The sequence below is a fragment of the Phlebotomus papatasi genome, chromosome 2, assembly GCF_024763615.1.
Source record: "Phlebotomus papatasi isolate M1 chromosome 2, Ppap_2.1, whole genome shotgun sequence".
NCBI classification, from domain to species: domain Eukaryota; kingdom Metazoa; phylum Arthropoda; class Insecta; order Diptera; family Psychodidae; genus Phlebotomus; species Phlebotomus papatasi.
This window is the reverse complement of record NC_077223.1, coordinates 28,351,610-28,484,002: the sequence shown is the minus strand read 5'-3', so window position 1 is coordinate 28,484,002 and position 132,393 is coordinate 28,351,610. Positions and strand designations below refer to the sequence as shown.

The following is a 132,393-nucleotide window of genomic DNA, read 5'->3' as shown; positions in this document are numbered from 1 at the left end:
TCTGGAGCTTAAACGGTAAGAGATATCGACTTCCGGTCTTCGATGACCCCTCCTCAAATGACATTATCTCGTACCCAACCTCTTTACTTTCCCCCACCCCATTCGTACGTTCCCTATCCCTCAATTCTATTATAAAACAAAATTACTTTGAATAGTTCTAGATATCGAGTTTTAACATACAGAAAAGAAACAGGCTAACCCTAGCGTTTTTTTTTTCAAAAAGTGAAAAATCTGTTTTTAAAAAGCCGCAGGGGAAAGTGCGCTACTTTCGGACGACTCAAGCTTCGAACAATTCATTGTTTTTTCGATGTGTTTTAAATTAATTTGGCCTACTATAATATTATATTTTATTAGCTACCCATCAAATCATTGCTCTACCTGCCGATTTTACTGTATATTCAGAGAAAATCTGTAGATTTTTTGCAGAATTTCTGTCAGAAAATCTCTAGATTTTCGGCAGAATTTCTGCATAGGAAATCTGCATAGTCTCCATTGTCTCAACAAAAAAATTGTTGATTTATCAAGAAACTGTAGAAGCTACAAAGAAAATGGTATGCTCTGTTTAACAAGCATTACCGATTCAACATTCTAGATGAGTAAAAAGATCCAAGCAAAAATACTAATTTCTTAAAAATCGCCCATGGAATGATACAAAAACGCGAAATTTAGATCAACACTCTGCTTAAAGTTTTCTACTTAGAACACGGCGTCGCAAAATTCTTTATTTTATATAAACACTGTGATATCACCAAGAATAACTCTATTGAATTTTGCAAACTTCAGTGAAAAATATTCCATCTTTTCAGACACAGCTGTCTGGAAAGTTTGGAATGTAGAAAAATCTACAGAAAATCGGCAAAATATCTATAGAAATTCGTCAGAGTATGCACCAGGATTTGTCAGAAAATCTGCAAAAAATTCTGACGAATTTTGTCCCAAGCCCAAATTAAATTCGTAGGAATATCTACAGATTTCTCGGAAGATTTTCGGCAGAGGCGTAGATATTTTCTGCAGAAATCTTAAAGATATCTGACGAAATTACTTGACGGGTAACTCTTTTGCCAGCGTTCTAGTGTGATATTTGATAAATTTTCGGAATCTTGTTCGAAAATTTAGTATGAAAATTCGAAATTGAATTTGAATTCTTCGAACTTCAACGACTTTTTGTGCAAATAGAGTTCTATTTACCTTTTATCCAAGACACTATTAGAGAATGAAAATCTACTTCTGTTTGGGCTCAGTGTGTCTAGGGCATTGATGTTAATCCTTTGAGGACGAGTGGGTCAGTGGTGACCCATTCGTCCTAAAAGAGTTAAGGAATCCAACTGTAAAGTATCAGTAATTAAACAGTCCCATTGTGAATAAGAATAACATTTAATGGAGAAAAGAAACAAATCAATCAATTGATTGGTTCTTTCTTGAATAACCCTGTACCATCACCCAGATTACACTCTTTGCTCAAATTGCCATGTAAATCGTGAAATTGTCTAAATTATAAGGTTGAATCCGCCTCAATGGCCTCAAGAAACACTAAAATATGTTTCTTGTGTGTGTGCTTCTAATGCAATCTAATTTCTATATTCGTCCAAGACATTTCAAAGTGGTCGCAGCCTCTTGTTTTGGTGCTTATTTTTATGAACGAGTTTCGTATAGTGCAAAAATGGTTGAGTAACTTCTTTCTGATTATATTTTGGTCATTCAACGATGCGTGGTTCTTGCAACAGAAGTCCTCTCTCAGCTAATTTATTCCCAGATAATTAAAAATTTGCCCAGAAAAAAAAACTTATCAATACGAAACATTTGCAGGGAATCGATTTTTTTTTTCGAAAGGTACCGGTGGCTTCTTAAGTCTGCTGAACCACTGACCTTGATGGTTTTATGCTATTGCATAATTTTGAAAGCAACATAATTTTCCATGCAATGGTTTATGCTGAGAGATTTCCGTGTGATTGTAGAGCTGTCGATCGCGGTATTGAAAAAAAAAACCAACATTTCTTCAGATTATATTTTTGACAAAATAATTAATATATGCTTATGAAATTTGAGAAGCACAAAAAAATATCAAAAATATAATAAAAAAGAATTTCAAAATTGTTCACCCAAAATATCGCATAAATATGAAATGATAAAGTAACAAGAGTTGCTTATAAACGTTATAAAATAGCCATAATGATTAAGAAGTGCTTTTTTCTTACTTAAATGGGTGAGTTTTGCAGTCTGTACACTAACATAACATTACACAATTGACTCAATTTATAAGACATCTAACGTATAACATCAAGAAGGCAATCTTGCAATGATAAAAAAGTGCTCTCTTGGTCTATGAAAGAGGGAAGAGTATGTGCAATTGAAAGTGAAATGTGTGTATTCGTTGCTCGAGAGATTTCAACGGTCTCCTGCACAGATGTTGCAGAATTAATTGCATTGTGAAGAATTGTGTTTAAATATCTTTAAGCATTATTTCATATATAAGCTCGTTTTTCATTTGCGGAAGAGGTGGGCATTGAATTATATATTTTCATTATGAACACCCAAGGTTGTCTTTTTGGGGAGCCACTCTAATTTTCAGAGATGAGGAATTTATTGCCACAATACGCAATCCCAGCCAAGACAATTGTGTACATATAGGGTTTATTTGATGTTTTGACCTTCCAGCTCCTCAACTTCGATGTTAAGCCAATAATTTAGAGACAAATTGCACTTGTTGGAAATAATTTCGCAATGTCAATAAAGAGATCAAGTTAACTAACCAAAGAAGCACACTGACAAAAAACTAATTTCATAGCAGAGATATTCTTGTTGTAATTGCTACAAAAAATATATTTATATGTTGATTGGTGGCATAAATACTTAAAAAAAATTGATGAACTGAAGAAAATTACACTTTTAATATTATTTAAAATTAAAGCAGATTAGATAAATAAAGAATAGTTTCTCATTCTAATACTAATAATATTGGCACAATATTCCATAGAGGAAAGGTCTTTACTTTTAGAGAAATCCGAAAAAGTTAAAATAACATTCAGGAAATGTTAATTTTAACCTGCGTTATTGATCCGAAATCGGTGTAAATATTATGCTTTTTAGGTGTATTAGGGGTTAAAGTTACCCTTTTTCATGTTAATTTTACCCTTAAAAAGGTGTAAAATTAACATTAAAAAATGTTGATATATTTTTACACCTAAAAATGTTAAAGTTACGAGGAAAAAAAGTTAATCGCACCCTATTTTTTTCTCAGTCCCTCGCAAATGGAATTTCTATATAAGGGAAGTGTACCACGGATCGGAATGTTAAGAGACATGCTCCATATTTAGCTGAAAAGATGAGCCCCAAAACACTATTTGGTAGTTTTTTGTATGCCAGTTGATACATTATAATGACCCATTTAACAATTTCCGTGTATTTACACTTTTGTTATTTACGAAAATTAATAATATATAGATTTAAATTCAAGGATGCAGTGTGTTTCGCGGATCGGAAGGGATTTAATCAGGTGTTCCATGGTTGTTGACCCACGCCTATGACTGGGGAAAACAGCCAATACAGACACCAACACAAAGAAAAGTCGATAATACAGAAGCACTTGAGAACCATAAACCTCTTTTATTAATCCCAAAATACCCATAGCGTCCCTTTATGTACCATTTTTACTTCTCTACATTTTTTGCTATTTTCGTAAAGAATCTTATTCCGTAGGGTAAGGAAATCCGGTAATTTTTCAGGGATTTTCACACGTGAGTTCGAAACCTGACAATGTCAATCGAGCTTTTTTGTAATATCATATGAGTTCAAAAATTCACTTCATTTATTTTTTATTGAAATTTCTTTATACTTAGTTAATGATATTTTGCGAATACAGTCCGTCTTATCCGATTTGTTTTATGAAATTCATTGCCATGTGAATTGCTAGGAATGTCAAATATGTGACTTCTGATAATGCCACATGGTCATGTTGCGGCTACAGAATCATTTTTTTGAGAAAGCTCTCCTTTGTACGAAATTTGTCAAATTTTGTACAAAATTTGTATTGCCAAAGTGTTAAAGAATTTTAGTACTAGATATAGGGGAGACCGGGGAGGTTTGGGACAGGGGTAGTGTGGGACAAGGCGATTTTTTCATTATTTTTTTTTTAAATAAGTGGGATTTACCCACTACTCAATCATAGACAATATTAAGATGTATCTTGACTAAAAGAATGGATATCCTCAGTTTTATTGTTTTAATTCTATGAAGACTTTTTTAAAAATTGATAAAAATTGTTTATTTTGTCGTCTCAGTTTTCCTCTTTGTATTTTATATCAGCAATATATAATTAAAACTTTTTTATCTCATTAGCTAGCAGTGTAATTTGGGAACATGTTTTTATAAAAGTTTCAGAGATTATACGCTCTTGATTTTTACATAAAGGTTTTAAATACCAAAACTACACATGGGGATGTTTGGGACACCTGAAAAGGGATGAATGGGACGTTGATTTTTGACAAGATTGTAGGTGGCGTGCAATTTTTTATTGTCAAAATGGAGAGTAATGCCCAGTTTGTACTGGAAATCTCCCTCTTGTGCAAACTTTACCAGTGGAACAGATGTCTCTAACTACAGAGACAATTAAACCATCATTATCCTGGGAATCTACAATTCCTTTTCAGAGGATATTCGATCTTTGCCCAATCTCGTTAAAAACTATTTTCTCGAGAATTTCTTGAACAATATCCTCTACAATTTTTACAAGTTCTCCAGAAAAAACAAGGCGAGAGCTAATTCAAAGAAATAAGGAAAAAAAGAGGTACCATGCAGTTGTCGTAAAATCAAACAGGAATCCGCCAATGAGTTCAAAACTAAAAGTGTTAAGATAATCTACTCGCCTGAGGAATTTGACGATCATAATTGCAATATTTAGAATAAAAAAAGCAAAGAAAGATAGATGGAAAATAAGAAGAAAATACTTTAAATAATTGATTGACAATAAGTGACTCTACTGTACAAATAAAATTGTTATGAATTTCTAAGTATGAAATAAAAGATGAAACATTTTTATTTCTATCGGAAATATTTTTAATCTGGTATTTAAAATTAATAAACGTGCTCCAATAATGCAAATTATGAGAGAAAAAATGCGTCCCAAACATCCCCTTTTGCGTCCTATACTGCCCCATATCGGGGAGGTTTGAGACAAAGCGTCAAGTTAAATGTTTTATCTTCTCCAAGAAAACTAATTTGTTTTCCAAGTTTTATCGAGTACTTTTTATAAAGTCAATACCCATAAGTATCCTATAGATCGCATAAAATTATGATACGCCATCTTGATTTTTTGGAATAATGTCTCAAAGCCAAAACATGATAAAGTGTCCCAAATCTCCCCGGTCTCCCCTAGTAAGGAATATTATTTCATTAAAAGAAAAACATAAATTAGAAGACATTAATGTGTTTTAAAGTTCAAAGTGATTTGGCGTCCCAAAATGTATCACCCTACCCTATAACTAGAAAATTTGAAATTTTATGTTTTTCAAAGTCAAAGTTCAATCTCACTGGAGTGTTCATTATTCAACCCGGCTATAAGGGCTCCAATTTGTAGTGAATTGGTAAAATACTTGTAATTTTTTTTTCTTTCTAAAATATAGCTTTTTTATTTGTTCTTAAGTTTTGTTTAAGTACAAGTTGTAATCTAGAATTCGAAATCTTTAAGAAGTCTAAGAAAATTTCAATTTTTTTATGAACCGGCAATGTACCAATAATTAATTTTTATCGAAAATTCATTTCTGTTACTCTTAAATTATTTAAGGCAATCTTTTCATTGATTTTTAATTAGGTTCAAATCAAATCGGTTGCGAACCGGTAAAAATAAATTATGCAGTGAAAAAAACTTTGTGTAATGCTCAAACTCGTGATCACGATTTGGAGCTCTACAGAACTTTATTCAATCACGAGTTTGTAAAGCTGGGATGCTTTGCCGCCCCTTTTAACATATCATTAACTCGTTGTAACTTGCAAGTTTAAAACAAAACATTAAAAATCAATATTGATTAAAAAAAAATATAACCATTATCTCTATCACAAACAATGTGTGAAAAATCTATTAGTACACAGAAAATCACTATGCAATTAACACAGTTAATCGAAGAGGAAGAGTAAGGAAATGGTTCGAAATCAGGTGAATTTTTCGCGGTATTTCCACAAACAGAGAGGAAATAGTGAAAAATAGTGCCACTGAATATTGTTATTATTTTCATATCTTTCTATGTGGGCAACATTGTATTTTTTTGTACCTGCTGCCCAGAAACCAAATAAATACAATTAAGGTGTACATCACGAATCATTCAACAAGAAAATGTATTGCACAAGAGAGTCCAATAGCCTCAAAAGTATAACTCTCATGAGATTTATATCATTCACTGCAGAATCACGTTTCTCACATGGTGATCGGAGACCTCATTTAAAGGATTATTGGGGCAGAATTGGAGCTCCACTCTCAATTTTGTTGGTGATCTTTAGGCCACTTGGTTGGTAAATTACATTTAATTTGAACTGAATATTTGAGTAAGTAAAAAAAAGTGATCCCTTTACTTAATGAAAATTATATAATTCAGAAAGTATGATACTGTCCATGTAAATTAAAATGAGAAAAAAGAATTATTTTTCTTCTGCCTTTTCTGAGAATCTTCAATAGCTCTTACATAAGTCAACAGCATTTTTAAGCATATCTGAAGAATGCGCGTCTCTCAAAGTGAGATATAACTAATTAATAATCTAATAGATCCAATAAACTACTCTATTTAAAGCTATTTAAATTAAAGATCAATTGGTTGCACTATAGACAGACTGAATCATATTGATTGATGTGGTTAAATGCATGAATAAATTCCAAGTAACAGGCTTAGTTGTAATCTCTTCCAATACAACTTGACCGTCTGAAAAGAGCCTCTGGTCTTCAGAGGCATCTTTGTAGAAACATTATTGCATAACATTGTTGGTATTTTGTAAAAAGTTGCGAATTTTTGTGAAAAAACAGATGACGTGTTTCCTATTTTCTGTTTACTCTTAGTCACTAAAGTCAAAAAGAAACATTTATATAGGAAAAGCTTATCTTCAATCTCAATTTCTGTCTTGCAAAAAATCCATGAAACCATCTTTGAAAGTTTGGTAAAGTACATTGTATTATCTGGAAAGTAACTTATAAAAACATTCAATTTCAAAATGTTTATTCAAGACTTAAGTATAAATTGCGTCTTGTCAGATTTTTACATTTTGAATTTATTTTTTTTTTCAAAAATATCTTTAAAAAAAATTAACACAAAAAGATGTCATGTAGATATTTCCGATCTATTTAAAGATCTCGACTAGTATTTTAAGAAATGATCATTACCAAATTTAAAATTTGTTTTAATTCTTCCTAAATATTTCACAGATTACGCAAAAACCTTATACATTTACTTACATGGGGAAGCGGGGCACCTTCGGACTGGGGCAGCTTTGGAATTGGGTTTTTTTCTCTTATTTTTAAATTATACTTGATCTTACCACGATATAATTAAATTATAATATTCTTCAAATCCTTTTCAAAAATATAGTTATAGAAGATTAAATCCATTTACAAAGGTACCCCAGTTCAAAGAAGCCCCACTTCCCCCTACGCCTGCGGTTAAATTTTATTAATTTATAACAATATTCAGAAGGTTGAAACAAGACAGGAATAAAATTTAAATAGTGCAATAAATAATAAATAGTAACTATTCTAATGATAAATGAAAAGGGGAAATCCTTCTCCTAAACATTTTTTTCAGCATCTTACCGTTCTCAAGTACTTCTCCATGATCAAATTTTCTACGTATTGGTTCCTGTATTGACTGTTTTGTGGTTTTAGAACACGTCGAGGACTGGGGAAAATAGACAAGACAGGAACCTACACAATTAAAAGTCGATAATGCAGAAGCACTTCAGAAAAGTCAAATGCTAAAAAAAATGTTCAGGAGAAAGGTTTTCCTTTTCATTTTCAATTCAAAGATCACATCAAAATTTGCCTAAAATTTAACATATACGTAAAATAACTCCATTATTGTGAAAAAGAAATTATTATTTCAGCGGTTCATTGAGGTTGTATAAACCTTTACTAAAAGAGCCCAAATTTGTTTAGACCGGTTGAGAAATACTCTCTCAATAGGACCTTTATTGCTTTTGACCTTGAAAAAAATCCTATTAGGAATAATTCATGGACATTTTCGCATTTTCGCGACCCCAATAGGGATAATGCAGTTGAAAATGATGATGATTTTTTCATTATCGACTAAAATCCGGCTAGCTAACTAAACCATATCAGAAATTTAAAAAAAAAATATCTAGTATGGAATATAGAGGATACAAAAAATTTAAAATATTGTGATTTCTCGGAAAAAACAATATCTAGAGACATTTTTCTCCATACCCTCCTTTAACTAATTTCTGTTATTTTGGATATATTTTGGAGGTACTCCACGCGAGCATTCCTTAAATAAACACATATGATCGAAAAAACTTTCGACATTGAATTTTCGAAGACCAATGTTAAGTTACTTTGGTGGGCCTATTTCTCAACCGATTTACCTTAAATTTATTTATTTTTTTGGAAAGGTCTTGAAATTTACAACCCATGTGTCGTACTAAATTAGCAATTGGTCGTATATTTTTTCGATCTAGAGGCTAAACGATAAGAGATATCGGTTTTCGGTCTTCGGTGACATTCTCATAAGTCTATATGAAAACGGCTTCACTGATTTCTTTTATTTATGGATATGTTTTAGAGGAAGTCTATGCGAACATTTTCGACCATATACACTTATGAAAAATTTTCGATATCGAATTTTCAAAGGTTAAAAATAAAGCACTTTGGAGAGACTATTTCTCAACCGATTTGCTTCAATTTGGAAAATAAAACGGAAGTATACTTTTATGGACAAGAAACCGTACAGAAAGATAATTCAGGGTAAAATTTTATCTTGTGAGTTCGAGCATTCCACAAAGCTTAAACGCTTTGCCATTTCTTTTTATTATTAAACACTTGTTTTGTATAAAGGCCTCTATACATTGGGAGCAATTTTCATAAAAAATTGCATTTTTGACAGAATTTTGACGTTTCTGCCTACAGCATTGCAGCCAATTTCCTTCAAAAAAGCAATTTTTGACGAAAATTGTTCTCAATGTGTAGACACCTTAAATTTTCTTATATCAAATAATTGGATTAGGGAGTAACACATGAGGAAATTTCGAAAAAATCTAAGAATTTCAATCTGTAAAATTTAAAAGTGATATTCTGTATACAGTGTAAATGCTAATGCAATGCAAACATTTGTTATCGCACATGATTAGAAACTAATTGGCAGTAAAAATCGATAGCCGGAAATGATAAATAAACGGTGATTTTTCTAAAAGTTTTTTTCTAACAAAATTAATCAAGGTCTAAAAACGGCTTATTTCAAATTATAAGTGTAATAAAATCCTTTCTTACCCGCTTTTTTTTTTAATCAACCTAGGGTTGAATGAACACCTCTTCCACAGGGAACCCCTATTGACACTTATGTCAAAATGTTGAAATTTTTTTAATGTATCTAATAAAATGTAGGTAATATGGCGTTTTTTCATGAATCTGCGTTTTCGATAAGGTTAAACGTTCAAATTTCGTATTCCAAATAGTACACACTGAGAAAAATCCGAAAAAGTTAAAATAACATTTCGGAAATGTTAATTTTACCCTGCATTATTAATCTGAAATCAGTGTAAATATTATGCTTTTTAGGTGTATTAGGGGTTAAAGTTACCCTTTTTCATGTTAATTTTACCCTTAAAAAGGTGTAAAATTAACATTAAAAAATGTTGATATATTTTTACACCTAAAAAGTGTTAAAATTATGAGGAAAAAACTTAATCGCACACTCTTTTTTTTCTCAGTGCAGAGTAGGGTGTCAATACACTGAGAAAAAAACGGAGGTGCGATTAACTTTTTTTCCTCGTAACTTTAACACTTTTTAGGTGTAAAAATATATCAACATTATTTAATGTTAATTTTACACCTTTTCAAGGGTAAAATTAACATGACAAAGGATAACTTTAACCCATAATACACCTAAAAAGGGTAATATTTACACCCTTTTAATTTTCGGATCAATAATGCAGGGTAAAATTAACATTTCCAGAATGTTATTTTAACTTTTTCGGAGTTTTCTCAGTGTAGGTGCTGGCTCGAGTTCTTAAAGTGTCTATAGGTGTTCCTTTCACCCTAATTTTTTAATCAATCATTTTAATTCTAAGAAAAATAAAATACCAAAAATTTTAGCGATGTTTAGCAGGAAAATTTCTAAATTGCAATTTATCGGTTAGGTCTTAAGTCTGGGTCAGCATGTAGACTTGTAAAATTGGAATCTCTTTTACATAATGACTTAAGAGATCAGTCTCCTTTGTGCTGTGAAAATGGAACCAAGTGAGCAGCCATATAGGTGAGTGGTCAGAAAAAAAGTATAGAATTCACATTCACTTTTCATCTCTTCCATTATACCAGAAATCTTGTGTTGGGAGCTTGAGAAAATGTGTGATAAAGATTCAGTCATATAGTGATCTCTCTTTGGAGCAATGTACCTCACCATATGTGTATGTATCCGTTGTGCTATATTAAAGATCATGTGTGTCATTTGTGAGGTGAAATTATGCAATAAAATGCCCCAGCTTCTCGCTTTCATTCATTTTCCAACATAAAATGTTTACATTTTATATTGATTTCTCATTCGCGATGGCATTCATGTTTTAAGAGCCAAATAGAGTCTCATTTTAGTTGCAGGACAATGCTGCATTCACCTCTCCAATTCTTATTCATTTCTCATTTCTCTGTGGCTGAAAAAGCACTATAGGTAAATCCATTTAAATTTCTACTAAAAATGTCCCACAATGCAGCAAAATGCAACACCATCGGAGATCTAGTTTAATGAGAGGATGATTTATGTAACTTTCTAGGAGAAATTTGCATAACAAACCGCCTTGGTCGGACAAATATTGCAAAGATATAATTGATACTGTCGATTGATTGAGGCTAATGCTAGGAGATTTAATTATTTATATTAGATCGATCGACATTTAAATACCACATGTTATTTCTCGCACAAAATATTAATATGCACCTAGTTATGAGATTATATCTTAAGGCTTAGAAAAAAAAAGATTCAAACATTTCTATTCATACTACAACGGTCAATCCTTTAACATCGTTTTGTTTATTACTCGACAAAAAGTATAGCAATATATTAAACATCTTACAAGGAAATTAATTGATTTCCTTCCTTTCAGCATTTATTTTAACATTTGAGCAATAAAAAGGCTTTAAATTTATAGGCTTATCTTATGAGCGTTTTACTTTTTTTTCCTTAAAACGTCTTCATAGAAATACTCTTGAAAGACTCACCAGTAAATCAGGTTGATTCGTTACAACTGCAACCGGTTCTAAGTTCATGATTTAATAAACAAGGAAATTTAGATTTTATTATCATACTCGCATAGATGAAACCATATTGCTGCATTGATCATCTATTGCATAAGTGAAATTTTTGCGCGTACTAAAACAGCCTTATTTTGTCCACACGTAATTTTATGATGTGACGAAAGAAAGATTTAAATTGGTTCCTTAATACGACGACTAAACCCTGTTGAATAATGTACAACAAACGAACAGGTGTATTCTACATCAGAGATCTCAATTACCAGAGATCCCAGAGATCTAATTCAATGGAGAGAATTAGTTCAGTGAATAAATTCAGGGAATTAGTCAACAAATGTGTGAAGATCATAGATCAAGTTCGTGAGTGTGACCAGACAATTTAATTTTCGTATGGTTTGTATATGTATTAACCACTATTATTACAAAAATTACTGATATAGGGAATGAGGAAGTTACAATTGCTGGTCAAAGCGACGAATTAACGTAGGAAGATATCGGAATGGTAGATTGGGTAGATTTATAAATTTCCTAAAAGAGATTTTGCTAAGTTTAATTTTCATTGTGCAATTCTAATCTTACAAACCAATTGAAACTGATGAGTCAGTGCTTCTTTTTTTTTCAAATAGAAAATATTGAACTTCGTCAAATTCAATCAATGGAAATTCAGTCTAAAATGGTAAATGTTCTATAGGTTCTCCTTCATAAATCAATGTTTTACAATGCGCACAAACTCCTTTATCGGAATTATGTAGGCGGAAGTGGACACCTTTGAATTGGGGTACCTTTAAAATATGGTTTTTTTAACCCTTTTTTTAAATGAAACAGACTTTAGCATTTTAGTGGGACTGTTGAGCCTAGACAAGTTGGAGGGAGAAAGCCTGTTTTGACGAAGACTCTTCTAAGTCAACGGTACTAATCACTGTTCAGTTGGGGTGGTGACACTGAGGGGTGCTATAAGGGCTAACTTCAGAGGACACTATATCGCTGGTTGATCGAGTTATGAGCGTCCAATAAAGCGTGTGCAGTGTGCACGCTGAAATTTCTCTAAAGCTTGACGTAAAGTCAGTCGTAGTAGGCTTTGGATTTTATTTTTTTTCGTCGGTGTCGTTTCAAAATTTAATTAGCTTTCTTTTGGTGAAATTCTTGTTAAAAAAAATTTGATTTTTGACTGAGTAATTACAAGAAGATGGAGAGCATGCAAAGATTAAAAGTTGACAATAATCTCAAAAATTCAAATGCCAGCTATGCTAAAATTGCGAATTGATCCGGAAGTGTTCCGCTCCACTGTCCGAAAGCTTATAATTCGGTTCAAGGAACTCAAGACTGTTGCTAAGACGCCAGAAGGAAGTGACCAAAAACATGGGATTCAGGACAAGGGAATGGAAAGGAAAGTGCTTAAGCTTTTCGAGAAGCAACTCAATCTTTCCGTGTGTTTCCGTGTCTCGTCTTTCCAACAGCCGAAAACTTGCCGGATTTCGAAAGGAAGTGGAAGAAAGCCACCCATTACCGTGGAGATGGGTTTGTCAACTCCTTAATACAGGGAATTAAGAAGAAGGTGCGAAAATTCGACGAGAAGCCATTGGTCTAAAAAAACCAAAATCCCAATAAAATTATCTTTCCGAAAATATTTTTGTTTTTTGTTTTATATGCTGTGGTTAATTTTTAAGAGCCATTATTCAATGGGGAAGTTACAGCGTGCACACGCTTTAGATTATCCCGAAGACACATACGAATCGGTTCCTCAATCGGCCTTCAAACGTGAAACTAAGAAAAAGCTCGATCCGTGGCTTCCCGGAAATGGGCAATGGGGGCTCTACTTCGGGAGGCTGGCGATGGAGGGCACTCCAGCACGTTTCGGTACAGAGTCTAGAATTCGTGCCACAACATGATATAATTTCCCGTTTTCGAATTCGATATAATTTTTAGTTGTAGCTGAGTTTGAAATCTAAATGATACCGAAGGGCCTAACTTCACTTTACCTCAATGTACTCTACCTGCCTAACCCGAACTATAAACAAACAGCTAAAGAAGTGAAGGAAAGCTTGGCAGCGGGCCATAAATCAAGTTGGTCTAGCAGACGCTATCTACAGTAGACTCTCTCTCAATCGGGCATATGGGGCAAAATGTTATCCGGTTTATCGATAGATTTCGGCGTCAAAACCTTTGTAAATTCCACAAAAAGCGCTCAATTATAAAGAACCAGGTTAAACTAAGAGGAACTAAAGTAAATTTGAGTAAATTTACTTCAAAATCAAGCGTGAAAATTGTCAACAAAATATTTCGCCCAATTAAAAAAGAGCCGATTGAGCGAGAGTCTACTGTATATACAATCGGGTTTAATCGGGTACAATCGGTTTAATCGGGCGAAAAATTTTGTTGACAATTTTCACGCTTGATTTTGAAGTAAATTTACTTAAATTTACTTTAGTTCCTCTTAGTTTAACGTGATTCTTTATAATTGAGCGCTTTTTGTGTAATTTACAATGACTTTGACGAATAAATCTATCGATAAACCGGATGACATTTTGCCGTACATGCCCGATTGAGAGAGAGTCTACTGTAAACTGAGAACAGGGGTGGAATGATAACTTTACAACACTATCGAATCGATATTATCGATAAAGTTATATCAGTTAGATTAAGCGAATGTCGACTTTTTACGCATTGTTAAGCCATATGCAATGTCTTTGGGGGTAAAGAATCGTGTCGAGCTAATTTTATCCGTTTCGGCCGCCGAGTACAGTTTGTTCGATGCGATTATTTACCCTCAAAATTTAACTCAAATTCGAATTTTCACGCATTCCGATGTTGCAAACACTCCGAGTTGCACATATTTCGAGACCGCCTGTAAAGAATCTCAGCTACAATAAGCTTATCTGGGCTTATCATTGGTTTTTTTTAATAAGATGTGAATACAATTTTTTTTTTCACTCAATCATAAACTTCAGACGAAATACGATTTATTGTTCATTTGCAAACGTTCAGTAACTATGTCCTAGAAGTGCCACCTAATTTACTTGTGTGATTTCGTATTTAAGATCCAAAATGAATTTCCTAGAAAATACGCTTATAATACAGATTAAGCGAGTTATTTCTTTCTATCGCAGAGGTATTTCGCACTACATTCTTATCATCCCTTTTCTCATTTTTTATCTTATCAGATATACACAATAGAGCCTTCAAAGATTGTTGGATTCATACTATTGCTCTTCAAGTGTTTATTGCTAGAGATACGAGGATGAAGTTAGTCTTTCTCCGTCGTTCGCGCTCTCTCCAGCTTTAAATTAGCTCTAAAGAGGCGCATTTTTTGGAAAAGAAAAAAAAACCGTCCTTAGTATTATTTTCCTTGCACATTCATTCAGAATTCAGATCATCTGGGTAGAGCTACTTTCTCAAAATTTGGAGTTTTCAAGAGCTATAGATCAGTGCTAATAAGAATTACTGCGGATTCGTCATCTTGTGTGTGAATCATCTCTTGGGAATTTATTAAATATGGAACTTCAAGATCAAATATACGTGCTTGCGGGCGTTTTTGGAGGATTCTCCTTAATTCTATTCCTCTTTGTGTGCTACCTAATGTTGAGCCTATCAGAAATACACTCCCAGATGAAGTCCCAAAATGCCCAAGACAGATACGATCGCAGGTATTTTTAGCAAATGGTTTTTATACTTTTTTTAGGCGAATGGGTTAACTTCTGTTACTTCCAAAAGTTTTAGGTTATGGTAATTCTAACCTTAAAATTTTTAATTAGCCATATCCCAAACAAAAAATGATTTAACCCTATAAGGACGATTGGAACACCGGTGTCCCATAAAGAAAATATTTTTTCCTGACTACCAAAAGCTATTTTTTCCTTATGTTTGTACGTAATTGCAAAGTGGAAGGTTGAAGGAATCTAGGATATTTTTTACAATTCTACAGCTATTTGCTATATAATAAATTTTAAAGTTCAAAAATGACGAATTTTTAAATTCTTATATTGAAAAATTATTTTAATTATTTTTTATACTTCCAATTTATTTTAAGCAAAACCCTTTTGGCAATTAAAACTACAATACTCAAACATAATATATTTCATTACAGTGAAAATTATCTCTCATTGGTATCGTCAGAAAAATTACTTAAATTTTTGGGCTATTTTTGTCCCTATTGCTCATAGAGGTAAAAAATACACTGAGTCAGACTCTCCTGGATTTTCTAAGGCTAGATATAAGACCTTTTACTGATTTTGTTTATTGGTTTCATTTTTATTGCTGATTTTCGGTCCGCGAAAACTGTCTCGTCGTTAAAGGGTTAAAAGTTGTAAAATTTTGAAATGAATCAAATTCTAACCTAAAATCATCAACGTCTTAGTTATTTTAAATATTTGTTTATCCTTTTTAATTTAGAAAAAAAAGATTGTAAATTTTCTTTCCTAAATAGGATTTTTGAGATTTGCTATTGATACTAATCTCTTTCTTTAAGGTTAGAACATAACCTAAACAAAATAAGGTGGGACTTATAACAGTGGGACCTCGATGGGAATAACAGTGGGATCTCGATAGAGTCAAGCCCCGATAGAGTCAATCTCCATTAGAGTCAACAGCTATTTTTTAACTCTACGAACACCGATAGTGTCAACTTGGACCAAATTGACTCCGATTGAGTCAACTTTTCTTTTATTATTAAACTAATAATATTATATCATTTTATTATAGTCTTTTCAAAATAAAAACCAGTCTTATTGTGTTTCAATTTGAACATAAGAAAACAATTTTGAACGTAAGATAAAATTCGTACGTATTTATGTAAGTACATGGTAATACAATGTAAGGTATTTTATCATAATTTGTAAGTGAATAATATTATAGCAAAACCAAAAAATATGAATTCGAATTACAAAAAAAAATCAGGATGCTATTTAGATCTTTTGAGTATAACATAGTGAAGAAATTTTTCTAAATTTATTCGAGCTTTTTAAAGGCCCTACTTCTTTAAAAAATGTACATGATAAACGATCATAAAAATTACGCTTCTTAAGAAAACGTGTAAATTTATTTTAACTTACATTTTTAATTTAAAACATCAGTTATCCCAATAGAAAATTTGGATCAAAAACCAAAATAAGCAGCAGAAAATTAAAATTTTTAAGCAAATTCATTAAAAAGAAATCGCCTGTGTTTTTGACATTTCAATGAGAGTGACTGAAATCTAGATCTATACCCTGTAGCCGATCGGCCGCAAAGTTTTACAGTAACAGAAAATTCCCTGGAATTTATCTTCTTTTTTCTGCGAGAGTTTCCGTGGAAATAAACGCTAATATTCCGCTTAGAATTCTGCGGAGATATCAGCTTTTTTTCGCGTGGATTTCCTACAAAAAAAGTCCGAGGAATTTTCTTGCAACATACTGAGAGCATTCCCTGGAAATTGATTCAAAATTTCCTTTGAATATTCCGAGTATATTTTCTGATATCTTTCCGACCAAGACTCCATGGGAGTAAGCGCGAAAATTCTGCAATTATTTTTCGCCCTAACGCTATAATTCTTGCGAGCTAGACATACTCAAATGAACGATATGATAGCAATATTTTCAATTCAAAAGTAGAACAATTGAGTGTTTGTCTAATAGATGAACACTCTCCAAGTTCTAAGCTGCCAATTGGCACTGATCGTCCATTTATTTGTGGATGTTTTTTTTGTGTGGAAATTCTCTATGTAAGTTCCACGAAATTTTTAATCAATTTTTGGAATTATTTTGAAGAAAAATATATTTAAAAAATCCACTGGAATAGTCGTGGAATTCCGTAATATTAAACCACGGAAGCCTCTAAGGCCGTAGCATGGAAATTTCCACGGAGGATTTCGTGGAAATATAGAGGATTTTTCCGAATTTTTAAAGGGCTGACTGCCGATTATACGCTAATAATCCATAGGAAAAGACGTGGAAATATTCGTCAGAGAAAAGTCCATGAAAACTCGCGGACATTTCTTATTAGACGGTCCTATACAGAGTTCCACAAACGTTCATGGAATCCATGGAACGCTAGGAAGAAATTTAGCGTCAAATTCAATCTCGGAAGCTTACGCGGATTTTGAGCGGTAAAATCCAGGGAATTCCACGCGGATTTTTAGCGGTAAAATCAGCGGACATGGCAGAAAGATCTGCTGGAAATTCAGTGGAATCGCTGCGGCCGTTGGCTATAGGGTAATCACCTCATAAACTCCTACAGAAAATTTTGAAAACATGTTTACAAACAAAAGTTATTGTGCTTTGGGCATAATCTCGGGACTGAGTGTATGTACTAATAATAAAAATATTCTTAAAAATCATTCCTTAATCTCCAACTTTTGCCTAAACACACGACTTTTTTGGGCCAGAGGATATAGAATTTATGGATTAATTCAATAAAATATTCTACTATCGTGTTAAATTTATCAATGATCTAGTAAAAACTTAAAATAATACCCATTTATAGCAAAATTTCACATTTTAATTGATTTTTTCGGACTCTGATAGAGTCAACGAATGCAATGGAGTCAACAGGCTTAGAAATAATTAGTTGACTCAATCGAGGTCCCACTGTATAACCTCAAATTCTAAAAAAAAAAACCGTTTATTGGATGAAAGAGATCATGCCGAATTAAAGCTAGCTATACATTAGACATAATTTATTGAAATATTTCTTTTCAATGTCAAATATTGACAAGGATTGCCTCCACATTACAAAGATTTATTGACATAAATGTTTCAATATTAAAGAAAATTGTCCAGTGTGTAGGCAAATATTGAAATATTTGTTTCAATATGGAACATTTTATTCAATATTTTATTTCATTATTTTGAATGGCTACAAACTAGGCCAAATTATGTCAATAAAAGATTTCAAAGTCACATTGTAATAAAATTTGAAAGAAATTCTAAATATCAAATTGATTTGATATTTCCTTCAATATTTTTTAATGGTCAGGAATCTTCTTCCTTCAGAACATCACAGAACTGCTGGATTTTCCTTGTTCATGAATGAAAACACATCCAAGATCAAAATCCAAGTCAAGACACATCTCTCCTGCTTCCTCCAGAAAATTCCAGATTCTTGGAATTTGGTTATATATTTTGTTCAATCTCTTCAAGAACCCAACTTCGTCAGCACTAATCACCTGCTTCCTCCAGAAAATCTCAGATCTTCTGGGATTTTCTTGTTCATTATGCCCAAAACACTTCAGATACTTTCTGTGGTCAGAGGACTCCTGGAGCTTTCTTCAGGAATTCCCATATCTTCTGGGATTTTCTTGTATATTATGTCAAAGACACTTCAGATACATTCTGTGGTCAGAGGATTTATGGAGTTTCCTCCAGAAAATCCCAGGATGACTAGACTGGTGTTTTTAATATTGAAGTTTTAATATTGAAGTCAATTTGTTCAGAGTGTAGGCAATTATTGAAATATTGGTTTCAATATTCGCTTCAATATTGAAGTTTCTTTTCAATGTCACTTTGAAATGCTATTGTTTCAATAATTTGTCTAATGTGTAGACAGCTTAGGGCCTAAATAAACTCAGGCTGATTCTCGAGAATATTTAGCCTGTAAAAATTCAGTAGTAAAGGGAAATTTTTGTAAAAGACCTTTAATTTATGATCCTAGGCATCCTAGGCCTTCAATGTATGACAGTTTGGGATAAATCTTTGTAGCCAAATTTCGCTGGCTAAATATTCTCAAGGATTAGCTTGAGTCTATTAGGGTCTTAAGGATTTCAGAAAGCGGTACTCACCCTAATTTCATTCCTCAGACCTAGACCGTCCAGGAACGACCTAGCCTATGCCAATCCGTCCATTGTGCCTGGAGAGGAACTCAATCGCCGTGGATATCAAATGACCGATGGCCAGGAAGATTTTGCGCCCTCAGGACTCGCTGCAATTGCGTCCAATCGCTACAGATCGCAAATGTCCATCGATGTGGGCACTAAAGATGCTTCAAGGGATTTCTCGAGCATCTTGAACAATGAGGAAATGATCTTCGCCGGAGATGGCAGAGCTAGTGGTCAGAGATCGAGATCTATCTCTGCACCTCCTCCGCCCTTGGGAAAACCCTCCAGTTTTAACGAAAATATTTCCTACCAAGGAGCCCACTTGAATCCTTTGGGTCAGAGACAGGACAGGGGGTACTTCAATCGAGTGGGAGGATACTAGTACTTCCGTCCGGGAAGGTCAAATTGTGGAGTTTGAAAACAAAAATTCTCGCTTTAAATCTTTTCTTTCTTGATTCCCTTCGACGTGAATACAGTATGATAATCCTTATTGCTTAGTCTCTGGGATCTCCTGACATTCGGAGGTGGATCCTTCTGGGAAGGCTTGTCCTCTTGCTCAACTTTAATTTTTCTCTCACGGGCAGATCCAGTTTTTTGAACTTTTTCGCTTCTTTCTTCCAAAATTGCAGGTCTTTGTTTTTCTAGCTTTATGTCGGACGAGATCCTCTGCTGAGAAGCCCACACGGATGTGGCAGATTTGCCCCAAATTGAAGTCTTGGTTTTGATCGTTTTTATAAAATCTGCAGCACGGATAGTTGATTTTGCTGGTTTTGTAGGTAAAGGAGTAAAAACTTTGTTATCAGATTCCTCCTCAATTGGTTCCCCTTTAATGAGATTCAGGGATTTTCTAAGTTTCTTGGGCACAGGAATGGCTTTAGCTTCCAAGATATCTCTGTCGATATCTTGTTCGGGTTTTGGAGAATCTGTGACATTTAATCCTTTTTCGAGCCAATCCTTAATGTCACTGAACTCTTGAACTGATCCATCATCACTCTCCTCATTCAGAATAGAATCCAAATCGAAGCCCAGAGGTTCTTGGGTAGCTTTCGGACTTGCAAATTTAAAAGGGAAGCTATGCTCCGGAAGGTAAGTGAAATTGTCAGGAAAGTTCAATCCTGGCAATTCTATGGGAGTATTAAAATCTCCTTGGGACACTTTCTGATACCGATATACAGTATTATCTGTGAAATTCTTGAAAATAAACTCCCGGAAGGGAAAGAGGCAGTCTGAACTCTCGCATTTATAAACAGCTTCGTGCTCATTGACAAAGAAATACCGGAAACCTGACTTTTTATTCCTTTCGGAGCAGTCTGGGCACATCGATGGGTAGAGAGATGTCACCTGGAAAGAGAGATTATGGTAAGAAATGGTATTCCCGGAAACGTTTGCCAAACACCCTAACCTCAATATCATCGTCCAGAAATATTTTTTCTAATTGATCAGAATGATGTGATTCTCCAGAGATATCACTTGAGGTTGCTGGAGAGTCCAACCAGAGAGACATTTAGTAAGAAATTTTACAAATACTCAGTTATTTAAAGGATTTTTGGAGGAATAAAAGGAGCGCCAACATTCAGCGCCGTCGACTTGACACACAAACAAATGATTAAATTACGTCGCATACTTCGCGTAATTAAACAATTCTTGATCCATTTTATTTTACTTCATTTTATTCCAATTTTTCTGCATATTTTTGTTCGTAATTCATAAAGATATCCCAAAGCCTAGCTTTTGCTCCACTGTATCCCGTGCCAGATGTTTCCTCCGGAACATCAATCTAGCAATATGACTTTTTACATTTTAGCAATGCCGATGACTCCGCAAGCCACACGAGCTCCTGCATTTCCGGTAGTCTTGCTCAGTTCATGTCCTCCAACACCCAAGTCATCAGGATCAGCATGAACCACCAAAGTACGACCAATGACATTGTATTGGCCACTCAGAGAAATCTGCTTATCTGAGATGGAAACCTGCAAAAGAGAAAGTTTTTTTTTATGGAAAATTCCTCTTTGAAAAGTCTCTTGCTCCAACCTTGGCGACTCCACTTGCATCAGCAACAATATTGCCAAGATCTCCAGCATGTCTCACTGCACTATCTGGTCCACCGTGTTCCTTGCCATGGGGATTGTAGTGGGCTCCAGCAGATGTGCATCCATTGGTGGCATCTCCGAATTCATGAATGTGAAATCCATGCTGACCCGGCGTCAATCCGGTCACTTCGCCGCTCAGCACAACGGGTGCTCCCGCATCCTAGAAATTACATAACAAATAGCAGAGTCATTGCGACGAAAGAGAGAGCAAAAATAAACAATGAAATAGAAATTTTTTAATCAAATTCTGGGGCCACTTCAAGGCCACCGGCGACATTACATACCGCTTGATTGAATTCCACAACTCCCTTCACATCCCCAGTCAGAACGCAAATAGCCTTTGCTGCCATTTTCACTGGTTGCACTGTATTAACTGACTTCAAAGCAACAATAATGTAAACTCACACTGCAAAAGTAATATTCTGGAAAGCAATAAAAAGTGGAAATAATCAATTCACAAGACGCTCGAAAAATTATCAGGGAAGTGACTTGATAAAAATTACTGAACGTGCTGCCATCTATTGGAAAAATGAATAATAATTTACAAGTTTCGGTATGTGGTGGGTTTGGCGGGAAAATAAAAATCGCGCCATTTCGGAAATATCACTGATTATGCTTTTTACGGACTGAAAATCAGCAATAAAAATTAAACTGAGAAACATAATCAATGATAAGTCTTACATCTAACCTGGGAAACTCCAACAGAATCTGATTCGGTGTATTTTGTGCTTCTATGAACGATAGGGACAAAAATAGCCCAAAAATTTAAGTAATTTTTCTGACAATACCAATGAATAATATTTTTCGCTTTAATGAAAAATATTACGTATGAGTATTGTAGTTTTTATTGCCAAAAGGGTTTTGCTTAAAAAAAATTAGAAGTTTAAAAAATAAACAAAATCAATTACTTAATTTGAGAATTTAAAAAATCGCCATTTTTGAGCTTAAATATTTACTACATAGTAAATAGCTAGAGACTTGCAAAAAATATTCTAGATTCCTTCAACCTTCTATTTTTCAATAACGTACAAACATAAGAAAAAAATAACTGTAGGTAGTCAGGAAAAATTATTTTCTTTATGGGACACCGGTGTTCCAATCGTCCTTAAAGGCGTCTACACATTGGGAGCAATTTTCGTCAAAAATTGCGTTTTTGACAGAAATTTGACGTTTCCCCCTACAATGCTGCAGGGAATTTCCTTCAAAAAAGCAATTTTTGACAAAAATTGCTCCCAATGTGTAGAGGCCTTAACTCTTTCGTCTCCTTTAGGCACTGTGTACCCTGGGTACCCATGGAAACAACAATTTTTTTAGACTATCTAGAATCGATAAAAATCCGATTCTTCTGGATAAGTACAAACTATAAGGATGTCCAAATCTAGAATAGTTTTTGCAGGATCCCAATTAACTCCTGAGCTTAGATATTTTTGGTCAAAAATCGTGAAGTTTCGATTTTCTGCTTCCTTGCAGATATCGTGACTTTTTTCATATTTCTAGACCAGAATAAGGAAAAACCTCTCGGGGCCAATAAGTATGATAACTAACAATAACAGATTCCATAAATTCGAAAAACAATTTTTTCTTAAATTTTCAAAAAACTTGTTCAAACTTTATGGGTACTCTCGTCCCCAAAAATCTAGAGGTAAAATGTAAGGTTATCCCGCCAATACCCGCCATTTGCTTTTTGACACCAACCTTGTAAGAAAATTCCAAGCGGGAGCAAAATTTTTGCAAATATGGCCGATAATTTTGACATTTGGCAGCGAGGGAAATTGCTTTCAGGGAAGTTTTTCCTATTCTTCCAGATTTTGGTGAATTCTGATTGTCCAGGAAGCGTTTTTTTGGCTCTTGAGAAAGCTTAATGTGTCTAGAATAATATCGTGTTGAGAGAAATGTGTTTTAAAGTGTTATTGTGTGAAATATTTTGAGGAATCTGTTGGCAAGCAGGAGCTGGGTGTCCTTTTTAGCACTTCCTGGACATCCCACAAGATACTGGTCAATAATTCTTCTTGTTTTAGTGATCAACATTGTAAAGGAGTCATTTGACACGCAAAAATAATTCACAAAGTTGATATTATTCACTTTTGGAAAATTGAAGTTAGTCTCCTTTTCGTTCTTTTGGGGACGAGAGTACCCATGAGTTTTCCAATTTCCCAGAGGCGGAGAAAATTCTTTCTCTACAAAAGTATCATATTTGACCACTAAGACTTACAATAAAGTGAGTTTTACTGAAATTCGTTCGCTGGATATGTTGTGGTCCGGAAAGAGTTAAAGGGATAAAAAAAAAGTATATCATAAAATTAATCTTATTGTTCGTAAATTTTTGTCAATTCCCACCGGGGGGGGGGACTCACGAATTGCACGTAATTCGTATAATGTTCAAATAAAATTGTAAAAGTTTGTATTTTAGGTATTTTATTCACAAAAATTGTTCCTAATGTTAAAGCATTTTTTGATGTTTTACAAAATTTGTTCGTAGATGTTTGTAAGCATTGTAAACACATTGGAGAATGTTCGTTAACTTTTGTCATTTATTCGTGAGGTTTTGCCAGACAAATAAACATGTACGAACAAGTGTTTGTAAAAGAACTAAAAATGATAGTCAAGTGATCTTGTCACGAACTCATTTTGTGAATAAAACCAACCTTTTACAAACTTTTTAGTGGATTAGACGATTTAAGAGCATTTCGTATGTTCCCAGTGGGAATTCACAAATTTTTCCAAATAATTTTATGAAACATTTTTCTGTGTAATTAAATGTAACCACAGTGTTGTAAAATTTACATTAATACCATATTTGTGTATAGAGGAAAGCTTTCAGGTTTCGTACATATTCTGACTTCGAACACCTAATTTTACACCATATTAGGTGAGATTCTTAATAATATCACCTACTATAATCCTACCAAAATTTCATGTCGTTCGATTGAGCTCAAACTTGGCCAAAATGTGTTTCATCACTTCCTGGATCACGAATATATGGGTGGCTAAGTTACATTACCTAAATTTTGGATTTTTGGTTTCGTCTCGATGAGCACTTTCAGATGGAAGTTCAAAAAGTCACCACAGGTGGCGCTGCGATAGCGTCAAAATTCATCAAAATTCAAACTCATTTTTCTCAAAAATGGAATTGTGCAAGTTAATCAAATTTTAGAGTGTTGTAGTCCAGTCTAGGACGTTTCCAAAATGGGGCATAAGTGCGCTGTAGTTATAATAAAACCGGAGATATGAGAGGTCAAAGTTCACGAACTTCAAAAAATCATATCTCCGGTTCTATTTGACCAATTTTGATGAGTGAGGGCTCAAACGAAAGATCTCACAAAATGCTACAACTTTCTAGAACATTTGAACTTTGTTGGACCAACACCAGGGGCGCCACACTCGAAAAACCAATTTCAATATCACATAACCTCAATTATCCCGACTGTCGCTGAACCGATTTTGATGATTACTTTGACATGATTGAAGAGGACATTTGTGTCTACATTTCGTCCATACATCATTTTTCGATCAGATAATGCGATCTGTCCGATTTTGTCGTTTAAATGTGAAACAATTTATTTTTTCCCATAATAACGCTTTGAAACTATTCAGATGCCAATTTGACTACTTCTTCTCGACCAAGACACTTAAAATGTAGTTTTAAATGGAAAGTCTCACAAAATACAACAATTCTTTGATATAGTTGAAGTTCATCAAATGAACACTTGGGGCGCTCTGGTCGAAAAAACGAGTTCAGAAACAAACAACCTCGATTATCTCGGCTTCTGAGTAATCGATTAGATCAAGTTCTACGGCAAAACTATAGAGAACATTCTGGTCTACATTTCACCTATATATCACTTTTTTGTCACTATCCCAATCCTTGATATTTTAGTTTAAATATAAAATTTGTAAAATTTCACGAATTTGATTCAATGCGTCCCCCAACTTCAGCTCTAAATCGAATTTGCATGCATTCCGAGTTGGCTCACATTAAGAATCTCACTTACAATAAGCCGGTTAGGATTATCTGTCCCTTTTTATTATTCGTTGAAGACCTTTATTTCAGAAATGCAGTTCAATTTAAATCTTGCGTGATTTCTGGGATACCCATTATAAGATGGCATTATAGCTTTTTTTGACAAAAGTTAAACAAAAGCTTCCCGAAAACTTTCTCAAAAATCCAATATGAAGTTCTTAATATTAATTTCTGCAGCTCTTCTTTGTAAATTCATTATAAATGCCCGAACTGAATGATTTTTAGATAATTCGAAAGCCTATAATATTTATATTCTGAAAAATACGCTTCAAAGCAGTAAAAAAATCATAGACGAAGATTTTCTTTAAGAAAAACTAAATCTTAATGTTCTCGAATTATTCTTAATTTTAATTTTTTTTTACTTTGTTGGATATCGTGTAGAAAGAGGGCCACGGCTTAATACACCAATACACTTTAGGAGCTTTTGGAGAATACTAAATATCAAATCTTAAAAGCTGATTTGAAAATTGATTTAAAAAAAACAGATTGGTTGAATAAAAATACTTATATAATATTAAAAGCTATTGTAAATAAGAACTCATGCATTTTGCAAATCTTTCTTGGTTATTATGCTGTTTCCTCTATCAATAGTTATCCAACAATCAAAACATAGAGGATCGTCTATCAAATCTCAGTGCAGATTTTCTGCACAACATAATAAATTTTGCGAAATGTTGCAAGAATGAAGAAGTGTTTACAGAGGCTCTTTAGCACAAAAAATGAGTGTCATTGTTAAAGTAGTTTATCTTCTCATAAATAGCTCTCGTGCATACAAAGGAAAATATTAAAATAATTTTATTGTCACGCCGCAGACAAAGTGCAAAATGGAAAATGCGATTGTATAATATAGGAGAATCTTATACTCTTGGCTAAATAATAATCTTCAATATACAAACATTCTCTCTGCAGCAAATTGTGCAATATTTTCTCTTTTTTTCTCTCACTTGACTTCTTGTCTTTCCCAACAATTTAGCATGGATGAAGTGAACAATTTAGATGTGATTTTTATGTCTTAAAACAGCATTTCCATTTGGTCTGCAAATTAGGTTGTTTTAAAAAAAAAATTAAATCACTTCTGAGCCAGAGCTCTTGCTCTTAAGTTAAATTGTGGCATTAGATGTTGTTGGTATGAAAAAGTTAATAAGAAAAACCTGTTGTAAGTAATTTCAGCGATATTTTTCAGGTCAGGTTCAAACTGTTTATTTTTACATATAGTCTTAAACACTTTTTTCCCGCATTTCTCTCTCACCATCTCTAACGCTGGAGACCATGCAAGGAAAAAAGTTTTTAATTGTCATCAATTTCCCTGTTTTCACCATTTCAGAGACTATGTTAAACACTACTCGGCAAACAAAAGATAAGGTCAATTAACCATTATTCGCTAGTATTAACAATTTTTGAGTCACTTTAACTATTGAAATGACTAAATAAACAATATCGAATAGTTGATATAAACCGTAGCATTTTTAATTCAGTCTTTAAACGAAATTAAAGAGCTGGCTTTGCTAGTTATGCTTTTTACATTTTTAATGTTTTTGAGAAAAATATAGCATTACAAGAGGTGATTCAATACCAATTCTGTATTATGAATGAAAATATCGACTTTTGCTTTTGCACAGCGACGAAAAAAAATTTAAGCCAAAAGACTCATTACAAAACCTAAAACAATTAATTAATCAGGAAAATAGTTAAAGTATAAAAGTATTAAAGTATAATAGTTAAAGTATTAAAGTATAAAATATTAGTGGTTATGTTCCAAAGATATGAAAAAACAAAGGAAGTTAATGCTAAAACTTAACAAAATTGAGCTTGCAATATCGTACACTTTGAGTTAAATATCGGACACTCAACTAAATTCATTGAAATTATGGAATTATCTTGGAATAATTATTGAATAGTGTTTTTACTTGATATTTATTTTTTTTAAAGAATATATTAATACAAATCCCGGTATATTTAAAATAAAATCTGAATTATATTTGTTTTATTGAAATTTCAGTGTGAAAATGGATTTACGCTATAAAAAACAGATCATTTTGTGGCACTCGCAGTTTTGTTTGGAAGAGATCTAAAAAAGACTTTGCTATTTTCGCACTATGTGGGGTTGGATCTGCTTGTTCATCGTCATAATGTACAAAGGATAAAAAATTCTGGCTTAAGTTTTACGGTTGACATTATCACACTGTTACAAAATTCCTCTACACAGGGCTCACCCTGTGAAGAAGTGGAAAATAGAATTAACTCTAAACCTATCTTTTTTAAACTCTTAAGCTTCTCAAGAGATCTTCTAAACTTCCTTGATTTCCTATGTGCTTCCTAACGAAAAAAGAGTTTATTAGCTGTTTTCTTTCTAGTACAAACCTATGTTTTAAAGATATTCGTAAAATGTTGCGAAAACAAGAAAATATTTACACTATGCACTTTTAGAGCTAATGTTGTTAAACTTAATTAAAGATTCTCTTAATTTGCATTAACAGTGATTGCTCCTTTAAATTCAAAAGGAAACTTTCCGAGTGAATTATATTTTTCACCTTATATAACCTACATTTTGTCAGAGGTCCCCCAGTTAAGGTTTGTTTCCTATATTGGACACTTGAATTGTTTTCAAAAATTCTATAAATTTATACTTTTTTTTACTTACAGAGTTTGTACAATGCCAAAAAAAACACAAAATTATAACCTCTACAAAGGAGGTTCTGCGGGAAAATTCTTAGAAGAATTCCAGAAAGTTAAGGATCTTTAACAAACTTGGTGTCCGAAATTTTACACAAAACAAACAATATCTATATTATTAATTTATTTTAAATGTATTAAGAATTTATTTAAAAGGAAACATATATGATGAAATATTTTTTCAAAGTTCCATACCACACTCGTGATGAGGAACTAAGGTATACTTTCAATTTACATATGTAACTTGTCCGGAATTTGGCACAGTTTTCTAACTTCTCTAATCTCCAAAAGTACCAATTTCTTGCTCTTGGTATTCACAGAGCACTGAGGAATACACACATCAAGAATCGAAAGTTTTTTTTTAACAAAAATTGAAGTCTTTTAATTTCAGGAAAAACTTTCTTTTCTGAACACCGGTAAAGGTAAAATTTCTGAATTTCGACAATTATTCTATTAAATTCCATTATAGTATAACGTATGTTTTCGTATTTTCTGAAAGAAAAAGCTTAATATCCTTGAATTTAGGAACAATTTTGTAAATCATTTCTAAATATTTAAATAACATCTGTTGTTTATTTTGAATTTCTCATAATGCAATTCAATACATAAATTGGAATGGACGAAACAGAAACTTACGTATAAGAGAAATATGAGAAAGTATAACTTTTAGTATTTAGTAAACCATTCTGTTAGTTACACTGCAGACAAACATGTTATTTCAACGCCATTTAAAAATCTTTGAGAAAATCAATGAAATACTTGAAATTGGAATCGAAATTGCTTCTTTTCGTGCTACTAGTCAACAATTTGGAAATCGTTTATTAATTCGTGCTCCTTTAATTGCAACAATGTTAGGTTTTATAAGTGCAATTACTCACATTGTCAATAAATTTGAAGGATTTCTTACCTCAAATATTGCAGTATCACTTATAATTTTTTTTGGATGCATACAAATGTTTTTCAAAACATTTTCAATGCGCTACCATCGAAGAAGTGTTTTTAAAATTATGAACAAGATAAAATTGCTACATTATAAGAATGAAAATAAGAAAATGAGTTGCATTGCTGAAGAAAGCCTTACAAAATTTGGCAATATTTGGATAAATTGCAGCAGGTATATATTTAGAAAATAATATTACAACAATTCTAATCGAATTTTACTCTTTTCCAGATCAGTGACTATACTAATGATTGGAACAGTCATAGTAGTATGGATCAACGATAGTTTTAAAACAGATTCTGAGGCTAATATAGAAATTCCATTATTTACAAAGAACTTTTCCTACTACAATGAATTAATGAAATTCTTTCAATTCATTTTTAATACTTTGGCAACAGTATCGGTTCTTTGCACTGATATGTCTTTGGCTTTCTTTGTGTTTCAAATTATGGGAGCTTCAGAAATTCTCTATAAATACATTTCAACAAACATAAACATTATTCAAGAAAATCCAGATTTATTTAAAATTATTACAAGAAGATATTGTGAAATTGTGGAAAGTATCGATCTTTTTAACAATATTTACTCAATTATGTCATTTGTCCAATTTATTTCGAGTGCTTTTCTAACCCTCATAGTATTCTCTATCGTACGCCTGAACCCAATGAATCCAGTTGGATACGCTCTATTATTATGTGTACTTTCTCAATTTTTTATACCTTGTCTTTTTGGCGAATTTTTTAAAATCAAAATGAAAAGATTATCTACAGCGATGCATTTAGCTAATTGGTATGATTTCAATTTGAAGGATCAGAAAAACTTCTTATTCGTTTTGGGGATGATTCAAAAAGAATATGGACTGAAAGCTGCAGGAATGTATGAAATTAACATCTACGTATTTATTGATGTAAAATTTGAAAATCTCAATTTGATTAATTCAATCATTTCACGAATGAATATTATTTTATTTTTGTTTCAGATCGTAAAACTAGCTATGTCCTGGTGTGCATTTATCTTCACGTTCGGTTCCAATCCTTAAAGACACCGAGAAAATGATTAAAAATTTATTGTTGTGTTCAATAGTTCACTGTTTTGGGCGTAAATCGATCTAATGAGAAGAAAACGCTTTCCTAAAAATCTACCACAAATTTTTAATAATAAATACTACTAATATTACCTTATATTATTCGATTTGTTCTTTACATGGCAATTATTCAAAATAAATGTGAAAGTAATTTTTTTCTGTTTTTATTAAGATAAAAGGGAATGCTACTGAACTAACCGACTCATCCGACTAAAGGTTGTTACTCGGATTATGTGATTTATACGTGTATTTCGTGTTTTCGAAATAAAATTGTTCTAAAAGTGTATTTGCTAATTTGCTTTAAATCGGTATTTGTTTTCAATAACTCTGCGATAATGTAAAACGCTTCTGTCCGTCTGTCTGTCCGATCTTACCAGTTCTAGTGGCCAAACGGTAAGAGATAGTGGCTTGGGAACTTCGAGGGACCCCCTCCCCCAATAAATCGACCCAAGAATCGTTAAGATCGTTAACATGCCCTTTATTTTTCCCCATCCCTCCCGTTTCCCCTCAAAACCATGTTTTTTGGAAACTATCAGTTTTGTGGAATCTTTTGAGAGATTTATGCATCAGTTTAAATCGGTTGTGAACCGGTAAACAGTAGGGGAGACTGGGGTAAAAAGTCACAAATTGAAAATTTGAAAATTCAATATCTTCCAAGATAAAAGAGATAGCGGCTTGAAATTTTTTCCATAGATGGCCTTCCTAGACCTTCTTCAAAGTCGTACGTTTGAAAGTCGAAAAGTAAATAAAAAATATTGAAATTTTTAGCCCTATTTTTGAAATGTTTTCCTTACAACAGGTATGAATTTTTGCCTACTTATTTTCCAAAATTGATGCACTGGTAAGTATTTCCTAAATGATTTGGATTCTTTGAATACGAAACCACTATCTATTTTAGAATTTTACAAATATTCTTTTCTCCAGAAATCCTTTTATTAAAAATGACCACTTGGGGTGCATGGAAAAAAAGTGACCACACGGCGAAAAGAAATATCATTTCGCGTCTCGCCGCTTTTTGTTTTCATTGGGCAAACGATTAGCAGTCTTTTGTGTGTTTTTTTTCTAAAATAGCTTGAAAAGCGCTTTCCTCGTTCAGATAGAGAAAACTGTATTTTAAAAAGGTGTAGAGGAATAAATTTCCTATAAAAATACATCACCTAGCTATTTTTTTTAAATTTACGAAAGCTCGTAATAAAGCAAATCAATATGTGATAATATCCCATACCTGGTACTATTTGCCCCAGCATTTTTGAGAATGGTCACAAAATTACCTTTTACAAAACAGCTCGATAAATGTATTTCCTTACAAAATAGAGGAAAATGACTTTCATAAAGACGTAGAGCAGTAAATTTCCTATAAAACTGCACTAATTAGAAATTTTTGGGGCACTAGGGTAGCTTGTAAAAAATAAAATATCCGTTTTGTTACTTTTTGCCCCAGTCTCCCCTAGTTGATGCGAAAGTACTTTTGAAATCATTTAAATCACGAGTTCGAGCACTTCGAAATGCCTGGGAACCCTTACCACCCCATTTATCCATAAATTGAATCTTTAAAAGTACTTTAGATAAATTCGAAATTCTTTTTGGGATGTGACACCTAAATAACGAGTTCAAGTATTTTGCAGAAGTGGGACGCTCTGTTACCCTCTTATTTTATTTATATTTTGTATTGACATGTACAAAAAAAATTTTTCAGAGAAAAGTTTAGCGAAATAACTACTTGGGTATATCGATAGATCCTTATATTCCTAAATTTTTGTAAAGCCTCGGCCTTAGGCTGATCTTGACAATATTTATCCCATAAAATCTGGTGAAAGGAAACCGAAACTTTTATATTACGGACACTTAAGAGTTTAAGATCACGATCACAGATTCCTTGCAAAAATTTTCTTTACCTGATCATTTACAATTTAAAAAAAAATCCAGGGAGTAACCGTTGAAGGATAAAAGCAATTGATAAGCCCAGATAAGCTTATGATAGCTCTACCTCAGCTACAACATGTTTTCGAAATATTCTATATCGAATTTTCAAAAACCAACTTTTTTTAATTAATCGAAAGTTCTTAGGCCTAGCTATAACATACTAAAATTTGAGATTTTCCATGCCATAGGGGCTGAGTTGAGCTGATGATCTGACATCATAAAGGTTCTAGGGTGGATCGACATTTAACATTTAGCCGAAAACCCTTGTCGATATTTATCTCTTTGCCGTAAAACCGACGTCGATATCTATCTATTTTGGCGCATATCATATTCGTGATCTATGAACGTCACGGGTAGGGAGACAGTGCTCATGCTTTGCACGGTCCCAAACTTCATATTTTTCCTATTTTCTTAAATATGACTCCGCAATATATTTTAAAACAGGACACTTTCCCCTGGTTTTTAAATGTAGTGCGATAGGTCACATTTATTGAAAAACATAGAAAAAATTTAGTAATTATGAAGCATGGGCACTTTCCCCTACATGCAAAATTTGGACCCGATCTGACAAGGCCAGATTTCACTTGGGATCAGTGTAGACTAAGAATAGACTACACGTTAATAGGACTCAAGAATCAGACCTGTCTTAAAGGACATACTTGAGCAAGCTTATGGAAATGTAGCCTAATATATCACATAAGGTGTCTGTCAAGGGCCTTATACAATAAGGTGTTATTTTTTTTCAAGAGGCAATAAGTGTTTAATGCACCATATGACTAATGCCGTACAAAAGACATCAAATCAAATATTCTTGAAGATAGCAAAAAAATTTGATCGAGGAAGTATAGGTCTCTAGAATGGGTATAGTTACCTAATTTTTAATATTGAAGACCAACTATTTTTCTCTTTGACGTATTTATATATATTTAAATTTGAAAGAAATCTACACCCACGTCAATGGAATTGTGGTGTGTGCATAAAAAGACGTGAGAAAATTACGGTGAAGAATTTATTTCATGTATAGGTGTCTGGTGTATGTTTTCCTTAACCTCACGAATATGCGAGTAAATTCTTGTGGCTTCTTTGGAGGTCACGGTTAACTTCCACAAACGACACCAAAGAAGGTAAAAGAGATAAAAACTTGCCAATTGATCGTTTGTATCGCATTTTGCTGCTTAGACTTGATAAAAAGGGTTTTCGTGAGGAGAGAAATTTCTTATTTAGAGAGGATGATGAGAAGACATTTAGTCGTTGAGCAGCAAAGAATATACGGTGTGAGAGATTCATTCACAAGATGATGATGTGCACTGATCCACTTGGATAACCCACAACATTTGTCTGCAGAAACTCAAGACAAGGGGTTAGTCATTGAGTGAGTGAATGCTTATTTCAGAGATATACAGAAAAAAAATTCTACATTACGATAAATTTTAAATTTTGAAAAGTTTCAACAACGAAAATATTAATTTTAAAATTCTTACATTTAATCCAAAGATAAAAATATAAGAAAAATGATTCTACTTGTGCCTTCCGTGGAATTTTTCAAGGTTTTTGCTTAATTTCAACAGGGTTGGGATTCTCATTATATAGGAAATTTAATTAGTAATCAAACAAAATTATTATTCCAAAGAAATTGGAACTTTTGAAAAACTTTGAATGATTTTAACCCAAATTTTCATACAGTTCTTATTTTCATTCTGACACATATATGAACAGCCCAATGAATTTTTGGATTTCCCAAGTTTAATGTATACATTTAAACTTGATTTCACAACATTTATTAAAACCAAATAAACACATTAATGAAACCAAAAAAGAAAATAATAGGAAATCTGTGTCATATTTCGGACATGTTGCATATTTGTTTCAAAGTTTTAAGTTCAAAATGTAATACTTTTAATACAAATCGAAATTTTTGTTATTCCTTTTTAAAAATGTTGTTTAGAACTTTTAAGAGTAATTTATCATATTTATTTTTTTTCTAAAATGATTTTTAATACAGACAGAATTTAATTAAAAAAAATTGATATTATGCTGTGTGTATTATATCGGACACTGAGTTTCTCGTAGTCCTTTGCCCTTCCGGAAGGATTTTTCTACGGTATATCATTCAGAAACTTCAGAGATGATGCTTTTTTGTTCATTTGTTCTTTTTGCGATATTGCGCGCTGTGGGAAAATTTGCATACAGTTTTCTTAACACAGATTTTCAGGTATTCAGGGATTCCTTAAGACTTTAGTCCGTTTTTTTTTAAAAATTTCACAGTTTAACAGCTTCTCGCACAAATATATGACAAGATTTTAAGAACAGTAACAACAACATACAGTCAAGTGTGCTAATCCGGGCGCTTCGCTATCTGGATCGTTTATGACTAATCCACTTAAAATAATATTTTTATTTTTATTTCCGTAATATAGTCACTACAGTATCATAATATAACTATTTAAGTTTGAGAAAAAGCAAAAATAATATTTTTATCCATTAAATAAGTGAGTGTAATCGACTCATTTTAATCTTGTGCCAGCTGGGTTCTTCACTAAAAATTTTCTAGCTGTGATATTTTCGATAATTACAGCTAGTTGATTGAAAACATTTATTGTTTTTTCCTTGTGAAAAAAGCATTTTAAATCCAAAGATTTAATTAAAAGTGAATTAGCAAAAAAGGCGACCCAGTTAGCGCATGCTGACTTATTTCAGTATAATCATTATTTTATAAATTTTCTTTAATATTTTTGATAATTTTTTTTTTATATTATGTTTCTGAATGAAACAGTGAATAATTCTATGGATTTAGAAGAAGTAAAAAAGAATTTCATCAGTCCAAAAACAAGCGTTTAAGTAGCACTCTTCGGAAAACAATCCAGTTACCCCACCTTGCTATAATGTATCTTTGAATTATTTTTACAAGGTCAAGTTCAAAAATCAATTTATTAACAAAAGAAATTTTACACGTGCGTCATGATAATGTTCACAATTTGATAACATGTTCCGATTTCAGTTGTCCAATATCAGCAAAAGATAGTAAATTTTCTAGGAATAGCAGCTGGGGATGAAATTCTTTGCTTACAGTTCACAGAGAAGTGACGTTTCCCAAAGATTGAACAAAGTTCATTGCAAACGGGCAGAAGGGAAGGGAGAAAAATGCTCAGCTGTGCTGGAGCAACAACTTTTTTCTTATTCTCTTCCTAACGCGACAACTGTGTGTGCGTGCGATCTTCTGGATCGCTCAAATTGCTCGGTGCGATATTGCGTTAACAGCATCGATACATTCCCTCAAAATTGTGGGAAGTGTCAGCATTTCTGAGACCAATTCCTCATTAGCGGAGATCATGTTGGGGTACCATTCACGGACAAATGCATCATATATCTTGTCACCAACATCAACAATGTGATTGACGAAATAATTGTAGTTTTTCAAAATATTGAATTCCCTCAATTCACTCATCACAGCCAATTGAATTTTTAGCGTTTCCATTTCAACTTCTTCTATATTCTTTTCAATCCTTTCGATAAGATCAAAACTACGCGCAGTAACATCATAAACGCAGATACTAAGAGCTTCACCGAATTCTGGAGTGCTTCTGGGCTTCATGGAACTCTTACGACAACTTCTCCGAATTCTTTGCCATCCTTCAATCTCTGTGGTAACAATGTTCATTAATTCAGTGGCCACAATGTACTGATATCCAATTTTTGATTCTCTATGAAGAAATCTACAACCAGAACGAAGTCAATCACTACAGAATGGATTACCAAAATGACTCTGACTTACATGTAATTATTTATTGTCCATGCAACTTCACGAATATTGGCATGTGCTAAATTTAAAGGATTTTCAGCACAATGATGAATACTCCCATAAATTCCAAAAATCAAGACAATTATATAGAGCACTTTCATTATTTTGTCTTTTCTATATGAGTAGAATGTTCGAACTAGCAAAATTGACTGCTTCCAAAATATTCTCAAGCCGAATAGATTTCTATGAATGATAATTTTCTTTTATCAAAATTGAATCGCTAATTAACGAGATTCACAATCAACGCTTAATTACGCATGAGGGAAAACATAAATTCTTAATTGGCTCCAAACTAAAATATTTTAAACTTTCTCAAACCAAATAAGTTATTCAAACAGAATAAAACTCTAAGTAGCTATTTCTCATCGTTTGATCCCTTGGAAACTTTTTAAAATGACAATTAATTTAAGTTTAAGTAATTTCCCAATAAACATTTCTGGTCAAAAATTGGACAAAATGTCGAAAAACGAGGTCAAGAAATGGGCGAAAACTGGGCACACGCTGGGCAGATTGTCGAAAATGGGGAATAACCCAGCAACGAAAGAGTTCCCTGTTCGACCTGTCGCGACGGTGGCGGCCTCCCAAATGTTCAGAAAGTGGTGGCCATCAAAGAGAACTATTGCTTCAACCGCGTTCGCTTTTTCCCAGTCCGTAAGGATTTACATTGGACCGAACCCTGTTCCGAACGCGTTTGCTGAACGATGTTCAAACAGGGAACTTTCGTTGCTGGGAATCTGTCGACATATGGTCGACATCGCTGTCGACAATATTTCGAAATTTTTTCCCCAAATATTTTCCAATATTTGTCCAGTCCACAAAAGTCAAAATAAATTCCACAGTGAGTTGCCAGCTGTGAAAAATATATTCCACATACAAAATGGATATTCCTCTGGCAACCACGTCAAGTGACAAATAATTCCATCTCCCAAAATGAATGGAAAATATGATTCCTTTATCGCAGGAATACAATGACTTTTATATTTAATTAGAAATTGCAGCATTGCTTTTCCGATAGAGAATTGTGTGAGGAATCATATAGTTTCACGCCTCACACGAATAATAATTATTTCTCTGAAAAAATCAACTTGAAAAATTAAATTATTTTTATTATTTTTCTAATTCCATCCAAATAATTCTATATTTTTTGTTGAGTCATAAAAAGTATAAAATAAAATTTTGGAGCAAGCAGAAGACGAGAAAAAATAGTTTAAATTTTCCTCTTTATTTCATTTACTTAAAATATCGCCATTTGCAGAAAAAGTACGGAATGCGTATTTTTTACACGGTATAATAATCGCGTATAGTTGGGGTAAAATATGTAAAAAGGGTAATATTTCAATAATTTATTATTTTTAGTTTCATATTGTAGATCTTTCCTCAAAACTAAATAATAAGCAAATATTCATTTTAATTGTTCTATTTCAAAAAAATGTTTCATCATATCTTAATCCAATATTTTATATAAATCATTTTTGTAAATTTTTTTGATTTCTTTTACGAACTTTTCATAATAATTTTTTTTATTTAAATTTGTAAGATAATTTGTAACTTGGACGTTACCGAAAGTTCACAAATTTTTACATAAATTTACCTAATCTAAATTCTACCTATGTAGTGTTGGCAGAAAAATGATCATAAAATTCTAAATCTAAAACGAAACGGTATTTGTTAGTCTTTAAACACCCAATATAGTGAGATATGTTAAAACAGTAATTGTTATCTGGCAAACATATAGAATACCTACGATATAAGACAAAGCGGTGACAATTAATCTGGATTATCGGTAATTATAAAACAATATACGGACTTTGAGTCTATAAACGTCCAGAATGGGGCTATTTTAAGTTGTGTGGCTATATTGTTATATCAGTATTCCGCTTATTTCTCAATGAAGCTGGCCCTTTCTTACAATTATTTTATTTAGATCTACAATTATTTTGTGTATCCAAATTGCATCATATTAAAACCCAATTTCCGCCAGATGACGCAAAACGATGATTGTTAACACTGAAACTGTGTAGAATACTCGTGACATAGGAGAAAACGGGGACTATTTATAAACGCCCAAAATACATATCGACGGCTCCATTCCATAAGTCGACTTAAAATTATATTACTCCGAGAGATATGTTGTTTCTGGGACTGAGATCTACAACTGGCGAAAATTTGGTGATCATCCGGTGTTCGGGTAACGAGATATTCAATTTTTCGAAAAAAAAATTACACAAGCAGCATAGGAAATCGCCAACTTCAAATGGCTCTCCTGAAAAGTTGTCATTCTGAGATAGCATAGTATAGAATAGAAGCGTCGATATTAGGTAGGGCAAAACGGGGATTGCCCTGGAAAGTGTGTAGACTAAGATTAAGATTTGGGATTTATCTATGGGTCGGCTAAAACCTTTTATCGCATCCGGGCCACTTATTTGGGCCCATTACTCCATTCTATCTTAACCCCGAAGGCGGTCCTCCAGCTCCATATCTCGGCTTCTGTATGCTTTAGGTACTTACACAATGCCGTTTCTATATTGCGGCAGACCAGCCTTAGTTAGATCAGTTGCAGTGAATGTGTATTTTTATCAACAGATCTCTTTATGCCGAACTCGTTTCTGTACCAGCCTCTCTTGTTTAGGCGGTTCATTGACAACGCATTAGGCATTCCTTTTTCATCCATTCACTGGACTAATTCGATATGGCTGCTGAAAAAGCTGCAGCTGCCGGGTTTCGAACCCGTGACCTCACAGTCATAGAGACACTACTCTACCAACTGAACCACTGAGGCTCAAGCGTGTAGATTATCTGAAGTATAAAAAAAAAACACCGTAACTTAAAGTTCATAGGCGCCCGAAATACCAGTGAGATAGGGCAAAAAAGGAATTATCAACTAGCAAATCTATAGAATACCCGAGATATAAGACGAAACGGGAACTTAAGTTCATTAACGCTCGTAATACCAATGAGATAGAACAAAACGTTGACTGTTAGTCGATAAATGCGCAAAATATTTACAAGATAGAGTGAAATGGGTACAAAACCCACTATATCCAAATGGAATTCTTTAGTTCATAGACGCAAGGATACGCAAAACGTCTAGAATACTCGCTATGTAGAACGAATGAGAAGCTGTTAGGTTACAGATACATGGGCCTGTATAGTATTTTACACAGAATCGTGAAAGTTTTCTGCAGAAGAATTTTGTATTTTGTACGGTTATTTCGATGTTACTAGTGTCATTTACAGACTAACAGTGCCTATTTTGTCTTCTTTAGCGAGTATTCTGTACATTTCATATCTAATAAGACTTATTTTGCCTATATCGCAAATAATTTTGACTTTTACAGTCTAATAATCCCTATTTTTTATATCACGCGTATTCTGGACGTTTTTGAAGTAAAAGATGCAGTTTTGTCCTTAATTCGTGGTTTTGTGCACTTATAGTCTCAGTTTCGACCTTATTCGCGGGTATTACAGACTTGTTTTGCAGATTTTCGTAAGTGTTATGTAAATTTACGAACTATAAGTCCCCGTATCGTCCAATGTGACAAGTATTCTGAACATTTATTAGTCAAAAATCTCTGTTTCGTCGTATTTTACGAGTATTCTGGACTTTATTTGTTGAAAATACTCGTTTTGGTCTACCTCGCTTGTATTCCGTGCATTTCTGAATCTCTGTTTTGTCTTATATTGGATATATTCTAGTCTAACATCCCTGTTACGTTTTATATCATGAGAATGTATTTTTATTGAAGGATCGCTACTCTTAAGGTCTCTACTACACGCTATAGAAATTTATGTCCATATTGAAGCAAATTCCCTATCCTACGGTTGCGTAGGAAAACTCTTCAATTTGGACATAAATTTCTCTAGGTAGAGACCATTAATTGAGAAGTGCTCCCAATATCACTAGTATTCTACACGTTTTCAGACTAACACTTCCCATTTTTTCCTAACACGTCGGTAATTTAGACGCTTACGGACTATAAGCGGCAGTTTCCGTTTTGCTCTATCTTGTAAGAATTCTGGACATTTACAAACTTACAGTTTCCCTTTTGTTCTATACCTCTAGAGTATTCTAGACGTGTTTTCCGGCTAATAATCCATGTTTTCCCATATCTTGATATTATTTTGGAGGCTTATTCGTACTAATGGTCCCACATTGCTCTTTTCTACTGGTATTCTGAATGTTTATGCACTAACAGTCTCTGTTTTGTTCGATTACATTGATTTTTTAGACGTTTCCAGGCTAACATTTCATATTTTGCCCTATTTCGCTAATACTCTGGGCCTTTACTTATTAACAGCTTCCATATCGCCTAATATCATGAGTATACTAGATGTTTTCTGGCTGACAATAAGCTTTTCTCTTTTTCTGACGAGTATTTCAGGCGCTAACGGACTAAATAACACTCCTCGCGGGAATTCTGGATGTTTACGGATTCGTAATAATAGCCCCTTTTTGTTTTATTTCGTCGGTTTTCTGGTTTTATAAACATTTAGCAATTTAGTAACAATATATATCTCCATATCACATATTCTCTTAAAGAATTGTCAAAGAAAAATGATATGAAAAAGTTCTAAATAAAAATAGAAATAAAATGAATTTACAAAAAATATAAAAATAAAAATATGTTTAAATAATCTATTTCTAAAATTCAATATTGAGAATGAATATTTGCCAGTTTTTTTCGTTTTTTATATTTATTTCTCGCTTAAATTTGGCACAAAATATGTTTTTTTTTTTAACAATAAATCAGATCAGCATACGTAACATTATCGGATTCTTTTAAATTGTTGGAGTGCAAAAAAATATCATATAATAAAAGTGCTGAAAAGGGTAGTTTTATGTGAAATATATTTGTTGAAATTCAAAAAAGCCTTTTGTTGGCCAAAAGAGACTTTAAAATAATATTGGTAATTTAATATTTTAATAAACCTTAATATTAGATAAATAATCGTAGCCATATCCAATAAAATAGTAATCAATATTATATTCCAATATAATTAACCAGATCGTAGCTCCAGTGCCAGATACAGTACTTTTTTTATTTAATTTAATAAATTACACGATGAACGTAATAAAGTCCGGAGTAATTATTACGTGTAATTAATGAATTATTATTGCCGATTGAGGAGATCATTGAGGGTGCTGACTGACTGTGGGAAAACTATAGTTGGAGAAGGAATTTCTCCTAACGTAGGGCTTCAAAGGCTTCACCAAATAGACACTAGACTAAGAGCGATTTAAATCAATTTATCAAGGCCAGTGAGCACTTATCACTTTATCAATTATGAAGGGAATGCGATGTCACGAACTGCGGGGTATTGAGCGGATTATGACTCAAATTGATTCTGAAGAGGCGTAGGGCAAGCGTTATGATGATCTAGATGGGAAGATGTTACGCTACATGGAACTCTTCCATCATTTTTGCATCTTTCGTGGGATCCTCAGCGGGAGAAACAAAGGCAAGAGTTACCTTGCATCAAGAATCCCAGAAACTGAACAGAAAATTTAAGAAGAAGAAGAATACAACGAACATGGTCAGGATTTTGTCCAATTTTTGTCGACAAAATTTCGAAAGATTCTGTCGAGATTATTTCGAAAGAAAAATTTCGAAAATCTGTCCAGTTTCTGTCCAATTGGAAAATATTTGGACAGAAATTTTTCCAATCGCTTGGAAAATTATCTGTCCAATATCTGTCGACACTGTGTCGACGAAATTTGGGCAGCTTTCCAATCGGAAAGAAAATGTTGATTGGGTTACCTCAAATTGATATAGGGTAAAGGCTCATAATTTTGAACAGTCTGCTTATGAGCATCGATCTTCCAAGTTTGAAGTGCGATATTTACTCTCTTTTCAGAAGGGTTGTTTAGAAACTTGGCAAGGGTTTATAGTCTTTGTTTTTACTAAAATTAGTTTTAATACGTTTAAAAATGAATTGATATGTAGAGGTGAATTTGACACTTATTTTGGACAACTATTGGTTGTATATTTGGACATCTAATCCGCCTCAATAGGATGATCATTGTTTTCCATTTCAAAAACCTATCTTACTAAGTCCTCTTCTTGTTTATGTAAGGGAACCGTAGAATGTCACAAGAAATCCAGTATCGATTGGAATCATTGAAATACAATTTCTCGATTCACAGAGACAAGATATTGAAGAAGGACTTTGTAAAACGAAAATAAAATTCGAGTTCCCAACAATGATCACAAAATAATTTAAAAAAAAAAATTTTAGATTCTAACATCCGATAGATCGATTGCTTGTTTTTGGTCTGACTAAGGACACGTTGCCACTAGACAGTGTTACACGCTACCGATCTTCAATTCCGCTCCCCGATTGAGCTGGTGTCCTGGTTCACGCCGTCGGTTCATTGAAGACTGAGCGCACCTCGTTTCCTGAGATCATAGGCATTCTCTAGGACTATAGGTCGTAAATACTTTCCGGGCTGGGTCGTCCTCATTCTTGCGAACCATATGACCAGCGCATCGATTCATGCCTATTGAGGCGTATTCGGTTTACGACATATTTGCTTCACAACACATTTACTTTATATGAGCGAACACCAAATATGACTTCAATGTTTTTATTCATTTATCAAGTAGATAAAAACGTGAAAAAACCGATACTTATCGAAGGATCCCCGGTGATCCTTTTATTTTTACCAGTGACTGAGTTCCGGAAAAAATTATTGGTTCATAAATAGATCATTACCAGTTTATAACCAATTGAAATCACTTCAGACTTTTTTGAGAATCCAAGACCTTTACAACGAACCTAAATACCACCTAATTCGGTTGAGAAATATGCTCTCTAGAGCCTTTTTAACTTTTGTTTTTTTGAAAAACTGCTGTTTGGAATAATTCAACGGTATTTTAGTGGATAGACAAAATCCCAAAAAGGATAACTTATGCCGTAGACTAGACACACTCACGACTTAAACCGGAGACGGCTTAAAGTTATTGCAATCGAAATAATGATTAGCCTAAATTCCCATTAGTTTCCCACTAACTAAGCCATTTCTCAGCTTAAGTCGCAAATGTGTCTAGGTCTAGGGCATTATAGACGATTCCCTAAAGATCCCAAATCGCTATCTCTAACCGTTTGGCCTCTATAGGTGTGATGATAGGCGGTTAGACAGACAAAGTGTGACGTTATTTCTCAAAAATCGTCTAAAAGGCGGAGTTATGTTGAGAGAAGTATCGTCGTTAAGTGTAAGATTAAATTTTCAGGGGGTCAAAAAATTTAGAAATTTTAGAATATAAATCGACGGCTCCATTCCATACTATGCTAAGTTGACTTAGCTTTATATTACTCCGAGAGATATGTTGTTCCTGAGACCGAGATCTACAACTGGTGAAAGTTTGGTGGTCATCCGGCGTTCCGGTAACGAGTTATTCAATTTTTCCGAAAAAAAATTACACAGGTAGCATAGGAAATCGCCAACTTCAAATGGTTCTCCTGAAAATCTGTCATTCTGAGATAGCATTAGTATGGAATGGAACCGTCGATTTGATATATTATATCGTAGATGCGGATGACTTTGGCCTCCGAAGGTTATTTTGCCCCCCCTTTCTTTTCGTAAGCCTTTCTTCAATTCTAGCACTTAAAACGATGGTCTTTCTTTACTGACCAGGCATGGTAGATTGGATCGGTCGTCCTTTAAATCAGGAGTGTGCAAGAACAGTTTGAAACCGAATAAACGTCAAAATAAGTTTGTTTAGGTAGCGTTTTGACCACTGACTTACAAGTTTCATTTGACGTTTGTTCGATTTCAAACGGTTCTTGTACACCTCTGCTTTAAATGCTAGAATTAAAAAAAGGCCTACGAACATTATGGGGCAAAGTCACCCGTTTCTACGGTAACTGTTCTCTCACTGAACACCAAGCAGTAAAAGTGACCTCAACTTTGCGATGAAATCCCCCTCTGGTTCAAATGATTCCAGTGGGGATCCACACATGTATTTCTTGAGATGGCTCATGATGGTCTTCAGTCTCTTCAATTCACTAGCCGTGGACAGATACTCGATGTCTGTGAGTTTGTTTATTTTATTCACTGTCAACAGCTCTTCTTCGCTGCGCTGAGCTCAAATGTATTAAAAGTCGGTGACTCAAATTGTATTAATTTTTGCTTCAGTGAGACCCAGTTTTGCTCAGTGTTTTGCATCTTTTTTCTCTCATTGCTTTTCTTTTCTCTCACTCTTTCCAAGAAAGAATTCACCCAAGACCAAAATTAGAAAAGAAGATCAATGCTCCTAACCATTTTTCGTTTATGTACCAAAAAAAAATCCAAAGACCTACAAATGATTGTTTAAATAAATACAGTGTCTCTTGCAGTGATATGGAGAAATTATCAAATAATAAAACTTTCAGTGTTAGCAACGCAATGGCACATTATCACCCGGATATTTGCTTTTGACTCCTCTAATTAGTTAATCTTTCTTTAAGTCAATCTCTCCCGGAGAGCTGTGTATTTTATCAAAATTTTACCCAATTATCTTACACCTTTATTTATCGTGTAAAACGATTATAATGATGTTTTACTTTTTCTTTTTACCACTTTGAGAGTTTAGTTATGCTCCACTTGCTAATTTCGTGAAATCCTGTGAACGAAAGGTTCCACTCGTTTGCCCATTTAATGTTTATCGGTAATTCATTCATAAAACTTTTATTTGTATCTGGAAGGGTCTCTGGAGGTGTGTTCATTAATAACAATTATTAATGAAATAATAGATTACCGTTATTTTTTATAGCTGTATCAAAGAGTGATTTTCAATCACAAGTTTTCTGTAAACCATTTACTTGTGTTTGTTTTTTAAAGTGAAAATAACATTTTTTTTCATTAAGTATTTGCTTTTAGATCTTTTTAAAAGTATTTTGGCACCTTTGCAATTGGGAAACTTTTCTACCCAATTTAAGACAAAATTCATTGGCATAAGAAATTAACAGGAATTTTGTGTTTCAAAATTTTAATTGTCACTGTTTGAAAAATCAGATAAAAACTTTCCATTTTTTCTTACCAAAAGAAAAAAATACAGTGGAAAATTTTGCAATCATAAATTTCTTTGAGATATTTTTATTCACTCAAAATTTTTCGTGTTTAAACAATTGCTTCAAGTTCACGAAGTTAATACTTTTTATTTAATGACATATTGGATTTGTAGCTATTTTATATAATTAACAAAATGTGTTAATCAAGTGTGTAACCGTAAAAATATATTAATTTAGAGTATCTGTAACAACATGAAAGTTTTAAAATAACAATATTGTGGTACAACCACTAAAGAATATGGGGAGAGTCCCAATCCCTGTGGCTCCTCTGTAATTAAATTCAGTGAAATTAATTGGACGCTATACGTACACTTTTAGTGAAACTTGCAACATAAAGGATACTTGAATCCGGGACATTTGCATCATAACGCGGTGTTCTAGTACTAAAATCAATGTTTTAATGATAAATGAATTAAAATTCAGTATTCTGAAATTGATAACTGTGATTGCTTTTACTTTGATTTTCATTGGAATCTCAAACTTTTGAGAGAGTATTTCAACTTTTGCTGTTGTAATCATAAGGGAAGACTTTTAGGTTTCGCACACACTCTGGCTTCGAACACTTCGTATTTTTCCCATATTTCCTTAATTCATTTGATTTATTATGGAAATTTAAATTGATAGCTATTATTAAGTCACACATTTCTGGAAAAACTTAGGACAGATTCACTAAAGGAATATGGGAAAAGTATGAAAAGTTCGAAGCCAGAGTGGCTCCATTCAGACACAAAGCCACTTCAAAGCCAAGCCAAACCTATTCGAAATCTACCGGAAACCTAAAGTGCAAGTTCACGTATTCGCCGCTTTAGCGCTGATTGTTCTGCTATTTCAAATTTCGGTATTCTTTGATACAGTAGACTCTCTCTCAATCGGGAATATGGGGCGAAATGTCATCCGGCTTAGCGATAGAATTGAGCGTCAAAGCCTTTGTAAATTCCACAAAAAATGCTCAATTATAAAGAATCACGATAAAATAGGAAGAATTAGAGCGAATTTGAGCAAATTAGATTCATAATTAAATGTAAAAATTGTCAACAAAATTTGTCGCCCGATTGAAAAAGAGCCGATTGAGTGAGAGTCTCCTGTACTTCAATCGTCAACAACAGTGTGTAAACTTTGCTGCAAAAAGTGAATTTTTGCAATTGCAATTTCTTTAAAATGAATGTCCTTTTAATGAACTTGCTCACTTATGTGTAACTCGTCGGTTTAAAAGTTCGAACTTCCAACGGGTTTTTAGGTAAGTTTTCTCAGATATAATTTTGGAATCGGTAGAAAAAAGACCTCAACCGGAGAGAATTCTCAAATTGATAAGGTTATTATTACATAACGATACGACTGTGTCCGAAACCACAAAACCTTATTTTATAGCTTTTTAAAAAATAATAAATAAACGTGAATAAGGTTTTAACGCTCACGGGAAAGTGGAAAAGCTATGTTGTGTTCTATAGTTTTACCCGCTTTTCTTATTGATAAGGCGTAACATTTACAGTAGAGGAGACTGGGGCAAAAAGTCACAAAACGGATATTTTATTTTTTTACAAGGTACCCTAGCGCCCCAGAAATTTCTAATTAGTGCAGTTTTATAGGAAATTTACTGCTCTACATCTTTGTGAAATTCATTTTCCTCTATTTTGTAAGGAAATACATTTATCGAGCTGTTTTGTAAAAGGTAATTTTGTGACCATTCTCAAAAATGCTGGGGCAAATTGTATGGGATATTATCACATTTTGATTTGCTTTATTACGAGCTTTCGTAAATTTAAAAAAAAATAGCTAGATGATGATTTTCATAGAAAATTTATTACTCTACACCTTTGTAAAACACCGTTTCCTCTATCTGAACGAGGAAAGCGCTTTTCAAGCTATTTTAGAAAAAAAAAACACACAAGAGACTGCTAATCGTTTGACCAATGCAAACAAAAAGCGGTGAAACATGGAAATGACGTTTCTTCTCGCCGTGAGACATCAGAAATTGCTTCGGTCTTTGTTACTTTTTGCTCCATACCTTTTGTTACTTTTTACCCCATGTGGTTATTTTTAATATAAGGATTTCTGGAGGAAAGAATCTTTGTAAAATTCTAAAATAGATAGTGGTTTCGTATTCAAAGAATCCAAATCAATTATGAAATATTTACCAGTGCATCAATTTTGAAAAATAAGTAGGCAAAAATTGATATCAGTTGTAAGGAAAAAATTTCAAAAATAGGGCGAAAAATTTCAATATATTTTTATTTTCTGAATTGATTGTTCGAATTCTAAGAAACTTACGACTTTGAAGAAGGTCTATGGAGGCTATCTATGGAAAAAAAATTAAGCTGCTATCTCTCTTATCTTGGAAGATATTGAATTATGAAATTTTCGATTAGTGACTTTTTGCTCCAGTCTCCCCTACTATGATTTTGTCAAGACATTTTAAAACATTCTGGGACAAATATTGATAGGTATGGGGTAATTTAAAACATATTTTGTTTTTTTTCATGAGATCTTGCAAATTAAAGAAAGGTTCGGATAACTATTTTCATAGAAAATTTGTTCCTTTTACAACTTTGTCACATCAATTTCTTCTATGTTGACGAGTAAAGTACTTTTCAAGTCGTATTTCAAAGCCAGTTTTCCGCAAGAAAATTCAAAAGCGAACTGGAGACAAAGTAGGCTGAGTAAATGTCATTTTTAAATGCATAATGGGCCCGAAAGGAGGCCTGGGTGCAGCGATTCCGCGAGGAACCGCCCCCACTATAATCTAAAAATATCACTTCAAACCTTAACACACTGCGAGTAATTTTTGAGTAAATTATTATTTTTAAATTTAGTTGATTTTTTTTTGATAATTAATTGGTCAATATTAATATCTCCTGTAAGAAAAATATTGGAAAAAAGTATTTCTATTTCTTAGATTGATTGAATCTTTGACAAATTTAAGCCTTATTTTCATTGATATTGAAATATAACAAATTTTGAAATTTTTGGCTTGCTACATTTTACCCCAGCTTCTCTTAGTACTATCAAAATTCTTTCTACTGAAGTGCTTAATAATTAAGCTTTGATTTTTTTTAAGTTCTATTGTTAATTATTATTGCTCGAGTCTAACGGCCGCTACACATTAGAGATTAGAAGCAATTTCCATCAAAAATTGCCTTTTTTTAATTTTCACGTTTCACCTACAATGAAAGGGGAAATTTTCTTCCAAAAAGCATTTTTTTAGCCCACTTATCTGCAATAGTCCCGAATGTCAAGTTAAGTTCTACTTAACCTAAAATAATAAAGACGTAATAAAAGTACCCCATTTGGCCTAAGTAATAAGAAATTAAGATGAATCTTATTTATCACAAAAATATCGAAGTTTTCTATTCAACAAAAATTACATATGTCTAATTTCGTAATTTTGAGATAAAATAATTTAAAAAGTTTTTGGTGATGTGTAATTTGGTAATATTGAGATAATAAGATTTATAAAGTTTTTGGTGATTTTAGAAAGAATTCCAAGATACTTTTGAATTTTAAAAATAATTGTACTGACGATAAAAAATCTGTAAAGTGGGGTAACTGGATCGTTTTCCGAAGAGTGATACTTAAACGCTTGTTTTTGGACTGATGAAATTCTTTTTTACTTCTTCTAAATAATAATAATAAAATAATATAATACTAAAATAAGTCAGAATGCACTAACTGGGTCGCCTTTTCGCTAATTTACTTTTAATTAAACCTTTGGATTTAAAATACTTTTTTCACAAGGAAAAAACAATAAATGTTTTTAATCAACCAGCTGACAGCGAAAATATCACTGCTAGAAAATTTTTAGTGAAGAACCCAGCTGGCACAAGATTGAAATGAGTCGATTACACTCACTTATTTAATGGATAAAAGTATTATTTTTGCTTTTTCTCAAACTTGAATTGTTATCTTATGTTACTGTAGTGACTATATTACGGAAATAAAAATAAAAATATTATTTTAAGTGGATTAGTCAAAAACGATCCATATAGCGAAGCGCCCGGATTAGCACACTTGACTGTATGTGGAGTAACTTTAAATTTTTATCTGCAAAATTATTTTCTTATCTCTTATGACAACACTGAGAAAAAAAGAGAGTGTGATTAACTTTTTTTCCTCATAATTTTAACACTTTTTAGGTGTAAAAATATATCAACATTTTTTAATGTTAATTTTACATCTTTTTAAGGGTAAAATTAACATGAAAAAGGGTACCTTTAACCCCTAATACACCTAAAAAAGGGAATATTTACGCCGATTTTGGATCAATATTGTAGGGTAAAATTAACATTTCCGGAATGTTATTTTAACTTTTTCGGATTTCTCTCAGTGAAGTATATAACCTCTCAAGACTAGTTAGGAGAATTATGGTGATATTTAAATGAAAAATGAACATGTTTTTTAACACATTACTCTGTTCAAGTCTTCTACATTACCGACTTTTCATTGTGTTGGTTCCTGTCTTGACTGTTTTGCCCAGTTCTCGTCGTGTTCTACAACGAACAAACAGTCGTGACAGGAACCAACAGTCGAAGCACTTGATGTAGAAGCACTTGAGAACAACAATGTGCTAAAAAATGTTCATTTTTCATTGGAATAGCACCATTAGGCCCATACAGGACGTTGAGCACATACTGATGTGTTGATTTGTGACTATGTTTCGCAATGTTAGATCTTAAAATTATTATGTAAAGACGTAATGATTTAGGTGTGATTCCTTTTATAATCACACCTATTTTTCTATGGTATTGTTAATGTGCATCCACCTTTAATTTTATATGGTAAAAGATATGTTATTAAATTCTGAAATTTCATCTTTTATTGTTGTAATATCAATACTGTCTTTCTTTCCTAAAGATATTAAATAGGTTTTATGACAAATCATAGACCTTAAAAAAGACCATTTCCTAGAATTGTAAAACAAAATACTTTTTAATGAAAGAAGCGTGTGTGTCGTTGCGTTGCAAAATATAATTATCCACCTTGTTAAAATTGCATTTTAGCTCTCCCTAAAAATGCCCTCTAAAACACTGTGATGGTTGAAGTGAAGGAAAGTGGAGACAATTTGGATGTCTTTCCCCATGGATGTGAAAGAAATATGAAATGGTTGTTAACAGAAGACTCAATCATTTGTCATGCTTATCAATTCTATTGCTGATTTTATGCCCAAGAGGTGATTCAGTGGATTTCAGTGGCGCCAGTGAATACTTGCAGAAGCGCGATTCAGGTAAATAGCCAATCTTAAAATTTAATTATACGTGATTTATTGCACTAAATTAGGTGTGCAGGTAAAAGTTGACTCAAGTGTGTGATGGATTTTTTGGTGAATGATTGAATGTGAAGGAGAAGATATTAGAAGCCAAGAAGAAGAAAAAAAAAGAAATACCATTGGAATTTCTCTACTGATCCATTTTAGCAAAAATATATATAAAGAAAAAGAAAGAAAGAAAAAAAAATTGATTGATCCACAAAGAGGGAGAAGCAATGTGGCCAAATGTGGACATGGAAATGGTGAAAGTGTAATTATATTTTCAATTTCATGCCATGCACTTTTATTTCTGCACAACTTTGAAGAGACTTCATTTGAGAATATTTTTATCAATTTGTGTTTTTTTTTTTAAACACGGATTGTATCTCTCTCCATGGGTCCACAGTGGAGTCTCTGGTGCGAGAATGGGCTCCATTGGTATGGTTGGCGCCAGGTGAAAAATTCTTACCGAGTGCCGTCACAGATTTTCTCCATCATGTCCATGCGGAAAAGTCACGTGCCAAGGACAAAACAAAGACCTCCGTGACACAATCAATGCCAGATGTTCATCAAGGAATACAGGGAGATACAAATATCCGGAGAAATGGACAAGATGCATGGGATAGACGCAATCAGAGAACTTTTCGCGGCGAAAACCTCCTTGTGGACTACATCATAGATATGCCAGTGGGAGAAAAATCGGAAAATTGGTTTCTGGTCACAAATGATGACATTGGTAAGTGATCCAAATTAGAAAACTAAAGGAAAATCAGTGCTACACAAAGCGTATGGAAGTTCAGATTTTTCCAGGCTTAGATTGCAGTTTTTTTTTATTTGGCCAAGTGATCGTTTTTTGTATCAATCCAAATCTAAAACTACAAAAATGTTGTCCAAGAAATTTGAGAAGAACCGTTTTTTTTAACCCTATAGGGTAAGTGTGCCAAATTCCGGCCAGCTCGCAATTTCGGCCACCTTTTTTGTTCCTCGAATTTCCATGAAATTTTATATTTTACGTACTCTACAGATTATACATTGCAAAAGAATAACAAAAAATGTAGCTTCGACAAACGAGATGACGTGAAAAAGATATTGGAAGAATTCCCGAAGGGCAAGGAACTATGAGAATGAAGGTGGCCAAAATAGGGCACCAAAGCTATGTCTATATTTTTATTCATTTTAAAATGTATTAAGAATGATTTTAGAGTAAATAAAGACGGTAAACTCTTTACAAGGTTCCCAGCAATACCGTTTCAGAAGAAAGAATTAAAAAAATCAATTTGTATTTAAAATATTACAATTCAAACTTGAGACTTTGACGCTTGCATGCAACTATGCCGAAATTTGGCACACTTACCCTACCCCCTATACACTCAATTATTATTTTATAATTATTTTGCTAAAAGGTTTATTAGAAGCCGGCAATGTGGTTAATCTCTCCATCAGGCTGTATTTCTAGATTAAAGTATTGTAAGTCATTTTAAAGCCCCTAAATAGATAGAGTCGATCTGATTTTCTAAAATATTTAGAGGAATTTAGGAAGTAGTAAATTTGGGATATTTGTTAATCCAGCTAACCCAGCAAAAAATCCCTTATCCCGTTAACATCAGGGGCATTGATCCCTTATCCCGTTTAACCAATTTCCACCATTTTTACCAAAATATTGCCCAATAAGGGGAAGTGGGGCACCTTTGAAATTATGATTTTTCATCTATTTTTAAATAAAATTGAGCCTTATCGTGATATAATTTAGCTGCACAAACAGGTTAAGAAGCTAAATTATATCACGATAAGGCTCAATTTTATTTAAAAATAGGTAAAAAATCCCAATTTCAAAGGTGCCCCACTTTCAAAGGTGCCCTGCTTCTCCCTATACTGCAGCTTATAATAATCGCATGCAGTTGAAAGAAATGGGCTACAAACTGATAAAAGTTTGAGAAAATTACGTGAAAAGACACCTCTTTAAGAATTAGCAATATTTTCTACAATAAAATTGTAGAAGAGTAAATTTCCTATAAAAAATATGTCGATTGGTAAGAATATATAATATATATAAAATATAAAAGAATAAAAACAATGTCCAATTGATAGTCCGTAAAATCGCGAATCTAATGACTTAAAATATCCTACTGCCCATCCATCCATACTTGCCCCACATTTTTTTAGAATTTCGATGTAGAGGAAAATGGTCTTTGGAAAAATAGTAAAGATATAAATTTCACATAAGAACGTGTTGATTAGAAATCTCTTGGGCCCCATAAAAGCTCGTGATAAAATAAAATATTCATTTTGTTACATTTTACCCCATCCTGGCTATATAATAATTATCTGAACTTCCAACGAACTGATCTCATGGCTCCTTTTTTGCATAATTACGGAAGTCCTTAAGGCTTATGCTCTAGATCCAGACACTCTTACAACTTAGGCAGAGAGACGGCTTTGTCTAATACGAAATTGAAACTTATTTCAACTATCTTAAAATGCAGCTTTACAAATAAAATTTCTTATATAATTTTAAGAGGACCTTCTGGACAATGATTCATCGTTCATCTATGGACAAATGCCCAATCATGGAACTGTTCCCATCTATGCTCTCGTGTCACTCTGTCCAAATCTATCTTCTGTCCAGGAAGAATCTTTAGCCAACAGTGTAGAAGATGAAAACCTCGGTAAATTCAATAATCCACTTTAAATCATTAAAAAAAAGAAGAATCCTAAATATCCTAAATTCTAATTGACAGATCCTTCCATCAATGATATCCAAAGCAGTAAATACGACTTCAAATCAAATCCTTACATACCCCTCCAGAAGCCCCAATCCATTGACAATCTCAACTACTTCACAAGTCAAGATGCAATACCCAGCTACAAACTCATGGATAAGAAAATGCTAGAGACCCCGTCTAAGACTCCAAAGAAACGCAAGAGAGAAATTGCCCTCGTAATTGCCCAGAGTGTTCACAACTCATCCACATTTGCTGTCCCGGAAATCATAAATGGAGTGGTCGAGGAACCATCCACGGCGGAAAATCACTCGCAGCATGTGCAAAAAACCCAAGAGTGGACTGTGTCAGTGAATGTACCAGTCCACAATTATAAAGATCATCGAGATGTGGACTACTATCCGAATTACCTCAAAAATAGTGACTATCACCAAAAAATCAACAATGAGAAAATGAAGAAGAAAGATCAGGAAGGGAAATATCCTCACTTCCTAGTCACCTATTGGATGTTCTACCCTTACAATCAGGTAATTTACTTATTTTTTCACAATAATATTTTTTTTCTTTGACTTTAATTTTTCGATCATTATGATCAGCAAAACATTCAACAAATGCTGTTATGTCAGGAGATAATCTCACTGATACACTAATTTCTTTCACCATAATTCACACTCTAGGTAGTTTGCAAATCTTCACTGTAATTTAATAATTTCTCACTTCCAGTAGTTTCCAATTTGATTGATTAATTGCGCAATAAGCCAGTCCTATATTATCACTTCACTTATTGCGATCCATATCCATTTTCACTGCATTATAAATAAATAGAAATACCCATCACCTCTCAGGAAGTTACAAAGCGTTTACCACAGCAAGAAATTTAAAAGTAATCGCTTTATGCGTATCATAAATAGACGTTTTATAACATTATTGAGAAAATTTTCAAATAAAACAGTGCTAATATGACTATACTTCGTTATATATAATCTCAGACAAAAATATTATACATATGTCTTTTTATGAGATAGGATTTAGTTTAGAAGTTATGATAGACATGGACCTAAGGGCTTTGACAGACCTGAGGATTACCCGAAAGACAGTTTAGCGTAATTATATTCGAAATAATGGTTAAACTGCATTTCCATCATTTTCCACTATGTCGTCTCTCGGCTTAAGTCGTTACGGAGTTATCACACTAGAAAATTTCACATTAAAGTTGTAGTGAAAAGTTGCTCATTAAAACTTCTAGAACCACTCGAAATCGCTGATTTAGTCAGGACACATTGCTAGAATTGCTCAATATCACGATGGCACACGGGTTGTTAGATGAGTGTTTTTGCTTTTGAAGAATTTCAGTCGTTTGACCGAAAATGTGCGATTTTAGTGAAGAAGAGGAAGTTTTCCTCTACCCGAAACTACCCGAATGACTGCAATAAAGTAGTTACCTGATGAAAATTTAATGAGCAAAGTTTGCTCATAAATTTGTTCAATTCTCATTCATTTGCTCATTAATTATCAATCCTATTTATGCTATTTTAATTTATTTAAACCAATTTTTGTGACTCGAGTCCACTTTTTTTTATTACTAAATGAATCGATTTCTAAAAGCTCTTGACGAAAATTGCACATTAGGACACATATCAGCAACAATGAATGTGAATCACATTGAAATTTTAATGTGAAATTCTCTAGTGTGATACCACGGTAGTGTATCTAGGGCATAAGATTTAACTTATTGGTAATTCATTTTATTGGTTGATATTTTTGTGTGAAATCTTTGAAAAACTAAGTGTTTAATACGAAGTTTCTGTAAACTAATTTTAATTACATTTAACCCTTTCATCTCTTTCGGGACTCACTGGGTTACCCAAGAAGAAAAATATTTTTTAAGCTAATTAGAATTATTAGAAATTTGGTTCTTATAGATAAATGAAAAGTAAAAGAACATGCAAATCTAAGATACTACTTGTAAGCATCTAGCTCAACGTTACAACACTTTTCAAAAACGTTTCTTTCGGATAAGCAGATTTTTTTTTAATACTATCGCCTCTACACATTGGGAGCGGTTTTCGTCAAAAATTCCTTTCTTGAAGGAAAACGTCTGCACTACACTGTAAATGCAAACGTCAAAATTCTGTCAAAATGCAATTTTTTAAGAAAATTTTTCCCAATAATGTGTGGAGGCCTTTAAGAGCGAATGTAGTAATTTATCAAAATTTTAAAGTGTTTCTAATCAATATTTTTCATTACAACTTTGAATTTGAAACTTCCTTTAGGAGAGGAACTTTGTAATTCAAACTTAGATACATATACTTTTTTCTGATACTCCTGGGACCAATGGGACTATGCAAAATTTTTAAGAGCTAATTACAATTTTTTTGAATAGGACATTTCTTTCTCTTACCATAAATTTCTTATTTGGAATCATTAGATTAGAACAAACTTTTGAAAAAAGTAAAAATGAATGAAATTGATCTGCTGGATGGTTCGAAAAGTTAATACCAGAAAAATTGCTAGTAACCTAAAGGGAAACCGAACTCAAGGTTAGACAAGGACATCGTAGAGCCAGTGCTCTACCAGAAATATTTCATTAGCATACAGAATATTAGATATGGAGAAATGAAGCATTAATGATTTAAATTGAATAAAATTATTTGTATTTTTTCACCTTCTGAAAATAACGCTCTATCTAACATCAAATAACAAAATCTTGATTTTTTTTTTGACAATACTGATGTGTTTTTTGTGCTTACATTACTTGAGCAGCAATTATATATAGCTTTATAATAGATATAATTAAATGTTTTGCAAATATTTTTGAAAGCTTAGCTATTTGCACACTTTTATTATGGCTTTTTACTGTCTTTGCTAATCTTTTTTTTTATCGGCGATATCAAAAATATATTACTACTCTCTCTTTGAATTCGCGCAGTAAATTGGTATCACGCAATAATGATAAAGTTTTGAAAACAAATTATTACTGGAACGTGGGGCAAAATCTAGGACTAAAGACATTTCTAATCAGGCCATTATGTGAAGTTCATCGCTTTACAATTTTACCAAATTTTACCGAGAATTATTTTCCTTTCTCTCCTTCAAAAGACAATGTGCTTTGCGAGACATTTTCTTTTGTGGAAATCCTTGATATCCTGTGGTAAATGTTGATTTTCTCCATTACAAACCTTTCTCGATAAGAAATTAACATTTTAAACCAAGTTTTAAACAATTTTCCGAAAGCTCTTCTTTGAGAAGGAAATGTCTATATTATGATCTTTAATGGTTAAGAAAACAAAAAAAGGCAAACTGCAGCGTAGGGCTAGTATAGGGTAAGTCTGCCCAATTTCGGCACAGTTGCATGCAAGCGTCGAAGTCTCAAGTTTGAAATGTAATATTTTAAATACAAATTGATTTTTTTTATTCTTTCTTCTGAAAGAGTGTTGCTTGGAACCTTGTAAAGAGTTTACCGTCTTGATTTACTCTAAAATCATTCTTAATATATTTTAAAATGAATAAAAATATAGACATAGCTTTGGTGCCCTATTTCGGCCACCTTTCTCATAGTTCTTTGCCCTTAGGGAATTCTTTCAATGTCTTTTTCACGTCATCTCCTTTGTCGAAGCTACATTTTTTGTTATTCTTTTGCATTGTATAATCTCTAGAGTACGTAAAATCTAAAAGTTCATGGAAATTCGAGGAACAAAAAAGGTGGCCGAAATTGCAAGCTGGCCGGAATTTGGCACACTTACCCTATTTTGCAGAATATTCGAACTTCACTGAGAAAAAAAGAGGCTACGATTAACTTTTTTTCATCATAACTTTACCACTTTTCGGGTGTAAAAATATATCAACATTTTTTAATGTTAATTTTATACCTCTTTAAGGGTAAAATCAACATGAAAAAGGGTAATTTTAACCCATAATACACCTAAAAAGGGTAATATTTATACCGATTTCGAATCAATACTGCAGGGTAAAATTAACATTTCTGGAATGCTATTTTGACTTTTTCGGATTTCTCTCACAGTGTTCAAGCTTGATACTTAATTCAACTACACGTGTATTAATTTTATAATGAGTTTACTCATTGGGCTAAACGGGTTAAATAATGCGAAACCGAATTTATAAGAAATTCAATTCATAATTCATGAGACGAATATAAATTTGATGTGTTTGTTTTAGCAAAAGCAAAAAAAATGTAACAGACTTAAATATTTATGTCTTTTAGGGCAAAACAATTTGTTCTGTGAGCTTGGGACCCTTTGGACATCTTCCAATTCCCCTGTTCTTTGGTATGTGCTTCGGAACTCGACGGGATTTTGGCAGTCATGTGGGCGATTGGGAGCACATGAGTCTCTACTTTCGTGGACGCCGAGAGCCCGATGTGAGAATTAATTCTTAGGACAGAATCCCATTGATAAGGCCTTGTGTAAACCCTTCTTTTTACTTCTTTAGGAAATGTACGTTTCTGCTCATGATGCTGGAGCTTATTATGAGTACGACAGGCTCACGGGAACTTTTGAATTTCGGCGTCAGGAGACACGCGTAGGCATCCTACAGAAGCCAGTTTTTCCCCGAACAGTCGTCACATCAGCCAATCATCCGGTACTTTTTGCCGCCAAAGGTTCCCACGGACTCTGGACAGCGCCCGGAAAACACAGATTTATACGTGTTCCACGTCTCTATGATGTCAATGGCTTTGGTATTCCCTGGTCTACATGGCACAATACCGAAATCCTCTACGAAAATGATATTTCCGCCCGATCGGCTGTCTATCAGCCCCACTGGATCCAATTCAAAGGACGCTGGGGCAATCCCAAAAGCAAATGCCATCCACTGAGACGGATTGGACTGAACTTTTGCGAGTACAGCGACGGACCAATGGGTATTAGACGAAAGCCACACTTCCTCTGTACAAATTGAAGTGGTTTTGTGGTACTTAAGGATATTTATTTGCTATTTATTGACCTCTTTTTTGGACGATTTTCAAGATGTGAAATACAGGAAGCACTCAAAAACACTCCTAAAATAATCTAACAAAAATACAGCTTCCTGTATTTCAATTTTCCAAATCTCTTGTAAATGTATTAAAATATAATTTGTTTTATGCTCTTTTTTATTGTAAATAAATAAGAATAGGATTCCTAAATTATTTGAAGAATTTTGCATTTTACTGTGTTATCACACTTTCACATTAAAATTTTAACATGATTCACATTAATTGTCGCTAGTGAGAGTCCAAATGTGTAAGTTGTGTGTTTGAATCATTTTATATTCAAAATTTGATCTATTTGTTGATAAAAAGGTAGACTTGGCCCGCAAAATTTGATATAAATTGATTTATAGCATTAATGCGAAAAATTAATGCGGTTTTCTCTTTAATTTTTTAATGTGAAAAATATTTATGCTTTAGGTAAATTTAAACTTATTTTTGCAGGCCAAGTCCACTTCTTTATCAGTAAATAGAAAAACCCCAAATATTAAGTGACTCAAAGACACAAATAACATATTTGGACGCTCACAAGCGACAATTAATGTAAATCACATTAAAATTTAGGTGTGATTCCTTCTAAACACACCTATTGTAATCCTCGGATTTTCTCAAAGTGCTCCGATCGAGCTGAAATTCACAGGGTATATGTTTTGAACATCCCTGATGCTGAAAATCATAAGCCGGCAATTTCGGGTCCGGCTGCCGTCCGGCCGTCCGTAGTACGCAATATCTCTGGTTTGGATAGAGATATTTTCATATTTTTTTTTTAAATATACCTATCTACGCGCTCGTACGACGATTTCTGTGCTATTAGTTTTCTGGAAAACCGGTTAAAAATTACGTTTTGTAGTTTACCTCGAAATCTAGGTATGCAATTTTGAATTTTTTATGTTTATGTGTAGTCCAGAAAATTTAGACCAATTAAAAAAAATTAAGACATTCGTCGAACGGTTCTCGACAGGGAGGTGAAATTAGCTCTGAAAAATGAGACCAGTTTCAGTGTAAATGTTCTCCTGTTTTCGTACACATTTCACGAGATATCTTCAAAACTACGTAGGTTGCCAATTTAGGGTTTTCGGTTGCCTATTCACTATTAAGTTGGCTTTTATTTTGTATTTGTAGTTTTTGCTAATTGATTCTACAACGACAGAAAACAGATAACAAACTCAAAAGTTTTTTCGGGACGCTAGAAATGTATGGGAAACATAGGAAATGTCATGCCCCTGGTTCTCGAGATATTTCACTTTAAAGATTTCAATTTTAAGAAAATTTGCTATTAGCGTCAGGCGGGAAAAAAAGCCGGCGTCGGACAAGCTTTCCCCATATATATATATATATATATATACAGCACTCTCTCACTCTCATTTTCTCTCACTCTTTCTCTTAACATAGTGAGTCTATATTCGAAGACGCGCGAAATTTTTCGCGGGGCGTGTAATTTTTCGCGGAGTTTCGCGGGTCGCGTATTTTTTCGCGAATTTTTTCGTTCATTTTCGCGGGGCACGATTTTTTTCGCTGGTTTTTGCGGGGCGCGATTTTTTCCCTGATGTTTGCGGGACGCGAATTTTTCGCGGATTTTCGCGGGGCGCGATTTTCTCGGGTCGCTGACAGAGGTTCTCAATGAATGTAAAGTTGAGGCCTCTATCTGTCATAGTTTCCGAGATAATCGACTATAAAGATTTTCAGACGCTTTTATGCATTTCTCATCCATTTTTTTTTTTTCATTTTTAAATAATATTTTGCACATATCAAGCCTGAAAGAGGCTCTAAATGGGCGTAAAGTTTGAGGCCTCTATCTCTCATAATTTCCTAGATAATCGACTTTAAATATTTTCAGACACTTTTATGCATTTCTCATCCAATTTTTTCAATTTCAAGTAAAATTTTGCACATATCAAGCCTGAAAGGGGCTCTAAATGGACGTAAAGTTTGATATGTTACATACGGTTTAAACGAAATTTGCATTATTTATGTATAAATATCGTTCGAGTTTGCCACAATCCAAATTTGCAATGAAGGAATCGCACCTCTATAAGCTGATCTAGGCTTATCACTGACTTTAATGTGCAAGTGTGATAACGCCGTCATTCAATTGAACAAGCATGTTTGCTTCCGTTAAGAAAATCCAAATTCAAAAACCGCGCGTAAGACAGGCAGCGCCTCTTGCGGAAATATTAAAAAACTCTCCGGATATTTTCCGGACGTGTTTTTTCTCCTCTGCAGATTGGGTTGTCAAAACATTCGAGGAAGTTTTAAGTGAATTTTCTTCGCAAAAATGTCGGCATTAGTGCTGTGCAATAGTGCTCAATTTGCACGTAAGTACACTAGGAAGATCTAATCTTTCAGTTCAGTAGATAAAATATTCCGTAGCTATTGCGATAATTATTGGTTATGTAATTCTTTTGGAGATTGTTGGTTAGATTTTATACTCAAGACTCAAGGGATACCTTTTGCTTTTGCCTTCCAGGACAAAATGCCGGAAGTCTTGCGGTGCTCTGCACCAAGGCACAGTACTCCACTGATGCCCCCCGTGCATTGCGTACCACGAATTTGGCCGCAATGAAGCGTGGAACTGGAGGAAGATCGAGTTTCAATGGAATGGTGGCTACAGTTTTCGGCTGCACGGGCTTCATGGGGCGCTACGTATGCAACAAATTGGGCAAGATTGGCACGCAGATGATTCTGCCCTACCGTGCTGATCACTACGATGCCATTCGGCTGAAGGTAACCGGAGATTTAGGACAAGTACTCTTTCAATTCTACAGCTTGGAGGATGAAGAAGCCATCCGGAAGGCTGTTCGTCACTCAAATGTCGTGATAAATCTCGTTGGACGTGATTGGGAGACCAATAATTTCAACTTTACCGATGTCCATGTAAACGGAGCAAGACGCATTGCAAAAGTTTGCAGGGAAATGGGCGTTGAGAGACTGATTCATGTCTCTGCCCTTAATGCTAGTCCCAATCCCGAGCCCTTGATCCTCAAGGAGGGCAGCAAATTCCTCAAGAGCAAGTACTATGGCGAATTGGCAGTGCGAGAGGAATTCCCCGAGGCTACAATCTTCCGGCCATCGGACATTTACGGGCAGGAGGACAGATTCCTTCGGTACTACGCTCATGTCTGGAGGAGGCAATTGCGTGGAATGCCACTTTGGCACAAAGGTGAAAAGACCATCAAACAGCCAGTTTTCTGCTCGGACCTTGCCCAAGGCATTGTAAATGCTGCCAAGGATCCAGATACCGCTGGAAAAGTCTATCAGGCCATTGGGTAAGCGTATTATTTCTTTTAATACAATTTATTTCGTCCTTTTTTACCCGCGATTTAGGGTGATTAAAAATCCTTAGATGCAAAGGAATTTTGAAAAAATATAAAAATATTTGCCTCATGCTCAAGGGGTAATTCATAAAAAAAAATTGGCATACAATTCCCTTTTTTTTTTAAAACATGAGAAACATTTTTCTGTTTCTTTGTTTATGTTTCTCTTTTTCCGCGTTTTGCGTTTCAAAGAAATTCAGAGAGATCAAATTTACCCTCATCGCTAAATTTCGGTTTATTAAGAAATTTATTAGAAATGGAATATACATTTTAAGGCTTTCAAGGGTATGAATGTTAACCATTTGTCCGAGGAACGTAAAAAAATCGCAAGAGAACACGTGAAAATACTTTCAAGTGACAGAAATATTTTTTTTTTAAAAAAGAGAGTATTTTGTAGTAAAACGAAAATTAATTAAAAAAAAACACAGAAACTTTCTTACAAAATTCAGATTTTCATCTAGAAATGCGGAAAAAATAGATTACACGAAATGAAAACATGTTTGGCAACTAATAGCACGTAAATATTTCCAAAGAGATAAAGAAATATTTCTAAAAATTCAAGAACATTTTTGCGGATACAAAAACGTGTCAAATGTCACGAAAACGTACCCCAGAGGAACACGAAATCTTAGAAACACAAAGATATTTTAAAAACGGATAAAAGTATACATAATACAGACACATTTCTGTTCAACATGAAAATATATTTTTTCAATATAAAATCATTGAAACACTACTAGAAACGCGAAAGCGTTTCTAGTTTCACAAAAACGCACCAAAGATTATATCTCTAAATGCATGGAAAACCACGGAAATATTTCTAGAAACAGAGAATTATATCCAAGAAATTGTGAAAAACCGACATTGATATATAATAGAATATGTGTGGAAACCGGAGTTCGTCGGGGGATTTGGCGATATCCTAGGAAAACATCAACTCCTTAAAGAGATGGAGTCTTGGAGACCAAGCCGAAAGGTTTGGAAAGAGTTGATGATTTCCTAGAGTACAGTAGACTCTCTCTCAATCGGGCATATGGGGCAAAATGTCACCCAAATTATCGAGAGACTCGGGCATCAAAGTCATTGTAAATTCCACAAAAAGCGCTCAATTAATAAAGAGTCATGATAAAATAAGGTGAATTACAGCGAATTTAAATAAATTGTGAAATCCCCTGATGAACTCCGGTTCCCACATATTCTATATCCAAGAAACACGGAAACTTATGAGAACGCAATGAATTTTGGAAATGTGACAAAGTTCCTAATAATAAAAAAATCGGAAATACTTTTAAGAATACGGAAACGTATCAAAGAAATGTGTAATATAAGTGATTCGAGAAATGCATTAGGAATCACAATAACATGCTAATATCACAAAAACGCCAAAAACGTAACTTTACTTCTCGAACTCACATAAAGAGCAATGTTGTATTTTTTCGATTTTTTCGCTCTGAAGATTTCTATCTTACTTCTACCCTCTGGGGACCACTTTTCTCAATATGTCCTTAGTGTTTCATACGATTTCGGAGAAATGAGGTTACGTTGTATATTCGTGCGTAAGGCTGTCGCCAACTCTAGAGACCAAAAGGTTAGAGATAGATACTTGGGACCTTTGGGGAACCCTTCTCCCCATTTCCATAAGTCGACCCAAAGACAGTTAATATTGCCCTCATTTTCCCCACCCTTCCAAAACCATGCCTTTTTAATTGCTCGAAAACGCTTCTTGTGATTTTTTTTTTATTTTTTTATAAGCTTTATGGCCTCTACACACTAGAGAACTTTATGTCCATATTGAAGCAAATTCTCTATACATTTGTCGGAAGAACTTTTCAATATGGACATAAATTTCTGTAGTGTATAGAGGTCATTAAAAGCTACCAATTAGGATATTTCGTGAATATACTAATATACCGTTTCATCAAGATTTAAGATTCAAAAGGCTCTGGGTAACGTTTTCTTAACAAAATGGGATCGTGTTTTGGCTCATTGGAAAGGTCTTTGAGAATATTTTGTTAATTATTGTCTTGTGTAGATCTTGTCCTTAAAGATGTTAAAAAAGTTCAACCTTTTGACTTTAGTAACATACTGCTAGTGTGAGTTGTAGTTTTTAGAATTTTTCTACTTTCCTTTTTTCCTCAAATGAATTTTTATTTTTATATTTTTTTCTCTCATTCAATCTGTACAATTTTTTCTATCTTGCCTTTATTGAGCCTGAAGAAGATTTTAAATAAATCGAAAAGCGTCGCTAGCTAAAAGTTCCTATAATTTTTGGACTGCTTTTCCGATTTCCACACATATTACCATCCACAGTCGCTAAATCTTATCGACTGTATTAGTGTAGTTGATCGTACGATCTCAGCGAGTACGAACGTGAGTTCAAATTGAGTCGTCCAAGTGGTAGGATGTAGTGCAGAGAGCTCGCGACAGTCTGGAGCCCACACCATTCGATTGTAAAAGCAGGTCACCTAAATAGCATTGCATCCTATATATAACTATTTTTTTGGAAATAGTTTCTATTGCTCTTCAGCCGTTTTGGGTGATTTTTAAGTTATTTCTGAAGCGGTTGAAATCAGTTATGAACGGTAAAAGTTAAATGATGTAAAAGTACGAAGTCTTTTTTCTAACGACTAAGATTCCTAATAACTCTGAGATTTGTGTATCAAATTTATCTCTGGTTTTTCGAAGGCAAAAAGCGATTTGGGGTCTCGAGAGGTCCTGCTAAATATCGACTATCTTCGATCACTTCAATTGCCCTCAATCTTTGTCCACGAACAACGAATATGTTCAAGAGGTCATCTAGATCGGATTTTCGTATAAGGGAAGCGCTAGAATGATCGATGCTAAAGGTAGATGACCTTCAACGCTTCAATTATTAATCGTATTGGGGATTGTTGTATCCCGTGGTGTCGAGTTAGAGATCGCATCCGCCCAAGACCCAACGGTCTTGCCTATTACGCCACTGAGATCCTGTAGGGGAATTCTGTAATTTTCGTGGCATTGTCACGCGTGAGTTCGAAACCTGACAATGCCATTTGGGCTTTTTTTGTCATATCATATGAGTTCGAAAATGCAATTCATTGATTTTTTAATGAAATCCCTTTACTTGGAGATTTTATGAAAATACAGTACGTCTTGGTTGATTTGTTTAACAAAATTCATTGTCATTTGAATTGCCAGAAATCTCAAATATGTGACTTCTGACAATGCCACGTGAGCTGTAATGGCAATGTCACGGCTACAGAATCGCATTTTCGAAAAAGCTCTCCTAAGATTCGAATCCAATTTGTCATATGGCATTGCCAAAGCGTTACACAGAATTCCCCTTCTGGCTTCCCAAACACGATAATGACCTTGAATTATTCTTAGTAATGGTTTTTCAAGGTCAAAAGTTAAAGTGCTCTAGAATGCATATTTTTCAATCGATTAAAACGCGCATGGGTTCATTTGAAAGGTCTTGGAATCCCGTACAAGGCTGAATAGATTCAAAACGGTTCTTTTGTTTCAGAATTTGGAAGTAAGTTTTCAAATGCTTTCAGTCCTCGTCGCTACTACCTGTCGGAACTTGTGGATTGGTTCCATCGTGTGATGCGCAAGGACTATGACATGTGGGGCTACATTCGCTACGACATGCGTTGGGATCCAACATTTATGCTCAAAGTCAAACTTACCGAAGCCATCTGTCCATCCTTCAAGGTGGGTGATCTTCATTCTGAGCGCGTTGAGAGGGAGTATGTGACCGATGTTGTTCTTCCATCAATTCCCACTCTTGAGGATTTGGGCGTGACACTGACAAAGATGGAGGATCAGATTCCATGGGAATTGCGTCCATATCGCGCTGCTCAGTACTACGATGCCGAATTGGATGAATTTGAGAAACCAGCACCGCCAAAGTACATTGAGGCGTCTGGAAGAGTTTAAAAGGCAGAATTTTGTTTTGGCATAAATTTTATTTTATCTTCTCGGAAAATTTGTTATGGAGCGGAACACAGCTAGAGTTTCTGGGTGAATCTCTGGCATTGGAGTTTTTGAGAGAGGAAATTTAACTGTATCTTTTAGCGCGAAATATTACATAGATTCAGATTAAAATGGTGTGAGTTCTTTTTTTTTTTTTGTTGTTTCTCTCTATCTTTGGCAAGTTTTGTCAACAAAGTGCATCCAACAGGATCAATACTGAAGGTTTGATTTTTGTTGGAAACATCATTTTGGGAAGATTCCACAAAAATCAATCCTATTATTTTTTTTAGTTTAATTTATTATTTTTTTGTTAATACTTCTCTGAAGACCATTAAATGCGGTGTTACCTTTAAGTTTTGCGCTTATGATCACTCTGTTGCTGTGGCAGTTCTTCCTGCAATTCCAAAATATGATCCACTGGTACTGGTCGTCCATCTGGACCAATTCGTCCAGGTTGCATAATGCCCTGACGCTGCAATTTGTCCATTAAACTCACCAGTTCCATTGCTTCATATTCTTTCTGTTCCTCCGTCATACCCTCAAAGATATTTGGCCTTTTTGGCTCATAGCACCCCAAAACTGGATTTATTCCATGTTGCAATTCCTTGTACTCCTCCGTATCGCTATCTTCACTGTCTGACGAATATCCCTCCCCTGGATTCCCATGGCCACCCAAAAGACCTCGATTGGCAAACATCCCAGCAGCATTACCATACCCCGTATACTTGATCATCCTGCCCACATTCTCCTTGCACATGACAAACAGAAATTCAGCCACAAGATCACGCACCTGCAACGCTGGCGTTGTCAACAGACGACACAGATAATTCCTCAGTTCAGTGCCATCTTCAGGCCGACGATGGACATCTCGCAGAGGCGGAAGTACCTGAATGCGAATGTAGCGTCTGAGGCAACTACTTGACCGAACACATTTGACCAGAGCCGTGAGAATTGGCGAGAGACACTCATTCTGCATTGACACCTTTTGCATTGACTCCAAACGGAGACGCAGGAAATTCAATAAAATATCCACAACTGCCATATCCTGCCCCTCAAAACCCTTTCCCTCCTCACATTCCGTGGTCAACTCGGTGAAATTGGCTGTTGGGACACTTGTCAGCAAATTCACACAATTTGACCACAAATCATGCTGCTTCTCCTTCGACGTTGCACGTCGCAGAAATAATTCCCTCAGCACAACAATCAGGCCACGGAAGTGAACAGCCTGTTCATCTTCTGCGGGAATTGTGGAATCACTGGGAACGGTCAGATTGAACAGCACCTTCAGTATCTCTCCAAGTAAATCCACTTGTTTGTCCTGTGGAAATATTTCTTTTTAAAGACAGTCATTGGATATTGAGAGCAAAGGTAAGTTAAAGAAATTCCTGTAGAAAATTATCACTTAGGGGAATATGGGGTAGTTCAGATATACAAAGTTTTAGGGTAAAAATTATTATAATGCAAAATGCTTTGTGATATTTTTCACAAAGGAAAGCTGTATTTATAGTTGGCTTAAATTTAGTTCATAAACGTTACAGTGCTATCACACTAGGATTTTTCACAATTTAATTTTAAATTGAACTCAGCAAATTGAGCATTAAAATTGCGAGAACCACTTGAAATTTTTCATAGTCAGGACACATTTTTGCGAGAAATTTGCTAAATTCAAAAATTCCACGCAGATTGCCAGTTGTTTTATTTTGTCATTTGTGATTTTGTTACATTATTAGAAAAATGAGTGAGTCCAATGATGTGGAAGAAATGTAGGATACATGTTCAATAAAAATGTGTCTCAAGGTAGAAGGAAGAGATTGTGGGCCAGAAAATGATATGATTGAAAAAATGTATGATGATATCGCAACTGATGATTTTTTTGGGGACACATCAATTTTCTTCGTATGGCTACTGAAGAATTTGAGGAACTACTTCACATAGTTGGACGTCATTTGCAGAAAGAAACAACGAAAATGAGGGTGCCTATATGGCCTAAGTCCAAAAATTGCAATTTTATTTGAGCAATTTTAACATTTTAATTTGCTGAGTTGAAATTAATTTGAGCAACCACATTTCTGCTATTTTAGCATATTTAAACATGTTTTGGTGACTCAAATGATTTTTAATGCATAGGAACAATTCATGTCATAATTAAATTGAACTTACAAATTGAAAAAATTCTAGTGAGATAGCACGGTTAGGCAAATGATTTAAAAAATCTCAACTGCCTGAAACTGACAGACCTTTCCCTATCAATTAATTCTCCAACAATTTTATTGGGAATTCAAGACCTCTCGAATAAGTTCAACTTTGATTTAATGAAATTAAGCTTGATTAAATTGATAAAGCCTTTATCTAATTTAATTTTCGATTAATTAAAAAAAAACCGCAAAGAAAAAACTTCGATCAGTTATGCGGGTTTCAGACTGGAGGCTCAACCTAGTTCTCGAAGGTCTTGGTCCTAAATACTAATATATTTCAGTGGTTTTTTGAAATGGAACGAATCATTTGTCTTTAATTCATACTAACTCAAAAACTTCCTAAAAATTTTGGCGGAAAATTTTAGCGATGAAAAAGTAGAGTAGGGTATAGTAGTACAAGTTGGGCAGGGTTTTTGCTTGATAAATTTAGTTATATTTCATATTTATTTGTATATTTTTAATGCTTTAGTTTTATAATTTAATTACTTGTGCTTAAAAAAAATTAGTACTGTAGTTATCAAGAAAATATCCCTGTCCAACTTGTAACTCTATGTCCAACTTGTATGACTTTACCCTAAGTACGGTAAGATGGGATAATTTGGAATCATGTCTAATTTGGAACTTTGAGATTTCCAAACAGTTTTAGATGGTACAGAAGAGTCTTCTAAATTCGAACGCTCGGGGGTTATTTTTGACATTTCTCTCCTCCCAAATTAGAACGATTTTTTTCCAAAACTAATGGAATTTATGTATAAGATTAAACTGTATTTTGAATCAAATTCCCATACTTTCTCACAAGTCTTAGTAGTAACATACTTGCTTTTCATTTAATACCATCATATGTTAACATTCAGGAAGAAGCACATAAATATGTTTTTCATTCATCCAGAATACGAATTTTTTGACATAACCCCACAATTGAGATTTTGAATTCAAAAATCTTGTTCGAATTTTAGAGATTTCTATACTGTAAAAGGAAAGAAAACGAAGAAGTACTCTCAAAGATACAGTCTTGTAGTTCTTCTTCGTGGTTTTCTTTATCTCTTTGATCATCTTAAACAGTGAGAAAATCTCAAAATTACAAAATAGACATGATTCCAAATTACCCCATTTTACACTATAAATAAACACTAAACTTTAGGTATGAAGCTGGTATTACATAAATAACAACAACATTTAGAAATTAGAAGCTTCCCAATGTATAGCAAAAAGAGATGGCAAACCGATCCAGCGGTTCCAGGTTTGCGGAATGTTCGAACTCAAAAGATAGAGCTGTTCATAAATAATCCTTTTGCATGTTTTTTTGGTTTATTAATGATTAAATTCACTCACAAATCGAAAACTAATTTTGAACTAGAAAAGTTATAAAGCTTTGCGAGGTTTGTGAGGCTTTTAATTTGAGCCCTCACTCCCCTCACTCATCAAAATCGGTCAACTAGAACCGCAAATATAGCGTTTTGAATTTTGTGAACTTTGACCCCTCATATCTCCGATTCTATTATAACCACAGCGAACCCACGCCACTTTTGGGAACTTCATAGCCTAGACTACAACTCTCTAAAATTTGATTAACTTGCACAATGCGGTTTTTGAGAAAAATGAGTTTGAATTTTGATGAATTTTGACGCTATCGCAGCGCCACCTGTGGTGACTTTTTTCAACTTTCATCGAGACGAAACCAAAAACCCAAAATTTCGAACTTTGACCCCTTATAGCTCGGGTCAGGGGTTATCGATCGACTCAAGTATTTTTTGTTTGATAGGTATAATCTGCGGCTACAACATACTAAAATTTGAGCACGATGGACAATGGAGTTTTTGAGTTATTTAACTTAGAAAATTGAATGTTTTCTTTGTTTTTTTTTAATAATTTCGCCCCTAGCAGTGATTGTATGAACTTGTGATGTTAGAAGAGGAAGTGGAATTTCACGAGAGCTACCTAAAATGCCCTTACTTTATAAATTCTAACGATTAGATCCGGAGTAAGGGCCATTTTAAAAAATTCTTTTGGACAAGAATTATTCATTAGAATCGCGGAAATTGGCTTAAGTCGCGAGATAGCTTCCACCTCATAAATAATTATAGTTAATAATAATCAATTGAACGTGAATTGAGATATAAATTTTCAAATAGTTTCATTTTAAATAGAGTACATGTGCATTGCAATAAAAATATCTGCATAAAAACCCACAAGAGCTCTGTTTTATGGATACCAGTAAATGTTAAGCCTCGTTTGTAAAGTGTCAGGAACTGACTTAGCTATGAAGGAGCTTAGTCGTCTCTGGACTTTAGTCGTAAGTGTGTCTAGGGCATTAGGATTATAGTAGGTGAGATTGTTAACCCTCAATTTTTATATATGCAAAAGAATGTAGTGTGATAATTTTTTCTAGACTAATTACGGTTCAATAAGCTCAAAAATACCATCCGTTCTTCAATTTCTTCTTTAGTTTAGGCGAAAAATGCAAAAATATAAAAAAATTTGAAACTCTTTTTGCTTCTAAAATTCACATTTTTACTTTTTTCAAATGTTTTAAATAAAATACACACAGTTGAACGATATATCTTTCAGTAAAAAATAAATTTATTTTAGTCAGATTACTTTAAACCGGTACTTTTCTTGATTTTGGAAATGAGATTTTTTCCACAAAAAAAATTCCTAATTTTTCTCTGACCTGTCACACAAAACTTTGGATAGTAATTAAACGAAGAGTCAAAATGAGTTTAAACCTTGAATGTATGTTAGCAAGAGTATTACTGAGGATACTATAGCAATTCTGAATAAATAAAACCTTTATTGTCGATGTAAATGCGATTTTTGTAGTGCTACCCTGCGGCTGCATTGACTCTTAACCGTTAGAGGGTTAACAATCTCACCTAATATCAACAGAGAATTTAACCGTTAGGGAGGAGCTAGTGCTAACATGTTTTAGAGATTATCTAGGCGAACATTTCTTCTACGAAAATACCGTCGAATCATTCTTAATGACGTTTTTTTTCAAGGTCAAAGATTAAATAGGCTCTAGAGAACGCATTTCTCAACCGAATGCGATGAAGTTTGGGCTTGTTGGTAAGGTCTTGAAATTTCCTATAAAACTGAACCGGTTCCAATCGGTTATGAACCGCTAATGAACCGATTTATAACCGCAATATCTGCAAAATTTTTACAAGGAAAAGTCAAAAATATCTTCACTTTTTATTAGGCTTGATGGGCCCCTGGATAAGATACTAAAGACGTTAAGCCATATGGCTAAGGCTTAGGTCTGTCTGAAGCTCGTGCAAGTTACGAGTTCGAGCATTCCTCAAAGTTGCGGTACGCAATATTTAGGTCAATATTAAAAGAGTAAAGATTATCCAGGGGCCAATCAAGCCTAATAAAAAGTGAAGCTAATTTACACTTTTCCTTGTAAAAATGTTGCAGATATTGCACCGCGACTTAAACAAATTTCCTCGTAGTTCTTGTATTATTTCGGCGAGCTTTATGAAATATGTATTTTTAGATAGCTTTTAATGCACGATTTCGAAATATATTAAACTGATAAGTCAATTCTCTTTAGGAAAAAACTTGCCAATAGTCTTCAGTGCCTCTATGCGAAAACGTATAGAGAAATGAAATGTCGAGAAGCCCCTCTAGATTATCGCATATAAGTCAAAATTGGATAAAATTAAGAGGTTTTTAAATCTCCAATAATCCATAAATTAATTTAAATAATTTTTTCTATGTTCGTAATGGATTTAACCCATGGCTCTTTACAGGAAATTTGAGGCATTGGACTAGCTATTAAAATGTAAAAGTTGACCCATTAATTAAAAACTTATTGAAAAAAAACTGAGTTGTTCGAAGTATAGCGAGCTTTCCCCTAATTTCGCGTTATAATTTTTAACTAAAAAAATCAAAAAAAAAAACGAATATCGAGGTAAAATTAGCAATGTGCTCGAATTCTTATGAATTTGAGAAGATCCAAGAATTTTCCTCACTAATTAATTAAAAAATGTAGTACACTGAGAGAAATCCGAAAAAGTTAAAATAACATTCTGGAAATGTTAATTTTACCCTGCAGTATTGATCTAAAATCGGTGTAAATATTAACCTTTTTTGGTGTAATGGGGGTTAAAGTTACCCTTTTTCATGTTGATTTTACCCTCTAAAGGTGTAAAATTAACATAAAAAAATGTTGATATATTTTTACACCTAAAGTGTTAAAGATATGAGGAAAAAAAGTTAATCGCACCCCTGTTTTTTTCTCAGTGTAATAATTCAATAAAATTTCAAAGGTACTTACAAAAAATGCATCACAATCCTGATTCTCCTTTATAATCAATTGCACTTTCTCGAGTAAATGAATCATCCCGTTGTCATCCCTCACCTTCTTCCTGACTTGCGGATTGAGGGCTGTGATGAGAAACAGGAGCTTCATGTCGAAGTACTGTATCTCGTACTCAACTTCCTGCTGCCTGAAAGACCAATTATTAGTGACTCAGGACAGGACCCATGCCAGGAAGCAGGAAGAAGGGTTAGACAGGCGATCTACTTACTTCTGAAGATGTATCCGGTTGATAATTCCTTTGGTTGATGTGTTGGTGAGACACATTTCCTGGCACTTTTTGCTGTTGAACACCAAATTGCACAGACACTTGAGCGCCTCAATAACCACCCCAGAACCATGATTATGATTCTCAGATCCAATATTTGCAGCATTCAGTAGGCAATTAATTCTCTCTTCCGTGATGCACTGATCCAAATAAGTCTTATCACGACTGAGAATCCTCACTACTGACAGGCATTCCCGATGAATCTCTGAGGCAGTTGGAGTGTTCAAATAGATGAATGTTGCCTCCCACAAACCCTTCCACTGTCCATTTGTGGTCAATTCGACAAAATGAAACTTCTGGTCATTCTGAAAAATGCCAAATGATAAGAAAACACTCCAGAGATACATGAAAAAGAAGCCTCTTACTTGATCCACAAAGTTTCTTATTGGATCCTGGGCAATTTTCCACTCTCCCGATGTGAATTTCCCATAAATATCTTTCTCCATGCCTTTTTCTCTATCTTCTTGAAGATTTCTCACGCAATTGTTTGCCAGAAGAGGAAGAAAACTTATTGGAAATGTAAATTGTTTTCTTCCTGAAAAATTTGTCACTTTTTTGTTGTGCAAAAAATCAGAGATTACTGAGTTTGCATAAATTTCCGCAAGATTGCGCTCAAGTTCCCGGAACGAAAAATCGCGTGGTTTTTAGGTTAGAAAACGTTTGAGGAATATTTTCCTTCACAGAAATGGAAGAAATAAAGTGTTTTTGGAGTGAATATAATTTAATTGGAGAGTGTAAAAGTGATTTCAAGTCCTTTGTTACCAAGATTGTAAACTCTGATGGGTATAGCATTGAAGAAGACAGCATAAATGAAGCCCTCCGGATTGTTCAAGTATGTGCCAAACTTTTTATCGAGGCCAATTTTACTGGCCCTGTCCCACCTCCTGAGACTGTCCAGGAGTGTCTGGGTTTGTCAGATTCAGTAGAAAAAATAGACATCAAGAGATGCACCATAAGAGATGGAGAAGAGCTGGAAGTTAATGTTTCCTTCCCGGAAGTTTTGTGTCTCGCCTTGAGAACTCTGGACTGCTGCATCTCTGAACATCTCAAGGTTTTGGTCTGGAAAATGAGATTAACATGCCTTCACCAGGAAGTTCTTGACGACTTGGCATACTCTATTTTCAAATTATTCAAAGGAATCCACGAGAAAATCCTGAAAAGTCCGGAATTTTCAGCTCTGGATATTGTAGAACGTTCCCAGTTATTGCTTGAAATTGCCCAGGGATACCTTATATTTCGCAGAGTGAACCCTTGTAGAGAAATCCTCGAGAGTGTCAAGGCCGAACTCAAAGTAGATTTGAAGATATCATCCCTTCTTGGCATGAGGACGCGTTTCCAGACCAAACCCCTTCCTCAGATGATCCTCCGTGTTGAGAGGAAAGATTCCTTCCTGCCCAATGCTTCAGAAACTCATGCAGAAACTATTCTTCCCAAATTACTTCGCCTGGATGATGATACGAGACTGGAAAAGATAAAATTCGTCAATGAGGAAGAGGCCAAAATTGACAATCTCCCGAGTATCGTGCAAAGTCTAATTGCCGTGGAGTTTCACTGGCTGCAAATCTCCCAGCCAAAGGACAATCTTGCCGAGGAGGAGATCTATCCGTACATTGTGACTCTCTTGCATCAGGATTTTGGGCCATGGCCTGTCAGAATTGCTGCCCTGATGGCCAACATTGAGCTGGAGGCAAAGAATAGCAGGACTGTGGACAGGAGTCTCAAGCAATGTGAAGAAATCCTGAAAATGGTGAGAAAATCAGCCACAGAAACACCTCAAATCAACTTCCAGCTCTCTAGCTTCTTCTCATCGGGCATGCTTCCTGTTTGGCGAGCAGAGGCACAACTGGGCAGTCTCATGATGTCCCTGGGCTTAGTGAAATCCGCCTTGGATGTCTACCGACGCATCCAGGCCTGGGAGGACGTAATAAATTGCTACAATATGCTAGAAATGCGCCATAAAGCCGAAGAAGTGATACGGCAGGAGCTGTCCAAGAATCCCTCAGCAAAGCTCTACTGCCTCCTCGGGGATGCAACTGATGATCCAACCTGGTACGAGAAAGCTTGGGAATTTTCTCAGCATCGCAGCGGAAGGGCTCAGAAGCATTGGGGAAATTATTTCTTCGCCAGGAAGGACTATGCAAAAGCCATTCCACATTTCCAGGAATCTCTGGGAATCAATACCCTCCAGGAGCCTCTGTGGCTTCGATTGGGATTTGCAGCGCTCGAAATAGAAGATTGGACAACAGCAGCTCATGCCTATCAGTGGTACACAATTCTTGAGCCAGGAACCTTCGAAGCTTGGAACAATTTGGCTAAGGCCTACGTCAAAATGGGCGACAAACCTCGAGCCCAGCGTGTCCTCCAGGAAGCCCTGAAATGCAATTATGACGTATGGCAAGTTTGGGAGAACTTTATGGTAGTAAGCCTAGACACTGGGCACTTTGATGACGTCCTCAATGCATACACCAGGCTCATGGAACTCAAAACTCGCTACGAGGATCGTCAGGTTCTGGACATTCTAACAGCAGCCATTGAGAATCACGTTCCCGACCACAAAGGAGGAGATTCCCATCGGCTAGCGGACAAAGCCAGCAAAATCCTAGCCCAATTGTGCATACAACACGGCAGGGAGGCTTTCTACTGGGAAGTGGCAGCTCGTGTAGCCAGGGATCCTCTAGCCAAGGCTCAAAAACTCCTAAAAGCCTTCACGAGTCACACTCAAGGGAATTCAAAGTGGAAGGAAAATCCAGATTCTTGCAAGAAAATCATTGAGATCTGCCTAGAAGTCACGAGGCTTTCCCTAGAAGCTGCTGAGGACTTCAAGGAAGAGAACAAGTCACTGACATTGTCACAATTATCATCTGCACGGCTTTCAGCTCAGGGTTGCCTTAGAAATGTCCAGGAAATTCCAGATTCTCTGACTGGGATTCGTGATGAGCTCAATTGCAATCTCCAGATTCTCACAGAAAAGCTCAAGCAATTGAACACGTAAAATTTGCAAAAAGAGAATCATGAACCTAGATTAGCTTATTGTAGGTGAGATTCTTAAAAAAAAAAACTTTGCTATAAATTGTAAATAGAAATCTAAGAATTTTGAAAAATAAAAATTTGAAATAAAACACTTACTTATTTTTATATTTAACCCTTTAACGACGAGACTTTTTGCGGACCGAAAATCAACTATAAAAATTTAACCAATAACAAAATCAATGAAACGTGTTACATCTGACTGGAAAATCCAACAGAATCTAATTCGGTGCATTTTTTACCTCTACGAGCGATAGGGACGAAAATAGCCCAAAAATTTAAATCAATTTTCTGACAATAAAAATGAATAAATAATTTTTAGTTTAATGAAAAATATTATGTATGAATGTTGTAGTTTCTTTTTCACAACGGTTTTGCTTAAAAAAAAACTGGAAGTATAAAAAATAATTAAAAACATTTTTCAATATGAGAATTTAAAAATTCGTCATTTTTAAGCTTAAATATTTACTATATATAGCAAATAGCTGGAGACTTGCAAAAAACATTCTAGATTCCTTCAACCTTCTACTTTGCAATTACGTACAATCGTAATAAAAAATAACTTGGGGTAGTCAGGAAAAATTATTTTCTTCATGGAACACCGGTGTTCCAATCGTCCTTAAAAGAGTTAAGTAAAATTAGATGAGATTCTTAACAATCTCGCCTATTGTAATCATCACAAAACTTCAAGTCTTCCGATCGAGCTCAAACTTTGCCAAAATATGTTTCGCCACTCCCAAATAACCAATAGGAGCACGGACGGGGGACTAAAAAACTTTTGTGGCTGTCCGTCCGGCCGCTTTTTGATCTTAACAATTCCCAAACTAAGAGAAATATATTAGCGGTATTCATTTTCAGCAAGGGTTATGGGGCGAAAATTGTACATTGGTGCATGACGCCCCCCCATCCTACACTGAGAAAAAAATGGGGGTGCGATTAACTTTTTCCCTTATAATTTTAACACTTTTTAGGTGTAAAAATATATTAACATTTTTTATTGTTAATTTTACACCTTTTTAAGTATAAAATTAACATGAAAAAGTGTAACTTTAACCCCTAATACACCTAAAAAGCATAATATTTACACCGATTTCGGATCAATAATGCAGGGTAAAATAAACATTTCCGGAATGTTATTTAAACTTTTTCGGATTTCTCTCAGTGATGGTATGGATCGAGCCCAAATTTTCGTATGTTATAACTGAGTCTTAGTTAATTTTCCGACCCCCTTACCCGAGTTAAGAGCTCAAAAACAATATTGAAAAATCTCTTTCTAACATCAGAAGTTCGTAAAAACACAACTAGGAGCACTAAATAAGAAAATGTCCCGAATTTTCTTAAGTTAATTATCTCGGGTATTATATCATGGATCTGGTTAAAATCTTATTATGTTTTATTTGCACTTTAGACCTAACCATCAAACAAAAAACTTAATTACCTCGGACACCTCTGACCCGACCGACCCGACCTAATAAGAATTCAAATTGAAGGATTGACCGGCCAATATCTCAGGTTCTAATTAACATTTTGACGTAATTGTTTTCATTTGTGTATCTCGATGAGATATGTTGATGGGTGTCCAAATTTTACGAAATTTAAAAAGCCATATCTCCAGTTCCATTTTATTTTGATAATTAAAAGCGCGAATGAAAGGTCTCACAAAACACTACAACTTTCTAGCACATTTTAGATTTTTAAGATCAATATTAGGGGAGCCACAGTCAAAAAACCAATTTTAATATTAAATAAACTTAATTATCTCGACTCCCGCTGAACCGATTTCTATGATCACTTCGGCATATTTGTAGAGTATTCGGTATATTTATATCTATATTTATTTTGTTTAAAAATGCTTTTTACTGCTCGAACTTCACGAGAGAGCAGTATATAAAACTCATTCTTTTTTTTTACTTTTCAACGTCCTGACTTTGAAACGGTTAGGGATATTTACTTCCACTCGTTCCATCCCTTCCAAAAACATGTTTTTTTTTACTTATCCCAAATTTGGCCTAGATGATTTTGTCCACTCATTGCTGCTCTGAATATTGATAGGGACGCTCATACTCCTACCGTTCCTATTCATATTTAGAGCACCAATGGTTCATTAATTGAACAATTCAATTCGTTCACACTTTTCTCCGGAAAATCGCCATCTTGATTTATACAAAGCCAAAGTTCAACCACCGTACAGGGTCTCATTTCCCACGGATTTAGTCAAATATGGATTTATATGAAGTCTTGAAATTCGAAAATCAACTGCATCGGTCCAGATCGGTGATAAATCGGTAATGTATTCATAATAACTTTATTTTACAAATACCGCTTCTTGCGTTTTTTTTAGTCTAACCCTAGTCTAACTCTATATAGTGTAAAATCAGAAAAATTTTCTACAGAGTGGGTCGTTCAGCCACCTTTAAACGGCGTCTGATCATATGGTCGGAGAAGAAAAATTTTCTTGTCTCATCAAATACAGCACCCTGAGAATAGTGTCAAAAATTATTTTTCCTAGTTGGAACGCCCTAGTAACCACTCTGGAGGACCTAATTTTCAACGGATTTTGTTAAATTTGTGTTTTTTTTGAAAGGTCTTGAAATTCTGATCCCGACTGCATCGGTCATATTCGGTAATGGATCGGGAAAGTAACGGTAATAGCTCTGTTTTAAAAATACTGTTTTTCGCACTTTTTCAGTCTTTTGACCCATATAAAATTCAAACGGTAAGGGATATCAATTTTCAGTCTTCGATGACGATACGTGGAGTTCTGTTCGTTCTGTTACGGGAGTTCAAGCACATGCACAACCCGGATGCTTTGCCACCATTTTTCTACAATAATAACTCTGTAAAAGTACACAGGTATTATGTTCGCTTTTACTTGATCACAAAATAAGGTTTTAGTCGAATTCCCGAAGACCTCAAAATTCTAAATACAGTAGACCCTCTCAAACGGTCATATGGGGCAAAATGTCATCCAAATTATCAAGGGATTTGTGCATCGAAATCATTGTAAATTCCACAAAAAGCGCTCAATTATAAAGAATCACGATAAACAGCGAATTTGAGCAAATTTGCTTAAAAATGAAACGTGAAAATTTTGAACAAAATTTTTCGCCCGATTGAGCGAGAGGTCCACTGTGATAAAACTGATTTGATTATTTTGGTGTTTCTACATCAAATGAGTAATTTTCCCATAAATTCTTAAAGTGAAAATCTTCCCAAAAATCTTGCGTAACTCTTTCCGGACCACAACATATCTAGCGAACGAATTTCAGTAAAACTCACTTTATTGTAAGTCTTAGTGGTCAAATATGATACTTTTGTAGAGAAAGAATTTTTTCCGCCTCTGGGAAATTGGAAAACTCATGGGTACTCTCGTCCCCAAAAGAACGAAAAGGAGACAAACTTCAATTTTCCAAAAGCCAATAATATTAATTTTGTGAATTATTTTTGCGTGTCAAATGACTCCTTTACAATGTTGATCACTAAAACAAGAAGAACTATTGACTAGTATCTTGTGGGATGTCCAGGAAGTGGTCAAGAAGACACCAAATTCCTGCTTTCCAACAGATTCCTCAAAATATTTCACACAATAACACTTTGAAAACACATTTCCCTCAACACGATGTTATTGCAAACACATTAAGCTTTCTCAAGAGCCAAAAAAACACTTCATCAACAATCAGAATTCATTAAAATCAGGAAAAACATCCCCGAAATTGGCAAAAATGTCGCTCCCGCTTGGAATTTTCTTACAAGGTTGGTGTCAAAAAGCAAATGGCGGGCATTGGCGGGATAACCTTACATTTGACCTCTAGATTTTTGGGGACGAGAGTACCCATAAAGTTTGAACAAGTTTTTTGAACATTTAAGAAAAAATTATTTTTCGAATTTATGCAATCTTTAATTGTTAGTTATCATACTTATTGGCCCCGAGAGGTTTTTCCTTATTCTGGTCTAGAAATATCAAAAAAGTCACAATATCTGCAAGGAAGCAGAAAATTGAAAATTCACGATTTTTGACCAAAAATATCTTAGCTCAGGAGTTAATTGGGATCCTGCAAAAAATATCCTAGATTTGGACATCCTTATAGTTTGTACTCATCCAGAAGAATCGGATTTTTATCGATTCTAGATAGTCTAAAAACTTGTTGTTTTCATGGGTACCCAGAATCCCAAAGGAGACGAAAGAGTTAATAAAAAATTAGGAAAGTTAAACCAAATGGCACGTATAAGAATCTCACTTACAATAAGCTGATCTAGGCTTATGACTATTTTTTATTTAGATATTCTTTTTCTAGGTTTCAGATTCTGGTAACAGATCTTTCAAAATTAATTTCGACTTCTTCCTAATGATTTTTTCAAGATCAAAATTCTAAATCGCCATAATCGTATTTCCCATTCGATTTTGGATAAAATTGAACCCATTTTAGAAGATCTTAAAATTGATAATTTTCTCAAATTTTTAATATTGCTCTTTGCTATTTTGTGTTAAATAAATCATTAAATAAAACAATTTTTTTTTTAATTTTAAAATTGCATTTTTAAGGAATTTTGAGAGGAAACTTACGTGCGGCGGATTTTGTGCTTCAGAAGCTTAGAATGTGTCTCCTTTAGCCTCTTGAGATTCAGGCTGAGCCTCGGGAGGTGGCCTTGAAACCTCGTGGAGCTTCAGGTGCTTCTGAAGACAGCGTGATTGTGAGTAAGATTTCGAGCAAATGCTGCAGACGTAGGGCTTCAATCCTGTGTGACTTCTCATGTGGATTGTGAGAGTGGAGGAGCCATTGAAGCGCCTATGGCAAATGGAGCACTGATGAGGTTTCTCGCCCGTGTGGATTCGAGTATGCTTGGTGAGTTCATTGGACTGACAAAAGGCCTTTCCGCAAATTGAACAAACATAGGGCTTCTCGCCCGAATGGGTTCTCATGTGAGCCACAAGATTACTGGAAGTGGAGAATTTTTTGGAACATGTCGTACACTGATGTGGCTTTTCTCCTGTATGTGTCCGGATGTGCTTTTCCAGATCCTGGAGCTGTCGACAGGCTCGATTGCAGTGAGTGCATTGGTACGGTCGTTCGTCCGTGTGCATCCTGAGATGAACTTTGTAGTTGCCACTGTGCGAGAAGCGTTTCAGGCAAACCTTGCACTTGTATGGCTGTTCACCTGAATGGATTTTTAAATGCCGGGCGAGTTTGGATGCAGACACTAGCTCCTTGCCACAAACATGACACTGACGACAGCCTTCTGGGTCAATTTTGCCTTTGCCCTTTGCAAGTGTCATTTGACTCTCTTGTTTTCCCTCCTGAGGTTTCTTAGCCTTGGTGGAGTCTATGGTCTCTGCTGAAGAACTTAAAGTAACCACAGGATGAACCAAAGGAGGAATTTGCACCGTTGGCACTGCATATGTCTGGAAATGGAGACTCTGGGCAGGGTAAGCTGGAAGGATTGCACTTGTACTGTACGACAGTGTCTGCTGGAGATTCTCATACTGCGCTGAAGATGCCTCAATTTCCTGACAATCCACATAAACAAAATCACTAGCAGGATTGTTGACATTCTCTTGACTTTCTGCCGCATTTGCTTGATAATGCCTCAACCGGGCATCAGATTTCTCACAGAGTTTCTTAAACTGAAAAGCTATGTGCAGTTTAGCAACGCATTTCGTGCATATTTGATCAGGAAGTCCATCATTCTGCCAAACCTAAACAAAAAAATCCTCTTCAACCAAAACTCAAAAATTGAGGTTAGTTTCCAATTTTACCTGAATTGAAGCGCATGCCATCAATTTCTTAGATATATGCACCTTAAATACAGACATCATAGTCCCCTCGAGGCAACACACACGACAGATTTTCCTAAAATCCAGAGGAACCGACATTTTCCCCCAAAAAAGCAATCCAAGAAAAAACCAACTTCCCCCAAAACATAAAAAACATGCCATCAGCGCCAAAAACCCCCCTTGCGGAAAAATATCAAAACAAATTTCAAACAAATCCGTTAGTTGCTGCCATTTATTTACCAAATAAAAAATTTTTTTATAATACAAAAATGTGATTAAGAAAATTTTCTCCTAAATCTAGTCTTGAATTCACTGAAATTCTCTTTGTGAAAAAGAGTTTCTCTGGTCTCTTTCTATTTACATAGAAATATATGCGTATATGTATATATATTAAATAAAACAGCTTCAAGAGAAGCCCTAACCTAAAAATGTGTAAAAAAAAACTGAGAAATATGTGATACAAATATTGGATAAAAAGCTAAAAATACTTATCTAGTTGTATAATTCTAACTATAAATACTTTTTTAGAAATGCTTTGATATCAAAATTTCTTATTAATGTATAAATACTCTCTTACTTTCTATCAAGTCTTGAAGAACAGATTGATACAAATGAATTTAATGGTACCAGAAAAATGATGCAGAGAAGATTCGAATTGGCAACATTGTCAATTTTCATAAGTTTTCAAATACTAGAGGTTTTAGCCTTATTATTTGTGTCAAATGATTAAAATTAGTATATCCCTCTAACAGTCATCATCATCATTTGTAGCGCTACAGTCCGTCTAGGATCTTGGCTTCATTCACAACCTGTCTCCATTTTAATCTGTCCTCAGCCAACCTTTTCCACTTTCTTACATTTAATTTTCTCAAATTTCCCTCTCTTTGATCCAACCATCTCGTCCTGAGTCGACCTTTAGCACGTTTTCCTGCTGGTTCCCCTTCAAATGCTCGCTTAGCTGGCGTACCCTTTTCCATTTTCACAACGTGTCCAGCCCATTCGATTAATGTGTCCTTGACGTGTGCAACTAGACTCGCATCCTTGTATAACCGTTTGAGCTCATCGTTCCTACAAATTCGCCAATTTCCAGCCGTTTCCTTTACTGGACCAAAAATCCTCCTAAAAATTTTTCTTTCAAAAGAGGCAAGTTTATTTTCATTAGCTTTTGTGATTGTCCAGGATTCACACGAGTAAGTTACCACTGGCCGCACAAGTGTCTTGTAGAGCTTTAATTTGGTATGGATCGAGAGGGACCAAGACTTGAATAAATGTAGTAAAGCATAAAACGCCCGATTTCCTTGGTTTATTCTTGAGGAAATGTATGTGCTTACTACATTCTTGGAGTTGACATTGGAACCAAGATACTTAAAATTATCCACCCATTCGAAGGTTTTCTCTCCACATGAAATATTTCCACTGTAAGTTGCATCGCTTTTCGATACCATCATATACAAGGGGGCTGACATTAGCTCTGAAAAATGCGACCAGTTTAGTGTATTTTTTTTCCCGTTTTCGTACACATTTCACGAGATATCTCCGAAACTACGTAGGTTGCCAATTTGGGATTTTCGGTTGCCCTTTCCATATTAAATTGGCTTTTATTTTGTATTTGTATTTTTTTGCTAATTCATTCCAAAATGACAGAAAACACCGAATGAACTCCAAAGTTTTTTCGGCACGCTAGAAACACATGGGAAACATAGGAAACGTCATGCCCCTGATCATATACTTTGTTTTTGATTCGTTTGTTGCGAGTCCCATATGCGATGGTGCTTCCTCGAGTTCTTGGTATATCTGCTGTATATCAGTCACTCTTCGGCCAATCAGAACCAGATCGTCGGCATATGCCAAAATTGCCTCCAGTGCAAAATTAAACATTAAAGGCGATATCTAGTCCCCTTGTCTCAGTCCAGAGCTAATGGAAAAGCTGTCCGATTGCTTGTTATTTATACGGACACAGCTTTCATTACACAATACTGAAAGTCTTGCCATTCTGACAAGCTTATGTGGAACGCCGAAAGATACCATGGCGTCCCATAGCCGATAGCGTTTAATGCTATCATCATATGCCTGTTGGAAGTCAACAAACAAATGATGTGTGGTGATGGATTGCTCTGTGCATTTTTCCAGAATCTGGCGCAATGCAAAAATCTGGTCAGTTGTAGATCTTCCCGGTCGAAATCCAGCCTGATATGAACCAATTATCTTTTCTGCACATGGGATCAGTCTTCTATACGGACTATACGTAACGTTGGAGAGCACCTTATATCCAGTACACAACAGAGAGATACCGCGATAATTCTTGCAGTTTATCCCTCTAATAGTATTTTCTTTAATATCTCAAAAAGAAGTTAAATAATTGTTTAGAGTATTTAATGGTCCACTGAACTCAAAAAAACCATCCATTCTTCATTATCTCTTTCCGTTTGGGCGCCAGGTGAGAAAAGGTAAAGACCGCCTAGAGGCGGTCATATCTGTTTAAGGCCTAAAAAGACTGAAATATTTTTATTGAAAAATAGGGAACAAATAGTATGAATGAATGAATTTTAAACGTTTTTTATGGATGAATGTTGTATGATGATCCAAAAAATGATAATATTTAGGAAAAAACGTTTATATTTTTTATAATTAGACGTTAATGAAGCTCAAGGTGTTTCAATGAGACTGATTTTAAACTAATAAAATAATTCAGAAGTTTTCAGATAATTCTGTAAGAAGTGCATCGATGACCAGGGACCACATTAGTCGTGATAACACACCTCCCTGTGGACATCCCTGAGTCACCCGAACTGCCACTCGGTCTTGGCCTTCTCCGGTTTCTACCGTACGGGATCTGAGCATTGCAATCATCCAGTCTATAATGAACTGGTTGATGTACTTATTACGTGAAACTTCGAGTACCATGTCAAATTTTGTGCTGTCAAATGCCCCAGAGATGTCAATAAAGGCACATAGCGCAACTTCTTTCGCCTCCAGAGAGCCCTCAACAGCACAAATTAGTTCACTCAAAGCGGTATTAGTGGATCGGTCACTTAGGTAGCCGCGTTGTGTTTTCTGTAAGGGGAATTCCATGAGTATTCCCTGTCGTAAGTGTAGATCAATCACCTTTTCCATACATTTCAGTAGGAATGAAGTCAAGCCAATTGGTCTGTAAGATTTGGGTGATGAGGGGTCTTTGCCACCTCCTTTAGTTTCATACAGTTTTACCCTGACTATGCTATCGTAGGCTGCTTTGAAATCGACGAAGAGATGGTGAAGTGCTTGGTCACGCTCTCTCATCTTCTCCATAGACAGCCGAAGGAAAAAGATCTGGTCTGTTGTTGATTTACCTGGAGTGAAACCACATTGGTATTGTTCAATAATGGTCTGCGCGAATGGAACGATTCGACCAAGCAGATTAGAGGAGAATATCTTATAGGCGGTAATCAACAACGTAATACCCCTATAGTGGTTACGGCTTGTGATATCTCCTTTCTTATGTATAAGACAGATAATGCCAATTTTCCATTCCTCTGGCAGTATCTCTTCGTCCCATACACGGAGCACTAATTGATGAACAACTCGGTGTAGTTGGGCGCCTCCATGTTGGTACAGCTCCGCTGCAATTCCGTCTACTCCTGGCGCTCTGTTGTGTTAAGCCGACGGATTGCTATTTCGACCTCGTCCATACTAGGTGGCTCTAGTATGGTATCAACACCTTGAGTTGCTGGTACCTCCAACTCATCATTGAGCTGTCCGTTGAGAAATTCATCAAAATACTCCATCCATCGCTCCAGGATGCCATTCTGATCGGAAACCAGATTCCCCTGCTTGTCCTTACAGGATAAAGTGCGTGGCGTATATGGCTTCACACCCCGGACTTGTGGGTAAAACTTCCGCGCTTGGTGCGGCTGCGCTCTGTACTCCTCATCTACACTTACCAGTTTTTCCTCCCAAGCTTTTTTCTTGGTTCTGTGAAGTTTCTTCTCCTGTTTTCTGAGCTCTCGATAAGACTACACGTGCCCGCGTGTTTTGTGAACTAAGCATGGCTCGGTATGCTTCGTTCTTACGTTCAGTTGCCAGTTTGCGTTTCACCATCGAACCAGTCGTTCCGATCCTTCTTCCGACTGTGACCAAGGATAGTGTTGGCCTTTCCCATGACGTGTGTTCTGATATGTTTCCACATCGTCGGTTACGTCTACCTCTGTCGTATCTGCATTTCTTTTGTGCCAGCATTTTACGCAAGAGGGGACGTCTGTATTGTAGCTTGCAACGAATGCAGATACAAAACAAATGCAGATACGACAGAGGTAGACGCAACCGACGACATATCGTTGATTGGCATCCTGTCTGCACTCGCGAAGCTCACGAGTGCAACATCCAGTTCCTCAGCATATTTACTACGGAGCTGCTCTGATTTGAGACCATCTGTGTTAATTTGGGATATCCTCGTTGGCGCAAGCTCCTTTGGTGTGGATATGCGAGCCCTGAACACTGCACCAACAAGATAGTGATCAGAGTCGATGTTGGCCCCACGGTATGTGCGTACATCCATCAGCGATGTCCGGTGTTGGCGATCAATTAACACGTAATCAATCTGGTTGGAAGTGGTCCCATCTGGTGAAGTCATTGTAGCTTTGTGTACATCTCTCCGCGGAAACCATGTGCCTCCAATAATCAGATTGTGTGCAGCGGCGAGGTGAATGAAAGGCCATCACGGTTATACTTAACGTACTTAACACAAATATCAGAAAGAAGAGCTTCTTGGCTTGTCGATAAGCCCCCAATATTAATAGAGATAATACTGATTGCTGGTACTGAAAAGGAACTGTTTGTGTTGAGTTGATTGAGTTAACATATTATACCTCTAAAAAGTAGCAAGGTTACACTTTTCTTGTGATTAAGACACTCAAATTTTCTGTTCTGTATGCAAGCATTAACGCTAAGCCGGAGATGGACATGACATAGAGGGGGAGTGCAGATGATGTATAAATTACTATTTCAATAGAAGAAGAGTCTTCAATTTTGAATTTTAGGACAGTTCCGGAGAGATTCACAAGTTTCTATTTCAGTTTAATCTGCAAACATATTTTCTGGTCCATTTTAACTCAATTGTTTCAATATTCAAAATGCATGTAAAATAGTTACGTCTTATTGTGCTGCTGTCTTTTGTTTCAAAAACAAGATCTCACTGGGCGATAAACTTAAAAAATAAAGATATGAGAAAAATAGAACCATTCATCTTGGATATGTGAACTAGAAAAAGTGGGATTATTCCTATAAATAAAGGGCTAGAGAAACTGATAAATAATCTCATCGTATGTCCTATCGTTGGAATCGTCATTTGTCTGATGCCAGCTGTAGGCATTTTCTTCCTGTCACACACTCGTCTCTGAATTCAACTTCAGCACAAACTTATTGCTCTTGGGATCGACAACTTCTTCAGCCACATGAAAATGCGGCAGCCTGTGAACAGTCACCACAAGAGATACATCACTCTGGATGAGCTGAAAGGAGCATCCGTCAGAGAGAGGACGTGACAGGAGTTCATCGCAAATCAGTGACCAAGATTGCACTGGACGACGTTCCTTTTCACTCTGCATCACTGGATATTCCACAAGATAGGGCTCCAGGAAGGCCCTTGGAGCCAAATCATGTTTGAGACAGTGAGCCAGATGTCTCAAAATCGACTCAACCGTATGCCTTGGTTGCTGTCGCGTTACCCTGAGATACTTCTGCAGGGCTCTTGCCATTGACGGAAATACCGCCTGAGCAGCCTCTTGGGGATCCAACGGAATTGCCGGAGCCGGTTCATTGTGCACCCTCTTGATATGCGTAAAAGCCTCCTCAGCAGCTGTAATAAGTCTAGCTTTTCTCTTCTTAACTCTCCTCTCATATTCATGCTCCTCATAGAATCTCTCATTGTGACTGGAGTCTCTTCTTCTGGCATGAGCTGCCAATACAGCTCTCGACTGACTCTGCTGCTGCGATGCATTCACCCCATCAACATCGTAATATTTGAATGTTGACAGAGCTTTTCTTTGGGACTTTGACACCGGAATTCTCTCCAAATACGGATTAAAAATCGAAAATTCCGTGTAATACTTCTGCAAAACCCAAACAGCTGCCCTCTGAATACTCAATTGTCCAATACTGTAGGAACGACTCTCACCATCAGGACTCCTTACCACTTTGACATAGTACACCGGTTGCTGATGACGTATCTCCAGCAGAATCACCGCTATGTAGTGAATGAAGAGGAGAGTATCGGCAAAACTTGTGGCAAATGCCACGAGGGATTTATAGTCTGCAGCTTCGGCACCCTCAATAATGGCCTTTGTGCCCTCGGTCACCTGGACCACGTAAAACAGCCAAAAGGCAAAGGTTGACACGAGAACAAGGAGGATTACGGTGGCGCGAAATAGAAAGATGCGAGGCAATGTTGCTGCTGGCTTTCGCAGAAAAATGGCCCACAAAGCAAGTGCCAGGAGGATCATTCGCACTGCTAGTGAGACCAGTTGACCTGGGATTGAGGACAATGCATTGGTTTCACTTCCGACTTGTAAGATTTTTCACATGAAAAATCTTGTTTTAAAGGTCAACCTATAATTTCTTGCACATTCATTTGGAGAAATTAAAATTATGGAAAGCTAATTTTGAAAAAGGGCACTCAATGGGTCAAGTGGCAGAGCACTCGCTCTACGATGCAAGTGTCCCGGGTGCGAATCCCCTTTAGGTCACCAGGAATTATTCTGGCGTTAAAGGTGTTCGGATTGCATCCAGTGAGCTTCACTGGACTTGATTCCACGGGTATGGGACTGACAACCTTATCCCGTATAAGAAAAAAGAATAATGCATGTCTAGAAATCCCCTTGCGGGAAGGCCTTGTTCCTTCATGGAATGTTGGGCCAGCAATATTATTATTATTATTATTATTATTATTAATTTTGAAAAAAGTTGAATTGAAAAATCGAAAAAACGATTTTTCAATTTTTGAAAATTCGATGTTAAATATTTCTAAAACTAGACGATACATTTTTTCTTTAAATTTTAGTATGTTGTAGCTGAAGTGGAGACCTTTCCAATGGTGAATTGCGGTTCTCCCTTAATGTTCCCTGACGTGAGCCAGAATAAAAAATGTCTTGACCTGACTGCATTTTCGGTATTTATGAAGCGATTTCGATGAAATTTTAGTATATTATATGAGATCATGACCTTTCTAATGATGGGTCGCATTAGTCCCCTCCCCACTCCATGAATGGGTACTGTACCCACCGTACCCCGGCTTTTACTATATCCAGATTAACAGGACTCTATCTCTAATGTTCATTGACCGATTTTAATAAACTTTACTTTTCTTTTGTTGGCTTTCTGTACTGAAGCTCTTTGAAATAGAAAATGACCAGTGATAAGCCTAGATAAGCTTATGGCAGCTGAGATTCTTTACAGGTGACTTCGAAATGCGTGCAACGCGGGGTGCTTACAAATTAGAATGCATAAAAATCGACTGAGTTAAATTTTGGGGGTAAAATCGCGTCAAGCAAACTGTTTTCGACAACACGAATGGACAAATATCACAATAATCATAAATAATAATACGGACAAATATCGTTTGGTCAAATTTTACGATATTTAAATCGAAAATAAATTGCGGCAATATTGCAAAATTCTTAATTTTATGTCCGATTTATGCCACAGGGGTTGCATTATAAGAAGAAATAAAGTCTTTGGGTATTTAAAAATGACAATTAATGCGGAAACATAATTTTACTGCTCGAACTCAATGAGAAAGCAGTTATATTATCCACTTTGTTTTTCAATCTTTTACCATCCTGGAGCACAAACGGTAAGAGATAGGGGAAAGTGCTCTCCCTTCGAACGTTAATGCCTTCGAATAATGTAAATTTCATTTTTTTCGTAAGACATTTACACTAAATTATCACGGAATTATCAACAATTGATGATAAGCTAACTAATATTTAATAGAAATGTGTAAGTCTCTTCGTGTTCATTATTATTATGACAATAATAATAACAATAATATCTAGGACATTCTTTTTTCATTACCCTCTCACACTTTGGTTTATTTTGGAAACAGCTCTTAGATTTTTTATTTTCGAATATATTTTGAAGGTAGTCTAGGTGAATATATTTCGTTCATAGACACATATGTTCGAAAAATATTTCGATATCGAATTTTCTGAAATCAAAGCTAAACCACTTTGGAGGGACTATTTCTCAACCGACTCGCCTTCAATTAAGATTTTTTTTTGAAAGGTTTTGCTTGAAATTTCCAATCCGGCAGCATCGGTTTCAATTGACACTGAAATCGGTATCGTATGCGTAAATGATATACCTTTCTCGAATTTTCTTTTTACTGCTCGAACTCCACGGAGAGAGCAGTATATAATCCCTCGATTTTTTCACCTCCCAAAATTTCCACCTTCCATCCCCCGGAGACCACTTTTGTCAACAAATCTTCACGTTTCAGAGGATTTCTGAGAAATGTCGTCACGTTGTTCGTTCGTTTGTCCGTCCAGCTATCGCCAGCTCTAGAGGCCAAACAGTAAGAAATAGCGACTTGGGATCTTCGGGAGACCCCCCCATAAGTCGACCCAAGGATTGTTAACATGCCCCTCATTCCCCCCCCCACCCCTCCCCTTCCCCTCCAAAACCGTGTTTTATTGGGATTGCTCGAAAGCGCGTCGTGCGATTTTGTTCATTTTTGGATGTGTTATAGTGTCTACACATTAGAAGAAATTTTCGTAAAAAATTGCCTTTTTTTTAAATTCTGACGTTTCTGCTTACAAGGATAGGGGAAATTTTCTTTAAAAAAGCATTTTTTAAATAAGTTGCTCTTAGTGTGTAGAGGCCTTTAGATATAACCCAGGCGAACATTTCGTCTATCTATATGCTAAAATACTGTAGAATCATTCCTAATAACGGTTTTTCAAGGTCAATGTTAAAAAGACCCTAGAGAGCGCATTTATCCAGCGAATAGTACTCCCTCCGTTCCGAAATAAGTCGTACGTTTGGGAAAAATTCTTGTTCCGAAATAAGTCATACGTTTGGGAAAAAAATGGGATTAAGGGAAAGTTTGTTGGTAAATGTTTTGTGTATCAACACTTTTCTCTTGTAAAGAACTATTACTAATGTCCAGTACTAAAATTGGGGTCCAGTCTTGATGGTATGTTGAGGAACGAATGTCTTAAAAATGTCTTATTTTTGCGTTTTATTTTCAATCTAAAATATGTGCAGAATGGTGAGAGATACAGACTTGGGACCTTCGGGGGACCCCCCATAAGTTGACCCTGGGACCATTAATATGTCCTTTATTTTGACCCCACCCCTCCCCTTCCCCTCCAAAATCATCTTTTTAGGATTTCTCGAAAACACGTCGTGCGATTTTTTTCTTCAATTCTGGATATGTTTTAGGAAAACATATAAATGGTCCTAGGGTCAACATATGGGGGGTCCACTGAAGGTCCCAAATCCCTATCTCTCACCATTTTACATCCACATATTCGAACACATAAAAAAGGATGTTCTTTTTATTGCCCATTCTGCAAAATTTTAGATATAAAAAATGCCATATCGGTAATAACTGTTGATTTCTATTTTTGCATACTAAAAATTTAGAACAAATTCTAGCCTGTAATGTTAATCACAGTCCATTATGTAGTAATTAACTATCTACCGGAGCTCTTTGAAAAAAACGCGAAAAATGAACAACTTCAACACATCGATTCCTCAACTTACCATCGTCTTAAGATCCCCATATTATTCCTGAATATGGAGGATAGTTCATACATAAGATATTTACAAATAACAAAAACTTTCTCGGAAACCATTCCTTAATCCCTAATTTTTCGCCAAACGTACGACTTATTTCGGAACGGAGGGAGTATCATCTTTCGGGCTTCTTGGAAAGGATTTGGAATTTACTATAAAACTGAACCGGTTCCAATCGGTTTTGAACCGGTAATGAACCCATTTATAACTGATAAGTAAGAAAATCAATTTTATTACTCCTCAGTTATTTTGGACAATCTTTTGAGTGATATGATCGGTTCAATAAATCGGTTGTGGAGCGGTAAACGGTAAATGATGTGAAAGTACCTTTGATGTATAGCGTCTAAAGCGGTCTTCAGACTAGAGATTTAGCCCAGTTCCCGAAGGTCTTAAAATCCTAAATTGCTTTTTAAACAATTTTGGAGAATCTTTTGAATGATTTATGAATCGGTTCAAACCGTTTGAGAACCGGTAAATGGTAAATGATGTTGAAAGCCGTTCAAAATCCCGAAAGCCAAAATTCCGAACGCCAAAATCCCGAATTGGCCAAAATCCCGAAAGCCAAAATCCCGAATTCTTAAGTGTCATAGCTACTCCCACGATTGCACCCGCGCTTGCAAATGGAAATTTTCTGTGTCTTGGCATTGTCTTTGGATCCAAAGACAATTATTGTCTTGATAAATTATTCTACCATTATCTTCCATTTAACATCCCTTTCAGGATTTTGGCTTTCGGGATTTTAGCTTTTGGGGATTTTGACTGCCTCTGGGCTAGACATAAGCAAAACATTTGAGAACGATAGATGTGAATTTTGATTTATTGAAATTTAATGAAAGGTATAAAGATCAACTTTTTCTTTTATTTCCTACCTTCGCTTTTGATTTTTGTGAAAAGCATTTGTCTTTTTTAATGCTCGAACTCAAAGAGAGAGCAATGCACAGAGCTCTTCGATATTCGGATGATCGGGACTGAAAATTAGAGATAAAGAACCATGCGTTCAGCTCAATCAGTTTTTTTTAGCCTTGTTATCGTTCTGGAGCTTAAATGGTTATAGATATCAACTTCCGGTCTTCGACGACCCTCCCTAAAAATATTATCCAGAGACGCTTTTGCTCCTCGTTTCCCTCTATATACGACAAAACCAAGTTCTTTATTTTTTTTTTCGAAGATGGCTCTTCTGTTTTCAAAAAAATCGTGCGAGAAGACAATTTACGAAGAGCTCTATTTCGTGAGTTCCAGCTTTGTTCAAAATTTGGGACACTATCCATTTTTTTTTTTTTTAGAAAATGGATCATGGCTTTAAATCGATTTAATATCCAATAATGTCAAAATTTTCAAAGGTTTTTTTTTTAATTATTGCTAATAAAATCAATTTCGGATTTTTAAAAGGTATTTTAAATGAGATATTTTTTGATCAATTATGCGCAAGATATTATTGGTTGACCTCTAATAATTTTTTTTTCTTTAGTAAAATTAGAATTGGGGGAAAGGGTAATAGATAAGAAATTTACTGTACCTTTGCATTCGGCATTGCAGGCAAGAAGTTGACTCCTGGCGATGGGCGTCAGATCGGCATTGTCGAAGGCTCTTGAGAAGAAACCCAGCTTCGGCATCATCACCATGGCCAGAGGACTAAAGAAAGCCACTAGACTGAGGATGAGCGACAGGGAAGTCTCCATGTAGCGCTGACAGGCAAATCCTAGACCGGATTCTCCGCCTCCCTGCCAATTGCTCACATCTTCCATCGAGACACTCTGCTCTGAAGTGTTCCCAGTGACGGCGGTCGTATTCTCGCCCCAGTTCTCATCCTGCGGCAGAATTTGTACCTCGATGATCTCCTGACCGTCACGGGAATCCTCGAGGTTTACGGTGGTCTGGAATGGTGCCATATCCGGCCTCTTGCTCTTGTGATTGCGATGGGAATGCCGACTGCGGTGGCTACCGGACTGCTGGCGTGTTGTGCGTCTCGACCGTGAACTCTGTTCGGACTTTACAGACTCAGCATCCATGGTTCCGGACGAATGCGAGGAATTCCGGCTGTCGCCACTAGATGCGCCAATCTCAATGACAAATCGCTCGGTTGACAGTTATCTGCACGCCAGGAATTCACCATTTGATGCATCGAGTGGAGGAGAACAAGATTGCCAAGATGTTGGATGAGATGGTATGAGGGCAGTGACCGTTCGCAATCTAGAGCCGCGTGATAGAAAGAGAAAATCATGTGTGAATTTCTCATGATTGCACATCAAGATCATATTTTATGCATTGCACTCACCAAAAAATCCAATGAATTTTCTATTTAGCTAATGCTTTGGAATTGAGTCACAGAGACGGAAAATTAAACATATTTTATGGAGAATCGATACTTTTTTATGTCGCACGCCGCCATTCCCTCAATCACTTATCTATTTTCCCATTTTTGAAACTTTTCCACATAAATTTTTCACTCAATTGCTCTAACAAACTTTTCACAGAACTTTTCTAGATATTTTCCACCGTGTTTTACCGGGAAACCACTCAATATTTCCAAGGAATTGACCAATAATTATGCGGAAGAAACAAAGCGAGCGTCGTGTCAGAAAAATTATCAAGGCGATTGCTAAGACTTCACAGCTATTGTAATCGAGACTGAAAGTTCTTCAGATTTTTCATAAAAAATATAACGTAAAGTGTTCTCACTCGATTGGTTCCGCGACTCGACCGGTAGACTTATTTATTCAATTTATTGATATTGACTATAATATTTAGTGTATGATCTAACATTAATTGGGTCGATTGGGTCAGTTGTTCCATAAATAATACGAATCAGTGGCAATTTTATTAGTAGAAATTGACCTTCAAACCGGTCGAGTCGAGGAACGTCGAGTGAGGGATTAGGGCACTTTACATTATCATTTTTTTTTTAGTTTTTTTTATAAATTTTTTTATTTGCAAAATAATAACTGAACAAAAAGAGTCAAAAATTCAATTATCATATTCAGCCAATCAATGTACCCTTGTCATTCTAATTTCAGCAAAATTTACACATCATTTAGAACGACAAGGAGCTCAACTCATTAAAAAAGTAAAACAAAAACATATTTTGAAAGATAAAAATATAAAAGTTTCGATGTTTATATTAGTGCTCATACAAATAGAAAAGAAATAAATTGTTTTTGTTCAGTCATAAAATTGAGATACTTCTTTACACAAAGTTGAATCTTTCATGCTGTCTCCTGAAAAATGGCCGAAAATTAGTTGACCCCTTGTAATTTCGAAGGAGCGATATATAGAAAATGTTTGAGAAAGAAAGGAATGTGAATCGATTAGATGAAATCGACCACTCAGAATATAAGTCGAACAGCTTGATTTTTTACAAAAAAACGTTTTATTCGGTTTCTGGATACTTCTTTATACCACCTTCTGCCTTTTACCTTCCCTGTGAATGTTATACTTGAAAGATAATTATTTTCACGACCGTGGTACTGGTGTCACATATAAGATTAATATTAAGATTAATACTTTCTGAACTACGAGAATGGCAAGAAAAAGATAGCATAATTGTTTTATCATGCCTCTCTCTCTCGCATTTCTCCTGTGTGTACAAAGTTGGCAGCAACACAATCACTCGAAAACTGACGGAATCACAGTTGGCACGCATGGAAAATTGCTCGAATTCCTTGTAATACGATTCAGAAAACAATTAATACGAGCAGTAATATCTTACTCATCATATTGTTCCACTAGTGTGTGCTCTTTCTAACACACGTGATTTTCCATTTGAAATTTTGCATACTCAAAAAATATACATAAAAAATACTCCCTCCGTTCCGAAAAAAACCGTACGTTTGGCGAAAAATTAGGGATTAAAGAATGGTTTCAGAGAATGTTTTTGTTATTTGCAAATATCTTGTGTATGAACTATCCTCCATGTTCAGGGATAATATGGGGATCCTATCACGATGGTAAGTTGAGGAATCGATATGTTGAAGTTAACCATTTTTCGCGTTTTTTTTTTCAAAGAGCTCCGTTAGATAGTTAATTACTACAAGATAGACTGTGATTAACATTACAGGCTAGAATTTCTTCTAAATTATTATTATGCACAAGTAGAACTCAACAGTTATTACCGAAATGACATTTTTTATATCTCAAATTTTGCAGAATGAGCAATAAAAAGAACATCCTTTTTTCGTGTGTTCGTGTGTTCGAATATCTGGGTGCTAAATGGTGAGAGTTAAGGACTTGGGACCTTCAGTGGACCCCCCATAAGTTGACTCTAGGAACATTTATATGTTCTGTATCTCTCACCATTCTGCACCTATTTTAGATTGAAAATAAAACGCCAAAAAAAAGACCTTTCTAAGACATTCGTTCCTCAACATACCATCAAGACTGGACCCCAATTTTAGTACTGGACATTAGCAATAGTTCTTTACAAGAGATAATTGTTGATACACAAAACAGTTACAAACCAACTTTCCCTTAATCCCAATTTTTCCCAAACGTATGACTTATTTCGGAACATGAATTTTTTCCAAACGTACGACTTATTTCGGAACGGAGGGAGTATATATTTTGTATACTTAAAATATCAGCTTTAAATCGCTTTCCTGTAAAATTTGCCTACTGGAAGTTGTTCGTTTATTATTCTGAGTAGTCGAAATTTGACCGATCTAAAAGGTATGCCACCTATGCCACGCAGCGGCGCCAGCCATTAGTAATCATATTTCTGCTTGGTTATAAAATGAATCATTCTACTCAAGAAGGTTTCACAGGTTTACCCTAGTTGACTAGCAGCGCTGTCTTGCGGAAAAAGTTGGTATAATAATTTTTGTGGCAACCTCCCCTGAAGATCGGCGGCTAGGATTTTGTATTTTTGTGTGATTTTGTTGAAAAAAATGCCTCCAAAACGGAGGAGTAGCCGGAATGAACAGCAGGCTGATCGTGACAATTTCCTGCAAACATTTGAGAGTAAGTACAATTTGATTAACTATCGAAATCTTTTGCTTCCGCGATGGCTTCGCTTTGTTTGGGTGACAAAAGCCTCCTGAAAATTTTAGGAAACCTCCTGAAAAAGGAGGTTTCCGCTTATTTGTGGTATAGAGGGGTTTCGTTTAGGGATTTCTGCTGGGGATTCCAGTAGAATTTTGAGTGAGGAATGCCTCCAAGAGGGAGGATTGGGCGTTAGATGTGAACCTAACCTCAATGTCCTGCTAATTGCAGAACCCACACAGATTTATCGGTATTTGCGGGCCAGGAATCGGCTTTCGGTGAGTAGGGGGATGTTGGTGGGAGGGTGAGGATTTTGTGTAATGGTGGGTTGTGTTACAGCCGATATTCCTGCATCGGACACTGACTTATATGCCTCAGAGGATGTCGAGGACGCACAAGAGACGCTCAACGTTCAGTGTGGATTCTCTGCTGACGGAAAAGCTAAAGAGTATCAAGAGAGCCAATTGTCCGGATGACTATTTGTCTCTGGTGTTTATGGGATTTTTTGAGAAGGCCGTGGATTCATCCACGGCCGTTGGTTCTGAGTGTGTTCGTGTGGAAACGATGCTCTTGAAGATCTCACACAAGAAGCGCAAGGACAGTTCTTCGTCCATCCTGAAGACACTGGGTGTGTCTGAGGTGACTGTGGGTTCATCGGTGAACCAGAAAGTGCCCGTGATGAGCCTGTCGACGGATATGTTTGACTCTGAAGAGGGACAAGTTACTCATATCTTGCTTTTTCGCATCCAAACTCTCAATGGTATCAAGGATTCCCAGCTCTATGGGACAGAAATGACCATTTTTGACAAATACGGCCGATGCCTTCTCACTGAGGGAGAGTACCAATTGACCCTGCAGGAGATTAATCATCCCCCCGTGGCGGTAAATGGTAAATCGCCCAGGAAGTATTCTTCATGGGAGAATTTGGCTATAATCACATCAGATCCATCAGGCATTGAAGATTGCTTCGATAAAGCTCCCATTCTCAAATTCATGCTCTACTGGACAGAGAAGCCTCATACGGGGATCATGGATTCCGCTGAGATGTCTCAATTGTCCAAGAATCACGATATGTCCAACAAGGAGAATGATCCGGGAGTTTTGGGGCACAATAACAATAATTTTCAGACACCCACGGCCAAGAGTCATCGATTGGCCATAGCCAATGGACACAATATCTTTGGGATTCCGGAGAATAAGCTCCAGATCGCCTTTCAGTTCATCTACAATAACATTTCCCGCCAGAGCACCGAACCATCGCCGTCACTCGAGTGTCCGTGGTGTCATGTCAATTGCATGAGCCTCTATTCCCTGCTGAAGCACCTGCAGCTTTGTCATGCTCGGTTCTGCTTCAACTTCGTGCAAGTGGGCAATGTGGCCAGGATCGATGTAAGCATCAATGACAGCTTCGATGGCTCCTACATGGGTTCTCCGCATGATCTCGTGGGTCCAGCGGGTTTCGCCTTTACCCGATCCGGACCAGTGCGACGCACCTCAGTCACTCACATTTTGGTCTGTCGTCCCAGGCGTCTCAAGCCCTCCCTGAGTGAATTTGTTGAGCTGGAGGAGAATGAGATCAATGGGCAGCGACCCTACATCACTGGACACAATAGGCTCTATCATCATACGATGACGTGCCTTCCGGTGCATCCCAAGGAGCTGGACATTGACTCCGAGGGCGAATGCGATCCACCGTGGCTGCAGAAGAAGACCATGCAGATGATTGATGAGTTCACGGACGTCAATGAGGGCGAGAAGGAACTCATGAAGCTCTGGAACCTCCACGTCATGAAGCATGGGTAAGTTTGTCTTTTATAATAATTTTCCTCGTAGATTTTTTAGTCCTTCTAGGTTTAGAAGATTACATATGAAAAATTCCTTGGGGTCCTCACGTTTCAAAATTATTTCATCTGAACATTTCCCTTAGCATTTTACTGTTCTCAAGTGTTTCTGCATTATCGACTTTTCGTTGAGTTGGTTCTTGTCACGACTACAGTAGACTCTCGCTGATTCGGCTCTTTTAAGACCGGGCTACTTTTTAATTCGGGCAGCAGTTATGTCAAATGCCAGAATTTGAGAGAGCTACTGTATTTAGTGGTTTTAGAAAATGGCGAGAACTGGGAAAATAGTCGAGACTGAAAGCAACACTACGAAAAATAACGCAGACGCACTTGACAACAGTAAAGTGCAAAAAACGTCCATTTGTACATTAGAATAATGATGCTATTCCAATGAAAAATAATGAGATGTCTCTCCTGAATATTTTTTTAGCAATACTGTTCTCAAGTGGTTCTGCATTATCAACTTTTCGTTTTGTTGGCTTTTGTCACGACTATTTAGTGGTTTTAGAAAATGGCGAGGACTGGGAAAATAGTCGAGACAGAAAGCAACACTAAGAAAAGTTGATAATGCAGACGCACATGAGAACAGTAAAGTGCAGAAAAGTCCATTTGTACGTTGGAATAATGATGCTATTTCAATGAAAAATTGAAAAAAAAGGAAATGTGTCTCCTGAATATTTTTTTAGCGCTTTACTGTTCTCAAGTGTTTCTGCATTATCGACTTTTCGTTGTGTTGGTTCCTGTTACGACTGCTTTGTGGTTTTGAAACACGAACTAGGGAAAACAGTAATGACAGGAACAAGCACAAAGAAAAGTCGATAATGTAAAGAAAAGTCTTGAGAACAGTAAAGTGCTAAAAAAATATTCAGGAGACATATTTTCCCTTATTATTTTTCATTGGAATAACGCCATTGTTCTAACGTAAAAATGGACTTTTGCACTTCACTGTTCTCAAATGCGTCCGCATTATCGACTTTTCGTTGTGTTGGTTCCTGTCACGACTGTTTTGTGGTTTTGAAACACGAACTAGAGAAAACAGTCGTGACAGGAACCAATACTAAGAAAAGTACATAATGCAGATGCCTTTGAGAACAGTATAGCAGTAAAAAACGTTCATTTTTCATTGTAACAGCACTAAAACATCGTTACTGTGTTACGGAAATTTGATTAGTAGGAAAAAGGGTGATACAGCGTTCTAACTTTGCCGGATGCTTAAACTCGTAACTTCACTGAGAGAAATCCGAAAAAGTTAAAATAACATTCCGGAAATGTTGATTTTACCCTGCATTATTGATCCGAAATCGGTGTAAATATTACCCTTTTTAGGTGTATTGGGGGTTAAAGTTACCCTTTTCCATGTTAATTTTACCCTTAAAAAGATGTAAAATTAACATTAAAAAATGTTGATATATTTTTATACCTAGAAAGTGTTAAAGGTACGAGGAAAAAAAGTTAATCGCACCCCCTTTTTTCTCTGTGTTAGACGCATAGCACTAAAAATTGGTTTCGAATTGATAAGCGGTAAGAATTAGAGAAATCGTGCTAACATGTTCGTATTTCCCATAAAGTTCTTTACCATTTGTTCAATAAAAAAAGAATTATTAAAAAAATGAATAAAAAATTAATTATCGGTTCTTAACGGATTTATAACCGATTTTTAAAGTTTCTAACTTGTTTGGAATTGCAAGATTTTTGCAATTTACCCAAACTTGATCCAATGCGTTGAGAAATTTTCTCACTAGAACTGTTTAACTTTTGACCTTGAAAAATTCTTAAAAGAATTGTTTCAAGGACAATATTTTATATAAATGAAATACGAAATAACACTTGATAATTTAACGGTATTTTTTTTTTACCTTGGCCCCTAACAAATATTTGAAACTTTAAAAATTTATTAAAATTACAGACCTTGTAAAAAATTTGAAGGAAAATATTTTTTAAAGCAAAATTCTCATAAATTACAACTAAAATTAAAAAAAAAACTCGTAATTCAACCTAAAATGAGAGCTATGAGTAAGTATTCATTTCCTTAGAATTTTTGGGTATATTATCAGTTTAAAAATCGATTTAAATTAGTCCATAAGTCATTAGAGAAGTCCCTCGAACTTGAAAAATAATTAAGAATACCGGAATTTCAATATTTCCGACCTTTGACTTTGCGTAATTCAAAATGGTGATTTTTCCTATTGGAAAACCTCGTTTTGACGGATTTGAGGATGACAGGAAATGAATAAGGAAAAGGGAGAAAAGAGAATGAGATAAGTCTCGAGATAGTGACACTTTACGAGGGGTCATCGAAGGCTGGGCGTCGATATCTCTTACCGATTGAATTTTATATGAGTCAGAACGGTCAGAAGACCAAAATTCCATGAGAAACAGTATTATCGGAAAAAGAGATGGTAAAGTGTTCCAGCTTTGCGGAGTGCTCGAACTCACGAGAAAGAGTTATCTGTGTATTATCTTAGTAGGTCCTAAAATATTTTAGCATGAGTAACAACTTTTCGAACAAATAAAAAGTAAATCCGAGACAGGAAAATCACATGAGTACTATACCGAATCATGACCGATTAAATCCCATGCAGTTGGGTTGGAAATTTCAACATCTTTCAAGAAAATCCAAATTTAAGCAAATCAATTGAAAAAAAGGCCCTCCAAAGTGGTTAAACTTTGACTTTCGAAAATTCGATATCGAAATGTTTTTCGAACATAGGCGTGCAAGGACGAAATATTCGCCTTGACTACCACTAAAATATATTCGAAAATGAAAGAAATCGTAGGAACCGTTTTCAAAATAAACCAAAAAACATGGTTTTGGAGGGCAAGGACGGAGTGGGGGAAAAAGAAAAAGACTGTCCTAGATAACGTTGACTTTGGGGGGGGGGGTCGTCGAAGACCGGAAGTCGATATCTCTTACCGTTTGGTCTCTAGCCGTTTCACAAGTTGAAAAAAAAAGGTTTATATACAGCTCTCTCTTTGAGTTCAAGCAGTAAAAAGTGTTGCCGATACTTTACCGATTCATTATGGTTTGAGACCATATAGTTGGGTTTAGAATTTCACGATTTTACACATAAATTCAAAGACCAAATCTGTTGAAAAGAGGGAGCTTGTGACTGAAGGGTGGTTTAGGTACGTTAGTTAGCTAAGGAATGTTGACTTGTAGAAGGAAGACTCACAGAAGACCACAAGTTGATATCTCATACCGTTTCTAATCCATGACTTACCTCAAAATGTTTAAAAGGGATGGAAGAGCGTCCCAGGCTTTGCGAAATGCTCGAACTCGTGACTTAGATGCTATACCCTAAAAGAACTTTCGCATCATTTACCATTTAACAGTTCCCAACCGGTTCATTAACGGTTCAAAACCGATTGGAACCGATTCAGTTTTATAGGAAATTCCAAGACCTTTCCAAAAAGCCCAAATATGACCCAATTCGCTTGATAAATGCGCTCTCTAGTGTCTTTTTAACCTTTGACCTTGAAAAATCGTTATTAGGAATGATTCAATACTATTTTTGCCTAAGGACGAAATGTCCGCCTGGATAATCTCTGGCCTAGTAGAAATTTCTTAAAAAAATGCCTTTTTAAATAAAATTTCCTTTTCGGCAATTTTTTACGAAAACCTATTCAAAAATGAAAACAAATCGCACGATTCGTTTTCGAGCAATCTCAAAAAGACATTGTTTTGGCGTGGTAGGGAGAGGGGGGAATGAGGGCCATGCTAACGATCCTTGGATCGATTTATAGAGGGGGGGAGGTCTACCGAAGATTCCAAGTCGCTATCTCTTACCGTTTGGCCTCTAGAGCTGGCGGCAGCCGGATGGACAGACGGACAAACAGCATGACGATGCGACGTTTCTTAGAAATCGTCTGAAATGTGAAGACTTGTTGATAAAAGTGGTCTCCGTTGGGTGGAAGGTGGAAATTTTGGGAGGGTGAAAAAATCGAGGGATTATAATATTGCTCTCTCTGTGGAGTTCGAGCAGTAATAAACCACTACCCTTTGAAGTTCACGCCTAATCCTATCCTGATGTGAACTTCTTCTGGCTGTCTGATCGTCTTCCAGTGACCGCGCGTTTAGTAATTTAGCTTTTTAGCCTCAGGTCTTGGGCATTAACCCTGTATAACAAAGCAATTGCCTGTTTACAATGAATCAGGGAAAATCCACGTGATCGTCCTATTGTGGTCTTCTAGGGTCAGAATAATTCAGAAAAAAACTTTCCGGGGCCTTTCTATTGCCTTGATACGAAGCCTATTTGGCAGTGGAAGCTCTTGGTTGTATTAAATTTGGAACATAAAAATATGACTTCAATTACTTTCATCTAAGGTGAGATCTTGGCATATGGTAAAAGACATTTAATAGCGCAAATAAATTCCTTCTTCTCTCAGAAGATTATTTTCTGCTACACTAATTTTATTACCCAAAATTCTAACTATACAATTTTCATTTGCAAACCATTTAGTAGAGATTCCCAAAAATATGTCATATTTAATATCTCAATAATTTGCGTCATTAAAAATAATTTCTGTCTGTGTCTTTTGATGTAGTAAACAAATAGAAATGCTCATCGCAGCTTCCAATGGAATGCACTTTCTATCCACTGCACTTTGCATTGGCCGAGTAAGATGAATTTTTTGAAAAGAAAAAAAATTTACCTATTAAGGGGGCGCGGGGAGCCCCTGTCAAACACATGTCTTAACGATCACTGAATTTAAATTCTGTGCATTAATTCATTACAAACTCTATTGCTTTAGATCAGAGGTGTGCAAAAAACCGTTGAAACCGAATTAACGTCAAAATAAGTTTGCTCAAGTAGCGTTTTGACCATTGACGTACATGTTTCATTTGACGTTTATTCGGTTTCAACGGTTCTTGCACTCCTCTGCTTTAGATAGAGTAACTATCCAAGAAAACACATTGGTAACTAGAATTCAAATCAGGAAAGAGGAAAGAGGCCAATTTTAACAAATTTAACGGGATGTCGCATTTTCCGTCCGCCATCTTGAGCAAAAATTTTGCATGACCTGCATGACTTTCCGCGAAGCGAAAAAAGAACAACAAAATGCATTTATATCTCTGTCGGTCTATTTTTCCCAAGTAATTTAAGAACTAAAGTTACTAAAAATGCATTCCCGACAGCAATTCTGTTAAAAATTGCCCAGAAATAAATCATCTAAAATCACTCAATTTGCGTATGATGTATAATACCATGGCAAGGAATGGGTTAATATGTTTCCAATAGAAGCATTTTACGCTCGCGTATTTTTCTTGTATTTAAGAAGATTTCAAAATATATTTAAAGAATTTTCACTAAACAATAACATTCTAGAAGAGTCAAGGAGCAAATTTATGTAATTCTCTTCAGAAAAAATATGAATTATTGTGTTGAATCTTCTGTCAAAGTTAAAGTGTCTGGAAATGGTTTTGAATTAGGACATTTAACCTACCTTACCGTATAAATACAGCGCTTTCGTTACTTATTTCAAAAGCAATTTATCTGTCGGTGAAGTGAATTCGTGAGCTTTTTTCCGGTCCCGAAAATCGGTACCTTAAAAAAATGGAATACCTGGGATCTCGTGAAGTAGTAGGTAAGAGCACTGGCCAGCGTGGGACCCTGGCTTGATTGTCGTTGTTTTTTGTTCGAGTTCCGTCTGCTGCAAAGAATTAAATCTCTAAATAATAAAAAACATAATAAAATGCACTATTTTTGCCCAAAAAAATCCAGGAGAACAGAAGACGCAACCACATTCCGAGGAGACTCTATTTATAGTTAACCGTCCATGTGTTCTGTGGTTAATTTATAGCGGATTTTCTGAAGACCCCAAGACACTATCTCAAACCGTTTTGCCGTTTGTTCGTTACTTAAGTTCGATGAGGAATTTGGGATAAATGAATATCTGAAGGATGTTCCCTTTAGTTCTGATAGAGGATAACAGTTTTATCCTAATGTTGGTGAAAATATTGCATTTTAGCTTTGTCGGAGACTGCCAAATACCTTTAGCGTGTGATATGTTTGTGGAACTGAAGGGACGTGAGATCCTCAAGAAGAATCTCTATCGCAATTTTGTCCTGCACATGTGTTCATTGTTCGACTATGGACTCGTGGCGCCGGATTCTTTCTACAAGACTATGCAGAAGCTCCAGAAGATTCTCAGTGACTATCACGATGGCAAGCAGATGCTTACGGAGGCGCGTCGTGAGCATTTGACGTATTGGAATAAGTTTGGTGTTCAGAGGCATATTCAGCTGCAGATGTTGCCCAAGGAGGAGCGAAAGGTCGGTGATGGAGGAGGTGGTAAGGTGAAAGAGAGCAAGGAGAATGTTAAGGATACAAAGGACAAAGATTCCTTCCCTAAGCCCAAAACGGAATGTCGTGGAGTGGCCATAAAGTCAGCATCGAATGTTACGGTGTCGCAGAAGCGTAAAGTAGCAGCTGGTTCGAGGGCCAATGGACACGAGGACAGTGGCAAGAGGAAGTTCTCCGAAAGAGGTATTTAGTGTTGAAGATTTGCTTACAGGGCTGGACTTTTTTTTGTTGTTGTTCTTGTTGACTGATTGGATCCTCTTCCTTGAAGATGAACCTGCGTCACCGCCACGACGTCGAAGTTCGGGCTCGACGTGGACAACGGCCGGAGGGGCGGAAAAACGGGCCAGAATGGAGTTGAACAGGAGAAAGTCCCTCGGAGGTACGAATACCTCAAAAACACGATTGTCGGTGTCACTTACCAAAGTCGATAGGGAATTGGGAAGCAGAAAATGATTTTGTGAGAAATTGTTCATCAATCGCCTTCGAGACACTATTTATTATTTCTAAACTATTTTTTCAACGTGTAGAATCAAATGTTTTCTTTTTGATAGTTTCTATACCAATCTCTGACTGGCCACGCAGAGTGAGAAAAAAATATCAGATAGGGTAAAATGAGGTAATTTGGAACCATTTACAATTTGGGACATTTTTCTCATTGTTTCAGATGAGTAAGGTGAAAACAAAGACCGCCAAACAGAAGAAAAGACGATAACACTGTGCAACGATGATTTTGTCCCTGGGTTCTCATGCTATTTTTTCTATTGCTAGGGTCAAATGATTTACGAAAATACTTATCATTTTGATTTCATTTGGATTTTGCGCCTGGTATTTAGGAAAAACCGTATTTGTCGTTTTTTGATACTTAGGTGCCTATATCTCCGATTCTGCTGAACCGATTTATTTCTCACTAGGGAATAATTTGGTCTCCTTTACATGCCCGATAAATCCTCTAAACAGATGAAGTTCGTACAACTAACACCAGGAGCGCTGTAGTCTCAAATATGTCAGAAAACTTGGACAAATCGAACTTATTAGCAACTTTGATCAAAAATATCTCGAAAACTAGGACTGTCCCTAACAATCTGTTTTGTGGGTTTGATAGAAAAATTAATTAGCTACATTTTCGTTCATGTAGGGTAAATGTGCCAAATTCCGGCCAGCTTGCAATTTCGGCCACTTTTTTGTTTCTCGAATTTCCATGATTTTTTAGTTTTTACATACTCTAGATATTATACAATGCAAAATAATAACAAAAAATGTAGCTTCGACAAACGAGATGACGTGAAAAAGATATTAGAAGAATCCCCGAAGGTCAAGGAACTATGAGAATGAAGGTGGCTGAAATAGGGCACCAAAGCTATGTCCACATTTTTATTCATTTTAAAATGTATTAAGAATGATTTTAAAGTAAATAAAGACGATAAACGGTTTACAAGGTTCCAAGCAACACTCCTTAAGAACAAGGAATAAAAAAATCAATTTTTATTAAAAATATTACATTTCAAACTTGAGACTTTGGCGCTTGCATGCAACTATGCCGAAATTTGGCACACTTACCCTACAACTTTTCTCTCAGATTATTTTTTAACCTCGATATTGAGGTTCAAACGAAAAATGAGCATTCAGCCACCTATATAAAACCTTCACAATTTCGAGTGTTATTGTTTTTTTACTTGCAATTAGGCAGTACAAGCTTTTATTATATTATTTAATACTTAAATATCGATATTATGGTGATTTTTATATGACATTTTAAATTTCTAAATATTATTTTATTACTTGGAAACTTGTATAAAACTTTAACGTATGTGATATACATAAAATAACAATTACAAGTTCAAAAACTAGTTTTAGATTTATTTCGACGAAAATCACGTAATTATGAGGTTAAAATTGTAGAATTGTAGATAAATGTAGGAAAAATTTTTAAAGAATTATAAAAAGAAATGAATTTAGAAAAAGCATTTTTTTTGCAAAGTTTTCCATATGTAACTGGTATGTAAAAGATAAAATAGATACTTATTGATTCTAAGACGTAAATTTAACAAGAAATATTCTTTGAAATATTTAAAATTTTGCAATATGCAGTTAATATGCCTTTTTTGTAATGGTCTTTTGAGATAGAAATAACACTAAAATCTTACTGAAGATATTGTTTGAGTTATTACCTTGTATTATATCTAAACACATTTTATAATGCAATAAGTATTAATAAAGTCCTACAATTGTAAGAAAAGTGAAAATAATACTCTGGGTTATCTAAACTTGAAAAGAAAAAGTCAAAATGTGCGAAATAGTTAAGTTTTTCTTTAGTTGGCTGAGTGCTCGTTTTTCGTTTGAACCTCAATATCGAGGTTAAAAAACAATCTGAGAGAAAAGTTGTACATGGACGAAAATGTAGCTGATTAAATTCTCTATCAAACCCACAAAACAGATTGTTAGGGACAGTCTTAGTTTTCGAGATATTTTTGATTAAAGTTGCTAAAAAGTCCGATTTTTCCATGTTTTCTAACATATTTGAGACTACAGCGCCCCTGGTGTCAGTTGTACGAACTTCATCTGTTCAGAGGATTTATCGGGCATGTAAAGGAGACCAAATTATTCCATAGTAAGAAATAAATCGGTTCAGCAGAATCGAAGATATAGAAACCCATAAAAAAAACGGCAAATACGGTTTTGCCTAGATTCCAGGCGCATAATCCAAATGAAATCAAAATGATAAGTATTTTCGTAAATCATTTGACCCTAGCAATAGAAAAAATAGCATGAGAACCCAGGGACAAAAAAAAAGTTCAAAATTGTTGCACAGTGCAATGATGAAAAAGAAGAGCTTTTCTTCTTTTTGAATATCTAAAACGCTGAGAAAATCTCAAAATATCCCGAATTGCAAATGGTTCCAAATTACCTAATTTTACCCTAAATGTAAAGTCAATGCTTAAACAAAAAAAAATTCCAGTGCAGATTATCCTTCGGAATTAGTTTTAATCCAAATAGATTTAGGTTTTCAAATAAATTTTTACTCCTTTTATTAGGAAATTCTTTTTAAAAAAAAATGAGCCGTGTACTTTAAGAATAAAAAAAGAAATTTAATTATAATTGAAGACGACTTTGCGTAAGTTTGTCCAGAGAACTGAAAAGAAAATTAGTTATTTTCACAATTTCTGTGATTAATCTTAGAAAAAAAGAAAAACGCTTTTTGATGAGAAGAAACTGCCATGAATTTGTGCTTAATTTGACTTATATTTTTTTTAAATAAAATTTGTTAAATTTTGAAGAAAAAAATGAAATTACGAAATCATGCACTGGATTTACAATCATGCAACTTTTAAGCCATCAGTACAAATTAATAGAATTTGCAGCAATATGATAAATTGTGCCTAAATAGTCGAGAGGTCAATCTTAGAATGCAAAGCAATAATTAAAAGTAAAGTCTGGCTCAAATATGACAAAAATGTATTTCATTGGAAAATTTTAGCATTTACACTTTTTTGTCGGTGGCATCGATTGTTGTCGTATCTGCATTTAGTGGAAACGACGTTAGATTGGTCGATGCAGCCGACAATTTGGCGATAATTGTACAAAAATCGCGCAATCAGGCGATTTTCGTTCAAGAATCGCGCGATTTGACAATATGTGCGCAAAAATCGCGCAATCTGGCGGATTTTCTACAAAAAACGCATGCTCAGTCGCGCCATCTGTGCGCAAACTACACAAAATCTGGTGTTCTTTGTCCAGAAATTGAGCAAACCGGCGAAATTTGTATAAAATCGACTAACATGACGATTTTTGAGCAAAAAACGCGCTATCTCACGAAATCCTTGTGAAAATCGCACAATTTGGGCAACTAGGAAGAAAAATCGCCAAGAATATCTTTAAAAGATATCTGGTCTGGTGATTTTTGAGATAAAAATCGACCTGTCTTACGGTTATTTCTCTAAAATTGCGCGATTTAATGCATTTTCCTACCAAAAAATTGAGTTACGATTTGTAATCATCTGTGTAAAAATCGCACAATCTGGGGAATTGTGAGCAAAAACCTTGCGAAAACTCGCCCAATTTGGCGATTTTTTTTGAGTAAAAATCGTTCCATTTCACGATCTTTGCGCAAAAAAATGATGCACTTAAAGAATAGGGACGATCCTTCGGAAAAATCACGCGATTTAGCGAATTGTGAGCAAAACTCATGCAGAATATATTCAAAAGGCAATTCTTGCATGAAAATCGCCAAATCTGCCGATTTTTGTGCAAAAATTGAGCAATTTGATGCACTTTGTCAAAATATTCTGCAATATGACGATTTCTGGGCTAAAATATCACGATTTGACAAAGAGACTATTTACACCGCCGCATTAGATTGAGATTGAACTGGTCCAAAATCGAATTTCGGACAATTAAGCCTTAATCTAAGGCCGCAATCTAAACGATTTCATTGAGGTCATTTAGACTGTCGTATTAGATTCTGACTGAATTGTCCCAAAAACCGATTTTGGGACAATCCAATCTCAATCCAATGCGGCGGTGTAAATGGTCTCTAAGTCTGTGCCATAATTAGCCACTCTGCGTTGTAAAACTCATGCAGAATGTGTCCAAAAGTCGGACAATTTGGCTATTCTTATGTAAAATCGCCCATTTTGACGATTTTTGCACAAAAATTGAGCAATTTGATACACTTTCTCAAAAAATTGGACAATATGACGATTCCTGGGTTAAAATATCATGACTTGACGAAGTCTGTGCCATCATTAGCCACTCTCGAAAAATAAGAAATTTGACTATTTTTCGGCAAAATCACGTGATTTGACGAAGTCTGCAAAAACCAGGTAATTTTGCGAATTACAAGCAAAAATCGTACAAAATCTGCTCACAATGTTCAAATTCGGAGATTCTTGCGTAAAAATTGCCCAGTGTGACGATTTTTGCACAAAAATTGTGCAATTTAATGCACTGTCTTAGAAAATCGGGCAATATGACTATTTCTGGGCTTAAAAATCACGCGATTCGTCGAAGTCTGTGTAAAAATTGCACAAATTGGTGAAGTTTTCCAACGAAAATCGTGCAGAATGTGCTTAAAAGTCGTACAATCTGGCAATTCTTGTGTAAAAATCGTCCAATCTGACGATTTTTGCACAAAAAAAATTAGCAATTTGATGCACTTTCTTGAAAAATCGGGAAATTTGATGATTCTTCGGCAAAAAAGTCACACGATTTGACGAAGTCTGTGCGAAAATTGCAAAATTTGGTGAACAGCGAGCAAAAATCTTACAGATTACGTTCAAAATGTCCCAATCCGACGATTCTTGCGTAAAAATCGTCCAGTGTGACGATTTTTCTTGTGTAAGAATCACGCAATCTGACGATCTGTGCAAAAATTGCACAATTGAGCAAACTACGAGCAAAAATCGTACAAAATTATGCTCAGAATGTACCAATCTGGCGATTCTTGTGTAAAAAACGTCCAATAAGGTAAAGTACCCTGTAGTCGGCCGGTTTCTCAACTCGGCCAGTGCAACTATTTATTCAATTTACTTAGATTTGTTATAATATGGTCTTACCGATTTAACATTAGAAGGTGTATTATATATAACGAAAATCAGTGAAAATTTCATAGAAATTGACTATAATACGTTAAAAAATTGGGTAAATAATTCTACTGGCCGAGTTGAGGAACCGGCCGACTAGGGGGTACTTTACCTTATGACAATTTTTCTTGTTTAAGAATCATTCAATCTGACGATGTTTGTGCAAGAATTGAGCGATTTGATGTACTTTCTTAAAAAAAATGAGCAAGAAAACCTTCGACAAAAGTCACGCAATTTGACGAGGTCTGTGCAAAAATCGCACAGTTTGGCGATCTGCGAACAGAAATCGCCTAGAATATTTCAAAAAATTGTCCAGTCTAGCGATTTTTGTGTAAAAATTGCCCAACTTGATTTGCCAATTGGGCGATTTTGTACAAAAAAAAAACGTAGCAATTTGATGCATTTTCTTTAAAACATAATCGGCAATATGGCGATTTTTGGGCAAAAATAACGCGATCTGGCGAAGTTTATGGCAAAAATTATCCAATCTGGCGATGATTGAGCAAAAAATTGTCAAACTGATAAGTTTTGTGCAAAAATCGCGCGATTTTCGTTATAAGATCTTTCTATCTGAAGAAATGTTGTAGAGAAAATCGCTTGACGTGGCGTTTTTGCCACTCACAATTAAGAGTAAGGGAAAGTGTCCGTGAATTATATTTTTCGCAAAACTGGTTCATAAATTACAATTAAATCATCTCAATCTTTATAATTGTTAGTAAATTTCATTTTTTAAACTTTAATCCATATGTCCTGAAATAATAATTTTTTATCGGTTATGAACCGGTTCATTACCGATTGGAACCGGTTTAGTTTTGTCGGATTTTCCAAGACCTTTCCAACGACCTCAAACATGACCCCATTTGCTTGATAAATGCGCACTCTCGTGTATTCTTAATGCATTTTAAAATGAATAAAAATGTAGACATAGCTTTGGTGGCTTATTTCGGCCACTTTCATTCTAATAGGTCCTTGCCCTTCCGGAATTCTTCCAATGTCTTTTGCATATTATCTCGTATGTTGAAGCGACATTTTTATATATTTTTTGCATTGTAACTAAAAATCCATGGAAATTCGAGGAACAAAAAAGGTGGCCGGAATTGCAAGCTGACCGAAAATTGGTACACTTACCCTAATTTTACGAATTCCAGTACTGATTAGGTATGAGCCAATGTGTTCAAAGGAATATTAGAAATTAAAAAAAAATCATTTAAACTTCTTCAAAGTTGCATTAGCTTCATCCATTAAGAAAAAATGCTTTTTTGTTTAGGAGCACTGAATAATTACCGAATTTTGTATAGATGATAATTCTAAAGTGGCCAGTAAAGAGTGAGAATTTAGGTGGACTTCATTCCATTAACTTGTTTAGTTGAAGACTATTTCACAAAATGTTGTATTAAAGTGGTAGATTTTTTTTATTTTGCCCAGAATTTTCCTGGGAGAAATTTATTATTATTTCGCTAATTCTAAGCACATCCTCTTGAAGCAAAAAAAAAATAATTAAATAAATTTTACAACACGAGTATTTTTGTGGTTTTTAAATGGGGATTTTGGTGATCTGGATGAGGATCAATTGGGGTACACGCTCGTAGGTGAAATACTGTGGAATCTTTCCCATTGGAATGTACTCCATTCGCCAGCCACGTGAGTACCGTAGCTCCTCAAATTGTCGCAGGAAATATTCGAAGCAGGGTGCTGAGGTGTCCAGATCTGCCACGGTGAAGACGTATCTCTTTTCCAGGGCTATTAAAACCCTCATTGGGTGGTTTGAGTGACTCAAAAGGCGATCCAGGGTGGAGATGAAGGCATCTGTGATGTCATCATCGTATATGACATCTGCTGCCAGGACATAGTCAATTCCTGCATCCTGATCGCTTTTGAGGGTTTCTGTCCAGGCTTCTGGGCGCAAAAAGTCCAGTTCCAGTACTTTTACATTCTTCCGGACATTGCGCTGGATATTCCGGCGGATGACGCTGAGAATCCCCCCATCACTGATATCGGTGCAGATGACTTTACCAGCATAGATACTCGCCACGATGCTGGTTAAGCCACAGCCACTGCCCACTTCCAAAACCGTCTTTGAACGGAAATTTTCCCTTCGGTGGAGGATGTAGTCCGCCAACAGGAGAGCTCCTCGCCAAACCTGAAGACCCACCAATTTCAGATTGGTTGACTGGGAGTGCTCAAGCTCCAGGGTTGATTTCTTCCGACGAACGACAACAAGATCTCCATCTCGATCTTCCTTTACGGAATTCCTCCCAGAACTCTTGTCCTCTTCTGGCCACGTAAAGGTAAATTTTGAAATGGAATCTATCCCCCAAAAAAAAAATCATCAGCAAACTCTTCTTCAACACCTTCTTCCAGGAATCTCCTACTTACGTCCATTAATGCCAGCCTGACTCTGGAAATCCGTTTCAGTGTAAATCTCCGAGGATACATTAAATTCACCATTCTCATGCGCCATCCCGGAATTCCCGCGTCCGTGATCACTGTGTCAGAAGCCCGGAGGACACTGAAATTTTCCTCTCTCTGGTGAGTACGAAAATGAATGTTTTCTACCAGATAATCAGTCATCGTGGCTATTTGTCTCTCCGCGAGACGCTCTCAAAAGCGTCTCATTGAATAATGATCTTTTTTAAGACACTAAAGAAAATATTCCTTCTTGGCACACATCACACTATGTGAAATAATGCGAAAGGTTCTCACGGCAACAATACATAAAAATTCGCATATTTTGATACAATTCAAGTAACAGCTGTACGAGGTTATATTAAACGCTTTCATGGGAATTAGGCTTTAATATTCACAAGAAATATTCGACTTGCGATATATTTCAATGAAAAATTGGAAAATCTTCTTTAGATTTTTTTCAGGAAAAAAAAAACATTCTTGCAAAAATCCTAGAGTAAGTGTGCCAAATTCCGGCATGCTTGCAATTCCGGCCACATATTTTTGTTCCTCAAATTTCCATGAATTTTTAGTTTTTGCATACTCTAGAAATTATACAATGAAAAAAAATATTAAAAAATATCGCTCCGGCGAGTAAAATGATCTGAAAAAGGCATTGGAAGATTTCCGGAACGGCAAGGAATTATGAGAATGAAAGTGGCCGGAATAGGCCACCAATGGCTATGTCAATATTTTTATTCATTTTAAAATGCATTAAGATTGATTTTAGAAAAACTAAAGACGATATACTGTCTACAAGGTTCTAAGCAACACTCCTTAAGAAGGAATATTAGAAAAATTCAATTTGTATTAAAAATAGGGTAAAGGCTCATAATTTTGTCCAGTCTGCTTATAAGCATCGATGTTCCAAGTTTGAAGTGCGATATTTGTTACTCTCTTTTCATAAGGGTTGTTTAGAAACTTGGCAAGCTATTCATCGTTTTATTTTTACTAAAATTAGTTTTAATACGTTTAAAAATGAAGTGATATGTAGAGGTGAATTTGGCTCTTATTTTGGACAACTTGGTTATTAATTTGTACAACATGGCTGTAAATTTGGACAGCTAATCCGCCTCAACAGTCCTCTTCCTGTTCATGTAAGGGAAACGTAGAATGTCACAGAAGCCCGGAAACTTTTCATATCATTCATTAAAGTGAGTTGACTTCGGTGCTCCAAGTACGTGCGGTTTCGCTCATTCCCTGGCCTTTCCGGGAACTTTTCAAGGCTTTTCTCGCTACATTTCTTTCGTAGAGATGATGCTCCTTTGTTTCTCCAGGCATTTGTCCAACATAGTCATCACAAAAGCTAAACCTTCACGAAATTTCGTGAGAAAAACACCTGTCCAAAATAAGGAGTATCACCTCACTGGTGAATGTTTAAGAAAATTTCCCATTTTTCACACGAAAAATCTAATTCACAAGGCAAATCTCACTTCAGGTCAAATGTACAAATCACTATTAATTTATTTTACTCTTTGTTCAATTACTTTTAAATAAAAAATATTTTGTTCATTTGATATCTAAACGCTTATCATACTCCTCAGGGTATCTTCACCTTTTCTCACCTGGCCAAGGGGGAGATATTAGGGTCGGGAGTGGTGTACAGGTGAAAATGAAGTGCTTGGAAGTCTTTGGAAGTGGAAGTGTTCAAATATAAAGTTTTTTTGCCTCATTGTGAATTTTTCAGACTACGTTAGTTTTAGTTAAGATTTTTAATTCGAGCGACAGTATAATTTGAAGAAGTTTGTTGAAATTTTCAAGTTTGTCTATTACAATGAAATGGAGCAAATACGCTCAAACTTATTATAGCTTAATTTGTGTCGTAATTTTTCCGAGGAAAATATTCAGTTGAACAATAATTTTCCTTAATTTTTGCAAGAATTTCAAATTCATGTAGTGGCACGCAAAAAATGACATAGCATTGCAGTTGACTTTCAATCAATTTGATATAATTTTTTTTTCTCTAATTTATCGTATTCGTGGGACTTTTTCGCGAATGTCATTAAGCGGTATCCCATAGATTACCTCCACCATTTTTTTTTTTTTACTTTTTTGCATTTACTGGAAAGGTTTTAGTGTATTATATCTCTTCGATGCCAAAAGTATTCTTCAAAAAAGTAGATTTATGTTTTTGAGGACTATTATAAAATGAGGAACGAAAAGGTGCATTTGTAATATGTAATGCTAGACTAATTTTGGAAAGGTCTAAGTGATGTACTTCCATTAAAGAAGCATTTTGGGGGTTTATTTAGATTTCGTCCTTGCTCTAAGGATTATTGAAAAGTGGCTTTGGAAATTTGGAAATAGGGATTTATTCTTCGAAATAACAATTCCATTTTAAAAGGTCTCTAATATTGATGCCAATGTTGTGAGTATCCTAGCGGAAGAAAATTTGTAGATAACAATTAAAACTGTTAAAATGTTGGAAAACAATAATTAGATCGTATTTCGCTATGTAGAAAGGCTTGGATGTGTTTAAAAGCTCGGCACGTAGGTGCCACATTCTTTCACTCAAAGGAAATTGGGTAACTTTATGATTGTGGCCATTTTTCTCCTGTTATGTTGCGATAAAAAAATCTTTTCTGCGGATTGATTGGCGACAGGTGATGAGGAGTGGATCTAATACAACAATAGCGAAAAAGATCCTGGAAAAAATAGCCATGCTTGTTGCAAAAGTTGATTAGCAGTCATCTTTTCCCAAGAGTGCAAAATGTTTTAATTTTAAAGGTTTTTGAAACCAGAGAGAGAATCAAGCTCAATAAAATGTGAAGATACGTCTGAAGTGCTGAATTAGTTGTTGCACTCGTACTTTTGAACTCTTACAGACTTTCCAGCATAGTTTCAATAATTACAAACGACAATACGTATTTTTCCAAAAGTAGCTTCACAGCTTCTTAGGAAAATTCAAAATATGTTGATACCCCTTCGTAAAACGCAGATAATATTAAAATATTGAAAGTATGCAAGAATATCTGGCGCAAGAAATGCAAAATATTAGCAAAATTTTGAAAAATATGTGTAAAAACAAATTTCTTGAGATTTTTTTTAGAATTTCCTTAATTAGATTTTTCACACTTTTCATCATAATAAATAAATTATTCATTTCTAAGTATAACAAGTGCATGAAGTGCAAGAAGTGAAGTGCTGGAAGTATTGCATTATTTTCGAGAGTGTTGCGAAGTTCTGGAAGTGCGAAGGTCTCTTCCATACAAATCGTGGAAGTGCCTGGAAGTGGTGTACACATTTTCACCCAAATATCTACCCCTTGCACCTGGCGCTCAAACTAAAAAATATAATGACGAACAGATGGTATTTTTGAGTTTGTTGGACCATAAATTAGTCTAGAAAATCTTATCTCACTACTTTTTCTTGCATATTAAAAAAATCAGACGTTAGTAGAAGGTTAATCTTCGTGATCCACGTAATTCCTTAAGTGACAAATCATTTTTTTCCCAATAAATCTAAATAAAAAAAGTTCTTTTAGTTGTTTTTAATTTTAAAACATTTCAAAATAATCTTGTGGCCCTTTTTAAACCTTAAAAAACACTTTAAGTTTCGAAATAATATTTTTAGGATGCCATTAGCCTGTAACTCAGAAATATTAATCTTTAGTCTTGACTTGATCGTCTTTGACATTTAACTTAAATCTTTTTAAGTTTTCTTTATCTCAGAAAAATAATTTGAGGGAAAATTATATTAAAATTTTGATCATTTATTTGAAGCTATTCCGAAGAAATCCGAAAAAGTTAAAATAACATTCCGAAAATGTTTATTTCACCCTGCATTATTGATCCGAAATCGGTGTTAATATTATGCTTTTTAGGTGTATTAGGGGTTAAAGTTACCCTTTTTCATGTTAATTTTACCCTTAAAAAGGTGTAAAATTAACATTAAAAAATGTTGAAAAGAAGTTAATCGCACTTTCTTTTTCTCTCAGTGTGCTATGACAATTTTCAATTTCATTTTTCTTACCTTTTTTGTCATGTGATCACAGAAGGCTGGAGACAATTCTACAATTTCACGTTTTTTTTTCTTTCCTGATTTCCTTGATAAAATCAATGAAGAGGTAATTTTTTTGGTGCTTTATCTAAAGTTGAGTAGAAGAATTTGCAAAACCCCTCCCTGCGTTTATTGCACTCCTTATCATGATTGCTGTAATTGCTCTTCCAACAGTGCTTATTTGCTCTTATGACAAAAAAAAAGAAGCTACAAAAAATACCTCTAGAGGTGCTTATCGAGGCTCCACTTCCTCTTTTTTTTGTAGATTTCCCCAAGAAAAGACTCAAATTTGCGGGAATCGCAAGGAATTTTATTTTCTCCTTAATATTACTCACGTTGTTTTACTTTAATAACTTTTACTTTCATGTACATAAAAAGTAGGAAAAGAAATTTTTTTTTTTCAACAGAGTGCAAAATCTGTTTGATTCACTTTTGTTCCTTTTTCTTCAGCAATATTTATAATTATCTAAAATGTTTACGTGAATTTAATGATGTTTAGGGAATCTACTTTAGATCGCAGAGAGAGTTTGGCAGGGGGAGGGGGGAGAGGGTGGCTGGTGCTGGAATATGGAGGCGATTGGATGGGCTTTAGAGAAGCAAGATGGGAGAAATTGTGAGGGTAAGGAGCTTTGAGTGAGTGTGTCTGAGAATTATTCACAATTTTGAAGAGGAATATTTTGTGATTTTCACACAAGTCCTTCCTAAGCTGTCACGAATTTAGCCTTTTCGAGGGGTACCTCTTGAGCCACTCCACCCCAGGCCAGCTTAAAGACGCGCGTTCGCCACCGAATGGCTGGATTCCAGAGGGCATGAAAGAAGAGATAGGGTCCAGTGCATTCACGGAAGATCCAACCCACCACAAAGTCCATCTTACTGAATGGCAGTGAACCATTCTGGACGATGGACAGAAGAATCCAGTCACACAGGAACCACACCAGAATGTGCACCAGGTAGAACACCAATGAGTCCCAGTGGAAGAGTACTGAGGCTGCCCAGGAGGCAAAAGCCCCCACAACAAGGCATTCAGACAGTGGCTCCAGGAGAATTGTCGTGGGCACCATGGCCACACGGAGCTTAGCCCAGCGCGTGAGGCGCGCCTGGAAGCTACCGATATCACAGACACCTGAATTCTGCCATGCCGGCTGACTGCTCACCGTCAGCCGCCATCCGCTTTCCGTCACCGCCTTGGCGATAAAGAAATCCTCCGCCAGATATCGTCCAAAGTGCCCCAAACCACCAGCCTCCTCCAGGATGTGCCGTCGCACCAAGCACGACATACCCGTGTGACATACAATACCCAGAAGATCGGCACACAGGTAGATCCGAGCCTGTACCGTGCCAAAGAAGATCTTCTCAAAGGTAGCAGCAAAACCCTCGCGATCGCACGTAAAGGGCATCTGATGCACCAAACCAACGCCATCCACCATGTGATCCACCTGAAAACCAAACACCGGGCATTAGTCATCGAATTGCCGTATCAACATCAACCACTCAATTGCCCGACTAAGTGAGTACAATAACTCTGTTTATTGCCGAATTGATTTGTTTGATAAGAAAACCTATTTTCGTTTTGAAGCTCTGCCAACTGATAGGGTTTTTTTTTTGGAGGGAGCAAGCCACAATATTAAAAGGTGTTCAGAAGAAACTACTGTGTAAAAGTACCACTAAATAGAACCCTTTATACTTTCCTTAATCATCAATATTGATTTACTGATTCAATAACATTAGGGTAAGTGTGCCAAATTTCGGCATAGTTGCATGCAAGCGCCAAAGCCTCAAGTTTGAAATGTAATATCTTTAATAAAAATTGATTTTTTTTATTCCTTCTACTTAAGGAGTGTTGCTTGGAACCTTGTAGACAGTTTATCGTCTTTATTTACTCTAAAATCATTCTCAATACATTTTAAAATAAATAAAAATATTGACATAGCTTTGGTGCCTTATTTCGGCCACCTTCATTCTCATAGTTCTTTGCCCATCAGAAATCCTTCAAATGTCTTTTTCACGTCATCTCGTTTGTCAGAGCTACATTTTTTGTTATTCTTTTGCATTGTATAATCTCTAGAACATGTAAAAACTAAAAATTCATGGAAATTCGAGGAACAAAAAAGGTGGCCGAAATTGCAAGCTGGCCGGAATTTGGCACACTTACTCTATACAATTTTGATATTTTCTACAATCGAAATCACGGAATTCCTGGAATTGTACTACATGTAGTATTGATAATTTGATATCAACATTGACACATATTGATAAACGAATCTTTCAGATAACTCTGAAAATTTTTACAAATGACTTCTACAAAAGCCTTATTAACCTATAAAAACGAAGTAGCAAGGGTATTTACCGATTCATAACCGATCGCAACCGATTCAGACTTGTCAATGAACCCAAGACCTTTCCAAAAACCCTAAGCTTATCTAAATTGCTTCAGAAATTACACTCTCTAAAGCAGGCCTGAGCTAAAAGAAAAGCCGAAGAGAATTTGGTGGTGCCTGTTGGCATTCTTCGAAATGCCGCGAAAATTCACGTAGAGAAAATGAGAGGTTTTTTTTTTAATGTGAAAATTGTTTAATTCCTTAGAGTTAAGTCATTTTCACAAGAAAATACTTTTAATCGACGTTTCCTATGTTTCCCATATATTTCAAGCGAGCCGAAAAAACTTTGGAGTTTATGAGGTGTTTTCTGTCATTGTAGAATGAATTAGCAAAAAATACAAATACAAAATAAAAGCCAATTTAATATGGAATGGGCAACCGAAAACCCCAAATTGGCAACCTACGTAGTTTTGGAGATATGACGTGAAATGTGTACGACAGGAAAAAATTCACACTAAAACTGGTCGCATTTTTAGAGGCTTTTAATAATTTAGTTGAATACAGTTATTTGGGTTAATTGTAAAATAATTATCGATATTACTACAAAAACATTGGGATGAAATTTTGAGCTGGAATACTCATATTCTTTTGAGCTGTCCCAAAATTCAGGTTAGGTTTGAGAAAAACCTTTTTGTACAACACTATTATGGTTAATAAGGAATGCAAAAGTACATATTACAAGAAGGGACACGACCTGCTAAAAAGGATAAAATAGAGAAGAAAATATTTTGTCGCATTTCAGAGATTTTTTGCAACCGCAGTGCCGCCAGGCGTTTGTCAAGTGAGTTATTTGTGTCTCTATCTCTTTCTCACAGTTGAATTGCGCGCGATTTAAGAACTTTCCATTTGAAGTGATATTTGCATTTAATTTCTTTGTATTTCTGCAAGATTCAAGTAAAAGGGTGTGTAGTGAACAGCTATACGTCTTCTGACAAAAATATCAAGAAGACAATTTCTTTCTATAGGGTAAGTGTGCCAAATTCCGGTCAGCTTGCAATTTCGGCCACCTTTTTTGTTCCTCGAATTTCCATGAACTTTTAGTTTTTACGTACTCTAGAGATTATACAATGCAAAAGAATAACAAAAAATGTAGCTTCGACAAACGAGATGACGTGAAAAAGATATTGGAAGAATTCCCGAAGGGCAAGGAACTATAAGAATAAAGGTGGCCGAAATAGGGCACCAAAGCTATGTCTATATTTTAATTCAATTTAAAATTGAAAATCAATTCATGTTTGATCAAATCCGTAGGCGAAAAGCGGCTTTGTAGAAGCCCTAAAAAGCCTGGGAGTAAGGTAAAATGAGGTAATTTGGAGCCATTTACAATTTGGGACACTTGAGATTATCACACTGTGTCAGATGAGCAAAGAGAAAACACAGACCGCAAAATAGAAGAAAAAGGCGATTAACTCTTTCAGGACGATTAGGTCACCGGTGACCCAAAAATGAAATTTTTCCTACGATCTGCTAAAGTTATGCTCTGCTCTAAAAAGTTAGAAAAAGTGATTTTTTCTGACCCGCGATTTATAACCTTCTTGTCCTTAAAGGGTTAAGAAGAAAAAAGAAGAGATTTCTTTCCTTTGAATTTCTAAAATAGTGAGAAAATCTCAAATGTCCCAAATTGTAAATGGTTCCAAATTACCTAATTTTACCCTATATCCCAGCAGTGAGCCTTGTGACCATGTCACATAAGATTAATATTAAGATTAATACATTCTGAACTGCGAGAATGGCAAAAAAAGATAGCAATTATTTTATCTTGCCTCTCTCTCGAATTTCCAAACTACGTACAAAGTTGGCAGCAATACAATCGCTCGAAAACTGACCGAATCATAGTTGGCACTCATGGAAAATTGCTCGAATTGCCTGTAATATGATTCAGAAAACAACTAATACGAACAGTAATATCTTACTCATCGTATTACTCCACTAGAGTGCACTCTTTCTAACACACGTATTTTTCCATTTGAAATTTTGCATACTATTATATATACCTTTCCTTCCATCTTTTCTTACTCTTGTCTTACCGTGGTGTCACAAAAAATTAATATTAAGAGTAAGGAAAGACGGAAAGAGAGGTGTATAGTGTGCAAAATTTTAAATGGAAAAACACGTGTGTTAGAAAGAGTAGACTCTAGTCTTTGTCTGAATTGTATTACAGGCAATTCGAGCAATTTTCCATGCGTGCCAACTGTGATTCGGTCAGTTTACGAGCGCAGCGCGATAAAAAATTTGCTATCCTTTTTTGCCATTCTCGCAGTTCAGAAAGTATTAATTTTAATATTAATCTTATATGTGACATAATTAGTCTTATATATTTGACATCATGATTGAATCACCTCAGAGAGCTTAATCGGAAAAGTGATAGGATATAGGATGCTTACTTCTGTATACACCGACTATACCGGTCTTAGCGCCCTCTTGTGCATTTACATTTTGTGTTTTGTAGACATTATTTGACTTTATTATTGCACTCAAAGTCGTCTACAAGCTAGGTCAGTGTTCGTCTGTGCAACAAATCCATGAATTGGGTTCATAAAACTTGGGCACTGTTGCATAATTCTTAAGAAAAAATTATCTACTTAAATTTTGATCTAAAAAGTAAACATAACAAAGAGTTAATTTGTTCATAAAGTCCTGAAAGCCCTATACATCTGTTCTAGCCAATTTGTTTATTTTTAATGATTTTTGACAACTTATTTACTAAATTTATAAAAAAAATAAAGCAATAATATTGCAATCAATCCCCTCAACTTAAACAATAAACTATTATCCAACATTTTAAAGTTGCTCGAATAAACAAATAACAAATAAACTTATCTAATTTTTGCAATATGTTGAAAGTCAATATGACAGATTTGTGGTATTTATTTTCTAAACAAAAATCATCAGATGTGTTATGAGATATTTAGGCAAATGTTGAAAAATGAATTCATCAATTTTGTTCTGTTTGTACAACAATTTTGCAGAAATTATATTACAAATTCAGCAAATCTTGTTTGCTTTTATAGGAAAAAAATATAAAACAACATCCCAATAATCCCACAATAATCTAACTATCTTGCTTACAATATTCAGTTTTCCTAGAAAATTATCATTGACTCAATGCGTTTGTGAAATCAATAAACTCTGTAAATACTTAGAATACTACTTCATGGGCATTGGCCATATGTACGAAATTATGTTGGTAGATGCAAGAGTTTTAAAGTTTAATTAGTTCACAGATGTCACAATTTGCCCATTCATTGTTATTCAAACTGAATTGTATTTTTCTGTTATTCTCCACTCATGAAGCAAATTTTCGAATCTTTTTATTCTCAGAATTTTTACCAAATTAGCGGTAATGCAAGAAGGCTTTCTTTATTAATATTCTGAATGAAAAATAAAATAAGAAATGGAGTATGTCGAATTATGCAACTAAAAAGAATTATTTTCTTATTACTCGTCTATGTACAAATCGATCTTAAAGAGTCAATGAAGGGCACATTTCTCAACCAGTTTTGATAAGATTCCTTATATTTAGGTGAAATTTTTTAATCTGACTGATCATCGATAAAAAGTAATTCAATTTTATTTCCAATTCAATTGATTAATATGTTTGAGACTCTCAAAATTCAAACCTAATGGAACATGGTAGAATTTTGGATTATGGCAGTTTTGTGAAATAACTAACGTAACATCGTATGATATTTTTATCTGATGCCAAACGATTAGAGATAGCTAATCCAAAATTAGCAAAATTAGCTAATACGGGCTCTAGATCTAAGGCTTAGCCATATATAGCTTAATTGCTCTAATTTATTATCAGCCAAGATTTTTCAGAAAAATTTAACGTTAGGATTGGATAATTAAGGCCAATGATCTATTAGATTCTAAAAATCCATTAAAATTGGTTACTCTTCAGGATTTTGAGACCTTCGGGAACTAAGCTAAACCCCTAGTCTGAAAACTGTCTTATGCCCTAGACACACTTACGATTTAGGTCATTGAGAAAAAAAGAGGGTGCGATTAACATTTTTTCCTCATAAATTTAACACTTTTTAGGTGTAAAGAGATATCAACATTTTTTAATGTTAATTTTACACCTTATTAAGGTTAAAATTAACATGAAAAAAGGGTACCTTTAACCCCTAATACACCTAAAAAGGGTAATATTTACACCGATTTTGGGTCAATAATGCAGGATAAAATCAACATTTCCGGAATGTTATTTTAACTTTTTCGGATTTCTCTCAGTGGTCGAGAGACGACTTAGTGGAAAATTATGGAACAATAAAGATTAGCACTTAATTTAACTAAAATTAGCCAGAAAAACAATATGACATAAATGTTGAACAAACGAATAAACAACAGTCACTTTATCTTTTTTTCATTGGAAAACATTTTCGATCGACGAAAAATACGATGGAGAAAAAGTATACTTTTAATTTTTCTGTGAAATTACCAAATTAAAATTTTGTGAATATGAATGGATTTTTGCTTTATTTGGAGCAAAATTTGCTAAATAATGAAACTAAGGTAAAAAAAATATAAATATAATAATTTAGTACTGTAGTTATCATGAAAACAATAACGTTTCCATTTGGAGTAGCGAAAAACTTCCATTTGGAGCAGGTTTTGAGTTAGCTTAATTTACCCTAGCTTCTTAAGAAACTCTTAAATCATTTTACTTAACCGCTCAAGATACACACCTCTTCTCGGTAACTTTCAGTCTCGATCTCATTTTTTCGGTCTTAAATCTCATGATCATTGATAAAAGGGATGAAAGTGTATTAAAACATGACATTCGATCATGTACGAAAATACCGTTGAATCATTCCTAATAACGGTTTTTCAAGGTCAAATGTTAAAAAGGCTCTTAGAGAGTGCATTTATTAGGCTACTGGGGACATGTTTAGGCGCGTTGGAAAGGTCTTGAAATTTCCTATGGGTCCAATCGGTTTTGAACCGGTAATGAACCGGTTCATAACCGATAACTAATATTACTGCTCGAACTCCACGGAGAGAGCAGTATATAATATATACCGAGGGATTATATTATAATCCCTCGATTTTGACTTATATATATATTTCGACTCCTTACCCCCCAAGGGGTCGTATTTTGGTAGAATTTTGGAAATTTGAACTTTCGAGTTTTTTGACGTCACGCTGTTTGTCCGTGAACACTTGGCTGAAAAAGTTAGCGGTTTCAGCACATTTTTGCTGAATTGATCAGAAAAATGTGCTGACCGATCAGCAGTCGCCGAGCAAAAAGTGCTAACCAAATATATGGAAATGGCACTGATTCGCGAATTTTCGTGTAAGGTTAGCACAATTCAGCTGAAAATATAAATATTTTCAGCTGAATTGAAATAGGTTAGCATTTGGTGCTCGCTGGGTAATAAAGATTTTTCAAGGTCAAAAGTCACACTAGAGAGCGCATTTTTCAACAGAATGGTATCGTGTTTGCGCTCGTTGGAAGGTCTTGGAATTTCCTTTAAAACTGAACCGGTTCTAATCGGTTCTTAACCGGTAATGAACCGATTTATAGCTAATAACTGATTTTCTATCTGAAAATCAATTTTATTACTTTTAAAACTATTCTGGGGATATTTTGAGTGATGAATCGGTTCAAATCGTTTGAAAACCGGTAAATGATGCGAAAAACTTTTGAGGTATTGCATCTAAATATTGAGTTCGAGCATTTCGCAAAGCCTGGGACGCTTTTTCACCCCTTTTATACGGAATTCAATTGAATTAGTCCTAAAGTGTATTTTGGGAAATATTTTGAGTGATTTATAAATGGGTTGAAATCGGCTATGAACCGGTAATGAACCGATAAGTAATTTTTGTCCGTAAATCAATTTTATTACTCTTTAAACGATTTTGTGGAATCTTTTGAGTGATTTATGCGATTTATGAATCGGTTTCAAACGAGTGAGAACCGGTAAATTGTGAATGATGCGAAAGTACTTTTGAGATATAGGGGAAAGTGCCCATGCTTAACATGGTCCCAAGATTTACAATTACTAAATATTTCATATATTTTTCAATATATGTGACCTATCTTTTCTATATTTTAAAAACTAGGGGAAAGTGTCTTGTTTTTAAAATATATTGCGGAATCGTATTTATTCAGAAACATAGGAAAAATTTAGTTATTGTAAAGCTTGGGACCGTGCAAAGCATGGGTACTTTCCCCTAGCATCTAAGTCACGAGTTCGAGAATTTTTGAGACGCTTTGCCTCCTCTATTTTTTTTCTTTCAAACTTCTATAAATTTTTCCCTTCCAGAAAATATTCAATGAAAAATGATCATTCCGATTTTGTCTCCAGTTCGCCTTTTCTGACATTTTTAAATCAGCGGAGGGATTTCTTTTGCCAAAAATAGCTTTTGACTCGAAAATCACATTTTTGAGAGGAAAATGATCCTCAAGAATGTTGTATAGATATCAATTTTGCAAAATATATCAATTTTACTCCAAGTCCCCATATAAAATTTTTTTGCATGACGACATTAAATGGTGTAAAAATTGAAATGAAATGGAAATTTGATCAATCTCAGAATGTATTTTTAAACCTTATCTCTCAGCAGAGATAGAAGACTTTTATTTTTTTCAAAGTTCAATTCAATAAATTCCAATACAATTTCTAAGAAATCACTGTTGAATAATGAAATGAATGAAGTAACTTCATGAGAAATGACACATTTCTAATCGGGTCGGACAAAATCACCCTAAAAAAAAGCTTAATATTGAAAATTCATGAAAAATTTAACGTCTCTGTCTCAATTGCGTTGTCGAAGGCCAATAGAAAAAAAATTTCCATGGTCTCAAAATAACTTTCCCTCTCGACTTTCGGCATATTATTTTTTATCTATGGTGTGTCTTATCAAATTTAAAAATTTAGAATAGGCCAGAAAAAAATGAGTAATTGCCTGAAAATTGTTTGGCGCTATTATTTGCTGAGATAATTTTTTTTTCTTGGTGGATAATAGGGAGAGTGGAGAACGTGAGCAGGGAGAATGATTCACATTTTTTTGAGAATGCTTGAGATCTTGAGAGCTTTGGGTGTAAATTTAATGAATGGGCTGATTGTGTGTAGAAGAGAGAATAGAGTGTAAATTACCATGTCCAGGAGTGTGTCTTCCTTCATGCGAATGCCACTGTCAGAGATGAGGATGAGCTCATGTTTGGCCGAAATGAAGCCTGGGTACATGTTATTGATTTTGGGATTGACACCAACACGGGTGCCCCCAATGAAGATTCTAGCCTCTACGGTTGGGTACTTGGCCATGAGTTGCTCCACGAGTGGTATGGCTGGATCGTGGGCATCTTCGATGCAGAACAGAAGTTCGTAACAAGGGTAGTTCATGGTGAAAAATGTTTCGAGGTTGGCAGAGAGATTTGGATCCACACCCATCAGTGGTTTGAGAATTGAAACGGGTGCTGGAGGATTTTCTCTGGGTTGAAGATTTGTCTTTCTATGGAGCTTCCACTTGCCATAGCCAATGGCTAAGAGGTGCACCAGCCATTTGCCACACCAGAACACAAAGAACACCACAGCAAAGCCGTAGAGAGTGTAGGTGAGAGGAGACATCTTTGGCTCTTGCCACCCTCTAAATTCATATCCTCCAAGTACTTTATTGCCTCTCGCACTTTGGTTCACAGACACACCAGACAGTACCTCTCTGTCCAGAACATTTCATCAACAGATACACTTTGACACGGTTATTATTAGTAACAAAGCAAATTAAATATCTCCTCCAGGAAGTCACTTTAAAACCCAGCCCGATGACACTTCACTGATTTTTCCACAAACTCTCTGTACAATTTTTTTTCAGCTTCCTCTGGTTCAGTTTTCACGCCCCAGGCACAAATTCACAGTGACTAATGTACAGTTTGACACTCTCCGCGGAATTTAACGCGCCTCACGAGGAAATCCCTGCCCACATCGGGTGATTTTATCAGACGATTCTTCTCTGTGTGGAATGTTTTATAACCAAAGAATACCCAACCCGTCAAGCCATCTGTCATATAGCTTTATAACATTTTGTACAAATGGAAAATTTCATGTGAAACATGAATGAAACATTGATGTTTCATGAAACATATCGCTCATATAATATTACAGGGGACTAACTCGTTTTTTTTTGCAATTTTAAAATTTTAATAAATACATTCAAATTATTATTATCACATTTTTAACAGAAGAACAACGAAGATTGAAAAAATAAAAAAAATAATAATAAAAATGATTGGTAAAAAAAACTAAAATAAGGTAAAGTATCCTCGGGTCGACCACCCTGGGTTCCTTAACTCTTTCCGGACCGCAGCAGATGCTGCAAGCCAATTTCACAATTTTTAATCAAAAATATCTAAGCTCAGGAATTAATTTTGAGGTCCTACAAAAAATATGTTACATTTGGACATCCTTATAGTTTGTAATCATCCACAAAAATAGGATTTTTATCAGTTCTGAATACTTAAAAAACATTGTTTTTCACCGAACATTCATATGCTGCTTTGGGTATTCTCGTCCCAAAAGAGACGAAAGAGTTAAGTCGATCGGTCTAGAGTCACGAGATAGAGCTCACCATGAATTAGTTCACATGATCTTTTGGTATTACTGATCTACTAGAGATCAAATTAATTCATAAATCACACAAGCATTTGAAAATCAAAAAATCGGTACTTAACCGACTCAATACCGATGAAGACCGATGCAGCCGGGTTCGAAATTTCAATATCTTTCCAAAAAATCCAAATTTGACCAAATGGGGTGAAAAATTACTCTTCCAAAATGGTTGACCTTTGACCTACAATAATCCAAAATGGCGAATTTTCCGGTCATAGATATGTTTGGATGAAACGTGCGCATGGACTAGATCTAAAACATATCCAAAAATCATTGAAAAAGTTTGGGCCAATTTTGAGAAAAACCGAAAAAACATTATTTTTAGGGAATATTAATTATTGGGGATGTAAAATTATTCAAAAATCGGTACTTAACCGGTGTTAGAGTTTACCTGAGAAAGTGAGCATTAAAAGCATGAGTTCCAATGTGACTATTCTTGTGAAGGATGATTCCTATGATTTACCTATGATCGAAAGAATGAAAGTATCCTCACCTTAAGTACTTCCGTGAGAATTATGGCAAGAGATAGGTATACCTGTGAAATATATATTGGGTTAAAGATGCGGCGAGAAAGAACAATTTTTGATGTTTTCTCCTTTCTATATATATTTCACTTCACTCACAACTAATTAATCTACAAAGGGAACTAGGATAGGATATGATGCGTTCTGACGAACGATGTAGTTGATAAATTCAGAAATTTATGGAGTTGGTGATAATGTGATGTTTCGCGTGTCGCGGTGTAGAAGGCAGAGAGTGTGAAGATTGTTTGATAGCATAAGGTGTGAAGCTAACTACAGGTCGGAAATTCCCGTTGGTGTCGCTGTCTTCGATGAGGAGGCAGTGGCGCCAACAACCGGTTCATTACCGATGCAGCCGGGTTCGAAATTTCAATACCTTTTCAAAAAATCCAAATTTACCCAAATCGGTTGAAAAATGAGCCTTCCAAAGTGCTTGACCTTTGACCTACAATAATTCAAAATGGCTAATTTTCCGGTCATAGGTATGTTTGGGCGAAATGTTCGCCTGGACTAGCTCTAATCCAAAAATCATTGAAAAATCTTGGGCCAATTTTGAGAAAAACCAAAAAAACATGTTTTTAGGGGAGGGGAGGGGAATAGGGAAAACGTTTAGAGATATTGTTTTTTTTATTGGGGGTCATCGAAAACCGGAAGTCGATATCCCTTACCGTTTTACCTCTAGCTCGAGAACAAATTTAAGGTCAAGTAAAAAAATTTCCGAAAAAATTATTCAAAATCGGTACTTAACCGGTTCATTACCGATGAAGACCGATACATCCGGGTTCAGAATTTCAATACCTTTTCAAAAAATCCAAATTTAACCAAATCGGTTGAAAAATGAGCCTTCCAAAGTGCTTGACCTTTGACCTACAATAATTCAAAATGGCTAATTTTCCGGTCATAGGTATGTTTGGGCGAAATGTTCGCCTGGACTAGCTCTAATCCAAAAATCATTGAAAAATCTTGGGCCAATTTTGAGAAAAACCAAAAAAACATGTTTTTAGGGGAGGGGAGGGGAATAGGGAAAACGTTTAGAGATATTGTTTTTTTTATTGGGGGTCATCGAAAACCGGAAGTCGATATCCCTTACCGTTTTACCTCTAGCTCGAGAACAAATTTAAGGTCAAGTAAAAAAATTTCCGAAAAAATTATTCAAAATCGGTACTTAACCGGTTCATTACCGATGAAGACCGATACATCCGGGTTCAGAATTTCAATACCTTTTCAAAAAATCCAAATTTAACCAAATCGGTTGAAAAATGAGCCTTCCAAAGTGCTTGACCTTTGACCTACAATAATTCAAAATGGCTAATTTTCCGGTCATAGGTATGTTTGGGCGAAATGTTCGCCTGGACTAGCTCTAATCCAAAAATCATTGAAAAATCTTGGGCCAATTTTGAGAAAAACCAAAAAAACATATTTTTAGGGTAGGTGAGGGGAATAGGGGAAAACGTCTAGAGACATTGTTTTTTTTATTGGGGGTCGTCGAAGACCGGAAGTCGATATCTCTTACCGTTTAACCTCTAGCTCGAGAACAAATTTAAGGTCAAGTAAAAAAAAATTCCGAAAAAAATATTAAAAATCGGTACTTAACCGGTTGATTACCGATGAAGACCGATACATCCGGGTTCAGAATTTCAATACCTTTCCAAAAAATCCAAATTTAACCAAGTCGGCTGAAAAATGGGCCTTCCAAAGTAGTTGACCGTTGACTTTCAGTAATTCAAAATAGCGAATTTTCCGGTCATAAGTATGTTTGGGCGAAATGTTCGCCTGGACTGCCTCTAGAACAAAACCCAAATTCATTGAAAAATCTTGGGTCAATTTTGAGAAAAACCGAAAAAACATGGTTTTGGAGGGGTAGAGGGGGGGGGGGTTCACAAGTGAACGATTCACCGCTCGCGTTCACAACTGCTAGAAAAGTGATTATGAATGAGTGTTAACGTGAGTGAGAAATTTTGTCAATCTTTTCGATTTGTCCGGAAGTGAATACTTTGTACGTGCCACGAAAACAGTGTTTTGATAAATTATATTTTGGCAATTTTTTGCGTTAAATGCTTTATAAACTCAATGATTTCGAGTCACATTATATACTAGTTATGTGAAAAAGCCTTTCTTCTGCTTCTGCAATGGATTTTTCGTCCTAAAAATTGCATTCACTTTCAGTTTCACCACATCGAATGATGGTGAAAAACCTAACCTCAAAAAACTGAGTGAAGTGAATCGTTCACCGCCTTCATAATCGCATTTTAGCGGTTCACTAGTGAAGTGTTCACTTTGATCTGTCAAGTGAATCACTCACCGGGTTCACTTACTTACATAATCCACCCCCTGGCATCGAAATCTACAACTGGTGAAAAGTTAGTGGTCATCCGATGTCATGGTAACGAGATATTCAAGTTTTCTGAAAAAAAAAATACACAGGCAGCATAGGAAATTGCCAATTTCAAATGGCTCTCCTGTAAAGTTGTCATTCTATGATAGAATAGTATAGAATGGAACCGTCGAATATAATGGCTTCTACACACTAGAGAAATTATTATCCATATTGAGGAGATTTTCCTACATAATCATAGGGAATTTTCTTTAATATGGACATAAATTTCTCTAGTGTGTAGAGGCCATAACATCCAACAAGTCTACTTAACGGTGGAATGTACACTTATTAGACATTTTCTCATTGCCGGTTGTACACTGGAGAACTGGAATCAATGGGGTACATTGCACGGAAATAAATCACATCAGTTTTCCGACCAAAATTTAATCACTATCCAGTGTTTTTGCAAAAAGGCGGGACGTCGTTCTTCCACTAAAAGTAACAATTTGCAGTCAGCAAAATGTCAACATGAGCTATAATTCGAATCTCGAAATCGAAATAAATCGAAAACAGGGGACTAACTCAGGCAAGTTGATCCCTTGTCATTCTAATTTCAGCAAAATTTGCACATCATTTAGAACGACAAGGATCTAATTCATTAAAAAACATATTTTGAAAGGTAAAAATATAAAAGTTTCAATGTTTATATTAATACTCATATAAATAGAAAAGAAATAAATTGTTTTTGTTCAGTCATTAAATTGAGATAGGGTAAAGTGATATAATTTGGAATTAGTGTTACAAGTTGGACAATTCGCCGGTACAAGTTGGACATGGCTTTTTTCTTGATAAATACAGTACAAGCTATGTTTTTAAGCACAAGGAACCAAATTATAAAACTAAAGCCTTAAAAATATACAAATAAAAATGAAGTTCTAAATTTATCAAGACAAAAAGCCCTGTCCAAATTGTACCATTGCAATGTGCAACTTGTACCACTGAACAACTTGTACCACTTTACCCTACTTATTTACACAAAGTTGAATCGTTCATGCTGTCTCCTGGAAAATGGCCGAAAATTAGTTGGCCTCTTGTAATTTCCAAGGAGCGGTATGTGTTGACAAGAAAAAAAACACTTCTCAAAATTTCAAGTGAAACATTGCAATATTTGACATCCCATGAAATATTGAAACATTAAGTGCCTCTCCCTAGCTGTTATACCGTGGTCTGATTTACCTTAAACACCTAGAAGCATTACAATTGATGCACAGTAAAAAAAACGAAATATATTTTCTTGCATTTGTGTAATGTAAACATAACTTTTAACTATTTTTCTAGTTTTCCATTGACCTTGTGATTAAATTAAGAGCGTGTAATGATGGCAGTTAATTGTGAACAAATATATTGTGCAGTTTTTTTCATTTTTTATCTATGTGCGATTCTTTCGCAATTGTACCCATTTCTTTTAACAGTGTAAGCTTAACCTCGAACCGTGCTACGCGATATAACATTCAGTAATGGAGTCTCTGCTATTCGCGCGCAATGTAATAAGAGATTATTAGTTCAATTATTGTGAAAACTTATTGAAAATTCAATTTAGTGTTAAAAAACTTGTTAGAAACAAGAAAAACCTATAGATGTACAATATAAAATTGTCAAGAAATTCACTAAAAATATCGAAGCTCATTAAATGCAATTACCTTACGAAGCGTGTAAATGCAATATTAAATTAAAAGACATTTTAGAGAAAATTGCATCTTTTCGTGTGGAAATGTGTTTTTTATCAAGATTATTTCATGTAAAACAATGCGTATGTTTATTCCACGGCAATTAAAAAAAATGTGACTGAAATTAAACAATAATTTGTTTAATATATTTAGGACAAAAAAAGAAAAATAAATTCATCATCTGTAACATCGATTTACGTGTATCTCTATTAGGTGAGATTCTTAACAATTATTGTATAATCTTACCAAAATTTCATATCGTCCGATCGGACTCAAACTTGACCAAAATATGTTTCATCCGTTTCATCACTTCCTGATCACGAATATATGGGTGGCTAAGATACGTTCCTGGCCGGCCGGCCGCTCTTTGGAGTTTAATAGCTCCTAAACTAAAAAAAAAGCGATAAAAATTTAGTTAGGGTCGAGTCAGTACTTTTCGCCACCATTAAGCTTTAGGGGGCTCGTAAGGTGTGATATTTTTGTAAGACTAAAATGAGTTTTTGTATAATGATACTTTGAAGCAATATCTATCTACATATCCAGGATACGTCTCGAGAATTTTAGAGAATCTCATTGAAAAATATGCATTTTCCCCAATTATGCTTGTTTCAGTACTTTTCGCCACCTGTTTTAAAACGAATTTCAATTAATTAAGAGACGTAATAACGTATTGGGATATTAGAACAGAACATATTATGAGTGTTGAAATGCTACTTATTCTTAAATGCCTTAAATTAGTTGTTTTATATTAGGTGGCGAAAAGGTGCTTACATGGCGAAAAGGGCTGACTCTACTCTATAATAGAACCGGAGATATGAGGGGTCAAAGTTCACGAAATTCAAAAAATCATATCTCCGGTTCTATTTGACCGATTTTGATGAGTGAGGGCTTAAACTTAATTAAAAATGCTACACCTTTCTAGAACATTTGAAATTCGTGGGACCAACACCCGGGCGCCACAGTAGAAAAACCAATTTCAATATCACATAACCTCAATTATCTCGACTGTCGCTGAACCGATTTTGATGATTACTTCGATGTAATTGTAGAGGACATTTATATCTATATTTCGCCCATACACCATTTGTGGAGCTCAGAGGCAAAATGACACATATCCTATGTTTTAGAGCCATAGGATATGTATCATTTTGCCTCTGAGCTCCACATTTTTCGATCAGACAATGTGATCTGTCCGATTTTGCCGTTTAAATGTGAAAAAATTGACTTTTCCCATAATAACGCTTTGAAACTACTCAGATGCCAATTTGACTGCTTCTACTCGATCAAGACACTTAAAATAGGGTTTT

General features: G+C 35.3%; 12 protein-coding genes across 17 annotated transcripts; 5 read left to right on the top strand and 7 right to left on the bottom strand.

Moving 5' to 3' along the window:
- Nucleotides 1-14,666: 14,666 nt before the first annotated feature.
- LOC129803366 (uncharacterized) lies at nt 14,667-19,675 on the top strand. Its single transcript, XM_055849851.1, has 2 exons — nt 14,667-15,093; nt 19,218-19,675. The coding sequence occupies exons 1-2, from the start codon at nt 14,942-14,944 to the stop codon at nt 19,615-19,617; spliced, it is 552 nt and encodes a 183-aa protein (XP_055705826.1). The 5' UTR covers nt 14,667-14,941; the 3' UTR covers nt 19,618-19,675.
- On the bottom strand, nt 19,663-20,855 carry LOC129803355 (uncharacterized). The gene is made up of 2 exons (XM_055849842.1): nt 20,638-20,855; nt 19,663-20,576 (listed from the first exon to the last, which is right to left on the bottom strand). The coding sequence occupies exons 1-2, from the start codon at nt 20,737-20,739 to the stop codon at nt 19,671-19,673; spliced, it is 1,008 nt and encodes a 335-aa protein (XP_055705817.1). The 5' UTR covers nt 20,740-20,855; the 3' UTR covers nt 19,663-19,670.
- Nucleotides 20,856-20,883: 28 nt separating this feature from the next.
- Nucleotides 20,884-21,834, bottom strand: LOC129803368 (superoxide dismutase [Cu-Zn]). Its single transcript, XM_055849854.1, has 3 exons — nt 21,610-21,834; nt 21,267-21,485; nt 20,884-21,205 (listed from the first exon to the last, which is right to left on the bottom strand). Exons 1-3 carry the CDS (start codon nt 21,673-21,675, stop codon nt 21,029-21,031), a joined length of 462 nt encoding a protein of 153 aa, XP_055705829.1. The 5' UTR covers nt 21,676-21,834; the 3' UTR covers nt 20,884-21,028.
- A 21,923-nt stretch (nt 21,835-43,757) lies between these two features.
- Nucleotides 43,758-57,921, top strand: LOC129803343 (uncharacterized). Of its 5 annotated transcripts, none has more exons than XM_055849826.1 (7): nt 43,758-43,799; nt 49,811-50,034; nt 50,462-50,791; nt 52,572-52,721; nt 52,794-53,302; nt 56,998-57,153; nt 57,225-57,921. In XM_055849826.1, exons 2-7 carry the CDS (start codon nt 49,911-49,913, stop codon nt 57,690-57,692), a joined length of 1,737 nt encoding a protein of 578 aa, XP_055705801.1. In that variant the 5' UTR covers nt 43,758-43,799; nt 49,811-49,910; the 3' UTR covers nt 57,693-57,921. The 5 variants fall into 5 exon arrangements, with proteins under 5 accessions (XP_055705801.1, XP_055705803.1, XP_055705800.1 ...); XM_055849828.1 differs by having other exon boundaries at nt 43,758-43,867; XM_055849825.1 differs by having other exon boundaries at nt 43,758-43,901.
- A 2,012-nt stretch (nt 57,922-59,933) lies between these two features.
- Nucleotides 59,934-65,162, top strand: LOC129803351 (NADH dehydrogenase [ubiquinone] 1 alpha subcomplex subunit 9, mitochondrial). The gene is made up of 3 exons (XM_055849837.1): nt 59,934-60,077; nt 60,230-61,028; nt 64,613-65,162. The coding sequence occupies exons 1-3, from the start codon at nt 60,038-60,040 to the stop codon at nt 64,992-64,994; spliced, it is 1,221 nt and encodes a 406-aa protein (XP_055705812.1). The 5' UTR covers nt 59,934-60,037; the 3' UTR covers nt 64,995-65,162.
- On the bottom strand, nt 65,004-72,410 carry LOC129803346 (synembryn). The gene is made up of 4 exons (XM_055849831.1): nt 72,180-72,410; nt 71,758-72,119; nt 71,505-71,676; nt 65,004-66,348 (listed from the first exon to the last, which is right to left on the bottom strand). Exons 1-4 carry the CDS (start codon nt 72,258-72,260, stop codon nt 65,380-65,382), a joined length of 1,584 nt encoding a protein of 527 aa, XP_055705806.1. The 5' UTR covers nt 72,261-72,410; the 3' UTR covers nt 65,004-65,379.
- Nucleotides 72,411-72,432: 22 nt separating this feature from the next.
- Nucleotides 72,433-74,933, top strand: LOC129803338 (tetratricopeptide repeat protein 27). The gene has a single exon (XM_055849818.1). It carries the CDS (start codon nt 72,500-72,502, stop codon nt 74,804-74,806), a length of 2,307 nt encoding a protein of 768 aa, XP_055705793.1. The 5' UTR covers nt 72,433-72,499; the 3' UTR covers nt 74,807-74,933.
- Nucleotides 73,221-80,779, bottom strand: LOC129803349 (zinc finger protein 79-like). 2 transcript variants are annotated; one of them, XM_055849835.1, is made up of 3 exons: nt 80,597-80,771; nt 79,406-80,536; nt 73,221-73,276 (listed from the first exon to the last, which is right to left on the bottom strand). In XM_055849835.1, exons 1-2 carry the CDS (start codon nt 80,711-80,713, stop codon nt 79,433-79,435), a joined length of 1,221 nt encoding a protein of 406 aa, XP_055705810.1. In that variant the 5' UTR covers nt 80,714-80,771; the 3' UTR covers nt 73,221-73,276; nt 79,406-79,432. The 2 variants fall into 2 exon arrangements, with proteins under 2 accessions (XP_055705810.1, XP_055705809.1); XM_055849834.1 differs by lacking the exon at nt 73,221-73,276 and having other exon boundaries at nt 79,281-80,536; nt 80,597-80,779.
- Nucleotides 80,780-80,828: 49 nt separating this feature from the next.
- Nucleotides 80,829-92,995, bottom strand: LOC129803345 (vang-like protein 2). The gene is made up of 3 exons (XM_055849829.1): nt 92,661-92,995; nt 91,902-92,575; nt 80,829-87,116 (listed from the first exon to the last, which is right to left on the bottom strand). The coding sequence occupies exons 2-3, from the start codon at nt 92,392-92,394 to the stop codon at nt 85,972-85,974; spliced, it is 1,638 nt and encodes a 545-aa protein (XP_055705804.1). The 5' UTR covers nt 92,395-92,575; nt 92,661-92,995; the 3' UTR covers nt 80,829-85,971.
- A 2,160-nt stretch (nt 92,996-95,155) lies between these two features.
- Nucleotides 95,156-104,034, top strand: LOC129803339 (polycomb protein Su(z)12). Its single transcript, XM_055849819.1, has 5 exons — nt 95,156-95,338; nt 95,591-95,637; nt 95,699-97,158; nt 103,171-103,688; nt 103,774-104,034. Exons 1-5 carry the CDS (start codon nt 95,266-95,268, stop codon nt 103,956-103,958), a joined length of 2,283 nt encoding a protein of 760 aa, XP_055705794.1. The 5' UTR covers nt 95,156-95,265; the 3' UTR covers nt 103,959-104,034.
- Nucleotides 104,035-110,378: 6,344 nt separating this feature from the next.
- LOC129803358 (methyltransferase-like protein 22) lies at nt 110,379-111,545 on the bottom strand. Its single transcript, XM_055849845.1, has 2 exons — nt 111,461-111,545; nt 110,379-111,391 (listed from the first exon to the last, which is right to left on the bottom strand). Exons 1-2 carry the CDS (start codon nt 111,543-111,545, stop codon nt 110,619-110,621), a joined length of 858 nt encoding a protein of 285 aa, XP_055705820.1. The 3' UTR covers nt 110,379-110,618.
- Nucleotides 111,546-115,816: 4,271 nt separating this feature from the next.
- Nucleotides 115,817-125,930, bottom strand: LOC129803333 (ceramide glucosyltransferase). Its single transcript, XM_055849792.1, has 2 exons — nt 125,013-125,930; nt 115,817-116,964 (listed from the first exon to the last, which is right to left on the bottom strand). The coding sequence occupies exons 1-2, from the start codon at nt 125,481-125,483 to the stop codon at nt 116,230-116,232; spliced, it is 1,206 nt and encodes a 401-aa protein (XP_055705767.1). The 5' UTR covers nt 125,484-125,930; the 3' UTR covers nt 115,817-116,229.
- Nucleotides 125,931-132,393: the final 6,463 nt, after the last annotated feature.

Bases quoted from the DNA above. Each gene is read 5' to 3' on its own strand.
- LOC129803351 (XM_055849837.1), top strand. From the start codon at position 60,038: ATGTCGGCATTAGTGCTGTGCAATAGTGCTCAATTTGCAC. The intron at 60,078-60,229 runs GTAAGTACACTA...TTTGCCTTCCAG, and splicing joins CAATAGTGCTCAATTTGCAC to GACAAAATGCCGGAAGTCTT. The intron at 61,029-64,612 runs GTAAGCGTATTA...AAATGCTTTCAG, and splicing joins AAAGTCTATCAGGCCATTGG to TCCTCGTCGCTACTACCTGT.
- LOC129803333 (XM_055849792.1), bottom strand. From the start codon at position 125,483: ATGTCTCCTCTCACCTACACTCTCTACGGCTTTGCTGTGGTGTTCTTT. The intron at 116,965-125,012 runs GTAATTTACACT...TTTGGTTTTCAG, and splicing joins AAGACACACTCCTGGACATG to GTGGATCACATGGTGGATGG.
- LOC129803345 (XM_055849829.1), bottom strand. From the start codon at position 92,394: ATGGATGCTGAGTCTGTAAAGTCCGAACAGAGTTCACGGTCGAGACGC. The intron at 87,117-91,901 runs GTACAGTAAATT...CCTCAATCCCAG, and splicing joins CTGCAATGCCGAATGCAAAG to GTCAACTGGTCTCACTAGCA.
- LOC129803368 (XM_055849854.1), bottom strand. From the start codon at position 21,675: ATGGCAGCAAAGGCTATTTGCGTTCTGACTGGGGATGTGAAGGGAGTT. The intron at 21,486-21,609 runs GTATGTAATGTC...TGTAATTTCTAG, and splicing joins TTGTGGAATTCAATCAAGCG to GATGCGGGAGCACCCGTTGT. The intron at 21,206-21,266 runs GTTGGAGCAAGA...TCTCTTTTGCAG, and splicing joins ATGCAAGTGGAGTCGCCAAG to GTTTCCATCTCAGATAAGCA.
- LOC129803358 (XM_055849845.1), bottom strand. From the start codon at position 111,545: ATGGCGCATGAGAATGGTGAATTTAATGTATCCTCGGAGATTTACACT. The intron at 111,392-111,460 runs GTAAGTAGGAGA...TTTGGGGGATAG, and splicing joins TCAGGCTGGCATTAATGGAC to ATTCCATTTCAAAATTTACC.
- LOC129803349 (XM_055849834.1), bottom strand. From the start codon at position 80,776: ATGGCATGTTTTTTATGTTTTGGGGGAAGTTGGTTTTTTCTTGGATTG. The intron at 80,537-80,596 runs GTAAAATTGGAA...TTTTTTGTTTAG, and splicing joins TGGCATGCGCTTCAATTCAG to GTTTGGCAGAATGATGGACT.
- LOC129803343 (XM_055849826.1), top strand. From the start codon at position 49,911: ATGGTTGTTAACAGAAGACTCAATCATTTGTCATGCTTATCAATTCTA. The intron at 52,722-52,793 runs GTAAATTCAATA...TCTAATTGACAG, and splicing joins TGTAGAAGATGAAAACCTCG to ATCCTTCCATCAATGATATC. The intron at 53,303-56,997 runs GTAATTTACTTA...TATGTCTTTTAG, and splicing joins TGTTCTACCCTTACAATCAG to GGCAAAACAATTTGTTCTGT.
- LOC129803355 (XM_055849842.1), bottom strand. From the start codon at position 20,739: ATGTCTCTCTGGTTGGACTCTCCAGCAACCTCAAGTGATATCTCTGGA. The intron at 20,577-20,637 runs GTTAGGGTGTTT...CTCTCTTTCCAG, and splicing joins TTCTGGACGATGATATTGAG to GTGACATCTCTCTACCCATC.
- LOC129803338 (XM_055849818.1), top strand. From the start codon at position 72,500: ATGGAAGAAATAAAGTGTTTTTGGAGTGAATATAATTTAATTGGAGAG.
- LOC129803366 (XM_055849851.1), top strand. From the start codon at position 14,942: ATGGAACTTCAAGATCAAATATACGTGCTTGCGGGCGTTTTTGGAGGA. The intron at 15,094-19,217 runs GTATTTTTAGCA...TTCATTCCTCAG, and splicing joins CAAGACAGATACGATCGCAG to ACCTAGACCGTCCAGGAACG.
- LOC129803339 (XM_055849819.1), top strand. From the start codon at position 95,266: ATGCCTCCAAAACGGAGGAGTAGCCGGAATGAACAGCAGGCTGATCGT. The intron at 95,339-95,590 runs GTAAGTACAATT...TGCTAATTGCAG, and splicing joins TTTCCTGCAAACATTTGAGA to AACCCACACAGATTTATCGG. The intron at 95,638-95,698 runs GTGAGTAGGGGG...GTTGTGTTACAG, and splicing joins GGGCCAGGAATCGGCTTTCG to CCGATATTCCTGCATCGGAC.
- LOC129803346 (XM_055849831.1), bottom strand. From the start codon at position 72,260: ATGGAGAAAGATATTTATGGGAAATTCACATCGGGAGAGTGGAAAATT. The intron at 72,120-72,179 runs GTAAGAGGCTTC...GGCATTTTTCAG, and splicing joins TAAGAAACTTTGTGGATCAA to AATGACCAGAAGTTTCATTT. The intron at 66,349-71,504 runs GTAAGTACCTTT...ATATTTCCACAG, and splicing joins AGGATTGTGATGCATTTTTT to GACAAACAAGTGGATTTACT.